The 124,785-nt window shown below is 43.6% G+C and overlaps 2 protein-coding genes and 1 pseudogene across 6 annotated transcripts; 1 reads left to right on the top strand and 2 right to left on the bottom strand.

Moving 5' to 3' along the window:
- The first annotated feature begins 6,617 nt into the window (after positions 1-6,617).
- Positions 6,618-43,659, top strand: WASHC1 (WASH complex subunit 1). 4 transcript variants are annotated; one of them, XM_021535084.2, is made up of 11 exons: positions 6,618-6,683; positions 17,437-17,590; positions 32,560-32,671; positions 33,360-33,506; positions 37,879-38,015; positions 38,932-39,067; positions 40,073-40,277; positions 40,772-40,936; positions 41,145-41,303; positions 41,894-41,962; positions 42,509-43,659. In XM_021535084.2, exons 2-11 carry the CDS (start codon positions 17,442-17,444, stop codon positions 42,658-42,660), a joined length of 1,431 nt encoding a protein of 476 aa, XP_021390759.1. In that variant the 5' UTR covers positions 6,618-6,683; positions 17,437-17,441; the 3' UTR covers positions 42,661-43,659. The 4 variants fall into 4 exon arrangements, with proteins under 4 accessions (XP_021390759.1, XP_021390760.1, XP_077639408.1 ...); XM_021535085.3 differs by lacking the exon at positions 6,618-6,683 and adding an exon at positions 6,863-7,056; XM_021535086.3 differs by lacking the exon at positions 6,618-6,683 and adding an exon at positions 29,184-29,366 and having other exon boundaries at positions 17,478-17,590.
- On the bottom strand, positions 43,574-59,607 carry DDX11 (DEAD/H-box helicase 11). 2 transcript variants are annotated; one of them, XM_077783281.1, is made up of 26 exons: positions 59,451-59,607; positions 59,136-59,360; positions 58,585-58,671; positions 57,083-57,240; positions 55,932-55,974; positions 55,283-55,390; positions 54,659-54,746; positions 53,996-54,198; positions 53,279-53,431; positions 53,130-53,176; positions 52,315-52,394; positions 51,117-51,161; positions 50,924-50,991; positions 50,513-50,551; positions 49,920-50,043; positions 49,331-49,468; positions 48,801-48,913; positions 48,371-48,443; positions 47,898-48,001; positions 47,193-47,342; positions 45,750-45,818; positions 45,483-45,583; positions 44,987-45,071; positions 44,359-44,434; positions 44,049-44,203; positions 43,574-43,921 (listed from the first exon to the last, which is right to left on the bottom strand). In XM_077783281.1, the coding sequence occupies exons 1-26, from the start codon at positions 59,592-59,594 to the stop codon at positions 43,892-43,894; spliced, it is 2,706 nt and encodes a 901-aa protein (XP_077639407.1). In that variant the 5' UTR covers positions 59,595-59,607; the 3' UTR covers positions 43,574-43,891. The 2 variants fall into 2 exon arrangements, with proteins under 2 accessions (XP_077639407.1, XP_021390757.2); XM_021535082.2 differs by having other exon boundaries at positions 49,331-49,465.
- Positions 59,608-61,337: 1,730 nt separating this feature from the next.
- On the bottom strand, positions 61,338-62,738 carry LOC144246314 (uncharacterized; annotated as a pseudogene).
- Positions 62,739-124,785: the final 62,047 nt, after the last annotated feature.

The raw sequence follows: 124,785 nt of genomic DNA, 5'->3' as shown, positions 1-124,785 counted from the left end.
TTTTGGTTCAACAGCTAAATCAAATAATCAATTATTTGCACAAACCAGCCAATTTGAACAGTGCCTTAAATCCTAAAACACGAGCTAGCTATTGACAGCAAAGAGTTTGGATGAACTTCTCACAGGTGTGAGTCTTATTCCTAGGGAATATTGATTTCTGTTACTTAGTTTTTATTTTTGAAAAGATGAAAAATTGTTTCCAGCTTGAAACTAAGTCTGCAGGAACAATCTTTTATTAAAGTGCAAATTTCATTTAAGTACAAATTTTTTTTAATGACATGTTATTTAATTTTGTGATATATGTTTTTAAGAGGCGATGTCAAAAGTACAATTAAATGGTGCAGGACTGAGTCCTAATTGATGGTGACAGTAATGAAAATGAATTATTTAACGAAGGCTTATTTTTTCTTTTTTTTTCCCCCTTGCTTTTACCTCTCATTATTCTGCTTGGAAACAGACTGTCCTAAAATGATTTGAGTGTCCTGCTGTCAGTATTCAGACAAGTATTTGTCAGAATGTCTTAATGCACACTAATATTCAGTAGGCTTTTAATAGACCATCTTTCTCTCCAGTTCCTTTTAGTCCTAATCTTTAATGTAGGGTCTTTCATCTCTTTTCATGCTTCTCTTTTTATTACCTTTCCAAATGTATTCAGAAATCCCCTAATTTGTATCCAGCAATGACTTATGTATTGAAGCATTAAAATGTACATTTAAAAACATTGAAGCTAATGTTGGAAACTGATAAAATAATGTTAAAGTTCTTAATTTAAATATATGTGATTTTAAAAAGATGAATTTTTAAAAGAGCTATTTTTATAAGAAGGAATAAATGTTTTTGAGAATTTTTTTTTTTCTTCTTAAAAGTCCAGAAGAATTAAGAACGAAACAAAACAAAACAAAACAAAAAGTAATGTCCAGAGCTGGGGAGGGAGTAAAGTGAATTTTCATCAGAGTGCTGATTTTTATTTGAGACTTTCAGGATGATTAAAAAAAAATCAATCTTCGATTTTTTTGGGAGCAACATCTAATATTTAGCACCCACACTGTTATAAATAAACTTAAAGGATGTCAGAATCAAAAGAAGAGAGATCTTCACAATGACTCACATGCTAGCTGGGAGCTGTAGCTGTCTGCTTCCTCCTTGAGTTCATGCCCTCCTCATGTGGCAGAGGGCAGTTAGTGAATTTGGGGCAATTCCTGACTTGGTTATGGCAACAGAAGGGCAGCCAGCAATGGGACTCATGGCTGCAGCAAAGGGGAGAGGCTTTGAATAGGTGACTTCTGGCTTGAATATGAAATGGCAGCTGGGATTTCATGGCAAATAGCTAGGTGTTACAGAATGTGAGTGGAAGATTGTGTGCACGGTTGTTATAGAGTGTGAGGATGTAATGGAATGCTGCAGATTCTCTGAGTCTTGTATGTGTTGACTTTAATGGTAAACAAGTAATTTGGGCCTGTTGGGAGCAGGGCTAAATGGATGACCTTTAGAATAGCTGTTGTTTTTCTTTTAGTCATGGCTGCTCTTAATATTTCTCTCTTTCATTTATTTGTTTTTTTACAAAGGCCTGGTATGGGAAGTTTGATCTCTTGCCAGGCAGCCTAGTGGGAATGCTCTGTTCAGTTATGCAAGAAGAATGAATTTGATCCCTACCTCCCGTTACCATGCTTTTAGGAATACATGTTACAGAAATAAAAGCATTAGCCTGCAGCCACGCTGCTGTGCTGTGCTCCCACTGATCTCACGTGGGCAGTGAGGGCAGCCCCACTCAGGACTCTTAGGGCTGGGGGTGCTCTGGAAGTGTGGAAAGGAGACAGAGAGTAAAAGAATGTGCATGGAACACTGTCCTCATCTGTGCTTTTCTTCAGGGGCTTTCTACTCTTTGTGGTCTATTTTTTTTACCATTGTTTCACTGATATAACTTTATTTCAGAAACGTGCTTTTTTTTTAAGTCAAAAAAGGTTATTACTGTGAGCATGCAAAATTGTGTGGATGCATTGTGAAGAATGGCACTTTAAAGTACACAGTTAAGAGTCTTCCCAGTGACACTTAAGACAGACAATTTTGCAATCCAACTTTTCCTTACCAAACAGTTCAAAATGCATCAGAGACACTAGTTCAGTGCAGTCATACAAAGAGGTACCATCTTAACCTGTGCCAATACAAGAGTCATTTTATACTCATGTGTGCGCTGAAGAAGTTGTGTTTTTATTGTTTATTGGGGGGGGTTTCCCAGCATTGCCTGAGTGCTTCAGCCTGAGCCCTATGGGAAACTGTGGCACGCTGTGCCCTGCAGAGCTCACAGTCTGATGGGCTGTGCAGACACAGGGCATCAGAAGGGCTCTGACACTCATAAGGAATAAGTAATGTGATGCTGGTGAGTGATGTTTAAAGCTGTGACTCCAGGGCTGAGCAGTAGGCTTGGATGATAGTGGAGAAAGTGTAGAAGCAGAAGGAGTTGAGGAGAAGGAGAAACAAGAGTGGTTGAGAAGGGGTACAGGGATGGGACTTCTATCAACTTCATGCTCTAGTTTGTTCCATTCCACTGCATCTTATCCCAAAGCCCCACTTCCAGGGGAAGAGTAAAGCCACGTGTCTGTGAGACAGTGTGTGGAAAAAGTGTCTCCAGATACCTGAGTCAGAAGAAAGCTTGTGCAAAAGGAAAAGGGGCTGTACTTGACCCTTATTTATCCTGCTGCATTAAGAATACCTCAGAGCTAATACAGATATTCATGTTATAGTTAGAGCATCTATATGCCTAGGGGAAATAAAGGTACTTTGCCTTTTACTTTTCACTCCCAAATGACAAAACACTGTTTAGTTTTGTCTCGTTTCAACGTCTTGTGAGCATATACTGATTGTTAGTGTGCACTCAGACGAGGTGCTAATTGTCACCAGACACAGAAGGAGGGACAGAATTCCTTCCTGCCCGTTCTTCTAAGGAAACGCTACAAGCGAAACATTAGTTAGACCTGAAGCAAAATCTGAGCTCCAAACAATTCTAAAGGTTGAGTTCGACCGTACATCCAACTGCAATAGCAAAACATCCCTCAGATCTGAAAACCCCCAAAACAAGAGGGATGTCTGGAGTAAGAGCTGATTTGTGTTTGGATCTTGTACAAAAGTGACTTGGTTCTGCCTGAATGTTTGACAAATGCTGTTCAACAGACTACAAGAATTTCCAGCACCTTCAAAACACAACCACAGCAGCATTCTGTAGTCTTCTCACCTTTGCTTTTTACGTTTTGCCTTCAGGTTCTGAGTTTTATGTTATAAAATTTTGGTATAAAACATTATAATAAATATTAAGCAGCAACATTTTCCATCCTAAAAATATTAAAGATGGAAAAATATTATTGTTTCCCTTCTTTTAGCAAGAAAAGTGAAGTACTAATTACCTGCCCAAGGTGACTTTGTTCAGTAAAAGATAACAAAAGAAAGAGCAAGTTAATGTAATGTTTTGAAGGTTGAGTGTTTTGGTTTTCCCTTTTGTTTTACTTCAGAAGAATCATTCTGGTGGGAAAATGCAGCTTCGGAAACGTGAAAATCGCTTCAAATACCATGTAATCTAAAAGGGTTGGCTGCTGCTCACAAATTTGTGGCTGTGACACAATAGATGAGTGATCAGTTTGCGTATAGATAATTGAAACAGGTCTAGCCTACAGGATAAAAAATGCTTTTATGCAAGAGTTCTGGACAGGGTGGAAGCACTTGAGTATTGTAGTGATGGAAAAGCAGACAGAAGAAGACTCTAGACAGTAGTGCTCCTTTTGTTGGAGAAAGTTACTGTGTGTGACTTTTTGTTGGCTGGAACTTGCCAATGCGAGGCTGTGCAGTGTGAGCTTGGTAGTCATAGGTGCCAGTTGGACCCCTGAGAGTGGTCCTTGGTGAACTAAAAGGGTCTTGTCCTGAGGACCACCAAAAATAGCCAGTGAAAGGTTATGAAATGCATCCAGTAAACATTATTCTCAAGAGAGAAGAAACTGTGTCCAGTATTCCACTGGCTGGGAAGGAGTCAAGCCATGCAGCTGGATGGAGACTGATGCCTTTGCACTTGAATCAAGCAGCTGCTCTCCTGATTTGCCTCCAGACTCTTTCTGTGTGGTTGTCCACACCTGCTTGTGCCTGGTTAGGCAGATCTTGTCTGCACAGGAAAGAAGTTTGATATATGACAGCATTACCCAGGAGTTCACAGCCATTTGCAGGTTCTCACCCACTACAAGGGTCTTTCTAGTGCTTTATCCAGTCCAGTGCTACCCTGCTATTGCTTCTCAGCTAGGACTCGCTGTGGCCCTGCTGTGCTGACCACCCAGCCTAAGATTCAGTATTCAGTTTCTCTCTCTCTGTTAGCTCTCTTTGGTCCTTTAATGACGGATTTTGCAAACCTGCTGCCTCCTCTTCCTCAGGCTGGGAGGGGGACATGGGAAGGGACTGTGTCAGCCTGCCATCACCTCTTGCTTTCTCTTGAACTTTGTAAATTGTTTGAACTGGATCTCACCAAGTAGAAAAAAGCATTTGGTGGGTTTTCCACCAACAGTATATAAATAAAAATGGATAAGAATAGATTGGATTGTTGCTTCTTACATCTGCTTCCCCATTTTATTTTTGACAGGTCCTGACACCCACACACACAATCCTTACTCAGACTCAGATAGATCTAATATTTTTGGCAGGATTTTCCATTCCTCATGGAGAGTTTCAATAGCTCCTATCCTGGCCCTTAGTTCTCAGGCCTTTTGCCCTTGTGATTTCCATACTTATAGGTCTTACCAGGCCCATCATTAAAACATGACAAAGGCAAAAACTGTACCTCCTGCAGGCTCTAAAGCACAGAAGCTGCTGCTGGCTACTGTGAAAAATGCATATTTTATGATTGGCTTTTTGCAAATGTTACAATGAATATTATATATGTAGTGTTAGAAAGTTATGCTGTATTAAATCTCTTAAGTAGTGTGTTAAATATAGTTTTAGGTTACAACAGAATGTTAAAATAGAAATTCTGTGATGCAGGAGTTTTTACTAGCACAAGCAAGAGGTGAGATAATCAAAAAATTCTTCACACAGAGATGGCAGTGACTTGGGGCCCATAAAGAGTTACTGCCTCCTTAACGGAAAAGACAAACATTCTTCCACCTTCTCTCCGGCTTTATGGAACCACCAGGACTAAGGGAAAGAAGTTGACCAAAACCAGAAAAGTTCTTAATTTGCAAGGAACTTATGCATCATGTATGAGATATATGAATATGCAGTAGACTATTGCTTTTAAGGTTATTCCTTTATTCACAAGGGATGCTTCTAGTGACTTACTGTCCAAGAGCATCTGGACATCCATAATTCTTTGCTTTTTATTGTCTTTTAATTGTCCTAATTCTAAATTTTATTACTCTAATTGTATTACTATTTTTATAACCATTTTATTATTAAACTTTTAAAATTTTGAAAACCAAGTGATTGGCGTTTTTCACACTGCTGATCTTTGCAACTTCACTGGGTCCAAAATCACTGCCCCACTTCAGTCTGTGCTTCCCACTGCAAAGGAAGTGGAACTGAGCAAACAATCTGCAACAGGTAATTTATGTAACGAATTTACCCTTTTCCCCTGAGCTAATATGCATGAGTGTGTGCTGATGTCTTCAAGTGCATTCCCGATTTGAAGAGCTTTGCCTTATTTTTTCCCCTGTGCACTGCTTTTAATGCTTCATATCAATCACAAGTGTTCCCTGGTGCCTCCAGAAGCTGGTATTTGCTATTCAAATGGTGTGAAGTTGCAACTGTTTACCAAAGTTTTGAGAAATTGTTTCTGATCCTGAAGTGGAAAAGCATTCAAATACCTCTGTCATGTACAGCACCTAGCCCTTTAAAGTATGGGTTTAATGTTTACAGATGAGGTCTCGCAATTCATTTTTCATGAACGTTTGTGCTGGGAGACCTTGGTTGCTGGAATGTGTGCACAAAGGGAAGAGTGAAAGCAACGCAATAACAAACTAGTGCAACGTTCTTAAAAATTCTGTATTTTGTTAAATCAGCTTATAAATTGCTCAACTCTAAACATGAGCAGTGGAGAGGAGCGTGAGTCAGAGACTCCCCTTTTTGCTTGCCATGCTCTCTACCAGATAACATGGAAGAAAAGCAGCCAGGTGAAGTCGGGCTGGAATTATTTGAGTGTCCGAAGGAGGGCCAAGAGGATGGTGAAGGGTCTGGAGTGGAAGCCTGTGAGCTCACTTGGTGTGTTCAGTCCGGAGGAGACTGAGGGGAGACCTCATGGTGATGTTCAACTTTCCTGAGAGGGGAAGAGGGGGTCAGGCACTGATCTTTTCTCCGTGGTGACAGCGACAGGAGCCGAGGGAACGGCCTGGAGCTGTGCCAGGGCAGGTTTAGGTTGGGTATCAGGAAAAGGTTTTTCCCCCAGAGGGTGGCTGGGCACTGGAACAGCTCCCCAGGGCAGTGGGCACAGCACCAGCCTGCCAGAGCTCGAGGAGCATTCGGACGACGCTCTCGGGCAGGCGGTGTGACGGTGGGAACGCCCTCCGCGGGGTCAGGAGCGGCACCCGGCGACCCCACGACAACCGAGCCCGTCCCACCACTGCCTCACTTCCTCCCGGGCCGGGCCCCGCGGGGCCGCCCCGCCCGGGCGGACGTGACGCGCGCGCGGGGGCGGGAGCGGCGCGGGGCGCGGGCGGCAGGTGAGGAGCGCGCGCGGGGGCGGGGCCGAGCCTGGGCCCGCGGAGCGCCGGCGGGCGGGGGGCGGCCGGGAGCGGCCCCGAGGAGCAGCCGCGGCTCCGCCGGGCGCCCTCCCGCCGGGCGCCCTCCCGCCGGGCGCCCTCCCGCCGGGCCCCCTCCCGCCGGGCCCGAGCGGGCCCTCCGCGGAGGGCTTTGCAGAAGCTGCGGCCTGTCGCGCCCGGCGGGAGCGCCGCCGGCTGTTGGGCAGAAGAGCTTGGCAGCGCCTGTGAGGGAGGGACAGCGGGGCCGGACAGAAGGCGTTGCGCTTCTCGCCTGGGGGCGTTAGGAGGAGCGTTGCCTGCAGGTCGAGGGAGGTGATCCTGCCCCTGTGTCCAGGTCTGGGCTCCTCAGGGCGTGTGGCGCATGGAGCTCCAGCAGGGAGCGGTGAAGTTGGTTAAGGGACTGAAGCATCTCTCTCGTGAGGGCAGGCTGAGGGAGCTGGGTCTGTTCAGCCCAGAAACAAGATTTTCCAGACAGGTTGTGGGGTCTCCCTCACTGGATATTCAAGAACCATTTGGGTGCAGTCCTATGCCAGGTGCTCTAGGATGGCTGCTTGAGCAGGGGTTGGACCGGATGACCCACTGAGGTCCCTTCCAGCCTGAGCCATTCTGTGATTGTTACGTGGTGCTTCGGTGCTGAGCCATGACATGGATTGGGAGATCTGCCTGGCAGGCTTGGAGCATGGAATTGTCAAGTTGGCAGTGACATATAGGACTCCTGAGTTCCACACACTGTTTCAGGGAATGGCAAGGGCAGTACCTCTTTTCGGTGTAGATCAGGTACTCGGGACAGACGGGATATGTTGCAGCCAGGAGGGAGGAACAAAAAAAGAGGAGGAGGTGTCTGAGAAAGACATGGGGTTCTATGTTGTGTGTTAGGTGATTTTTCCTCAGAAAGTCGACTATTGCAAGCCAGTAGTCAGGGATTTGGGTGTTTTGTACTAGTCCAAGTAGTTGTGTTATTTGTAGTACAAATAGTACTTTGTACTGTTCTCAGGCCAGCAGTTGTGTTAATTGAAATGATTTGTCAAATAAAACCATATTGTCAGTGTTTGCAAGTGAACCCGATTTGCTGATGCAATTATTGGAATAATATTTTTCTGTGTTCAAAGTAAAGAATGAGTTGGCCAGCAATAAGGAGACCATAGGACTACTAGACCTAGCTGTGTACAAAGGATGTACTGATAGATATAGGGAACATTGTGAATTCACATCCAGCAGTGATGGTCATTGACAGTATTTATTTTAGTAATCAACAGGAAATCCTGTGATAAGGTTTCCCCCCTTCTTTTTGTTTGTTTGTTCGGGGGTTTTGTGTTTTGTTTGGGTTTTTTCTTTTCTTTTTTGGTTGTTAAATGTGGTTCCGATATTGAATGGTTGAATATCACCTGGATTTTCCCAAAGATCTCTTTCCAAAGAGGAGGCTCTTTATCCCTGTGCAGAGAGGCTAATTCTTGACTCTGTACAAGTCACAGTGCAGCTTCCAACAAGGAAATGGGATAGTGCTGAATGTGGTTGTGGCATTTCATGTGATTGAGGCAAATGTCAGCTGGGAGTTTGCTTGGAATGAGCTCTTTATTTCATGGAGGTTGCATGGCGGGTGTTGCTGGCTGTGATGTGCGGACTGGGCTCACCTGTCCTGGAGGTAGAAGTTAGAACTGCCCCCATTCCGTGTCAGTTCCCTGAAATACAGAGCCTTCCTGGAGCAAAGAGTGCTGCTCTTGCCAGAGGCAAGGCCTGGAAGCAAAGTGGCTTTGGCATGTCCTTGTAGAGACTTTTCTGCATGACAGTTTTCTGGGAATCAGAGGTGCTCCAGACAACTTGCCCTTGCTTAGACTTCATTTTAGGAAGGCTGGCTAATAAGTTCTCCTGTTATTTGATTATGTTTGTCTTGTCTGAGTAGTAAAGCTAGGATGTAATAGCTGCCTGATATATCTCTGTATTACTGGGATGCTTTGAATGGTGGGGAAACAGCCACACCTCCAGAGCCCTGAGGCAGAAGAGTGCCTGAGCAGCACTCCTAGAGCAGCACAGGCTGCTATTCTTAGCATCTGTCCTTCTTCTATCACTCCAGATATTTAAACGTGAGTTTTAAGTCTTCATTCCTTCAGACACAGAGTGCTGTTCTCTCAGGTCTGGAGTTCTTGGGCCAGAAAACTGAAAGCTGGTAATTCCTGGGAACTGCTCTGCAGTCTGGTTTCTGGGAATACCAGGTGACTGTGATTACATCAAGCTCAGTTTGGGGAGTGAAAGGGAAGGGTAGAAATTGAGGGCTGGGGAAAAATCGTGTTGAGGTATTCCTGAAAGCAAGGCAGATTTTTTTTAATAACATTTTTTTAGATTAAAAGTAATGTGCAGAGGAAGAAGAGGATTGTGTCTGAAATGGTTATGTTTCCCATGGCTGTGGTGTAAGAGATTGAAGGAAATCATTTTTATCACTGAGAAAAGCAATTTCTGCAGCTAATCACTCCCTCACGAGATAACCTTTCCCAGAAAATAGTTCATCCAGGTGTCATTTTTTTGACGCAGCTTTTCATCAGCTCCTGTCAATCAGGCAACTCTGTAGGGGTATGCCTTCTAGCAAATGTGAATAGACTTGAAGACATTCCTTATTTTGTGAATTCTCCTGTCATCTTCTAGAAATGCAAGCATTGCCTTTGCTTTTGAATATATAAAACAGGCAGGAACCGATCTGGTCTCTGTTTTGGTTTAGTTGTTTCCTTAACTGAATGTCTAAGGCTTTATTGTAATACTGCACATGGGTGCTGTAAAACTCCAGAACTTTGGAGCAGAGAGTACTGAATGTGGAGGTGAAAACCAGGACACTGCAATCTATGGTTTGTGGCAGTAGTTAGATCTGCAGCTGAGGTCCCTCTGCAGAAGGGTGGAGCTGAATTTGCATCAGAAAATTAGAGGGGAAAACTAGCTGGATTTTTTTTTTCTTCTTCTTTTTTTATTTTTTTTGGACATGGTGTGTTTCTGGAAGTAATTATTGCTGTGGTTTATTAGAATGAGAAGCTCCAGACATTCTGCAGGAAGCTCTACAGCAGCATTCTGGTTAACCTGTCTTTGGAGTTCCATTGTTTAAAAGAACTTATTGCAGAGAAATGGCTCTCTAGAGGACTATGCATAGCCAGGGCCTTCTATGTACTTCAGGCATACAAAACCAAAATGCCCCATTTAGGAAATCAAAGAAGGAGCTCTGTCTGGATGTTTGGGATGAGATTTTCAACTTTAGTTATGATTGTATAGCAGGTATAGCTAAGCTATTTGTATAGTCTTCCTTTATAATAAATAGTGATAGGAAGGTAAGGCAGGCAATTATCAGAGTGTTTGTGGTTCTGCCCTGGAATCAGATCAGTTGTTCATTACAGCATCTGTTTGTCTCCATTAGTGATGAGAGCCAAAGGTGGCAGTCAAAGAGGGGGATATCTGATTAACTTTAGATATCAACATCTGTCTGTCAGAATGAGTGTTATATATCCAGCTGGAGGAAGTAAATTTCAGCCTGTGCTTAGAGGACAGGGCTTTCTCAGTCAGGTGATGCAGGGAGGGAGGCTGCCTGTGCTTTGCAAAACAGAGCTCTGTGTTGAGGGGAAAGATTGTCTTGGAGACAGTAGTGGCTTAGAGGGGGTCTTAGCTTATGGAGCTGGCAGGATTGAAGTGCAACTGTAAATTCTTTTAAGTCTCTACTTTTCAGATTCTCTAAAAAAAAAAAAGTTATAGCATTCTCTCTCTGGAGAGTCAATGTAAATTGTTGTATCTAATCCATCTTTAAATGTCAATTATTTTACTAAGGAGTTGCCACATGCTATTGTAAAGCTGGGCTCCGAGATCTCAAATTTTGGTTCTTTCTCTTAAGCCTAAGCGGAATACGCCAGTAGTGACAAACCAATAAATCTAAGTGGCTCTGAGTAGTTTTTTGGGTGAGCAGGACTCTCCAGATTTCACCTATAGTAGCTGCCACAGCTATTTCTTTCAAAGCAAAGTGTCTGAGCCAAAGGTGTTTTTAACAGGCTCTGGCTTCTTGAGAAGGAGGTGCCTTAAATGCTGGTCTCATGCTTTCAGAAGCAGATTTTTGATAGAGAATTTTCTTCAGATAGTCCTGCTGATTGTCAGGTGCCTCAGTGCTCTACTGCTTCTGCAGGGCCGTGGTGTGATGTGAGGCTGACTCCTTTTGAAAAGGGTTTGGCTGTTCAGGTCATCCTGTATCAGCGAGCAGTTGTGGGAGCAGGAGATGCCCTGTAGGATTCATTTTCTACACAGAGTTTTTGTTGCTGGTGTTCTTCTGAGGTAATGCTATACTGTAAGGATAGGCTGAAAGGTTGAGATTGAGTAAGTATCCTCTAAAGCTGGAGGAGAGGTGCAGAAATGGTTTTTACAGGTGTGGCTAAAGTAACCTTGTGATGTAGATTGGGCCATGGTATGCTCCTGCTGCTGAGAGGGAGGGAGAATGATGGCTTCTCAAGTTTTCACTTTCCTGCACCTGTTGCCAGTTTCTGTGTCTGGAGAACTCCAGCTCCTCTGTTTAATTCACTCTTTGGTAATGGGCAGGGTGGGACAGCTGGAATGGACAGAGTCATTTAGTTCCAGAAATAGCCCTGGGAAGCAAAATCACAGCCAATGCCAAGCACTCCAAAGATGGAGAAACTCCACTCTTGTCTAAAACAGCTACTAGAGGTCTTAAGACCAAAGCAGTAACATCTACAAAGGAGTTTAAGGGTGCTACTATAAGAGACATCTAGTAACATGAGCACCCTGGTGGAGTACAGCCTGCTACAGGGCCTAATTAGGGTCTTATTAATGTGTTCTTTCATCACTGCCTTCCAGCCTTCAGATGGTGATTAGACCTATTTATAGGGGCAGAGTTCCTTAATATACAGCACAGTGTACTTCTTGCCAATCAAATCAGTAGCATCTGCATCTCTGATTGCTGCTTGATAACATTGTAGAAGATGGTTAATTAAAAATATAAATAGACCTTTCATCCTCTTAACTTACCAAAGTGCTTCTCTCCTGCCCCCACCTTGCTTCCTGAAAAAAAGAGTAAAGTTGGATTAGCGCAGGGACTGTGGTGAACCTCTCATCTCACTGCTGGAAATGCATCCTGCTATCCTACCCAGGATAGTTACCTCTTGTGTGCTCTGTGGAGGACTAAATTTCATCCCCTCCCATGAATGTCAGCACAGGGCAAAATGATTGTGTGCTGCATAATAATAGGACTTGTATGTAGGCTCCTGTGCTGCATTTGAGTGATTTCTAGCTTTTGTTCCTGCGTCTACATCTGTGTGTGTGCACACACTGCCTTATCCTGCCATTTCATATGCAATGGCATATTTTGCTTTTTCAAGTCTCTTTTTAAAATACTGTTCTCTGGTTTTGCAGCTGGTAATCTCACAGGAGTGTGCTTTATCTGTGGAGGGCAAGGTGGTATAATTAACTTTTTATATTGTTCTTATTTTTTCCTTAGAGGATTTAAATCTGATATTTTGTTCGGATAGCCTCTAGGCAAGCTTCCAGAACAATCAAGGTATGACTTGAATATGTTAGCAGATTTGACCATGGGAAAATGTTTGTCCAGGTAAACATGGTAGAAAGTATTACATGTAAGAAATTACTCTCAGGGAGGAATTTGGGATGACTTCTCATGGTTAACCAAGTTATGGATGTAACTTTCCTATGTCACTTTCTGATAAGGTATGCCCAGAGCCTGTCTGCTTCATCTTTTGAGTATATATGATCTTAAACTGCAGCTCATTTGTGGTTTGGTCTGTTCCCACTTTGGAACCATACTGGTGATAGTGGTGTGTGGTGAGGGATACTCAGACGTGTTTTATTACATACTGCTGATCCCTATGTCCTCACAGGTGGCTACAAGGCATTGATCTTTTATTAGGATCCTACAAAAGACAGACATAGGGTTAGAGATAGCCTGCCACTTCTTTCTGGAGATATTACTGCCTGTGGGAATTAAAGGCCTCTAGTTTTTGCTGCCTTTCCAGTGCACTGGAAGCAGAAGCAGCAGCAGCACAGTAATTGCTAAAGCAGCCATTGTAGCTTTGAAGTATACATGCTGATTTTTTTCAAAGTATTTACTCCATCTTCTCCCCTGAGCCTGCTCTTTTTAGCTTCTTGAAACATGTTAAGGAAGCAGGTGTTGTTGATTGCTTTCCTTATTCTCCCTTTATTTTCATAGCAAAGTACACATTGGTAAGTGCTTGTGTACAGCTTTACATTCTCCCTGTATTAAGGGCAGCCAAGCTATATTTTTAATACTGCCTTTGTTTATGTTCCTTTGAAAAACGAAAATATTTTAAAGTTATGGGGTTGTTTCATTTTTAGATTATCATCCCAGTGGTCAATCCTCCATAGAGTGGTATTTTCTAAAGAACTTAGGGAAGTGCTGCTTCTTTTACAAACTCTGTTTGCTCTGTAGCAAATTCTTTTGGGCTTGCCTTAACATAAGAAGTTTTATTCTTATGGAGAGAGGTGAGGAAAGCAGGTGGAGTGTTTCTCTACCTATCCAGAGCAGTGAATTATATACTTTCTTTTCCAGGGGCAGAGCTCCACATGTCCCTCCAAGTATTAGACTTTGCTGTGGTGAGTGAAGAGTAAGCCCAGTTGTTGGTTCCAAATGCCTGGAGACCCTGGAGTGCTCAGCCTGTATCCGTCCAGGTTTATGTCTTCCAGAGAGGCGAGACAGTCTGGCAGAGACGACTGACTGTGTTTCCCACTCCTGCTGTTTCTCTCAGCTTTTGCAAGTGTGAGTGTTGGAACTGAGTGGGAGAGAACAGCTTTGACTGTGGAGGAATAGCCACTAGCCCTGAGGAGCTTTGGACCAGCTTGGACCAGCTTGCCTGAGGTGAAAGGCACAGACAGCTTAAGGCAGAAGTGCAAATCTAAGCAGTCAGTAGCTTTAGTCAGAACTTCCAAGACAGAACATAGCACTTGGAAGCAGGTGGTGCAGTGAAAAAACAACCTTTTTCTCTTTGTTTTCACTTTAATAGGGTAAATGAGGTTATTATATAACACCAGAACATATTTGTCTTGATCATGAAAGTTGACATAGAAAAAACAATTGAATAAAAAATGGCTGGAGCCCCCAGATGTCGCAGCTCTTTTGTTCTTTTCCAGAGCCTCTTTGATGACAAAAATACCCCAAAACAAAACAAACCTGTGTTGCTGTTTCTTCTACTTTGTGTGACCTATTGGTGGTCACACCACTAATGATTAAATAAATCTCTTGGGTGATCTGACATCTGTTTTTGTGACTCATACTTTCTTTGGGCACATGTCCATTTCTCACTGTAGCATCAGAGTATTTCATGTCAGCTGTCATAATTCCAGCATTGCTGTACTTCCTAGAGAAACACACCCTCTGTAAGATTTTGGAGTGATACTGGAACCAGTTTATTGTTTTGCTGGAAGTCCCTTCTATATGTAAGATAGAAGCAGTTTATTTGCACCTTTGCGTTCATGTTACATGAAGGTTTAGCACCCATTGGATAGGTTAGAAGAGTTGACGTATTTTAACACCCAGCACTCCTTTATTTTTTATGTACTAATTCTGATAGTGGAACATGGCAAGAAAATGTGCTGCTTCCTTCTCAGTGCACTGGGCTTTGAGATAAAGGATGAGTTGTCTTACTGAATGATGTTCAGTCTTTGCTTTCCTTCCTGACTTCTGCTGGGAATATTTTAAATTTTCCCTTTAAAAATATTCCTTATTCTTGCAGTCTCTCTCTGTTAAGTGAAGCAATTCTCCTTTTATTCTAACCATGTGGTGGCCCTTACTCAAATAGTTTGGCTTATTTCTCCAGTTAGTTTGGTCCTAGGAGGTAACAAGTAGCAGCTGCAGCATGGGATTTTGCCCAAGTCTAGTCATTAAATTGTTGCTGTTTTCTCTCCTCCTTGCTATAGAACTTGTTCTCTTGCACGGAAGGAATTGTCTTGTATCTGTCTCTGGCAGTAATTTTCAGAATTTGCCATATTTTTCCACTATTTTTTTCAGGAAAGGTGAGAATCTGAAGCTCCTTTGAGAGTTTTCATGGAGAGCCTGTGAAGCTGATGTTGTCTGGTGTGAGCAGGAGCTTTCTCAGAAAAACTCAGGGATTTTCCTGCTTTGCCCAGTACTGGGTGCCCCTCTCTTTGCAAGGGAGCAGTGGACCTGAAGGAGAGTCTGTAGTTTCTGACTGTAGGGAAAGAAATGTTTTGGGAGTAGCTAGAGGATCGCTGCTCCCAGGTGGGAGCATCTGGCAGTCAGCAGCTGAACTGAGCTTGGTTTTAGGAAGGACACTAGGAGAATTAGGATTAGTGAGAGTCTGAGAGATGATATTGGGGCTGCATAATCTTATCTGGCGTCAAGAGGTGAAAATCTTGACTTTCTTAGGATTACCTTTACACAGGAATGGTTTTGATAATGAAATAAGTATCAGAAATTTCCTTCTTGCCCCTGCTTCCCACTATGTTTAATGACTGGACAATTACAGCTGTTTATCTGGCTGGAATAAATTGGGTCATTGAACTGATGCGAGTTAAAAATAGGCATCCCAAACATCAGGAGCACTGATGCAACAGTAGAGTTTTGACCAGTGACAGGGAGAATTATAAACCCCTTTTACTGCTAGGGCCAGAGTAACTCATAACCACGTCCTGGCTATGTTATCTTGTCACTTTATTCCGTGGTGACAGTCAAATGGTAGATTTGAAAGGAAAAGTATTGAAGCTTGATTGTAGTCAGCAGATCAGAAACTGCTGTCTCAAAATTAGCTGTACTCATCTCAGATTAGCTTGTATGCTTTACAGCTCTAAATAATAATTTCCTGTCTGCAGAGTAGGCCCAGTCAAGAAGACTAATCAGTGTGCAAACATTGCTGCTAAAGAGTGCAGATATAGAGTCTTGCTGCCAGTGATGCATGAAATGAAACAGAGTAGGTCTAGGCTTCCTAGACTGACAGTAGAGCCAGCTTTCTAATGGCAGGGCTTGATCTTGCAAATTTGTTAACTGTGGAAAGGCTTCTATGTACCCTTACATCTCATGATTCATTACTAAACACCCCCACCAAAAGAACCCCAAAACAACTCAGCAAACCCCACAAAAGAGTACCCTTAAATAATAGCCACATCACATTTACAGAAAGCTTTTCCTACCCATGGTATCATCTTAAAGGAAAAATTTGGAGAGGGTGGTGTTTCTTAAATATACAGAAATGACTGCAGGCAAGTCAAATTTGTTATCTCTGTTTTGTGAAGCAAGATAGAGAATTGAAGGAATGTGTGAAGACCCCTTCTAATTTTCACATATTAAACTGTTTTTTTGTGTTGTGACTGTCTCTCTTCAGGCTCCTGATTTGCACATTTCTCCAGTATGGGCTGTGTTTCTGTGTCATTCTCAGCCTGCACTGCTATGGAGCCGGGAAGCATGTTGCACCCAGCACTGCTCTCTTCAACTAGCTCCTGCAGACTTTCAAGTACCACACAGGGAATGCAGTGCATCCCCTGAGATATCCCTGGCTGTTTCTCATACCTTGGTTTTTCATCCTCCTTTGTTTTGCTTCTCCTCAGCTTAATTTCTTATGCAGATGTACAGAGCTCTGTGTGATGAAACCCTGTAATGAGCACCTGTTTTTTTACAGCCTGAATGAGTAGAGACACTGACAAAACAAATTTGGAGGGACTTGTGTAGACCTAACAGTAGAGTTTGGGTTAGAAAACTGTATGGATCCTCTACTCTGTTCATATCTAGAATGTCCTAATAGTTATGTGTTTGAGAGTTTGCAATTTCTAATGTACTCAGAGAAATGGATATTTTTTTTTCTCTTTATGTTCTTCCAAGTCCAGGAATTTTTTTGTTATTTTTGTGAGTAAAGACATGGGAGGCGAACTTCTTGGGAATTGCTGAGAGAGAGGTGAGCAAAGCTCAGGATGGAAACATGGGTGGTGGGTGACATTCTCCTGGCTGAGCTATAGAGTAGTGGTATTGGCCCACTGCATCCAAAAGTGTGCATACAGCTGTGGTGTGTGGCACACAACTGAAACATTCTGGTGACTGGTTAGGCTTGAGATATGAAAGGATTCTAAAATATGGAGGCTTCTTTCAAGATAGTTACTAAGGAAAAATCCAGTCCAGAAGCAACAAAGTGCTCCTGGGTGTCTCAGAATGGAAGAACTCTCATTAACCTACTTGGAGCAAGGGGGTGGGTGCCCATGCATGCCTTGTAATTTCATGGCTTCTGTTCTTGGAAGGCCTGATGGTGTGTTTCTTGGAGCAGAGTGTAAGATGAAATACTGCCTTTTGCTAATAGGGTTGGATGACCTGAAATATAGCCACATGGAATATGAGGAAAGGGAGGAGGGGACAGGGTGATTTGTGATGAGTCTTATTGCCACTCAGAACTGACTTTGCTTCTAACTCTCATCTTTGTTTTCAGCACAATACTGAGCAGAGATTTGTTAAGTAGCATGCTAAAATAAAATTGTGGTTTCCAAGAACATTCATATAAGCAAAAGAGTCTCACCTCACTGTAGCTGCCTTGAATGTATTAAAAATCCAATATGTCAGTCTGACTACTTGTGCCTTTCTCCTCAGCTTACCAATTCTGTTTCAAATGCTTTCCTAAAATAATTAGTGGAGCAGAAAGTAGAAGTCCCTGAATAACTGCTGTGATAAAGTGGCAGTGTGTTTAATGTGTAATGACCTATTTGTTCTTTCCCTTAGGTACAATGGCCACAGAAGCCCAGAAGCACTTTTTGGAAGGGCAGACATACTCAGTGCCCCTGATCCAGCCAGACCTACGCAGGGAGGAGGCTGTGCAGCAGGTGGCAGATGCACTTTACTATCTGCAAAAGGTGTCAGGTGATATCTTCAACAGGTAAAGTGCTCTTCTGGAGGGTTGGGTGCTTAGCATTCAGCATTACAAAACAGAGTGCTGTACTTAGGTTGCAGCAGTGAAGGGGAAAGGGCATTGCACTGGTAAGCAACGGAAGTTCAGAAAAGAGATGAAAAAGGACTAGATGCACTTCAATATGAGTTTATTAGATATGAGTCTGTCAAAGTTAAGCATAATAAAATGGCTGCAATTAGTCAGAGATTGTTGGTTATTAATTTTTATTCATTTTTATCAATTAATAATTTTTTATTCCACAAATTGTATTACTGCTTCTGCAGTAATATTCCTTCTTGTTCATGTTTTGAAGGGGAGGCATTGTAATTTAGAGTATCTTGAAGATTTGTCTTTTTGAGTTATTGTACTTGAAGCAGTGAAGTAGAAAATGTCTCTTTGTTCTGATCTCTGCAATGTACAAAAGGTTCTCTTTGGGCTTCTGGTGTTTCACCCTTCCCTTTTTGTGTGTTGGAAGGGTTGTGCCCAGAGTAAGACTGGGTTTCTTGCCACAGTATCATAATCCATTGAAGTTCATCTCTTCAAGGATTTGGTCCAGATTTGGCACCTCTTACATATGATCATCTTTAGGATTAGATCTTTAAGACTGTCAATATAGCAGATCAGAGAGATTCTTGTGTTTGCTTGCAAATGATGGTAGATAACATGGTGTCTTTTTCTGTCCAGTGCCATCTTTGACATCTCAGTGCTCTGAGATGGTGCGGAATATTGTTGGGAAGGAAACAGATCAGCATTTATCTTCTCATAGTCTAATCAGTAAAAGCACATGTTTTGATTTCAGCAGGTCCTATGACTATCTAGGTTAATTTCTTTTGGTGTGAGCAGGGTCATGATATTCTGTCTTTTTTTGAGTTTTGAAAGGTTTTTTTAAGGGTAGATTGAAGTTCTGTGGTTTCTGATAATGACATTTTGAAGGGTAGCCTCTGAAGAAAGAGCAGTCTCTAAGGCTGAGCTCAGGTTATTGAGGGTAAAAAGGTTTTCCACTGGAATAGTGTTTGTTTGGGCAAGGGCTGTGTGTGGGCTGGATTAGGTTGAAGACAAGGTCTACTTCATTTGTGCTCTTCAAAGTAGGGGAACACTTCATGATCTAAGGCTGGGAGAAGGCTTTCTAGAGCTGCCATAAACATGTGGAAAGCACTTCTCAGACTTGGGCCTGGTTGGCAATACTGTCCCTCTCTGTGAGGTAAATGAAGCTCTTGATAGTACAGGAGTTGCTCTTTCTCTGTCTCCATTTTTCCCTGTTTTTTGTCTCCACACTGCTGTCTTAACACAGTACCCTGTGTAATTTCCCTAGGGAGATAAGCTTGCTGCTTTGTATGCAAGTCACTTCTGAGTACTGAGCAGTGACTGTGCTGCTGTTCCCTCACTCTTTGTGCACTCATGACTTTTAATTACCAATTTTCTCCAAAAACAGAGGAGGCTTCATTGGTTTCTTTGTTTGCTTTGCCTTTCCAGTGAGGTCTTGGCTCTCTGATATAATTAAGAGTGATTTAGTAATTATGCAGGCATGTGATGAGAAATTCCATGACCTTGGTTGTGTGGGTGCAAAACCACAAGGGAGCCATGGCTGAAACCTAGAGCATCCCCACTGAACCCAGCCTTGGAGAACAGGCCTGGACTGCAATCAGGAATCATTTAGAGCAGGATACATCAGCTCAGCATCCCTCTCTATCTTAACCCTACCTCTCAGGAGCAGAGACCTGCCTGACTTTTTTACATATGGGGAACATCAAAGCTCTTTGTTGCTGGGCAATAGAGGAGATTGATGTCTTAGGCCAGTGCTGTCCAGCAGTGCCTTCCTCTGAGGAAATCCTGTCCTCTTGGAGCTGATATCAGCGCTATGACAAGACCAAGAGGCTGCATGTCCTTCTCAAGTTTATGCTGAGAAGTAATGGAAGTTTTAAGCTTGTGCGTGTTAACTGAATCCAAGTAATTGATCATTTGTGGAAGCTGCAAAGATCAGATTCATTGCCTGTAGTTACTTAGATATTAATACTGCTTAAAATATAAATATTCTAACATAGCAAATCTGACATAATATCTGTTTGAATTTAACTCCTGGGTTTTTAGGAAGGCTTTTTGATACAGATCACAGGAAGTAGGATGACCAGTTTAAACCCTCAGTTAATGGTAGTCTTTAATCTATTTTTTTTCTCATTACTGGTATGTTCTGGGTGGGAGATTGTGTTGTAATCATGTACCTTGGAGTATTTTACAGGAATGTTGGTGGGATAAGTACTTAAAATAAGTGATGAGTTTAGATTTCCTGATATTCTCTCCTAGTTAGGTAGGCTTGTCCTTCAGGATTTCTCAATTTCTGAGGAGTTTGTGTTGGCAAGAAATGTTAATAATCTCTAATATTGTCTGTTTGCTATTAAAAGTGTTCACTTTTGAGTAATAGATGTGTGGAGAGTTGCTTTTGCAAGTCATCTTATGGACTGTTACAGTAGTAGAAAGAAATCAAATGCTTTGGATTGGAAGGTTGTTATTAAGGTCCAAGATTTGCCTGTAATCAAGCCCCAAGTTGTCCTGTGTACAAAATTTCCCATCCTTGTATTTGTTTTCTTTCAGTTTATGGAAAAATTTCTGGTTGTTATTTTTTAAAATCTTTATTCTGTGTCTTTTGCTTGTCTGGAATAATACTTTGCTAAACCAGTGTATCCTGTTTCCTCCCCAGCTGGATTTAAACTAATTTAATACTACATATTTGAAAAGGGCTTTAATATTATGCAAAAGTTTAACTGAGAGCCGCACTTCTGAAAACTGTAGCTGGAAAAGAAAAGCACTGTGGAAATGCTGTTTGGGGTGGGGAAGAAATCTGGTAAGACTGTAATAAGGAAGGTAAGGAGTAGCTGGCTGGGCAGCAGAGCCTTAAGGGATGTTTATAACAGAAGCAGAGCTGAAATATGAGTAGTTGAAATTGAAAATACCAAGAAAATCTTAATGGTGAGGTACATTTGTGTGTTTTAAAGACCTCCTTGTTTTAAACTTACTACTGTGATTAGTCATGATCATCAATAATGGAAGTGGGAACTAGTACATCAGTGTAAATGTATTTAATTTAGGAGGTCTGTGGAATGGAAACTTGCCAAGAAGGGTCTTGCTGCAAGCTGTACTGTGCTTTTTGTTGTGCAGTGGGGCTCTGGGATGCAGCTTGGAGCTGCATTGTGTGTGTTCCTCTGCTAGCTGCAGGGGTTGATCTTTCTAGGAAGAGTGCAGTCCACTGTGATGGCTCACCGTGCAGGAGAGTTTACACCAAGAGATGTGCTGTAGCCCAGGGAATCAATTTTTCTCCAGTTAATTTGAGAGTATTGTGACTATTGTTTAAAATCACGGTGCCTCATGGTACTTTGACGTTGTCCCAGAGGTCATCTGAAAGAGCATGCTAGGTCTAGTTTTGTTTCAGGTACCTCTCTTGAGAGGTTGTAGGAGAAGTCATTTGCTGCCAGGAAGATGAAGCAGAAGCAGTGAGGTAAAGAGTGAGTGGAGTGTCCTGGAGACATGAGGAAATTGAGAATGGGGACATTTTGCCTGTGGCTAGTTGTTATTCTTGTAGATATATGTCCAAGTAATGTGGATATATTTTCCTTTTAAGTGTAACACACACTTTGTAAGGCACCATTCATTTGTTATGGCTGCCATGATCCTCTGGAAAGTAACTTTGACAGCTTATGAAGATGTAGCTTCGGATAGGTTCCTAGACTGTAGAAAGAAGACCTTAGGAGGTGACACAAGGGTGTGATCAGCATGCTTGGAAGGCTGGGAACAGCTGGTACTAGCAGGCATCCTACACCCCCATAAAGAGGCAAAGGGAGTGTGGCTGTTTTGCAAGAGACCAGGTCACAACTCTTTCTGGATGCTGCTAAAATCCCTAAGCTTAAGATCTGGAATCCCATCTGTGCAAAACTGCAGAAGTGTTCTCATATTTCTGGACTTAGTCTCAAACCTGCTAAGCAAAAGGAGGCACACAACAATTTCAGACTTTAAGGAGCTCTTGAGAAGATTCTTTCTACTCTAACAGCAGCAGTGGAATATCTTATGGGAGTATGAGACAGTTTGCTTTAAAACAGATGGCATGTGCAATAGGAAAGGCAAACAATAAGGAGAAACTAAGGTAATTTCAGTACATATGAATTGTTGATTATTTATTTTAGTTCATGTTTTTTTTTTTTTGTTTTTGTGTTTTTTTGTTTTTTTTTTTTTCAATGCTGACAGGGAAGTCTCTTGTTTGTACTCTGTTCCTTGCTGGAGAAAATTCAATATTGAGTAGCAGCCTTCAAGTTCTTGTGAGGCAATTTTGCCCAGTGATGCCTCTGTTAATTAAAAGGGTTTTGGCAAAGATCTTATGAACTTCCCCATCCAGAGAGTTAATCCTTCACCCCTCAGTCCCTGACCGCAAGTGGCTGTGGCTATTATTCCCTGGAAACAGGCAAGGAGAAGTAATGTCATAACAGCAGTGTGAGGAGAATGTGCCTCACAGCAGTAGTGTTCCCTTATTTCTTAGTCCATGGTTTTGGCAATGCTATTGCATTCTCCCACTCCCACTAGTCTTGATACAATAACATCTGCCATGTTATTCCTTTATTACACAAAGTGATAGCTCTACCTTCTCAACCAGCTTCAGACACTGGAGATTCACATATGTTGGAGTAATTTTCTGTTCCTGTGGATGACTTTTGTGTACTCAGTCAGCCCTGGAGGAAGAGATTCAAACAAGTAATTTTGTTTTACAGGCATGACTTCCATTAAGGATCCAGCATGGAGAAAACTGTCTGGAAAATAACACTGAGTGGCTTGAAATGTGTATTACAGGCTCATTCCTATGGGGGTTGCACACTGAGGGTAGAGTTGGGGGAGGAACGCCAATGCCAAAGGTCTGTTCTTCACACTTGACTGGTGCATTAAATTCCCTTTCCATGGTGCTTCTTTCTGTCTTGCTGTGGTGCTGTCGGGTTTTGCAAATGGGGAAGGTTGTAAGGGCTTAGGTGTAAACACAACTGACAGCTGAGACAGAGCAGTGCTTTTGGAGACAGGAGACCTATTTGTAGGCGATAATGAAGAAGTTTCTGGTTTTCTTCCATCTGCATCTTCCAGAACCTAAATTATCTACCTAGGCTTTCTCTTTAACATACTATACCATCCAAATTCTTTAATTCAGGCTCCAGAAACTTTCATCCCCTCCTCTAAATCTGCCAAACATTTTGTTGAAGGAATTCACCATGCTGTGCCATTAATAATTTTTATCCCCTACTCTCTCTGGCTCAGCATGGTGAATTGGATTCCTTTCTTAATTTATACAAGAATATGATCCTTATTCTGGATTAATGTGCATTATAAAATGAGATATTTGCATTTTAATTTACTTCTAGGACTCTTGTTTTAGATTGACCAGCAAAGCTGAATCTGAAAACATGCTTGATGGGCCTAAGAGGCATAACAAGACATTCCTTTTAGAAGAGGAAGGAAAGCTGTTGCATTTCTGCTCTGTGTGAGTGCAGTAGGAATAGCCTCTGGGTTATTTGTGACATATATAGAACATTTCAATATATATATAACATTCCAGTAAAACTCAGTACCAAAAAGCAAGGAAGATCACGGTCTCCACAGTGCAGTTCTCTCTGTTGTTTTGTCTCTCTGTTGTTTCTTAGTTTGGTTTTGCTTTAACGATACTTTATGAGAGTGACATCCTGGATTTTGTTAATTCTGGGGTGAATTCAGACTCTGAGTGATTTTTTTTTTTTCTTTTGAGGAAGGGAGGGTGAGAAGCTCACAACTGAGCACCAGGACATATCATCGAAGGTGACTTTTGAGATTTGAGTGTGACTGCAATTGATTGTAGGAAAATGGAGAAGTAATACTAAACTGTTTCTGAAGAGTAAATATTATTAAATTACAAACTTCGTTTGCAAAAAATATATATGTGAAGAAATCTTTCCTTTAAGAGAGGGAGGTGTGTTTGGAAAGAAGATCTGTTAAGAGAAGTTCGCTTTGAAAGCAAAGGTGAGAAAGGGAAAAGCTAAGTTAGCAAGGAGGTTTTGTAACTGGAAGGGCTGGTAACTGTTTCTGAGGAAGACTCTTATGTAGTTGGACTTGTTTTAATTGTAGCAAAATTTTGGGTGCATCTTGGGAAGCTGCACTAGTTCTCGTGGGATGCTGAAGAGGGTCGTTGCTGAGCAGAAGTTGTGAGTGCAAGGAAGTAGAAGAATTTTCACTGAGATGCAAGCTGTTGAAAAGTACAGGGATCACTGCAACAAACATGATAAACAGAAACATCGTATTGAGTGCAAAACAGAATAATGATCCGGATACTCCAAGTCATGCTTCAAAGGCCAGTTTGGTCGTTTACCGAGTATCTGATTACAACTTCAACAGGTCAGCAAAGTGAGGGAAGACCACAGAGGCAGGCCCTTACTATGTGATCAAAGTCAGAAAGGAAGTAAGAGTTCTGAGAAGACATGAAATGTAGTTGTCTTTAAACAGATATTTCATGGTAGCAAGTCCTTTTTCTTGGTTGGGCTTTCCTTCTCCAGAATATTCAAGTCCAATTGTGCAAGACAGCAGTTTTTATACAGTAAGCACTAGATTGTAAAGGATAGCATTTAGATATGTTTTATTGAAAACTGAAGGGTTCAACGTGTGACCTGCAAGTAAAATTTAATGTGATTGCCATCAGTTACTTGGAAGTGGAGAAAATGTCAAGTCAATGCAAAAACCATTACTTGTAAACATGTGTCTTAAATGTGTGTAAAGTCTACGTTTTGGATCACAAGAAGGAAGTGGTGGTGGTGAGAAAATTGTCAGTGTTTTGTGTTGGTTCTTGCTGGCCGTAGTTTATTCTGGTGAGCAACAGTGGGATGGATTTGGCAATGGCGAGACATTGAAAATGGTAGATGAACTTGCACAGGTGGCCTTAAACTCAGTAAAATAGAAAATTAAGCAGCTACTGAAAGGTATGTGGCAAGTCCTGTGAATTAATGCAAAATTGTTCAAGTTAGTGAATAATGGACTGAAAATCTGATCTGCTGAGACTGTACTGTGAATTTGCCTAGATTTTCTTTGTTCCAGGGAACAAATGATTCCACTCTTGGTTTCACAAGCAGCCAAGACTTAATTAACACTTGGAAATTGCTTGGAGATCTTTGGGTCAAAAGCTATGAAGTTCTGAGGATATTTGATTAAATGCAAAGAAAAGTAGTGCTTTTCTTGGAGAATGATGAGAATGTGAACTGCTATCACCAGGAATCACTTTCTGCTCTTGAGGCAGGTGTGTTTTGCTCAGCATTCTTATTCTTGATGACAATGGCTTGTTTTGATGAGATCAACAGACTAAGAGCAATGTTTGTTCTGTGTACTGTCATAGTATGAAAAACCTCCATCCCAATAAAGGAGTGGGAGCTCAGCTTTCCTGATATTTTCAGCCTCACATCAGGGCAAGTCCTTTAAAGATGATCACTTCATTGTGTTTTGTTACACATGTATAAGTGAGTATTACTCACCTTGGTCAAGAAAACCGATTTAAAACCATTTGGAAGGTATGAGAGAAAGCTGGGAATAAAGATAAACTTCCTGATTGCCTGGCCAGGGGGGAGGAAGGCTCTGAAAATGTAATCCTCCCATGTGATCATGGTGATATATCTTCGGTTAAGTGAGGCACAGCCTAAAAGGGCTGGGGTGGCTGCTTGCCAGTGCTTTTCTCCTGCTGTTGCTGCCTGTGGGTGAAGCTCAGAAGAACAGTATTTCTGGCTGGTGGCTTATGAATTTCTCTTGTAGCCCCACCTGAGAGAAGGCACAAATCAGGCACTTCAGTCCAGGCTAATCTACCTCGTCTAACTATTGCTGGTAGGGAAACTGGAGCATAATGTCAAAAAAGAGTGAGCTGTGTAACAGAAATATGGTCTGTGTAGAATCAGACATGGTACCCTCAATGATCCAGAGGAATTACAGATCTTTGTAAAGGCATTAGTTCTCCCTATCCCAGATATAGTTCACAACAGGGTCACATGGGCATTTCTCCACTGCTTATGTTTCCTGTGACTCTGTAGTGATAAACATTTTCTTTTCAATGGGAACAGGGAGGAAGATCTTTGGCTAGCCTGAGAATGGAGCTTCGATGGGAGAATGAGAAGCCTAATCTTTGTGTACACACAGTTGATTAATTTAAGGTTACAAGGTGCCAAAACACCTTCTCAAGCTATCTGCCAAGTAAGATCTATTACTTCAAGCAACGTGGAAACAAAATTTATTTTTGACAGTCTTGTAAAATTCTGTCCAAACAGGATTAGTCCTCCTTCGACAAATGATTTTAAAAAGAACGACAAAACTGAAAACAATTAAGGCTATTGCTACAAAACATTAAGCTTCAGTGAGTAAATACTTAAGAAATTTTTTCAAGGATGAGTGGAAACTCCAAAGATAACAAACTATACTTCACTAATAACTTTTACTGGTTACAGTACCAGTATCAGTTACTACAACTCCTCTCCTCTGAGGAAGGGCTGAGATAGTTGGGGTTGTTCAGCCTGGAGAAGAGTTGACTTGAAGAAGACTTCATTGCAGCCTGTCAGTACCTAAGGGGCTTGTAAGAAGGATGAGGACAAACTTCGTAGCCTGTTGTGATAGGACAAGGAGTACTGGTGTTTAAATTAAGAGGGTAGGTTCAGACTAAATATAATGAAAACATGTTCTGTGATGAGACTGGCAAAACACCAGAACAGGTTGCTCAGTGTATTCAAGGCCAGGTTGGCCTAGGCTCTGACCGAATTGATCATCTGATGATGTCTCTGCTCGCTGCAGGACTTGGACTAGCTGGCTTTTAAGGGTCACTTCCAAGACACACTATTCTATGATTCTGTACTGACTATCATCAGCTGCCTAAAATATCTCAAGACTCTGCTTTGGGAAGCAATTCCGCTATCAGTGAAAGAACTCAAAAGGTCACCTGTGAAACTCCATCAGTATTGGTAAAGAACCATTTTTTCCATGGCTTCTTTTAGAAGTAATGGAGTTCTTAAAGTCATCTTTCCCAAAATTTGTCACTGTGATGGTAGAACCTATGTTGTATATGTATATTAACACTGTTAATGAAGAAGTAGATTGACCAAAATTAGCCTGTATAGTTTAACGATCTAATGCTGTACTTTATTTGCAAACACAGACTTTCTGCGTAGTATACACTGACTTTCTATTTAGTATATATTTCTTCTAAAAAAGCAAAAGCACATCTGCTTTCAGACCAGTCAGTGGTATGAGACAAGTAAAAAGCTTGGAAGGTTAAAGAGGAACTTGTTTGTGACCTTTTCCTATGAAGAAAAAAAGAGAAACTACTTTTCTGGAGAGGAGAGCATGCTGCAGGGGAAGAGGGTAAAGGGTGCTGTGATGGTAGGTCAAACTTCTAATTTTCCAGTTTTTACATGAACTTAATTCACAATAGTGGGAATGCCTTCTGAAATGAGAGATTAAAAATCAAAATGAAATTGTGAGAACATGACCTGTGGAGAGTGATATATGCTGGATCCTGCGGAGGATAACCTGGCAACCTTGATCACTCTCAAATCTGCAAGACCATTCAGCATCACAGGAACAGGGCAATATGCAAATGATGAAACACCTGCAAATCAGGCTTGAGGAGCAATCAGAGTGAGATAAACATTAATTAGTATAATACCCAAACCCTTAATGGAGGAAGGAACGTTGATTACACAGCCTCACTTGGGACTTTTTCTGTCAGAGAGGGTGTATGATGACAGTTTCTGATTACACTTACTCAGATAAGAAGTAAGACTTTAAAAAATGCTTAAATATGAAGAGAGAAGAGCAGAAAGCAAACAAGTTGATCTTTCAATGAGTGGTTGAATGTGTTTGGCTCTTCATAAGAGTATGTATTTTTACTTTTTGCCTTTCAAACTTTTGAGGTGAATTGGCTTTGTGAGCTGATTTTGAATGCTTCTCTGGATCACTGTAAACCATAAGTCTTAGCAGACTTTCCTTTGCTCTCCCTGTCTGGATCCTGAGAGGTTGCCAGCTGCAGGGGCAGAAGCACTGAGTCAGAGTTGGGAGTGGTCTTCTCACAGTGTTCATTTTGACACTTTCTTTCCTTGTTACCCTGCTCTAGTACCAGCTGCTTGGAGTGTCTGAGAATAAAATTAAATACAACCATAAACTCAATCCCTTCTTAGTCATGCCTCCTGCAAAAAAGGAGAAATTTAATAAAAGCATATGTCATTTAGCCAAAAAAAAAAAAAAAGGGTAGCTTGACTTTTAGGCAAGAAGCCAAGGTTTTATAGAATATATTTACTATATGTACCCTGAAGTTTAGAACAGCAATGCCAAGCATCCCCCTGCTATCTCTAAGGCTTGGAGCCTGGGCTGGGAGGTGACGAGAAGCCTGATTTTCTGTGATGTGTACAGTCCTCATTTAAGGAAAAAGTAATTTAATACTTCGTTTGCCTTATCCTCCTGTGCAACTTCATTTCTCATTCTGCTCTGTAATGTTCTTTCTCCTTGGTTGATCGCTTACTTTTATACTTCAGACATGAAAATGAAGTTCTTTGGTATTCTAGAGAGGTTTGCTCCAGCCTCTGGTGCCTAACCTTTCTTGTTCACCTTGGTGTGCAGCTTGCCTATCCTCTCTCCCATTTCAGAAGTTTTGTCATCCCTGTCACTTTTGGGTGACATGGACATTCAACATAGAGAGCAAAGGGTCTCTGGCTGCTGTGGTGCTTCCTTACAGCTGAATTCTGTCTTTCTCAGACACTGGTCTTGGAATCTGTCGGCCTATCTTTAAACCTTCACTGATTTTAAACATTTTTTCTGTTGCTGTCTGATCCTTAGCAAATATAGATGGTAAAAATCACAATTGTTTTGGTTGGCACTGTGAAGTGCTTGGAGACTCGTACAAATGTGGCATTATTGCCAGTGCTGACAGTACCGTCAGGCAGTGTCCAGTATCCTGATGCCAGATTCCTAATGCCTCAAATCTTTTTCCTTTGGGAGTAAGGAAACAGTGAATTTTCCATCATGAACAGACACAGCAGAGGAAGTCTTTCAGTAGCCACCTGAATCTGAGATTTATCAGAGGAGTTACAACAGAGTAAGAGGAAGTGATCTGCTCTGAGGTTGCAGATGGGACAGAGGATAGGAGGCCAGCAAGAGAGGCCCGCAAGAGGTTCCCAAGAACTGGGAGGAAGTATTCCTGGAACTTGCTGAGGGTGTTGGAGAAAATTGCCTGTAAAATGGAGAGTGGCTTAAATGCAGCAGAATGAGGACTTTAGGACAAAGGAGAAACACAAGCTAAGCTGGGGGAGAAGTGCAGAGGGCTTGAGGGCAAAAATATTTTAGAGGGACAAGAGAAAGTGAAAGCTTGAATCAAAGCAGCTGAAAGGTTGGCTTTAATATCTGCTTAGATCAAAAAATAAAAGTTTGTATGGATTAAGAGATAATCCACTGGATAGATTTAATCTGCCATGGGTATTGCTTCCCAAAAGAAAAGCACTGGGAGGGGAAGGTTGATTTGGCTCAGTGCCTAGTATTTGAAGGTAAGTGATGTATTCTCCTTTTTTCACAGACTCCCTCGCCTTTCACTTGTCCTGAATGAAGCACATCCTGCTGAAAAGGAGGGGCTGTCAGTGTAGCCTCCTGTTCCTTTGCAATTCCAATGTCATATTGAATTTAACTAAAGGCGTTTCTCAAGCAGAAAAGAGCACCAAGAGCAAAATAACACAGCAATGACTAAGAAAACAGGCATGGGGTAGGTTCAGATGCTCGTGGTGGTTTTGTCTGCCTGAGCAATTGGTTCTGAGAGGCCATATTGGGCCATTTTATTAACACTTCATCCCTCTTGTCCTAATCGTCCTTGTCTTCCCTTTAATGGAAGTTAGGGTCTGAATGCCACCTTTCCTCCAGCACTGCCCCTGAAATCCTTGGCTGTATCCCTCCATCCCTTCCTTCCTGTTTCCTTTCTGTACAGAAACTGATTAAGTCCTTTGAGTAAGTTCAGCTTCCACAGCAGTAGAAATAGTTGATCAAACATGAGGAGGTTTTTCTCCATGGATTTTTTCTGTTAAGATATATAGTGTATTATCTCTTCTAACACATGCAGCTGTATCTTGAACTGTTTGTGCTAACAGTCATGCACTTCTAGGAGCCTGTACACGTGATGGAATTTGGATTGGTCGGATTGAGGGGGTTTAATTTTTATTTCAAAGTTATCTTGTTCAGCAACAAATATATTCATTCTGTTGATTGATATGTATTCCTTCTGTGTTGTGGGCCTGCATCTGTACCATCTCAGGTGAAGGATTTTTGCAGATCTCATAAGGTCAGCGTGATTTGGCCTGTTAAATCCTTAAGCAGGAGATAACAGGAGAATGTACAGAGTGCCTCTGAGAAGATCCATCATGGTTTGAAACACCTGAGCTGGCACTGGACAACTTCCCCAGCTTGTGCTGGGAGCAGGCTGTCTGCCTGATAGAGTCTTCTTTCACTGATGATATTTGGTGGGCAGTGGGGTTGAATGTCTCCCCTCTTTTTTTTTTCTTTTTCTCTGACAGGGAAGGGAGGGGAAGAGGCTGGTACCTGGTGAAGCGCTGGGGATAATGTGGGGCAGGAAAGGGAGTGAAGGAGGTGTTTGCCTCACTAGGCCCACTCACATTCATGAAGTGAAAGTTACGAGAACATTTACTGGTTTCCAGGCCTGAGCTTGCATAACTATTTGCTTAGCACTTCCTTCTGGGAGAGAAACGTGTGCCTGGTCAGATCCTGAAAATTGTGTCTGAAAGTCAGCAGGTACTGGCTAAAAGGTAATTGATACCTTGCTTTTATTTGGAGTTTCAGGTAAGCTTTGTGGAGTTCTCCTAGGAGAGAGGTCTACTCTCAGGTGAGAGAGAAAATTGCATCATTGATTTGAGGAAGAGCAGCAAAGCAGAAATAAATGACAAGGTTTTTTGAGCTTTGAAGGAAGTAAAAATAGTTAGATGCCCCTAGAGAGCAGTACTGGAAATAGTGTCAATCAATACAATTATGAAACCTCTAGAAGAGAGGTGAACTGTGAGGTGGGAAAATTTGCTGGTGAGAGCAGTTAGGAAGGATTTAGGTCCTTCAGAGGCATCTCACGCTTGAACAAAACAAGGCAATGGGACAGCCCTATGACACATGAAATTTGCTGCTGACAGGTGCTAGGAAATGCACATTGAAAGGAACAACAGAAACTACTCTGAGAACCTATGAAGTGTAAAAGTGATAAGAATTTACTCCACTGAGGCAAAGGGAAGGAGTCAGAAGGAAATCATGAACAGATTTGTACTCAGTGTTGGTATAAAATACAAGCTGTTAGACTGTGTTTAAAATAAAATGGGGTAATAGAGAATAGTTCTGAGAGAGAATCTCATGAGGTTCAATTTTGCTCATCTCCCACTTCAAGTGAATAAGGTAGGAACAGGTTGTGTGCTATCATGCCATATGCATAAGGAAGAATTTCTTTATGCCTCTAGGAAGAGGAGAGCATGGCTATAAACAAACAGAAATACTTGAAGTTTAGAGAAAGTGAGGTTTTTTTCAGAATGGTACAAGGAGAATAGGCTGCTTGTTCTTGCTGTTTTTCACTATCTGCACTGAGAGGGCGCTTTATATTTCTATACTATAATAGAGAATGTGCTGCCCAAAGTGAAAATACTGGAAAAGATGGATTTGGTACAGTTTGAAATTGGGAATTGTGGATCACTGCTGATCTCAGATTCATTACTAAGGGGAATTAGACAGAGCAGAAAAAGATCATGAGAGCTTTCTCCTCAAAAGCAAAGAGAGACTCTCAGTGAAATTTAAAGGCAATACTTGAGACTGCATTTTTCCAGCATAGGATGATCCAGTGTAACTGGAGTGAAAGTTCAGAAGATTTTTCAGCTTTTGACCTTGTAGGTGGGGAGAATCTGCTGGTTATGCATGGGGAAGGAGGCCTCTTTGAGAAGGTGACATCATTAGCTGTAGCTGATGCCTGCTCCCAGCAGGTCTCCTAATCTCTGGCTGGACCTGTGGTGTTCCAGCACCATGGCAGCCACTCTGCATGGCATGGAGGCATTTTCAGACATGCCCCTGGCTGCCAGGTGGGAAAGAAATATGTCCACAATGTGAATGCAGAGGTATTTAGCCAATGACTGCTCTCCAGTGCTGCCATGGAGTGCTTTTCATCTCAGTCCCAAAGCATTCTGATACCATAGTGGTATGGTTTATCTGCAGCTAGCAGCTTTAGCACCACACAGCCCCTTGCTCACTCTACGCCCTGCAGGGTGGGGGAAGGAGAACTAAAAGGGTAAAAGTGAGAAAATTAATGGGTTGAGATAAAAAACATTGAAATATAATAATAATAATAATAATAATAATAATAACAATAATAATAATGTAATGTAAAGGAAAATAACAAAAAAGAGAGAGAAATACAACACAAGAAAGACAAGTGATGGAAATAAAAACAATTCCTCACCACCAACTCACTGAGGCTGGTCCAGTCCACGAGCAGTGTACCCCAGCCAACTTTCTCCCTAGTTTATATGCATGATGCCATATGGCCTGGAACATCTCTTGGGTCAGTTGGGATCAGGTGTTTTGGCTGTGTCCCCTCCCAGCTCCATGTGGTGGGGGGGGAGGCAGAAAAGGCCTTGACTCTGTCTAAGCTCTGCTGAGCAATAATTAAATCATCCCTGTGTTATCAACACTGTGTTGACAGTTTTCCATTTTTCTGTGCCTCAAACAGGCACAGGAGCATCATGCTGTGAGTCATGGATTAATCCTACTTCATGTTGGAGTACCTAAAGCTCTCAATAGGATGCAACCAGCACCGTTTTTCACTGTGAAACAACTTGCTCCCCTGAGATTCACATCCTTCTCCGAGGGGCTGGGAACTGGCTGTTTTGAAAAGAACTAGCTTAAGAAGTGTTCTTACCTCCTAGGATCTCTCATCGGGTGGAGGCCAGCCGGGCACAGCTCCAGGCAATTGGGGAGAGAGTCACACTTGCCCAGGCAAAGATTGAGAAGATAAAGGGCAGCAAGAAGGCTATTAAGGTAGTGACTTCAGTGAAGGCTGCATGGCTTCTTTTCTTCCTTATTTCTTCACTCCTGATGTAAGCTCTGGAGAAGAAAAGGTACTCAACTGCTACAGCTGCTGCTCACTCATCTCTCCATGCCTTACTGCTGAGCAGGATTCCTGACTTGGCCAATGGATGAATTTTAGACCCATGAGCCACACAGCTCCAGGCTTTGTGTAGCCTTTATATGTTTCTGTCTCAGCTGTTTCCTGAGAAAGAGAAAAGGCATGTGCTGAGCTAAGCTTAACTAACACCTTCACTTCAGGCTCAGAGACACTTATTTGAATGAAAACTGCTTTCCGAGAGACTCCCTTTAGTGCATCTTAATCCCATTGAGCCATGTAAAACTGGTGAAAATCCTTCTTTCCCCATTCTTGCTCCATTTTATATGGTATTTCCAACTCCTTTCTTCCCAGTGGAAGCCTTTTTGCTAGTGATCTCCTAGTCCTTTTAGAGAGAGAGAAAAGCTCTGGCAATTCCAGTTTCAGAAGTGGCAGCCCATGCATATTTGGGTCTGTGCACATAGCCCTTAGGAGCCTGTTGACTCCAAGGCTGTCCATTCCCACTGGCAGCAGAGGTTGCATGTTTACTTCTCTCCATGTGTTTCTGCATCATAGGCTTGCCTAGTTGTTGGGATTTTTTAGTCCCTCCTTGTTTCTCCATAGGTATTTTCCAGTGCCAAGTATCCAGCCCCTGAACGGCTGCAGGAGTACAGTTCAATTTTTGCCGGTGCAGAAGACCCAGCTAAGCAGAAATGGCCAAGACACAAGATTCAGAGCAAACACCAAATGCTGGATGAAAAAACTCTGCAGGTAAGGAGGATAACAGACCTTGGGAAGGACAAGCAAAGAGAACCTAGAGGTTGTTCATCTCTTTGATAAAGTGGGTCAGGGCTTTGGGACATAGGCTAGGAGTAGAACATATTTTCATTTGGCCTGTTAGTGGGGAGGGTGTGAGGTCAGACTGGGAAGCTTATGGAGATGCCAGTTGGAGAGGGCCGTGTCGGTACAAGAGCTTGTCTGGGTGGCTTCAATTGCCAAGTCCCTGGAGCAGTTCAATTTCCTGAAATGCTGCTGTTTCCTGCAGCAGTGTTGGTGAGTACTGCTGTCTGTTCTTAAGGGTTTGGCTGTGCATAGTGAGGCAGCTGGGTTCAAGCTCATAGTTGTTTCAGAAATAGTTTCTGAGGGCTCTCGTATAACATGAGGTGAGAAGAGGAGGGTAAGAAGGCTTGTGAGTGTGTCAGGAGAAAAAGGAGTCATTAATTAAAGCATTTTTCTGCCCCAGAAAATAGTTGCACTTGGGCATTGTCCCTGGGTTGGAAGGACAGGAGGAAGAGTTGCCGTGCTTAAAGTTTAAAAGTTGCTGTGTATGTGCTGTGTCAGGAGTAGCAGATGTGCTGTTCCTAGCAGGTTAAGGATCAATTTGACAACTTCCCTGCTCTCCACCCCTAAAGAGACTTCCTTCCTCACCCTTGTGTGACTTGGCCAAAAATAAAGCTGCCACTGAATAATTTATCATGCTCAACTTCCCTGAGTGTTAATGGAGTTGAGACTTCACACAGAGAGGTAGTTATGAATATTTCAGGCAGGCCAGGGAAGCAGGATTGCTGGCCAAATGGAGAGCTGACAAACTTGAGCAGGGTTCCTGCTTCCTTCCAGTCCTGGCAATTGTACAGGCAGAGCTGCATGGGACGTGCTGATGTCTGGCAGGGAGGCCAGTGAGTGCTACTGCCTAGCTGGTGGCTTCATCCCATTGGAGTGCAGGGGGAGCAGAGGTAGGCAGGGAGCAGACAGGGAGATGGCTTCCCACCCTGAAGGGCTGGTGCCGAAGTACGGCCCCTTGCACAGGGAAGGGATTGAGAACATCAGCTGTTAAAAAGCAGTATCCCACAAAGGCCTGTTCATCTGGCCTGCTGGCTCCAGTAGGCTCCATGTGCCATTTGCCACAGCCATTTGCCTGGGATCCCATCTCTTCTAGTCCCAGTCAGTCTCTGTACCATTGTCATGTTCTGCCCTTTGTGACTAAAGCTGCCATCACCACAGGGGCTTTGTTTCAGGCCCTGGGGGATGTTTGTTGCTCCCCTCCTGCAACCCATCTTTTGATCCTCTTTTGTGACTGTTGATCGCTCTCTGGCTTTGCTGAGTCTCTCATACAGCTGTTGTCACTCTTGCCAAGCTCACACATGAGCTCCTGTAGCTCCTCTCTGGGTTGGGGGGATGCTGTTGTCAGCTGGTGAAGGATGGAGGGGTTGATGTGCTGAATGGGGCTCAGTGTGGCCAAGCTCTGCCCACATTCCAGGGGGACAGGCCCTTCTCAGCTGTAGCTGAGCACAGAGCTGGACATGCCTTGCAGTGACAGGGAGAAGTCTAATGTTTGCATTCATGCTTTTCTCAATTATTCAGGGCTTTCAGCAGAGGTTCGCTGCCTGTTTTCACTTTTAATGAGAGCCTGTTTGCTGTGAGCAGTTGCAGTGGCCTTTGCTAAACTCCACTTACACATGGGCACGCAACATCTCACCAGGAAAGCAAACTCTGCTAATGTCAGTTTGAGGGGAAGTGGTGGCAACCTGTGTTCAGCCTTAAGGGTTTTTGCTCTGTGGGTAAGCAACTGAGTTGGAAATGTCTGGTTCTGCAGTTGATTTTAAATGCTTCCCCCTTGGAATTTCTTCTTGCCCCCTCAACCCCAAGCAAGGGAAAACTCAGCTGTTTAGAGGATGCTGTTTAGGTTGGTAAGGTAAGCTCTGATGGGTGAGAGTGCCAGAAACACAGTGCTTGTGGGAAGCCTGGAAAACCTTTTGCTTTGCACAGTGCAGTGGTAGCAGCAAGGCAGGGCTCAGCAGGGGGCTGGCTGCAGCCCTGTGGGGCTTCCCAGACGCTGGGCACTGCCTTTGTGGTGGGAGCTGTGTCTGGGTGCTGCACATGCCTCTCAGGAGACTGGCAGACAGTGTAGGAGATGTGGCCTGCCTGAGCTTTGGAAGAAGTCCAAGCAAAAATTACCATCCACTGCTGGAGTAACCTTGCTAGGCTTCAAAAGTGTCAGTAACTTGGCATGTCCTTGTGAATTCTGCCTCTCCCAGAGCCTACCATAGGCATGTGGAGGCTAAACCAGGTTTTTGTCACTTGCTTATCTTGAAATCCTTTTCCAGCTGACATCAGCACTCCATTGGTGTGGGGGGAAGTACTCCAACATGTAGTACTAAAATTCCATTTGTAATAGGGTGTGTTTAATTAAACTGAAGAACCAGAGTGACTTATATATATTTAACTGTATGTTCTTTGGAAGAAAAATGCCTGAAAATGCAGTGTCCTTGGGGGGTGTTATCCTGCCAGGTGCCAGACCCCACGTTGGGGTGTTTGAGCATTCAAGCAACTCCCATGACTTCAGTATGTCAAGGTTGCATCTAGGTACTTGAGTAAGAGTAGCACTTTGATGGTATTTAAATTAAAAGGATTATATTTCATGTTTCAGAATACTCATGCTTAGTGCTTTTATAACTTAATCCTTAGATTAAGTTTATAAGTAAACGTAGGTAATGGTTGTTTTCTCACTACACCCTTAAAGTAATGCACAATCTTCTAGTGCTATCTGAAATATACAAAGAGAGAATTAATAAAATATATAAATGACTTGAGGGCTAAGTGTATCTGAACAGTTCTAGCAAAAAAAGTCAGTACTCCCTCATGCTTAAAAAATTAAACATTGGGACATGAATATTAATGATCAAAAGAACTTTTATTTTTCAGTCTCTGCTTCTACAATCTCTAAATAAGAATTTATATATTTTTGCCTATTTGCTTCCATTAAAAAATAGAAGGTGTTAACTTCACAAGTTGGAACATGAATTAAATCAAAACCTTACATGTTCTTTCATATAGCATTTTATAGTCTCAGAGCATCATATAAATTCTTAGTGGATTAACTGAACTGTGACTAAGCAATTTCTTTGGATTTCTGGCTACCGGATTCAAGACTGAAATTTCAATAAGCAGGAACTGCTTGTGTTCCTGAGATGTGGTCTTAAAACTGAACCACCAGTGGTCTCCATTTCTCCTATACAAGTACAAGGAGGGAAGAGGGACTCAGAGAATGGGGGGGTGCAGGGATGCTGGGAGTAGTGAAGCAGTAGGAAGCTGTGGACAGTATTTGGAGTGGTCATCTTCTGGTGGCAGAAGAAAACTACAGGCATGATGAGTTACTTAACCTGACAAAGTGCTCTGGCTTCTCCTGGTATGAACACTTACTGCCTTGTAGCTTGCCTTAATTGTGAAGAAAGAACTGTGAAGGGGCTGAGGAGGGGTCTGCAGAGGGGTCTGAGGTGGAGGTTTGTTCATCCCAAACTGTCTATGTTCAGGAACTGATGCCTTTCCTCCCTCTAGAGCAGAGTGCTGTGGGTGCTGAGCTTCAAACCCCAGAGCATGTGGCAGTGGGCACTGTCACACCAACTGAAACACTGGTCTGATGTGGGATGGCAACTCCTGTGCTTTATAAAAGTCAGGCAGTTCAGATGTAATAAGTCCTTTTCAAAAGAGAGCTCTATATATTATGCGTGAAGTTTTAGAACTGAGAGAGAGAAGATTTCAGTTCATTAGAGTTGAAAACTCCTGCAAATCCCTCAGGCTTTGCAAAACCATCTTGCACATGTTCCACCCTGTGCACTCCTTTCTGCATGATCTCTTGCCTAGTGCAGACACTCTGTTTTTTCCTAACCTCTTTTTCCTTTGCCTTCCCTGCCTACCCCACCAGTGCAATCACAGCTCTTAAAACATCAAGTGAAGGCAACAGAGGGGAGGTAATAGAGATGTGTGGGGAACTCTGCCTGCATGAAAATGTGTTGTAATTGGAGACACTGTAATAAAAGCCTTTTAGGCTGTAGTGCTTGACCCCTGCCTCTGACTACAGAGCCAGTGGTGGTTTTATTCTGGTGGATACTTGCCAGAGTAGCACATGTTCAGTATGACCCATCCACGGCACCAAAGCCACTTGCCACCTGATTGTGGGGTTGTCATGATTGTGGGGTTGCAATGTTGTCCACATACTTCCTAGCTCAAAGGGAGATAGGGAGGGAGCAGCAGGTTTCCCAGATCATACAGTGCATCCAGCAGTGTGGGTTGTGGTGGCTGGGGAGAGCTGCCCTCAGCAACCATGGTTCTAATGTCTTACCACTTTTTATCTGTCTTCTTGCAGGAAAAGCTCAAGTATTTCCCTGTGTGCGTGAGCACCAAAATTCACCAGGAGGATGACGCAGAAGAAGGCCTTGGCAGCCTTCCCAGGAACATCAGCTCCCTCAGCTCCCTGCTACTCTTCAACACCACCGAGAACCTGTGAGAGCTGGAGCAGTGCTGTGCTGCTCACTTGCCCCTGCTCGTCCTCAGAGCTTTCCTTCCTCAGGCATAGCAGTGACTTTTTGCTTTCCTGAGGCAAAAGCTATCAGGCTTTTGATAGGACAGGGTTTGCTACCTCTCTGCTGTTTCCAGCTGGGAACCTTCCCAGCTTTTTGCCTTTGGTGGAAGCAGTTATTTTGTCTGCACCTGATCCTCAACTCACCTGATTAAACCCAATTTTGCACTTTCTTTTGCTTAGTTCTTCCTATTGGTCATCTGATTTCTTTCCAGCCTTGAGATACGCAGTCACTCCTGCCCTTGTCTGTCCTGTCTGCCAGCTTAGGTACTGCTTCTTCTCCTCACAATTCCTGACAACATTACTTTACTGCTTTTGCTGCTTTAAGGTCTCCACCACCTCCCTCACTGCAGTTTCCCTTCCCACTGGGCTTGTGTCATGGTCCTGGTCTCTCTGCTCTTATTGAAGAGCTACTTTAAGCTCTTCGTGAGCTTTCAGCTCCTGGACCTTGTCTTTCTTCTGAGCCATGGATCATTTCTCCTTTTTGTCTGTCCTCTTGGACCTTGAGTGACAAGTCACTGGTGCCCTGCTGCAGATTGTAGGATGGTTTCAGGCCAGGTGGTGGAAAGGGGAGAGCTTGGTCATGGTGGCACTACAGTGGGGCTTTGCTTTAGAATTAGTCTGGAGGCTGCACTGGCAAAGTGGGGAGCTGCTTGCCTCCTGGTTGTGGCGGGGAAAGGCAGAAAAATGGAGCTAAAAGAAGGAACCTGGAAGGCCCAACATGTTCCATCTTCATGAGTGAAGTCAGGTCTCTGCCTCCAAGGCCCTCTTGTGTACACTGTTTCTTCTGGCCTTGGCTCTCAAGGCAGCATCACTAAAATGCTTGTTTTCTGCTCTTAGGTACAAGAAGTATGTGTTCCTGGATCCTCTGGCTGGAGCAGTGACAAAGACCCATGTGGCTCTAGAAACAGAGACAGAAGAGAAGCTCTTTGATGCACCTCTCTCCATCACCAAAAGGGGACAGCTAGACCGCCAGGTGAGACTGCAGCTGCTTACATTTCAGAGGGTTGTGCTCAGCTCACTGAAAAGAGAAGGACTTTGATTGGGTGGTGAGCAGGTAGGACAATAACCCCTTACCGGGCTGCAGAGTACCTCATATATCAGAAGGACCTTGCCTGGTTTTGTGCTTGAGGTCCTGGTGTAAGCTTGATGAGTGAGACAAAAACCTCACACTTGGCAGGCATTTCTCTTTGCTCAAGCCTTTGGTGAGTGGTGAAAGGAGAGTAGTGGGATATCAACTCATCTTGCTTCTTGTGCCAGCTCCTGAGCCTCAGAGTCTGAGGGTAAGGTGCCACTGAAGAAGGTCCTTGGGCTGAAGTGTGATCCCCATAATTCCTGCTGGTGCAAACAGAAGGGCCAGCCAGACTGAGCAAAGGGGTGTGCTTGGTGTACACATGGGGCAGGCAGTGCACCAACCAGTTGCCCCAACATGTGACTGGTACCTGACACCTTATAAAGGCTATAACTGGGGTGTACCAATTTTGCTGGAGTGTCATTTGGGATTGGGAAAAGGAGCCTGGGAATAATTTGCTCATCATGTTGGACTGGAAGATATAATGTATATAGTGAACAAACTATTCGCATTTCACCATCACTACTGTTGCCTGTGTGTTAAACACAAAAGCAAACCCCTGTAACTACTGGGTTGTGCTTCTGCATTTTAATCTTTGAAATGGTTCAGACACTATGCTCTTCTGGAGGAGAAGGGACTGGTTTATTTAGGCTGCAGCAGTTAGTGCATGAACCCTTCAGAGTTCAGTTGCTACTATGAAACTAAGAAGAGTGCTGCACTTCCTCCTCCTGTAGTCTACCTTTCCCAAGCCTGGCCTGCAGGAGGTAGTTTCTAAGCACAGAGGTATAGGGGTAGCTGATGTACCAAGGTACACCAGCCCAGCTCTGACTGCTGCCCAGATTGTTCCCTGCAGTGCCCCTATTTGCAGCAAGCACATACTCATTGCCTTGTTGGTTTGGGTTTCTTTAGGTTGCTGAAAATTACTTCTATGTGCCAGATCTGGGTCAGGTCCCTGAAATTGATGTGCCCTCCTACCTGCCAGACCTGCCTGGCATTGCTGCAGATCTCATGTACAGTGCTGACCTGGGCCCTGGCATTGCACCCTCTGCCCCCAGCAGTGCTATTCCAGAGCTGCCCACTTTCAACACTGAGTCGGTGGAGCCTTTGCAACCAGGTATTTTCAATCTCTGATCCCAGGACCCTATGAAGGAAGAAGGCAGGGATTGCTAGGAAGTGGAGATGAGGCAGAAAGTCCCTTGGTAGAAATTTTAAGATGGATGTTGGATGGATGATGGATGTTGTACCTCTGGCTTAGGCCTGAGGGAGAGCTGCAAGCTGCTGAAGTTCTGGCCTGACTGCAGCCACTTTACCTCCCTCCCCCTCTCTCTGCATAGCTAGAGAGGAGGGAGCACAGTGTGCAAGGACTGTGTGTGTGTCAGCCTGGTGGGATGCCCTTGTGCAAGTGGGATGCAGCTGGGGAGGGAGAGTAGAGGAATCTCAGACTCTTGCCTTGGTCCTGCCTGCTGTTAAGGGTTGGTGTGCGAGGCAGGAGTGCTCTACTGCAGTGCTGAGGACTCTATTGCTGCTGAGGCATGTGAAGCTCTGAGCTGAAACTCTCCATGTGCCATCCCCTGGGACTCTTCAGATACAACTTCTTTTGTATTTCAGATCTTCAAGATGCTAAGCTACTGCCACCTCCTCCCCCTCCACCTCCCCCACCGCCTCCTGTTATGCCAACTCCGGTGCCTCCTCCACCGCCCTTGCCCCAGCCCACAGCACCCTTGGAATCAGCTCAGTCAGCCAGCGAGGAGAGCAGCAACACAGTGCCTGCAGGTAAGGGCTGGACTCCTCCACAGCTGCACCAGCCTCCTTGACTTCAGCCTATGTCCTTGGGGGCCTTCCCAGCCTTCCAACAAGGGAGGTGGTGCAGTGGAATGAGATGCTGTCAAGGTATTGGAGTAGCCCTTGCCATGGGAATTTGGCTGGGCCTGTAGCTGATGCACTGATTCATGTCTGCTGCCTGTCCTTCCTGTCCCTGCAGCTTCAGTCCAAGGAGCCCCAAAGGAGGTGGTAAACCCCTCCACTGGGCGTGCCAGTCTGTTGGAGTCCATCCGCCAAGCTGGGGGCATTGGGAAGGCCAACCTTCGCAGTGTCAAGGAGAGGAAGCTGGAGAAAAAGAAGCAGAAGGAACAAGAACAAGGTGCTGAGACTCTTTGGCAGAACTTCTTCCTTGCCCAGGCTGGGGAGGTGTTAGGTCTGGGGCCAGGCAGGCAAATCAGGAGCACAGTGAACTCACTGAGCAGAACGGAGTTGTCTCCTCACAGGCTGATGTAGGTCTCAGGTGTTCACCACTCAGCCAGAGCTCTGTAAACTTGCTAAACCTCACTGGCCCAAAGGGTATCTGTCTCAGGGCTTGTGGAGAAGCTTCATATGTGATGCACAGGACCAGGCACACAAATGAAACCCTGGGGGACAGGACTGAACCAGTTTAAGCACCTTGGTTGAGGTAGCTGGGGAGGGGATTGATGGAGCTGCTTTGGCAGAATGAGACTGCGAATGCACAGCCCCTCAATGAATTTCACTCTTGGTTTTCCCCAGAAGATGCCATTAATCCCGCTGTGCTTAGTGTTTCCTTCACCTGAAAATGGACTGTAGTTTTGGGGTGTCATATAAAATTAGGGGTTTGAAGTTTTTTCTTTAATCTGAAAGTAGTATTGCAGGGAAATGCTTTTGCCATAGTGCTTAGCTCAGACTAATCTTTCTTCACTGACTTGTTTTGCTCTGTTTCAGTGAGAGCTACAGGACAAGGTGGAGATTTGATGTCAGACCTCTTCAACAAGCTGGTGCTGAGGCGCAAAGGTACTGTCCTGCAATATGGGCTGCTCCTTTCCCCTAGGAAAGAGGGAGGGCAATCTCTGGTACCCAAGTTGTGTCAGCCACAGCCTTTGAAACAGGAAGAGAGATTTTCCTGGGCAGTGTACCACAGTATAGCTGAGAGTGTCTTTACGGAGAATGAGCAGAGGAATCTCCACCTCAAGTCCACCTGGAGGCACTGGAGGGGTTTGTATGTTTCAGGATGGACCCTGAAAGCTACCTGTGCAGAAGGGACAGCAGTGTCTTTTCTAATGCAGTGCTTGGGCAGCTGGGCCCACTGCCCATATGGGCACTTGAGATGCCATGGCAGGTCTCTGGGGCATTTAGATCAAAGGTCACACCTCAGCGCTGGGCAGACGACAGCAGGGACTTGTTCTGGGGGAGCTGTAGTTAAACCTTGGCATAAGTCTGTGACAGCATTAAACGTGGCTGTTCTGGTTACCTGGGTGGTGAAAGCATGGCTTTCCTTCTCCCCTTTGCTGCATCTCTAGTTCCCAGGTGTCAATCACTGCTGATTTCCTTCCCTTACAGGTATTTCCGGGAAAGGACCAGGAGCCTCTGGGAACACTGATGCTCCTGGCAGTCCTGCTGGTGCCTTTGCTCGTATGTCGGACTCAATACCACCCCTCCCACCCCCGCAGCAGCCCGTTGGTGAGGAGGATGAGGATGACTGGGAGTCATAGATGGGATCCATTGACTATTAGTGTGAAACTATTGCTGTCTGAAAAATTTCCGTGAAGTTGAAGGAAGCAGGTCCTTACTGCCTTCACTTTGGAAAAAGTGGGATATGTCATTAATTAAGAGTGTGTAAAGGGAAAGCCTAGCTGTCCAGCCTTTCAGCCCCAGCACTGCAGGCTGGAGGGCACCAGCTGCTAGAAGCAGGTGCTCCCCTCCCTGAAGGCAGTTTGTGCAGACCACAGGGTTTGGACCTACTCAAAGGACAGGTGCCTCACAGTGGAAGTTTCTCAGAGGCATCTGTTTCTTTCCCTGTGGGGCTAATTAACATACAGGGAGCAGGTAACAGCTCTGTGCCATAAGTACTTCCTTCCTTGTGAAGAGCCTGGAGAGGTAGCATCCAGCTGCTGAAACTGGAAAAAAAGCAAACAAGGCTCTTGGGATGAGACTTGCTCAGGATGACAGAGGTAGCTGGGAACAGCTGAAGGATTATGTGGCTGTCCCTGGTGTTATTGCTGCCCTCCAGCACTGACCCATGGAAATAACTCCAGGAAAGTTAAATTCAAGAACTTACTTTGAATTCAGAAACTTAGGGGTTAAAAAGAACAGAGCAATCCTGTGCTTAAACATGATCAAAGGAGAAGTGCTGTATTGTCACCTTATCTTTATTTCTCTTGTAAGAATGAACTGCTTCAATCTATTGGCTGCTTGAAGCGAGGTAGAAAGAGGGTGAGAAAAAATGTTACCCATGGCTGCTCCATTACCACTCTGTGTTATTCCACTATGACATAAATTAGGCCTGCTCGTTTACAATTCCTGTGAAAAGCTCGATGGCATTGTTCAGTAAGGCCTCCTACACTTGGTGGTTGACGGGAAAAAACCATATGTGTTCAGTCAAAATAATTACTCCCCATACTTAAGTGTACTTAAATAATACTTGCCATACTTGAGTGTTTTTATTGAAAGCATTTAATCAATTTAAATAAAACCTTAACAGCTGTAAACAAGTAGGTGCCTGCTGCTACTCTCTTCACCTTCCTCAGACCTACAACCAGTTTCCCCCCGACTGTGGTGCTGAAGGCTATCTCACCATCACAGCACTCAGATACTGAACAGCAAATATCCACAAGGGAGGCAGAAGGCAGAGATTTTATAAAGTCCATGGTACAGAAAAGCAACAACTTATGTTACTTTACCTAGTCTTCATAATGACAAATGCTGTCTGTTCTCTACTCCACATCACAAAGTATCCAACTTGCCTCGATGGAACTGGGAACACACAAAACCAGGCAGTTTGTCCTTGGCCTTACTCTAAAGGGAAGGCCCTAAAAAGGTCCAGATGAGGACAATGGGGAACAGTGTTGGTAGCAGGACATAGGATACGATGAGTTCTTACCTTTCTTAACTCTGCAAATGCTGATCCAAAGGCAGGTTTTACCTGGGTCCTCTCCCTGATCCACTGGGGCAGTTTGTTAAATATGGCAGGGCGTGTGTACCTGTGGTCCAGGAGCAGGATGCTTGCAAAGTCCTTCTGATGGCGAATGGCTCTGCCTGTACAGAGGAATAAAATAAAGAATGGCCCAGTCAACTGTTTGTTCTCAGACAAGGAAGATCACGTTCCCATCATCTGTAATGCATCCTTTTTCCTACCCTCCTCCTTCAGTGTGTTTTGTATCCCCCAGCCTGTCCAAGGAAGGATGAATTACCTATTGACTGGTTTACTGCCTTCATGCACAGGTTTTCAATCAGCACTCTGCTTGGTGCCTGGCCAGAAGCTCTGGGCTGGAAAGGAATAGGCAAGTCTCAACACAAGGCAGATGTAAGTCAAACTGGGGAGTCTTACTGACAAAGTAAAGCAAATACGTTTACCCCTGCAGGGTAAGCGGGTGGAGAGTAAGGAGGAACAGAAGAAAGGCTGCACTCAGAAAACTGTGTTGAGCATTCACAAAGAGCCAACCCAGGGTGCCCTTGAAGGCAGAAATCTTGTCCCCAAGAACAGCACCTCCAGTGAGCAATCAGAAGGGACAAACGATCCTGGCAAGCAGCTTCTACCACCCTGCCACCCCCTCTGGATTGAAAGGTCCTTGCTTCTCTTGGAACTCAGAGCTGACAGCAAGTCCTGGTGGCATTTCCCTTCACTGAACTTCTTCTGTGTTTACGCTCACTTGTTTGGGAGCAGCCTGGAGAAGGCTGTGCTCTCAGTACCACACCATCTGGGAATGAGAGCAAGCTTAAGGAAAATAAAACCTCTGAAGGCAGCCCCGGGGCTCATGTGCTGGGAAGTTAGTACTAGAAAGCAGAATTGAAAGAGACAGAGGTGTGAGTGGCTTTTACCATGGTTTTGTCAAGCCAAGTCATTTTTTCCTGGAGTTCTGGTGATCTCATGTTGGGGTAAGGCATTCCCACCATAATCACACACCTGCAAGGGAGGACTGCATTATTCTTAATGTCTCATCCTAGAGCACTTTGCCAATAGACTGATAAATTAGAGGTCACTGCACCCCTGAAAGACAGCCAGCCCTGTAAACCAAAGGCAACAATAAAGCACAGCAGTCTGACAAGCACATGCTGAACAGAGCTGCAGAGGGATTTAGGGTGCCAGAAAAAGGGATTATCTAGCACAGCAAGCCTAACTGCATTATTCACAGGAAGAGTGGCCTGGACAGGTGGGTTTTACACCACCCAGCAGACCCTCCTGTTGCTTTAAGCATCAGCTAAGTCACACTTTCCCCAGGACTTTCTATCCATGCATGTACTGAATGTGCCCATGCTTGGAGTCACTACACCACAAGCCAGAGGTGGCTTAGAAAGCAAGGAGCAGTCACCTTACCTTCCCAGGTCATCGGAGAAATTTATCCCTTCACTCATTTTGCCTCCAACTACAGAAAGCAGCAGAGCCCCTGTCATCTGTCCTCCTGTCTGGCTGCAGCACTGCAGGAGAGGAATCAGCAACTCATACAAGAGCAGGGAAGATTTTTGTGCTTCAAAAACACTCCCACACCTAGGCTACAGCCCTCTTTTTATGTTAATAGTGCCCTCCTTTGCAGCATTCCCATACCCGCTGGCCTTCCACACTCCCACTAGACTGCCTGCTTACCTTTATGCATTTGGCATATTCCACTAGCACTTGCTCCACCTGGTTGGCTTTCTTAGGCTCCTGAAAGATCTGTCAGCCACAGTTCATCAGTACAGCAACAGGAAGCAAACAGTTTAAAGAAAGGAAATAATTTTAGTCCCACGCCATTAACATATGGGGAACTGAGGTCATGGAAGGAAAAATTGCCTGAATAACTAACTTCATCAGTAGCTTTCCTCCACCCTGAAAATGCACTACAGCTGGGCACTGAAGGGAGCAGCAGCTGCTCCTGCCCCTCCAACATTCCCTTTCAGCTTTGGGAAACTTGTTAATACTGCAAGACATTACAAGTCATCCAAGAGCTGAGAGGCAAAAAAGCAATGTGCACCTCTTGCACCTATGAATCAAAACTCTCTGAGGTCAGGAGGCTCTGCAGCTGCAAGATCTTGGTGGACAGGGACAGGACCAATCAATTTGAATCATCAATTAATTCCAAGCAGGGGCTCCTGTTTGTTGCCTTGCTAATACATATCCAATTTGCTGGAGACTACAAAGGCAAAACAAGAACAACTCAAAGTTGAAATTTGGAACAAACTGTATGTGGCCCAAAGCCTTGGAGGAACCAGGCAGAGCACTGGAACCCTGACAGGACACATCTGAAAAGCACTCAGAGTGGTAACTCTACAAACACGGAGAAAATGAAACACAATGCTTCCACCCGAAAACGTACAGGTTGCCCCATGTGCCAGAATGCCAAGAATTACCAAGGCTGTGAAATACCTGGAACTGTGGTAAGTTTTTTAGCTTTTGGTACACAGAAGTCAGAGACAGGGTATATGTAATTTTTCTTTCCCCTGGCACATGATCCAAGATCCCTGCCCTGCAACCTGAACTGCCTGACTTTCAATACTCAGCTTTCAAATACCTGTGAGAGTCATTGCAAAGACTTCATACTTGCACTGATCTCACTATTAAACTGCTAGTCTTCCAGTTCTCATCTCTACTTCTGGCAGATAGCAAAATGCCATTTGTATTATGAACTGCACTGTTGTCTTACTCTGCCTAGACCTTGGCTGTGCGGGTCTGTGCTTGAGGGACACACAGATGAGCCTGGGAGAAACAAATTCCCTGTAGGAGCTCAACCTGAACAGCCCCTCCCAGCCACAAGAGAACAAGCCTGCTGGCTATGGATAGCAAAGACTGTCTACCCCCATGGCCACTACACAGAGTGTGCACTTCAAGAATGTAGAGCTGCAATCAATCTCATTGAGATCGCAGCTCAGTGCTCAGCTGCCCAGGAAGTATAATTGATTCATTACTGGAGGGATTAGCTGGATAAACATCCATCCTGCTCTGCTGTGCAGACTATGGGAACAACTCAGAGAGAGGTCCATAAAGCATATGGAATTGTTTGGTTTTTGACACCTCCATGGAAAGTACCAACTGCCCTGGCTGCACAATCACCTTCTTCTTGGATGCCAGGCGGGAGAGCAGCCCTGTCTTCTCCCAGTGTCTGTACACCTGCTTCTCATATTCGTAGGAGGGGAAGAAGCACACCACACCTCCTGGAATCACATTGCACAGGTTGTAAAGGATTCGACCTGTCTCATCCATCTGCAAGAGAGATTAGAGCATATTGCAGCTAACAGGAGCCCAAGGAAATGCCATTCCAATTCTCTGTTCAATCCCAGGATCACACCTTCCTTACAACATGCCTTAGGGGAGGAAAAAGATGTGGGAAATATGCCAGGTCTGTGAGAACTCCCATGGGGAGCTGGGCATCACTAAAAAGCTCTTCACTGCTTGGCCTTCTTCCCTAGTCCAGGGTTTCTGTTATGGCTGTGGACCTGTGGTCATTCAAGAAAGGAAGGTTTGCCTGAGTGGGTGGAAGTTGTCCCATTAGAACAGATATTGAGACCTGGTTAGCACATCTGCTTGAGATTCAGCAGGGACAGAGCAGACCTAGTGTCTAACTTTGGGTGCTTATTGGCCTGCCACAAGAAGAAGGAAGATGTGCCAAAATGCCTGCAGATGCTTCTGTGGTTTGGGATTTCCTTTGCCATGGCTTTTTCTCAGCCCACCTCTTAAACACAGAGTGTACCCTGCTCTGAAATATAAGCATATGAAGCAAAAAGAGATCCCAAGGAAGGGAACAAAGGATAAACTGACCATCTGAGGCAGGTCTCTGGTCTGGTAAGTGAACTCCAGCTGCTGGTTGGAAGGACCACTGCAAAGGATGATGGGTAAAATATTTTCTGGAGGAATCACATGTCCTGGGGACAAAAACGAGTAGGGAGAGTCAACATTACTGCTGTTAACACAAACTCCATGAGCTGAAGAACTTTAATTGCATTCTAGTGACGGAGACAAATGTTTGCCTGGCTAAGCCAAAGTGCCTAAGTCACTCAGCTGCTCCAACTTCCATCCCCTCAGCCCCTGGGAGGAAGGCATGGCACACTGCCTGCTAATACCAGTCAAGACCACAGGGGAAGCTCAGAGTGAAAGGGAACTCACACCCCCTTTGCTGCCCTGATTTTTAGGAAAGATGCCACATTGTTTTGAGGGCTGACAGAATAGTGTTAAAAAGGCAAACTGCAGCCCTTGCAGCTGCTGAGCCCTCCCTGCCAGCCCAGCACACTCACCACAGGAGAACTCCACAATACGGGCAGGGTCCACACCAGCACGGCACAGCAGCTGCTCTCGGAAATCAGCCACCTAAGATCCACAGAGCAAAGACAAGTAAAGTACCAGCGTCCCAAACCCCACACCAGCAGTACCAGCACTGCTGGCCAAGGGCAGCCCCGGCCCGGCCAGCGCCCCGCCGGGCCCAGCAGAGGAGCGGCAGCGCCCTGTGCCCGCACACAGCGGCACTGACTTTCCGCACAGCCCCCCGTGCCCTGCTCCCTGGGGGATCCCTGCACAGCGACGGATGGCATCACCAGGTCCTCCCACTGCTCCCCCTACTACTGCCAACCTACCACGAGCTCAGCCAGGCTGCTCTATTTCCATCCCGGCTTGCAGATAGCACCACCGCCCTCCTGAGACCCCAGCACAGCAGTCTTACTCCCTCACCGGCTGCATGGTGCCTCCAGCAATGATGACAGCACGGCATTCTTCCACAACCTTGGCAAAGTGAACAGCTGGATTCAGCAAGAGGAATTTGAGGCTGCTCTGACCAACTGTGCCTGGGAAAAGGAGAGAAGATAATTCTGGAGCTAGCTGTGACACATACTCAGGGATATGAGAGATTCTCCCTCCTGACCTGGGCACTCTGGCAGGTACCCATGTACCCATCTCTCAAAGTAAAGACTTGCTGTTCAACACAGACAGAGGCAGCAGCAGATAATGCCAACCTGGAAGTTACCTTCTGCTTCCTAATTTCTCTGGAGCTGTACAACAGGTGCAGTAAATTGCAAGACAAAACTTGACATCCAAAGTGGGAGCAGACCTCTGCAAACCCTGGCCCCAATGCCCTTTGATTAAAAATTCCCTTGGGGTCATAAGCATCCTCAGACAGACCAAGCCTGCCAGGCTACATCACAGATGGCACAAATGCAAGTTCCCCACAGCCTCTCCTCTCTTCAGCTCACCCTTTCCAGTACCTTGCCTGTTGAGAATTACTCTGCCATCTTGGTTTGCATTTGTGAGGGCCGAGAGAAATCCTTCAATCTGCATCAGTGGAGAGGAAGTTCGGAGCTGGTCGTGCTCAGCCTCCACAGGAGGGCTCTGGGGGGTACCTGCTGGCCCAAAAATGGGAGAGGCAAGCAACTTAGGCTGCACTTCTAAAGACAGGGTTAAGCACAAAACATGCTCTACAGGAACACAATACCTGGCCTATATATGCAGGCAGAGAATAAATACCCATTAAAGGGGAAACCCAAATTCTGTCTCATTGCTAAATTAAAAAAAAAATTAAAAAAAAAAAAATCTGATTTTTGTGGATGGCACCACTAAGCAAAGCTACTACACACAGTAGCTCAGATCCCAGAGGCAGCAGGTCACAGAATTGCAAAGCTTGAGTGCATGTGATGTGAACATGGAATTGCATCATTCAGCTTGAAAGTGACCTCACTAATCCAATGTACAGTTGCCTAGGTCAGCTAGTGAGACCTGTTAAAAAACACCCATGCAGGACACCTTCAGTGTCTCATTCTGCCCACAGATGCACGAGGAGAGGATGCTTGAACTCACTCTCCTTATCAGATCCCTGCTGAAGGGTCAGAAGAAAGTCCTGCAAGCCAGTCAGCTTCTGGTTCTCCTTGCTGGTCTTCACAGCTGAGGCAGGGCCCCCATATCGCTCCACAAACCCAAGAAGCTGCCAAACAAAAGCCAGAATGACTAAGACTACCAAAAGCAGGCATCAGAGAAGGTAAAGGCAAGTTTGCTGGCCTGCCACAAATTAAGTTCCTCAGTAGATGTTCACAAACCAGCCTAATCAGAATTTATCAGCTCCCATTACCTTCCTACACCCATTGAATCAAAAGCAAAACAAGTTTCTGATGTCTGTTCTTCCACTGCAACACAGCCTACTTGGCTGGCAAATTTGAGGCCAAGCAGCACAGAATTGGCACACACTGGAATACCATGGCAAACCACATTATATTTTTCTTTTCTGGATAAACAAGGGTTAGTCTGCCCATATAGTACTTTTTATAGGAACCAGTTTGTTTGCAGAACACGATAGAGAAGACAAGCTCCCCATCAGCTGCTGCATCTTCCATCTCAAACTGCAGGTGTGAAACAGCATTGGAACACTGCTGACCATGAAACCTCAAGGCAAGTACCTTCCTGCTGATAAGGCTCTTCTCACAGTACCGCTGAACCTGTTGGAGGAAGACAGGAAAATGAACAGGCATTCAGCACCCTTCTCCCATCCTGATGTCCTTGATCCCTGTCCAGCAAGGCTGTCATTTGCTGTGCTTTTGGGGAGAGGTGCACAGGTCTTCGTGGACAAGAGTTTATTACAAAGGCATTCCAGAGTGAAAACACGCAGTGTTAAGATGCTGTATTTGGAGGTTCAAGGGGGAGTGTTGGATTACTGGAGTAGCAAAATTTCTGCATCCACAGCCCTTACAGTGTAGCTTTGCCTTACAGACAGCTAGCAAGTATGGACTTTGGCTCTACTTCTAGCTTTCACACAATAATCTCAAACAAGTCACCACCACCTGTGCCCTAACAGACAATGTTTGGATTACCTTGAAGAGGTTGATATTGTCAGTCTGGCTCTGAAATAGAAAGTCATTGATGGATTTTAGTACTGTCCCTGAAAGGAAAGAAGAGAGAAGGGGAAAAGAAATTATTGGCTGCTGCTGGGCCTGCACCCCTTACTGCTCACACCCATGTCCCTGACTGATAGCTTCATACCCCAGGAGTTCCCTCCAGTCTTACCTGTTTGGGAAACTGCCTGACATCCAGGATTCTGGTTCACATTACCTGTAAAACATGAAACCAATTCAAAGAAGGCTTGAATCTATCTCAAAATTAACCAGGAAACTAAAGACTGAGCTTGATGGGTACAGTGCACAACAAACCCAAGAAATAACTACACAGATGCAAAATGTAGCTATACAGACAAAACACCAGCTCCCACTCAGTTTTAATTTGCCCTGTAGAGTAGCCCTACATTGTAGAACAAGTGTGCAGCTGCATCCTAAGGAACACCACCTACATTCCTTCTGTGGCAGGAAGCAGCAGGTAGGATGGGTGATCAGAAATGCTCACACTGTATGTAGTCATCATGCTGCAGAGACAAAGGGAAGGGACTGCAATGCATCCCTCACCCCTCCTCAGTGCAGCAGCAGGGAGCTGGTAAGCACAGAGGCTGGCAGGTAAATGGGAGGAGGGGAAAAACCTAGGGACACCTACATGCCCAGAGCCCGACAGCCAGAACAGGATTAACTGCTGCCGCCCACTGCATTTTATGTCCTAGGGTTTAACACTGACCTCACATCTCCCTTTTGCAGCCCCTGCCCCAAAGGGCTGCATTTCCCCTGGCATGGAGGAAGTTCTATATGAGCTTAGGACATGCCCTCCTCAAGATACACTAAGGTCTAACAAACAGATCATTGGAGAAAAGGAGCAAGCCTTGCAAATTCCTGTGGGCCTAAAATCAAAGCAAAATATTTTCTCACAAAGGAAAGCACCACTCAAGCAAGATTCATTCTGCAGATGCATGCTGACACACATAGGGGCCCTGCTACCAGATGACCTAGAGATTTATTTCATGCAGTTCTTGTGCTACACTGTTATACATCTGCTGTATTCCTTGCTTAGCTTACTTAGCATCTTACATAATCCACTTCAACTGGATCTCAAAACCACACAGAAAATAAAACTGCCTCTACCAACTTACAATGTCATCTGCTGCTCCTAAGCTAGTGAAACAAAGAGAAGGGTTCCAGTAGACATCAGTCAATTTCCCCATGTACAAACCAGCCTCTGAAATAAAACTACTGGCAACTGAACCTATACATAAGCAACACTTCCCTGCAGTCTCTGCAGAGGAGGAAGGGGGACGTGTCCTGAGGAAGTACTAACTAGCTCAGAGTTTATCAGTATCCCTGGAGACACAAAAAGGTTTCCTTACCTCCCAGCATAGCCACAAACTGCTCCAGTAAATACAGGATCTGCTTAATGTACATCAAGTTCTTTGCCTTCAAATGTTTCCTAAGAAAAATGAGATGTATTTATGCCCCAAAACCTCTTCAGGGACTAACAGAAATAGGTACATTAACTCTTCTTAATTTTGGAGAGTCAGGAACTAAGGTTTCTTCCAAGTTCACTCTCCCTGTTTGTGACAGGGCCCTGTCATCTGGATATCCTGCCCAAGGTAATTCCAAAGCATTTACCCGTGCTCCCCCCACTGTTCCTACCATTGCACTTCTCCTTGCATATTAATTATAATTGGCTTCTTACAACTGCAATGATGCCTCAAGACAATAATGCTCCAAACATTCAGAGTTGTTATCATTGAACACAACAATCAGCCACTGCAGGGTTGGCAAGATGCAGAGCCAACACCCACATACAGCTTCCTCTTCCTCAGAGCTTCCTGCTTCTACCATGCCAATGAGCACAATGGAAGACTAAGGGAGAGACATGAAAGACTGAATCTTTTGAAACTCTGCATCACAAAGTAGACGTGATTAGAGGGAGATATTGGGAAAGGAACTGAGTGTATAAGGGTAAAACAGAATCCTCAGGTTATCCCCTTCTTGCTGCTTAGTACCAACCCCAGGAGTCTGACTTAGATGGATTACAGACAGAGATAATGAAGCAAGTGTCTTTTCATCTGCAGAACTCTTAATGCAGTAACTTTCCACTCAGGAAAAGCAGCCTGGGGCAAGCCAAGGCATCCACAGACCTTGCCTCTGCTGAGCTGTTTTCCCTCAAGATACTCACCTGTATCGCTCCATGTACTGCAACAGCTGGGAGTGGGCACAGCATAGCTACACAAACAGAAAGCAGAAGCTGTTGTTAGAAAGGAGAGAAGAAAGAGCACTGCTGGAAGCAGACCTCCCTCTCCATTAGCAGGCCAGGCTGTGACTCACCTGAGAGCCGCTGACCTCGGCACTATGGATGCAGGTGATGGTGTCTATGAGGTTGTGGGCCTCATCAATGATCACAACCTGGTCCTTCAGCTTGATCCCGGCAGCGTTCCTGGTAGGCTCATGCAAAAGCATCTGATAGGGCAGCACCACCAGCTACAGGAGAAGCACACACTGCCCTGATTCCAGCTGACATCCTTACAAACTTAAGGCATTCTTCAACCACTCATTAACAGCCCATATTAGAGGGCCATGCAGAATTCAGCCAAGTGATTTATTATGGGAAAAGTAAGAACAAAGCACATGCTTGAGAGGGGCACTGGGACATAAGCTGAAGAGAAATTATTATGCTACAATTGCATATGGGCTCCGGTTACCTTCTAAATCTCCTTTGGAGCACTGAAAGCATGTCTTCAGAGAGAACCCAGCAAGGAAGAAGAGTGGTGTAAGGGCTGAGAGTACACCTGTATTGTCAGTATTGCCTCACATTTGCTGAACTGCTCAAGTATTTCAAAATGCTAAGACATACAGCATCCTTATGAACTTCTAATGGGAATTCTTGTTTTCCTTTGCTTTCTGAGCAAAACTACAGAAACAGCTGACAGAAACATAGCCGGTTTACAGACTCCCCCAGTCTAAGTACCAGTACCCGAGGGACCAGGCCATCAGTTCATTCATAGGGTGCCTGGCATTAATGCCACTAAAACTGTTATGCCTTACCTGAGCAGCAGGGATAGCGAATCGACTCCCATAATATGGGCAGGCTTTAGTCTCCCTTCCCAAGGACACCAACTGCTCAATATCCTTCACTTCCACTAGAACTTCATCACGGAGAAACTGCATTTGCTCAAAGGAATAAAATGGGCACATGGTGCGACTCACACGTCTCTTCTTCCCCTCATTCTCTTCATTGCTCTTCTTTTCTAACAGCAGAAATCAAAAGAAAGCTACAAGCAACAGATACAATAGCCTAGAATAACCACTTTGTAGAACCTCATGGATTTCAAACCAAGCTTTGTCCTGCGTATTCCTGACCTATCACCTATTTTAAAATTATTGAGCAGTAACCTTTCCATCTCCACAGTGGACTACTCTTGCCAGTTAGATTTAGCATGTGACATCTTCCAACATTTCTAGCATTGAGTTAACAAACACAAGTATCTTTCTGTACAGAAGTCCTGACCAGCTGAAGACACTCAGAAAATTTATCCTGATGTCAGCATAGCCTGGAGATCAAGAAAAGCACCAAGGATTCCTGTTACTCCAACCTGTCATTTTCAAGCTTCTACCACTCTTGCTAGAACTGACTGGGAGTGCCCACTGTCTCCACACTCTCATGACACCTTTATTGGAATTGCTTCCCCAGACTGGGAGCATTCTTACCATGTTTGTTCTTTTGCATCTCCATGCAGCGGTCATTGATGAGCTGGAGAGCACCCAAGTGTCGCACCTCCTCATTCACACACAGATTCTGGCACGTGTAAAGAGAGGAAGAGGAAGAGAATCAGTTCACAGGTGACTGTCCCTGTGTGCACCACCTGCTGTAAAATGAAAGATTTTCTTTAAAGCAATCTCAGGCCAGATTCCAAAAACAAAAAGTCTACCAGCTAGACATTGTACATACTAACTAAACATGCTAAAAACATGCTCAAAACTTACAGAAACTTAGGAGGAAAAAAATGAGAAAAAGAAGGCTCACTGCTACACAACAGCTTCTAAAAAATGCTGCCAGAAGTACTAGTCTATGAAGAGGAGCACCTCAGTGACTCAGACATCTGTAGTACTCCATATCAGAAAAGGTAAAAGATATTCTTGTACTTACATCAAAGGGTAAATTATCAAAATGGAATTCACAGAAAAATGTACATCACACAGATCTGTGTAACGACCCATGGCTGCCTTCGTTTTTCAACAGGAGACTCAGCCAGGCCTCAAGGTGACTTCTGTGGCACCAGATCCACACAGCTCCTGCCAATGTGTTCTGGGTCCCTGAGAACCAGCACGTACCTGCCTGGATCCCAAGGAGACCAGACGGATATTTTTGCCAAAAGGACTTTTCTTCACCTCATGCACAAACTGGGACAGCTGGGAGTGAGTGCGGCTGCAGTAGTAGATCTGCAATGAGGAAGAACAAAGGGAAGACGAGAAGAATATGGAAGCCAATCCCTACCTATAACCAATCCTGTACGGAAGCAGACAAGCACTTCTGCAAGGCTCACCTTGCTCAAGCCTTCAAAAGCATAAAGGAAGGCACATGTTTGAGTGTCACCTTAAAACTGCTGAGGCCAAAAGCCCCATCTTTGTTTTCTCCTCTGCATTTGCTTTTGTTTTAATTTAATTTTCCAAGATGTCTATAAAGCAGGGACTCACCGTGGGAGAGTAATAAAAAACTATTTATCGCTGTGTGCTTTTATAGCAAGCCACAGCAAAAACTAAGCAGTGCTAGCACAGCAAGCTGCTTAGGCAGGTAGTGTAGTCCAGAAGTAGATGAGCACAGCAGAACTAGCTGTCTTTATCAACAAACCTGGCAGGTTTTGGAAGCTAGTTCCTAAATCCTTCTGTACTGCCGGACTGTTGGAAAGGTGCAAGGAAGCCATAATTCTGCTTACTCCTACACTATTCTATGAAGTGGCATTATTTAATTTCCTCATCTCACCTTAGTCACATGTTCCTCTTCCAAATCATCATCTTCTTCCAGCCTAAGGAAAAAGAAAGCTCAAACAGTTTCCTTTCAGCAGACCACTGACAGTAAGAATCAAATGATGCTCCACCACAAGAGTGGGGTTTAAAGAGAGTTGATTGACTCGAAAAGAGCCTCAGAACTCATCTCATGTGGCAAAAGAAAATTTAACTTTTTAAGAATACTGTAAGTATGCATAATCAAGTCAAGCCTCTCTCTTTAAAGGAAAAATCTCTCCTGGGCTGTGCCTTTTTTCCAAGTTCAAGATTTTTTTTTCCTTTGGATTCAGGAGCCTCTAAACCTCAGGCATAAGCTAATCAGTGCTGTGCTATTCTTTGGTGACCTTATTTATTTATTTTTGTAAAGCTTTCCCATTAGCAGCAATTTACCACCCTCCAGCTATTGCATAAAGAAGGGCTTCAGGAAAGCATTCAACTGCCATAGAGCTCCTCAAAGGCAACAGCAGTTCAATGTTTGATAAACTACCTACATATAAAAAGTGGTTACGTGTTCTTCAATTTTTAAGGCAGAAGGATCTGTCTAGACAATAATTAGGACATTTGTAATTTAAATGTGTTTGATTTTTTGTGAAGTATGGCTTCTGGCTTTCTGCATAAAGCAAATGCATGAAAAAGTGTGCATGGGATTTTCATGCCAAAGCTCTGTCTTCAGAAATGTGAACATCTCTGCCTTTAGAATATCAAAATATGCCAGTGCTAATCTGGAGAACTGACAGCTTCCTCTGATTTCCTTAGTTCCATTCTGCTTTTCTAATGCAAGGAACTTCATCTCGAGTCATTAACTCAACGTCTAGAGGCTCTTTTTGGGAAGCTGGGCACGGATAAAGGCAGGACACTGCTACACATTTTAAGATGCACTTTGTCACAAAGCAAATAAGTCGCTCAGATCAGTCTAACAAAAGTTTAAAAAAACCAAAACAAACCAAACTAAAATCCCCCCAAAACAACCAACTAAATAAAACCCCAGAACAACCACTGCCTTACACTGTTTGAAAAGATGAGAAACACTTTTTAATAAAATCTGCACACCTTCTTTAAACAGGGCAAGACAAAAATTAGACTGAAAATGTTTCCTTAGCATGGAATCCCCTCAGTCCCTGTCCTTACCCAGATACCATTTTCTTTTCATCATCACTCTCATATTCAGCAAGAATCAGCTCCTCCTCATTGTGATCTAGCTGGTCTAGAGCACTCTCTCCAGCTCCCTGTGAAAGAGCCTCCTTACTGAGCTGAAGAAGGCGCTTTGCCTCATCCTCCTCGCATCTCTAGAAGGAATACAAAGACAGAGTATTTCCCATAAAAAATGAGAGTAGCACAGGTCAGAAGACAGCACAGTCCCTCACAGAAGGCTGAAGCTGTTCAGCCCTACAGAAGGCAGCTATTACCAACAACCAAGACTTGCCCACACAGACAGTTATGAAGGGGAAACATAAAGGACCTTCTCTGCAAAAGGCCTACTGAACCAACAGACCCTCAATGAAATGTTCACGTAACCCAGTATTAGTTACTTAAAGTGGCCCATAAAAGATGTCTGCCTGAGAGAAAACAGTGTGTAAACCTGAACAAACAAACATGTAAGGACATAATCAAACACTCTGTGCACATTTCACTCAAAGCTAGAATCAGCGAGGCCTCAGGTTTAGAACAAGATTTCTCTTGCTGCTTTTTCTCCAGCTGTATGACTGTTACTCTAACACAAGTCCAACTCTCTACAAAAATTCAGTTGAACCGTTGAATAACAGTTTTCTGATTAACTTTTGTGTCACAACAAAGAAAAGTTCATTTTTTCCATCTCAAAACTTTATCTTCCAATGTCAATGAGCGTTTTATTACCATGGAACATACAGAAAATGCAGTTAGTAAGCACTACAGAAACGATGAATCACGCGCTTTTCTAAATCTCCATAATATTTCTCTCAGTTGCTTTCTTCTTTTCATCATGCTTCTCATTTCACATGCTCTTAATCATCTTTTATGAGACAAGTTCTTTGTTCCATTTGTTTTTTATTTGCCATTCTTTACTATTTCTGTCATATCCTTTTGACAGGAGTTGACCAAAACATTACATAGTATTTGAGATAGAGCACACTAGAAATTAATAGCCTGGCAGGCTAATAAATCTGTTTGGGGACCTGAACTGAGTATTTCTGGGAAGTATAACTCATATAATAAAAAAACATCAAGAGCACTGAGGCCAGTTCATGTGCCAAAATGAGAGGAAATATGTATCTGTGAACATTAATACCATTTTTATTCGAGAAGTATAGACTGTTCACACATGTTCATAAGACAGATCTTTCAAAAAAATGACTCAGAGTATTAAAGCTTTTAAAAGAAAAGAGAAAGCTAGAAGGCAATCAGAACACATAATTTCTGCCCACACACAAAAACTATCACAAGAAATTATTGATGCAAATTGGTTTTCACATCTGTACTTTTAAAAGAAAATTTAACAAATTATTTCAGATTATGAATTTCGGAAACCTCATACAAAAGAGCTCCTCAAACAAATGGGTTGGAAAAGTCAGTGTGAAGTTACACATAAGCAAATATGATCAATACTGAAGGTAACCAAAACAGAAAGTTTTGAGATCTGTGGAATAACTCACCTTCCTCTTTGCTGCATATTTTAACTGAACATTGTGCTGAATTTTCTCAAGACGATCTTCTCGCTTTTTCCTTCTGATCTGCTCTTCCTACAAAAATGGGAGAGTGTAGGCAGGATGAAGTGGATTTAGTGCTCAACTCTTGGTATCACTAATGCTCTGAGCATAGAAAAAAGATTAACAGAAACAAAACTGCCGGTGCAGGCTGCCATACTCCCAGAGCGCTCACCTACGGAGTGTTACTCTGCTCAAAGCAATATAGTTTCCTGTCTTGGGCAACCTCCAGGCAAAGATACACCACTACCAAATTTGTCTCACGTGTTCTCCACTCATCATCCAGGATACAGCAACAGTTTGCGCAGAGAGGTGGTGGAGTTCCCTTCCCGGGAGATGCTAAAAAGCCACCTGGATACGGGGTACTGCGCTCTAGGGACTCTGCTCGAGGCTGTTCTAGGTCCCCTCCAGCCCCAGCCATTCTGTGACTATGTGCCATCAACCCTCCCGATCCTTTTCTCGTTACTTCACCCGTCCTCTGCACACGAGCGCTTCCCCACCTTCAGCCTGTTCACCACGTCCCGCTCCTCCTTCTTCTGCACAAAGGCCGTGACCCAGTCCGGCTGCCCGGCCGTGTCCGCGCTGCCCGGCCGTGCCTGCTGCGGGCTCGGCGCCTCCTGCCCGCCGGCGCCGAGCGCCAGCAGCCGCTCCTCCTCCTGCCGCCGCTTCTCCTCCCAGTCCCGCAGCCAAGACAGGGCCCCGCAGATGAGGCTCAGCGATTTTCCCTGTCACGGACAGCCAACACGGTGAGCGGCGCTGCCGCCACCGCCGCGGCGCCGCTCGCCCCCGAGCGCGGCTCGGCGCCGCCGCCTCACCGTGCCCGTGGGGCTCTCGAAGATGCCAACGCGGCCGGCCTCCAGCGCGCCGTACAGCGCCTCCATGAACTGCTCCTGGATGCGGTACGGAGCGTAGGGGAACGGGAACCGGCCCGGCACAAGGCCCGCCGCCCCGCTCTCCATCCCGCCCCGATTCGAGCCGGGCGCCGGGGCCGCCCCTTCCCGTTCCCCTTCCCGTTCCCCTTGCCGTGACGCGGCGGAAGGGCCGCGGGCACGGAGCGCCTTCCCGAGCTGCCCGTGCCCGCCGCACGCCGGGACAGAAAACCAGAGTACGGGGGGGGATTTATTAGCATATTAAATTGTAATAAATAAATAATTATTTAGGATGGAAACGCACAGTAACAAAACACTGCAACATATAATACGCAGTCCTTAAATGCCGAACTGTATATGTTAATACTCTGGAAACAACAGCCACCTAAAGAAGGATGGCATAAAAAGAACAAGCCAATTGCAATCAGTCTCTGGACCAGCAGTGAGAACTCATAGTGTACTGGTTCAGACTAGGCCATCTGGGGGCAAATCCGTTCTTTTTGGGTTAAATAATATGAGGCCACATTTTTGTTGGAAGGAGTTTCAAATCAGCAACAACAAATCTGGGAGAAGCTGTAGACTACCTTTCAACTGGAAGCACTTCTGCATACAGGTTTTCTGGGACCAGCCATTAGTTTTGTGTTAATGAAGTGATACGTGGAATAAATAAATAGACTCCACAACCTGAGGTAGTTAGGAAGTGTGTATGTACTGTTGGCACCTGGCACAAGCGAGATATCTCGAAAACTCCGACAACCACCTTTATTCTCAAAGGTGTTCCATATGCAGTACATTGCACAACTGTTCATGCATATTCAACCCCTGGCCCCGCCTGTCCTCTCCTCTCATGCTAAATAGGTCCACGCCCCTCTGGCCATGCGTGGTTTGCCGTGGTGGTCCTGCAGGGATCTCTGGTGGTCTCTTGAGGCTGAAGATTTTGATCTTCCTCATGGCTGAACTTTTGAACTCTTCCTCTCTGTGCTATTGGTCTTTCGGTGTTTTATCTGAGTACATCTGTCAGTTTTGATAGGCTTGGGGACAGAGGAGTTTCTTTATCTGGGTTGTTTGCATCCTCAGTCCCCGGTATTGCTCTTTATGCAAGAAGGTTCAGAAATTTGCATTTTCCTATGCCCTTTGTACCATGGCAGAGGTTTCTTAAGTAGAAGGTTAAAATTCAACACGTGACTCTACAAGCTAAGATATAAATGCTTAATTCATTTTGTTAACTTAGGTGAATTCCAAAAATCTCTGTTTCATTACCTAGCTATCATGAGGTAGGAATTCTTTGTTCCATATAAGATTTGGAAAATAGAAAGAAAAGACAAACAGTGTAAGTTCAGCTCCAAAGTCTCCTTCTGAAAAGATCTGGAAATGCCTTGTCAAACACTGTGTAAACTTACTCTGTTCATGAAAAATAAGGGAAGGCAATAGAAGGAAGAGTTCCTAAGACTATTACAGCATTTAACAAGCCAAAGTTTTGAGTCAGAGCCAACCTGGAACACTTTATTTTGATCTTCACCTCAGCTGTATTTTACAAGCCCAATTCTCCCAGTTATTATTCTAGCATATATTCACAGTCCCCACTTACCCTGAAGCTCGTGCTCATTCCTCAGGCTCTTGGCACTCTTCCTAAACCCCCAGCACTCGACTCTTGGGACTAACTCCCTGTTTCCATATCTCCTGAAACCGTTTGTGCCTCTGGGGTTAAGCACCAAGCCCTTACACCAGATATACCATGTCTCCAGTCAGTCTCTTCCCAGTGTGGTTCTCACCATGCATTCAGGTACCCCAAAAAATTACTTTCTGTTCCTGCTCTGAATATCCACTCCAGGTTTATGGCAGAAGTGAGCGAGAGGTGAGGATTCTTCTACCCATTGGACGTTTATAAGGTTTCTTGGCTGTGTGGATTTTCAAATGCACTTTAAGTGTTGAGCTTTTCAGGAAGGTTTTCCCACACTTGACACACTTGCAGGGCTTGGCTCCTGCATAGATCCTCAGGTGGGCACCAAGGGCTGAGCTGTGCTGGACCATTTTCCCACACTCCTCACCCTTGTCGGGTCTCTCGCCACGGTGAATCCTCAGGTGCACGTTGAGAGCTGAGCTCCAGCCAAAGCTGTCCTCGCACTCCACACACATGTAGGGCTGCTCCTAAGTGTGCAGGCTCTGGTGCTTGGCCAGGGTAGTTGCTGCACCTCCAGCCACACTTGATGCACTGGAAGGGACTGGGCAGGAGGCCACCGTGACACAGGGCAAGGCCTTTCCCCCAAGGATCCGGCGGTGAGTGGTGACCACCGAGCTCTGGCTGAAGCCCTTCCTGCACACACACGGGGCTCTTGTAGGGCTGTCACCTGTGTGCTTTTGCATGTGTGTCACCAGTGAGGAGCTGTGCCAGAAGGTCTTCCCACACTCCTGGCACTCATAGGGTTTCTCTCCAATGTGAACCCAAATGATGGCTGAGCTGTCACAGAAATGCTTCCCACACTCCTGGCACTGGCTTCTCTCCAGTGTGGACCCTCTCCAGTGTATGATGAGGGGGGAGTGGTCACTGAAGCTTTCCTCACAGCGTGGGCAATTAAAGGGTTTCTCACCCTTGTGGCTTCGCTGGTGGACGACGAGATGTGATTTGGCTGAAGCTCTTCTCACATTTGTTGCACAGGTAGTGTCTGTCTCCCATGTGGGTGCACTGTGCCTGATCACATTAGACCTCTGGCTGAAGGTCTTTTCGCACTCGCTGCCCTGGTAGGGCTTCTCCCCTGTGTGGATCCGCTGGTGATCAGGTCCGAATTGCAGGTGAAACTCTTTCCACATTCAGAGCAGCTGAAGGGTTTCTCTGCCAGGTGGATCTTCTCGTGCTGGCTCAGGTATGAACTCCAGCTGAAGCTCTTCCCACACTTTGAACACTTTAGGTTTTCTCCCCCACCTGCTGAATCTAAATGGCCCTGTTCCCACACATGGGCAGGTCTGACTCGTCCTCAGCAAGGATAGCCTTGCTGATGTGGGCTTTACCACTGTCCTTGCACTCCCAGACTTCCACCCATAAGAAGGTACCATTCCCCATCTCTTTGGAATACACATCTCTCTCTCTCACTTTCTGTTTCCAGCTCCTGCTTGTGGTCCTGTCTGTGATCAGCCTCCTGGAGGGAAATCTCCTGTCAGCTTCCTGGAGGGGAACAGATGGAGTTCATCTCTCATTGAACTCTTCTGATGAAGGTTGCCCTTCTGTGTGTCACTCATGGTCCTGTCCCCTGCAGTAGTGAACACAGGAACTAGCAATGAGTAGCTCCCTGCTTCTCTGAGGGGGAAGTCCAGACAGGGAGACCACCAAGCCCTGCTACATGTCACCCACCATGAGCTGACAGCACAGAAGAAGCACTTGGTATCTTCTCAGGGCACAGTAAGGGCATGGAGACTGAGCTGAGTGGGAAGGGAATGTGACTTAAGGGTGGAAGGCCACTGTGGCACAGACTGCAAGGGGATCCTCTGTCAAAGTTATAGCCCTAAAGGGAAAGACTTGCCTTCAAAGCTCCCATGTCCAGCAAGGTTAGAAGAACATCATGACTGCTTTTCCTTAATAATTCCCACTGTAGCTACTTCTCTTCCTACTGCCTGTGACTCACTGCTCTTCAGCCAATATTCCCATGCTTGATCATGGAAGAAATCGGCCTACAGCGCAGAAACATCCACCCCTACCCAGCAGACTATTTCTTTCCATTCTTCATTCTTTCCTTCCAGTCATAGCCCTTTCCTTAAAAAGAAAGCTCTGCAGCAAATTGTATCTACATTTCATCTACAGAACAGATAGACAACTGAGTAGAATGATAAGCTAGTTTATTAACCTTTAGACTGAAACATTTGGAGGTTCCTGGTTTTTCACAGGTTACACTCATTTGGAGACATGTTGGAAATTCATGCTAGAGTGTGAAGTACGATGGGCTGGACAGCACTGCTTACAGCCTGAACATCATCCTGTTCAGTTATGGAACAGGACGTGATCTAGCAGATTAAACCCCTCAGTTTTGTTTCAGCTGATCTGCAGATTTTGGAAGACACCGCTACACTGGTTATACCAATCCCTAGAGTTTTGTTTACAGCACTCAGGGCTGAAAAACATTTGCAGTACAAAGGTACTCAAAAGCACCTCAGAGCAGCAAACTGACCCAAATATTGTCAGTGCAAAAAGAAGAAAAAGCCATACTTTGGTTTATGTCTTTTAACATTATGAGCATATTCTTTGCTGAAAAATATACAAGATGGATTTCATTTTGGGTCATTTTGAAAGGGCATTACATACCACAGGACTTTGCCATACTCTGCCTACAGATCTTCCTGGAAGCAGAATCTATTTACTGAGGGAGCAGAAGAGGCAGAGCGAGTGTGGACTGTGCAGCATGGTACACTCCAAATTTTCAGCATTCAGCTCTTCCCTTCCCAGACAGGTTCCATGCAACTTCTCACCTTGTGAGCAGTCTCTCTACTGGCTCAATGTTGGGCTGCTTCTGGTCAAAAATTTGCTTTTCTTCATTTATCCAAAAGGTTAAAGCCAAGCTGGGGAGTGCAGATCCTGATCAGAGGAAGGAAAACAGACTTAATAAATGCCTATCATGGTAGCAATGCTGTAGGGTGGGATTATAGGAGGATAAGTATTTAGGAGCTGAAAGTAACCTAGACCATAGGAAAACGATGCCCAGAAATGTGACTCGGGTACACTGTCTGTTCTGCCATGCACACTGTGACACCACTGTTCAGGTCCAATAACCAGGGCCAGCTCAGGTAGCATGCACGTCAACTAGACATCCAGAGAGCTGCCTGGCAGCTCGCTGCCTTCTCACAGGTGTCCGAATGTTCTTAATACTGCACTTCCAGACCAAAAATGCCTCCTGATGAGTTTTGTGTAAGAAAACTGTCAATTCCTCAAACCATTTTCTCTCCATCACCTTTCTTCCTAGTGTTCTCTGCCATGGTCTGCAGCCCTGTTTAATGCTTTGTGGATCCTGTCTTGATGGATCAGCCAAGCATGCACAGATCTGGGCAAGAGACAAGATTTTGATCTGCTCACACATTATCAACAGCAGCAGCCTAAAGGCAGAATTTCTTGTCCTGTGCTACAGAAGAATGGCCTTTTGACTGCCTCTTTCCAGATGGATTTTGTAGGGCTGGCAGTGAGCAGAAAAAAAGAGTCACACACACCTGTTGGTGCACAAACACTGCCTGGGGGAGGGGGCAGCAGGATGGGGGCAGCAAGGAGGAAGCAGGAGCAGTGGAGGATAGAGTGTTCGAATGCAGGTGTTTGTGACATCAGTGGCAGAGCAGCAGAGATGACAGCTCCGGCAGGGCAAGTGGGCCCCAACCGTCATAGGCACTGCTGCCAGTGTCATGACGGCCTTGTGGGCTTGTCTGGCTTTGTCTGGTGAGTAAGAAATGTCCCTCCTCCAAACCCAGTTGTGAGGAAGGGCAGCTAACCCAGCTGCTCTTCAATCTCCCCTTCGCTCCTCAGCTTGGGCAGTTTGGAGGCAAAAGGAAGGAATGAAGCATCCTCCAATGCCTCAGGTGCAAAGATCCCAGGGCTTACAATTTTGGCAATTTTCACCACTGGAGTTGGTATTTTATTCATCAAGGAGGGCCACAGAGTGACCTTAGAGCCAGACAGGAGTCAGATCTGGATGCAGGGGCACAGGCAGGAGCAGAGGTGGAGACTGGAGATGCCATGCCAGGGACAGCTGGGTGCATTAAACCAGACATGAGTGCTAAGGCACAGGTCTGGAGTTAACCCAAAAAGCTAAGAGGGAAGAGCTGGCCCAGTAAAGCAACAGGGGAAGCAGGAGAAAGAGGTCTGAGAGAGGACTTTGGTTAAAGACCTATTTTCCCAGAGGAAGAGAGTTTGCAGAGGCTAAAAATCTTGGAAGGAAACAGTCTAATTGCTCCAGCCCTAACAACAGAGCAATATTCTCAGTTTCAGCCATGACTTCCAAGACATTTCTTCCAGTTCAAGATTTGAATCTCCAGAGCTTTGTTGAAGGTCCCTCAGCCACATACTGTCACTCCTTTCAACATGGGCAAAACATGTTTTCCACAGGTCTGGACCTTCCATCCCTAGCTTGTAAATGCATTTTCCATGTGCTGGATCCTGCACCCAGAAAAGGCAACAGAGATCTGGATTCAGTCCTCCAGCTCTTCCAAACAGGTCGTGGTTGGCATTTCCTCCCCCCCTCTGACTCCCTGCACTCTATTTTCCACCAGTGCTCTTGGGCTGGGGCTGCATAGCTGGCCCTTGGGGCACAAAGGCACAGCAGCCGGGCACACCGCTCTCTGACCAGGAATATCACCAGTTCTTCGAGTTCCTGCAGAACACCATCCAAGCCAGCACTGCCTGCCACCTTCGTGAGCTATACGGCTGCAAGAACTCACTTGTCCAGAGACTGGATGAATATGAAAATCATGGAGTCATCCCTCCAGGTAAAGCCAACCATGATTCCCAAGGACAGGCAGTTGGACAGGAGTCCTGCATGGCCCTGATCACTGGGAGAGGAAACACTCAGGATCTGGGGAGGAGAAGGGGCGGGGGAGAGCTGGGTAGCAATCCTGCAGTGAGGAGAAGGCATGGGCATCCTCTCTCACATTTCATTGGATCCACATGTGTTCCTAGGACCAGCCTCCTCTCACTCCTTGGGTCATTAAGATGACCAAGAAGCAGTGGAATTTCTCAAAGGTCCCCATATGACACAGGGGTTTTCATGGAGGGATGTCACTCCACAGGGAGGTTATTGCTAAGGGGGATGCCAGCACTGGAGTCTATCACTGGGTCTGTGTCTTTATTTGCCTCTTTCCAGGTCCTATATGCTCCGAACTTCCAGGAAAACCTTTCTTCCACAATTTCTGCACCTTTTCTCTTTATCGCTGTATTATGAAAAAGTATTTCCTTAAGGTGAGTTATTTAGCTATTTCCTGAAGACTATGGTGTACTCTGGGCAATTAATAGGAAAAAGAGAGAGCCCTGAATATGAGTAAGTGGGAAGACAGAAAGCTAAAAGACAGGGAAGACAGAAGAGAACCATGGGCAGCCCATCATCCAGGTTAATTAGCTAACACAGATGGCACCTGCATCTCCTTACCAAAAAGGAGAATTTGCAGAATGCATTCTTCAAGGAAATGAACCTTTGAGGACCACCTCAGCCCTCTTCCCCAGCTCTCATTCCCAACCAAGTTAGACAATCTAGGTTTCTCCAGAAGAAAGGTGGATTCATGTAGGCCAGAAGAAGAGAGCAAAGAGAGCTGTGAATCCCAAGAGAGATTTATGGGAAGACTTGACAAGGAAAGGATATGAAGGTTTATTTTGCTTTCCTGGGCTCATCTTAGTAGGAAATGGGAAAGATGAGATTGTGCAGTGAGAGCTAAACCCACAGAACAGGGCTGTGCATAGATGCCTGCTCCTAAGGCTCTCCAGAGGAATGTTTTCTCCTCCACAGAGGACCATGTGCCCAGGACAGAGCAGAGTGAATCAGCGCGTCAAAGAAGACACCAACATCATCATGAGCACTGATGCCATGTCATCCAGAAGCTTTGGTCCCCAGCCAGTTCCCTCCTTGTCTCCCACATCTCACTCCAGACTTGGCACAGAGGAAGCTGTGATCCCCACCTCCTCACCTGTGAGCACGCAACCAAATCCTTCCGGCCCACAAGCCACAGAGGTGACAGCCAGTGGCCAGCAGCAAGGACATCTGCCCAACAGTGACATTGAGGATCTCCTCCTGAGGATAACGGACAGCCAGGTGCAGACGTCACTGCAGACAATGAAGTTGTTGATGTCCGTTGGGAATACAGTGAAGGAGGAGGAGTTGCAGAAGGCTGCCACAAGCCTGCTAGTGGCCCTGAACAATGCAAATGTGTCTTGGTCACCAACCAACTGATACAGCTCAACAGTGTGGTAAACACAGGGGAAAAGCCATCTCTTCCAAATGCCTGGGGAAACAGAGCCATGAGAAATGCTACTGCTCAGAATTCAAAGAAAAAGATTGCATCCTCTTGGAAGTAAATGTATTGAAAATATATCATTCTCTCCTGTAAAAACTGTTTACTCAACATTAATATTCTTTGTTGTGTCATTCAAGGGATGTCACAGGAGAATGACTGATGGCTTTTCTTCATTAAATGTAGGTGTTCCTGCTCAAAAGCATTAAGAACCTTCTTTGAAAATATGTATGTGAATATGTATACACAAGGGGTGCTCTACAAGTGCAGGAAGGCTTTATCCTGCAAGGGAACTGCTGGTCCTACGCTCTCATTGTACTGGGGTTTGCACATGGTTGACATCTACTTCTGAAATGTTGTCATGAAACACACAGGATAAACATTCATATTAAGAGCCTCCTCTTGTCTCTCACAAAAAAAATCAGAGAATCTGATTCTTGGAACTTTGGCTGAAGTGCTGTTTCTTTTCTTAACAGTGAACATGCCTGTAAGTAAAACTGTGTGAAACCATCTGGAGTCTGCACTTGCTGCTAAAAGCAGAGTGGGAACTCTCCAAGAACCAGCTCTGGTTCTCTGAATCTCCACTCAGAAGAAGATGGTGTTACCTCAAGCTCAATTTAAGCTTCAGTGGTTTTGGTTTTCAGGAGACCACCACTGAAGTGAGAATCCCCTATTCACCTTCCCTTCTACAGGCTTTCTTGTTTTCTATTCCACCAAAGCACTGAGGAGAAAGGGTCAAAGGCAGCTCTCTCAATGACACACCACACCAAGCAACACCTCTGTGGAGACAGTTTGGGATGCTGGTTTCCTTTACACTGCTAAGTGACACAAACAGAGCTGAGTGAAATACAGGCTCTGTGTCTATCCATTGAAGGAAGTCGTTAGAAAGATCTCAAAATTACAGGTCCTCCATTGTCCCGGGAACTTTAATCTTTCCCAAGGCCGAAGGCAGGTCATACATGGGAAATGTGCAAGCGCTGCAACAGTCCCTAGCGGATGGGATCCTTAACAGAGCGTACACCGTCCCGGCCTCACTCAGCTCATTCCCTTCTCCCTGGAAGGTGTCCAAAGCTGCCGGATCCCTGCCTGAGGCACAACGGCTTGTGCCCCCATCCAGCCGCCTGGGCAACGACAGCTTCCCCAGCTCCAGCAGCGGGGGCACTTCTGGCAGCAGGCTTTGCTTGCCATCCCCACCCTCGCGGCTTGGCTAGCAGCCCACGCATTTGGGTGCCAGATTTGGCAGCCACGAGCAGATCTCTGCAAATTTCCCACTCGGAGGGCTCCGGCCAGGCCCTGCCCGGTGCCGCGTCCCTGGAGCATCCTCCCGCCGGGGCTGTGTGCCGGGAGAGCCGCTCCCGCACAGCTCCGTTCCCCTGGCCTGCCCTGCCCGGTGCCGCGTCCCTGGAGCATCCTCCCGCCGGGGCTGTGTGCCGGGAGAGCCGCTCCCGCACAGCTCCGTTCCCCTGGCCTGCCCTGCCCGGTGCCGCGTCCCTGGAGCATCCTCCCGCCGGGGCTGTGTGCCGGGAGAGCCGCTCCCGCACAGCTCCGTTCCCCTGGCCTGCCCGGCAGCCGGAGCCCGCCGCGGCCCCGCGGAGCGCCCGCTCCATCCCACGCTGCCCCGGCGGTCCGGCGGCGTTCCCAGCCCGTCAGGCTCAGCTGCTCCGGTCCAGCCTGCCCCGAGCGTGCCCCGGGCGCGGCGCTGGCGGTGCGGGACCGCCCGGCGGGGTGGGCCCGCTCGGCCGGGGGGCAGCGGGACCCAGCCCGGCTCGCTGCCCCCGCCGCCCTCCCCAGTGGTCCGGCCAGGAGGCGGCTGGGCGCGGGTTCGCGTCCTGTTGGCCACCGGGGCTCTCCAGAGATGGGAGCATCGTCAGCTCCCGAGTCGTAGCTCATACCTGGGCACACCACCCAGCTGGGCTTCCAGCGGTCCTTTCGCCGATTCCCAGCGCTGTCCGAGTTTCGCTGAGCCTGCGGGCCCTAGCAGGGAGGGAATATCACTGCTGAAGCGTAGAGCTGCTTTCCGTCACAAACTGGGTGACAGGCTGGTGTTTTCTTCCATGGGGCCACTTGTGGCAGCACATTTCTCCCTCTCTCAGGATTTTTCATAACGGCGCACAGAGAGAAATGAAAGAGAAAACAGTTTCTATTTCTGCTCCTTGTTTTTCCCATGTGGAATGTGTTTGGAGAGTTGTTTACCTAGAGTGATTGCTTGATTGAATTCTGGTGAGAATTGTTTGAGCCTGATGGCCAATCCAACCCACCTGTGGCTGGACTTGAGCAAGAGGGTCATGAGTTGTGTTAGAGTTAGGGATATAGAGTTAGAAAATGTAGTATGTAGTTTTAGTATCTTCCTTTATATAATATATTAATGTATTTTAGCATAGTTATAATAAAGAAATAATTCGGCCTTCTGAATTGAGTCAGGCATCATAATTTCTTCCCATTGGGTTCGCCTGCATTTTCAACAGCCACTTTCCTTGAGATGACTGGAGGCTTTACTCCTTTACTCTGCTACTACTTCTAAGGGTTTTCAGAGACTCCAGTCACCATGGAAGCTTCTGTATTAAGGTGCAACAGAACACTTCCCAGGGCACACATATGTACAGCTTGTGCCACAGGAAAGGATCCATCCATCCATCCCAGACAAAGTTTACCAATTGCAGTGCCTCCTGCAAGCACTGCTTGTGCTCAGCCATGTACCTTTTCCCCATAGGAATGCAGGAATAGCTGTTCCCTTTGAATGGCATAGAACAGTAAGTAAGGGGCTAAGGTATGTGGCAATGACATAAAGATTTTGGATGGACTTTTGAGAAGAATGGCAGAAAAAAGGTTCACCAAGCCTTCCCCACATCCAGCTGAGGAAAAGTTTTTTCAGTTTTCAGGAGCAACTGCCTTCCCAGTTCACCAGCTGCTGCAGAAGTCTCCTGATCTTGGGAGATAGTAACCGCAGCTTCCACCGGAGTGCAGCCCAATAAAGCAGGTTTCAAGACATCTTCATCAGTTTGCTGCTGCTGCTATGCACAGGTAACCCACTTGTTGCACCTTGCAGAGATTTTCTTCACTGGGTATTCAAGAGCAGCTCGTTGTGCTTCCTCCACACAGTATTTATCAAACATTAGGTCTTGTAGGGCCTCATGCTCAGGGATGGGCAGCTTCTGCTGATACCTGTGAAGAAGGAAAACAAAGAGAATTTGGAATAAGAGACCAAAGAACACCATTCAGTCCAGGCTGTAGAGATGTAGCCAAGTTTCTAAAATGTAATAGGTAGGAGAAGTAAGGGTGTTTGGAGAAGAAATTTTTCTGCAAGCACTTTCTTAGGAAAATAAAGGTGATGTTGCTACTAGGGAATTGCTCATGTATATTATTAGTTAGCAGACAGCTGAGCATTTATACTATTGGCTATCCAGGCTCAAGCTATCCTAACCTGACAGCTGAATTATTATAAAAGCTGGATACACTCTCAAGAAAGGCTTCCAGTCCTAGTAGGATTTGGGACCAGGAACCGTTCCTAGCTTAGAGATGAGCATGGATCTGAGGGTGCAGGCAGTTCTGGCCAAAGGCTTCCTCCCTCTCCAGTCTGGCAGGTGTCACAGAGGCTCTGGCACCAATGGTGACTCTTGCCAGAAGTAACTCAAGTTTGGAGATCTTCCTCATCCTGCTCCTGCACTGCTGATATCAGGGAATTTCCTGGAGATGGCAACACCTGCCTTTGCTGCTGTAGCACCATTCTGAGCATCCTCTCCTATGGCACTGCCATAGCCTCCTGGGAGCCATGGACTTGGAACTGCCGTGTCCAGGAGAATCGCTGCTGTTCCTCTGGCTTCTGGGGGTGCATATTTGGAGGCCTGCTTTTTTATATTCTGCTTAAAAAAAAAAAGGTTTCAGACCTTGATTCCCCTCTCTCAGCCTTTAATAAATCATCTCTTCTGTAACTCTTTTGGAGTGGACAAAAATTTCATAAAGGTCTTTCTCATAACCTTTATTGTGACTATGCTTCATAACTGTTACAACTCTTATTAGATCCTAGATTATACACCATCTTTTTCCAGATTAGAAGTTTAAAATATACAGTACAATTCTTAGTTTCCTCTAGGTACAAGATGTTATTACACATATTTACCTTTTTTTTTTTTTTTGTAAAAACATTAGCAATTTTTTCACTGTTTTATATCTTTCCCTTCTGAACTCATTTGTTTCCTGTTTTTACTTCCCTTTCAGAAGACCTTTTATATGATTTATTCTTGTAATGATTCTCCAGTCCTTCCATACAACTTTTTAGAGATGTAGCTGTTGCAACCTGTACTTACTAGATATTCATTGCTGTTTTGATGTATACTTTCGTAAGATGTTAAAACAAGTATTTTTCATTTGTGTGGACTGCAAATTTTTTTTACATTTTTAGGGGAAAATATATTTTAAAATATTTGGATAGCATATTTAAAAATAAAGTTTGATTACCCGCCCAATAGCCATCAAGTAGATCTGTTTCTGTCATCTAAAAATAAAGCAAGCTTTTGATTTGACACAAACATTGAGACTTTTTTATCCTGTACAAAGGAAAATAGAAAAAATATGCTATTACAGTTTTATCTTCAACTGCACATCACTTTTATTCTTAAGTGAAGACTCCTCATTATTGAAGAGAACCAATTGAGGCAGTGCAGCTCTAGGTTAACACATGATCAGAACCTCGGTAATTAAAAGCAGAAAATAGCTTGGATGCCATCACAAGGCAACAGCACATTCTCTTGTTGTCATTCCCTCTGTCAGACTAAATCTAATTCCATTACAACCACCCTTGTGCTGCAAAGGTGGAGCTCTGATCTCAAAAATGCCATTTGGGGCAGAGATTTTCCATGTGTGAAGGCATCCTCCCTTCCCAGAGGTATTGGAAGTTCCCTCTCCGCACTCCATTCCATCCATAAATTGAACACTGACAATCCAGAAGCGTTATACACTACAACACTGGGATGTATTTTGTTCCTTAGGTAGATCTAAAGCAATCTGGAAGTTGCTCAGCCTCTTATGCCCTCTTCAACTGAGCACTTGTAACTTTTCTTCCTATAATAATCCAACCAAACTACTTTACTAACTGCTCCAAGTAATGGCCAGAAGATTTTGCTGTGTTTTCCCCATTATGTTTTATTTTAACCTGAGTTAAGTTAGTACTGCTTTGCAAATGCTGACACTTTTATATTTGAAATTCCCATCATACTAGAGAGATTGGATAGGTGATCTTCAAACTTTATAGATGATACTGACCACAGAGTATCAATAGGAAATATCAGGACAAAAGTTAATCCTATATAGACATCAAAAAATCCTCAATTTTTAACTTTTTTTTTTTTTATTCTGGAAGAAACAAATTTAACAGCACTGTTATGCATACAACAAAGTGACCTAGGAATGAAGATGAGCAAGCTAATAGTCCTTCAGATTCCAGTTTTCAAGGGTGACATTAGTGGGACACTGCTTGGAGCACTGCTTACACAGTTCTTATGTCAGGATGAAGCTTACAGAACAAAGTAAGATGGGTTTTTTATTGGTCTTGAAGGGGTAATTTCTTTCACAAAACATCCAAGACTTCTCAGGGAACAGAAGGGATCACACTGTGCTATGCAAGGCTGCCATGATCTAAGAGTCCAGATTACATTGCAATATTTAAATAACCTTGGCATTGACGGCCAAAAGGGCAGTGCGATTTCCAAGGCTACGTAATAAAAGGCTGTGTGTAGATCCAGCTCTGAAACAAAGCCCAGCTACAAGATACATTTGTTTTCTAGATTTGCAGAGAGCCTTTTTCTCTTTCCCAGACCATCCTCTCCAGGATGATTGCAACAAGACCAAAACACACACTCACCAACACAACTCCTCCAAACCTGCCAGGAAGATCAGTGCATTCAGCTGCTTCTCCGAAACACTTTTCAATTTACACACTTTTCTACTTACTTTAAAAACTAACAGTATATTTATGTGCCATCATTTTTAAAAAGTCTCTTTGCTTGAACATAACTACCAAGCTTGTTAAAAGCTGCATAGTTAATACTATGATCCCTCTTTCTTTTTTTACATTACTCCTAGGGGGTGGGGGGTCGGGGGGGAGTGAGGGGCAAGGAGACAGAGACACCTCACCTCCAGATGTCTGTGTGGAAACAGAGGAGTGTATTCTGTAGGCTACCCTTTATAAAGACTTTTGAAAGACCCGATCTGGATATTCTCATTGTTCTGAACTCCATGCCCCCTCGGGGTCCAGCCAGCAAAATGCTTGAAGCTTCATACAAGATCTGACTGGGAGAAGCCCCTGTCAGTTAATCTTGGAGTTTAGTTATATGGCATATCTGGTAACATCTTTTTATTTGCTTCACCTTGGAAAACAAAATTCCAAGGAGCTCTTGAAATTAACCTTTTCCAAGAGCTCCTTTTGTATCCTTTAGTTGCTCTGAAAGATAACAATTTAACAAGAAAATAAATAGATGAAGCAAAATTAGCAGTATTTTATTTGCCCTGAAACTAAGAATTTATAACCTTCACTTTTTACAAGCATGATTTTATGCAAGTGATAAGGAATTAAGTTTTCCATCCACACTAAAGAAATGGATGTGGCCTTACCCACGGCTGCATTACCTCCAAGGCTGTTACTGCTCTGCCAGGAGTTCATCCATGGCCATGGTTCTGAGGTGCTCCAGCACGACCCCATGCACAGACATTGATGTTTCAAGGGGTACCTGCTGAGCATGGTCTTATCCACAGCCACAGAGGGTTCAAGTTTATCCTTGGGCCACAATCCCTTCTTGGGCATGGCAAAACCACAGCCACAGATGCTCTGAGAGGTTCCTGCTCTGCCGTGGGCTTATTCCCAGCCACTGATGCCTGGGGGTGGCCTGTTCCCATGTGGGCTCATCCACAAGTCACAGCTCCCTCGACTGGAGCTCACACTGGAGTTCCAGCAGCACAGAAACAGCAGCGTTTCCCTGGCCACCTGCCAGCCCAGGTGTGTCACCATGGCTGTCATCCTTGTCCCCAGGCAAAGCACAGCAAGAGGAGAAGCATTACAACCAGCATCAAAATCAAAATGAAACCCCTAATGAGCCCCATGGCAAGCACAGGAGCCTGACGACTCGACAGCACCAACAGTGAGAAATCAAATCCTGCACATTTCAGCCAAAGCTGCTCTTATCTCAAACCCTTCAAACTCCATGTCAGGAGCTTGAAGGGTTTGAGTCCAAAAAGGACTGCCATGGTTTAATCCCAGCTGGCAACTCAGCCCCACACAGCTGCTTGCTCACTCACCCACAGCGGGATGGGGGAGGGAATCAGGAAAAGGATAGAACTCATGGCTTGAAATAAACACAATTTAATAGGTAAAGGAAAAATGATGCACACAAACACTGCAAAATAAGTAATCTATTCCACATCCTCCACCTGCAGGTAGATGTTCAGCCATCTCGAGGAAAGGAGGGCTCCATCACACATAACGGTGACTTGGAATGACAAACACCATCACTCCTGACATCCTCCACTTCCTTCTTCCTCCAGCTTTATGTGCTAAATATGATGCCATAGGGCATGGGATACTCCTTGGGTCACCTGGGGTGAGCAGTGTCCCCACCCAACTCCTTGTGCTCACCCAGCCCACTCCCTCGTTGGTGGGGTGAGATGCAGAAAAGGCCTTGATGCTGTGTAAACACTGCTCAGCAAAAGTGAGAACATCCCTGTGGTAGCAACACTGTCTCAGCTCCAATCCAAAAGAATGCCCATGGCAGCTACTATGAAAAAAAATTACCCCAGGCCAATCAGCTCATCTCAGTAGCTTCACAAAGGCTGGTTTCCATATCAAAATAAAACTCAGTTGGTCACAGTCATGTTCCATATTGTCAGATGCTGAAAACGGCACTAATTTGTAACCGTTTTCACAAATTTTTGTTTAAGGTTCCGCAGTACAGTATTTCCACTGTTCATCTCCTCACAAGCAATGAACAATCAAACCTCCTTTGCAGGTCTATCTGTGACATTGAGGCTGCCACTGCCACGGTCTGCAGCATGAAACACAGGAGATGGTGCTACTGAAGCAAAAAACCACTGCCATACATTATCCTAGCTCCCTGTGCCAGTGAAATATATTTTGTCATTCAATCTATATGCTCCAATTTTATTTAACAGTTTTCATCCCTGATACCTAGTATTCTCTCATTACTAAAATTCACATACCAGTCTTTGGCACCAGCAGGGAAGAAGAAGCCTTTAATCATTGCAAACCTGGCCACTGCATACCCCAAGCTACTGGCACACCACAGGAGAGGAATCCAGTTGTCAAAAATTATGGTAGGTGAGAATTGGAAGCAAGAAGCATTTGCAAACCAAAGCACATGGGTAATGATCCAGGCCTGAAGTCCACTGATTTCATACTTATTCACGATACTTAAAATATGAAGGAAAAAGGGAGTGTTAGTGACCCCACATTAATCCAGCTTTTAATTAATATGGGTATGCACAGAATACAGAGAAGCTCCATCATGGGCTCATGAAATGACTGCCTCATCCTCCCAGCTAAATACCCTGAATGTTCCATTAGACTCTACTGTACCCATCAGGCTTTGTTAGGGTGAGTTTTTCTCCTCACAAAACTGAATTTAGTCTCTCTCCCAAATGCTAGTAACTATAGTAACAAGTTAGTAACAGCTATAGTACCCTTTCTAACAGTTCACATCACACATTTTTTTTCAAGTCCCTTGGGTTAATGGAGCTTGAGCAGGTAAAACTATCTTGCCAAATATCAGCAATAGTCTGCTGACAATTTTAAGTGCCAAAACTATCAACCAGTACTTTTCCACTGATGGTATGGTGCCTACAAGATTAATAGTTTCCCTAATTATAAGAGATAAAAAATGCTGTAACTTGTTCTAAAAGATAATATAGATCACTTTCTATTTTTGTTTCAACTGAACCAGTGAGGAAGGTGAGAGCATTTATGTCCATGTTTCCTCCGGCTACACAATGGTTATTAAAAACTCTAAGAACAGACATACTATAGTTTCAGAAGATTGCTTGATGTGCATGTATTCCAAGAAAGACCTTCCCAGCAGAGGTGTCATCCTATTTCAGTGGTGAGGCAGAACAGTTGGTAACTAGATTCAGCTCCTTGTCCTTTTATTTTGATCTATTTTTTGATCTATTAATTTAAAACAAATGGGTATCGTTGTTATATAGTTGCTTTTTTGTAAAAATCTTCTTAAGGAGTCTTTCTAGGAGCAGAAGGCACTTCAGCCACCGAGCAAGGGGGATTGCTAAATAAAACCAAACGTTCTGGAAGAGTGGGAACCAGTGTCCAAGGAAATAATTTACACCTGCACTTGGGTCACAACATCCTGCTGCAGCACTATGGGCTGGGTACTTTAGGCATCCACAGAGCCCTTAAGGGCAACTGGGCCAAGTTGTCTTGTTACCAAGGCAGCCAAAGAGTCCCTCAGTCACCCTGGGGCCCCTGGGGTAGTTACTGAGCTCTCCACAGGCCTCTGACTGTTCTGTGCCGTTTCCAATGGCCCACACAGAAAAAGACCTAGGGGTGCTGGCCAAGAGCTGACAAACATGAGCCCAGGTGTGCCCAGGTGGCCAAGAACAATAGGATCCTGGCTATGTGCCAAAAGGAGAAGGTCAATGGTCACCCTGTTCTGCAGAGTTGCCCACCTGGTAGCTCCCTCCTCTTCTAGGAGGTCACTGAGCACTGTTGAAGTTAGATTTGCCTGTTTTGCTACCCAGTACTCAAGGTGGCCCAATTCCCCAAGTGCTTTGGCTGCCATGGCAAGAATGCAGAAACTGCAGCCCTTGCTGGTAATGACCAATGCTCAACGTTTGAGTCACAGTGTTTATCCAATTCTAGTACACTGCGCTTAACCTTTTGGATAGCCGAATTATTAACTTTAGTCTGCCAATTTAAAATTTGTGTTTAGTTAGGAGAAAACAGGGACAGCTGCCCGATGGCACATAGGCCTCCTATAAGATGAGAGGGGATCCCTGCCCAGACCCTCTGCCCACAAATGAAAAGTGTTCCCTTTGGGAGTTTCAGGGGCACTTGACATTCGCTCGATGGGAGGTTGAGGTGCATGATGGCTTTGCACCAATTTGCCACCTGAAACTCTTTCCGGTGAATTTTAACAGAAATGTAAGATTTGGGGTATAATAGGGCTTGTAAATAAATTGAACGTAAAATGGGCAATAGCTGAACCTAACAACTTAATTTTGGCGGGCTCCTTAGCTAATTCTGACAACTTGGAAGATCATTTTCTTAAAAGTAAAGGGTTTGTAATTGGAACATAATGCTTATAAATTAAAGGTGGCTCTGTATTGATGTTGTGTGTGAGGGTCCTGAGCTGCAGTAGATACTGTTCCAGTGAAAACAGGATCCCCACCAGGCAAGCTGACATGGGGTCATCCGGTGAGGCCATTGACAAAGATGACCATGTTGGAGCTCATGGGCTAGGGTCACCCAGACATTCTGCCTGGGTTGAGGCACAATCCACATCTTGATGGACAGGGATTGGATCAGCACTTAGAGCTAGAAGAGCAGTTGTTTCCACATCTTTGCATTGGGTGGGTGTCTCTTAAACACAAAAAAAAGGAAAAGCAAGGAAAAGCATTAGAGAGAACTCATATCAAAGTTTTTTCAGAAAACAAGGAAAGAAAATCTGGGACCTCTGGGTCCTCTACTTCTTTAATCTTCCTCCGATTGGAGGCGATGGTGGCATCTGATGGATCATCAGTTTGTGACAGGGTGTTAGTCTGGTGATGGCAATCTATCTCTTTTGGGGGAACATAACGGCTTAACCTATTTATGGGGAACCCACTTTGGACCTGAGAGTGTGGGTACGCTTGTGTACCCCTGCCCCCAAGTAAGTAATTCATGTGGCCCCCGGGTCTGCTGCGTCTCCAGATCTTTTATGAGCACGGGTGGCTCGTCATGGAATTCCAGCCTGTTCTTTTGGCTGGAAGTGTTGGATTACCAGTAGGCTGAGGGTTTGGGGACTTGAACTCCAGCTCTCTTTTTCTGGCCTACATTTCACTCTAGCCAGCTCCTCAGCATCAGAGGAATACTATCTGATGGGTAATCCTTTCAGTACCCACTAGCTGCTGTTAAAACTTTCTTGGTGTTATCCCTGCCTCTGTCTGAATCTTTGTACCTTCCCCCCAGCTTGGGACCCCACCTGTGCACCAGAAGCTGCTCCTTAAATAAATAAAGAATATCACCAGAAGTGCAGGCTTTCCAACAGGAATTTTGGATTGACCACATTTATAAGGCCTCCATGGGCAAAAATATACTTTTGGTCTGGAATTAGGCAAGTACCACTGGAGCAGCACAGCTTTATGGCCTAGCTGGATTTTTCGTATGAGCCATCTTTCAGAGCTGTATAAATAAAGACCAGTGGATTCTAGTATATAAATGGCCTACAGAACTACTGAGTGATGTCCACCCACCCACTATTATTATACATACCACCTCTCTATGGAAGTATGCTAATGCTTATGTTAGCTGGTCTAAATTTTCTACTGCCATTTATCAGGAAGTGAGCACTAAGTTGGGTTTGGAAGCAGGTCCAAATTTAGTCAAGGCAGTTTATTTTCCAAAGAAAATACTGTTGACAATAGAATCGGAGTTTACAGATTGGATCTTCTGAATGCACAGACACATTCAAAAGCTGCTTCCTAAAATATGGAGTAAATACACAAACTGGTCTCTACATACCATCCTAACATAGTCCCTGTGTATTTATGCACATTAGAAAGTACTTTTACTGGTGCTTTTAAAAAAAAGGCTCAAGGTGAGGGATTTCAGCGGCTCAGAAGGTTTAATGTTGCATGGCACAGTCTGATTTTTTTTTTTTTTGGCAGGTTTATATTGGCCAATATTTATTGAATTTTATGGAAGAGCTGCATTTTGTTTACATTCTGGCTGGAATTTTGAGATCCCTTCACCAGACACCCACAAATACCTAACTGCTTCTAAAAGTACAGGTTGTGCAAAAATAAGCAAGAGACAGCCTGTCAAAGCCATGTTAAAGGGAACAGAATGTTACTGAAACTCTGAAAGATCCAAGGAGCCCCATGACCCTGAAATTTTGGTGGCACTGAAGGGCTTTGCAGGATCTCCCCAGCCTTGGAAACTTAGCGTGGGTTGTAGGAGATAAACCTGGCAAGACCTAGAGAGGCTTCTGGAGTCTCCAGGAGTAAGGAAAGAGAAGGAAACACAAGGCTAAGGCTGGGCTCAGACTCTTCCTTGCTGCACAAGCCCAACTCACACAGAACAGCAAAGAGCCCATCCAACCTAAAAATCTCTCAAGGAGCAAAATCACAGCAGAACAATAATAGGAAAAGAGCCTTGAAAACCTTTCCTTGCTTCTTAAAATAGCTTTTCCTTGTGTGCCTGCTCCCCTGCCCTCGCCACCATTTACTGACAGCTTAGCACATAATTAAAAAGGGACTTTCATGCTGGGACAAACATGCAGAAAGGAAAACATTTTACATTTTTCTTTGCCAGTATATAAATTTCTGAGTAAATATTATTAAAGATACTTGCATGAGTGAAACAACTTCTTCTCCTGGAAGCCAGATGACTTTTTCTGGTTTTATTCTGCAGTTGACAAGATGATATCTGGTTATAGTACAGCAATAAAGTAATTATTCCCTGATAAAATTATAAGGCAAGGCTTCATTTTACAATTATCCATGAACAGATAGAAGAAGGTAATGTTGTATAAACATCAAAGAAAGAGCATTTGTCAAATGTCAATCACTACAACATATTGTGTGAAAGGGAAAACTGGCTTAGACTCTTTTAAAGACTTATGCTTTTCATTTTAAAATTTGATTCAATTTTGAAACCAAAAAAACTTGACCAAAAAAGCTCCACCAAAACTAACAAACAAAACCCCAAAACACAAGATCAGTTTAAGAAGAATTTTATAACCAGCATATACAGCAAAAATCTTTTCCAGAAAAAAAATTGTCCGGACCAGGGAATCAGGACCACTCCTGGTTAGACTTCTGCCAAACCCATTCAGAATCAGTGGTGTCCTCAAACGATTTCCTTAACTTTTATAATGGTACAGCACATCCCCAACTTCTTCACTTTAGTTTACTGCTTCTTTTGTGATGGAAAATTGTCCTTACACAAAGGCAGATGAGCTTTAGTTTTATAAATATCCACCTCCATAATTAAGATTTATGTTTATAAAAATATTTATACTTCCTCTTTTGTTAGGAGAGGAACAAATATATTTTATAATTAGGCAGGAGCAAGTAACAAGACATGCAATTGCATTATTAGCATGTGTAAATTCACAATAGGAAGCCCTGTGAAACTTTGCTTGGGAAAAAAACGTCCTGGGCTTGCACAGTAGGTGACTGTTAACTTGCCAGTATCAAAATACCAAGACTTACCATATTAGTTCACTATGGGTTAGTCATTCCCCAGCAGTGGGCACTCAAGTGTTAGTTAGGTCTCACTGAGCCTCTGACACCAGTGATCCCTGGGCCTTTTCCATGTGTTGTTCTCCTCCAGACAGGTTAGCATAACAACAAAGAGATATGTAAAGAAATGAAACTAAAATATAATTAAAAGGAAACAGCATTAGAGAGATTTCTATTTATGTATCTGTACAAACATATCTGTGCATGTGTTTATCCCCAACAATGGATTACCTTCTTAACTTCACTGACTTTCATGATTATCAAATATTAAAATTAATTAATCCAGAGAGATTAAAATATATTCTACAAACATTTCTTTATGGCTGAATTAAAATCTATAGCCTTTAAAATAGCCCCTAAGATTAGAGAAATTGTTCAAACTAATTACCTTATAGTACTGCACACCAACGTTACATTCTAGCACATAAGATAAAAGCAGGTGCTTTGCATTAAAATTACTGGACACCACCTTTTACACAATAATTACACTGAGGTTTAGTCTTTGGATGCTGCTACTGTGAATAAGCAAGCTGAAGTTTGTTAAAACACTAGTTTAACCAAGTGAGGTTCAGAACATGGTCTGGAACCTGCATAGGAGTAGGTGCTGGTTAGCCAGGGGGTACAATTTGCAGTATGTGGCAACACATGTTACTTCTGTTTAAAAGGCTTTTTGTTTGTCAAATAAGCTCCATAGTTTTGTACTTTTGAACAAAATTATACAAATTTACTGTCTTCTGACATTGGGGAAATGCTTGTGAAGTCTTCCTCTTAGCGAAGTGCCAATAATTAATAAATGTCTCTTCAGTTTGAGCATTTCTGTTAACAGGGTGCAGCCACTATAGCAATTAATGCATGCCAAGGCAGACATGAAGCCCCACCCTTTAAGAGTGAATTTATGACCAGCTGATGTGGTTTTAAGTGTGTGATGCTCCCAAAAGGTTAGCCCTGCCCTCCCTCTACTCACAAATACTGAGAAAAGAGTGCTTGTTTGGGTATTTCTTTCCTCATCCTCTGTGGACACATGGCCTGTAAGTCCCCAAGGCAGGTCAGAACCGCAGGGGCTGTGGCAGAAACAGCCACTGTGGGGTCAGCAGAGAATGAAACTCCCATGAGCACATGCTGGATCCCTTGTGGGTACTTATCCCAGCTGTAAAGCCGGTGGGTACTGAGTGAACTGGGTGTGGCTGGGTGATGGTCCCTGAACCTCAGAGAGACTTTTCCTGTCCTTTGTCATGCGTTACCACATGAGCCTCCCTGCATGGACATCCCGTGGCAGGGACCTGCTGGACAGATCTTGCCCTGGGTGCTCAGCCTCATCTACAAGATCATGACCAGCAGTATGGGATGGCTTCAGGCTCAGCCAGGCCATCTGTATCTCTTAGAGGCTTTAAATAAGTCCCGTAAGTCACCCATCACCTCCAGGCCACACTGCTGTGGAAGGGAATTTTGTGTATAGCATTCAGCCTTCTTCTGCAGACTGGCTCACCTTGGCACTCCAGATACACAGAGGATTCACGTTACCCTCAAAGCTCCCAAATAAACAGGAGCAGAGGCTCTGTGCTTGCAGGCAGCCTGTCAGGCTCTCACAGGTGCAAACACTTTTCAGTGTTCAAGGCTAGGCTTAATTTGCTGGGCTGTCATTGGGCTGCTCAGGCTATGTTTTGTGATCTGCCTGACACAAGCAGCATGTGGTTGGCTTGCCCACTAACATTTAGTAGCTGTGTACACCCACAGTCACACCCACTATGCACAGGTACAGATTTCTCTTACAGCTGTGTTCCTCTCTGCTCATACTTCAGCACTTTCCCGATGACAGTTTCATTCTGACCAAAACTATGCTTCTGAAGAACTGCCACAGGAGGGCTCCCATGTTTAAAGTTTCCAGAGAGGAGCACTTTGGCAGTGCATGCAAAGGCCTTTATTTCCCTTCACTCCTCCCTGCAGCACTAGGGAGGTCTGGCTCACACATACCAGGGAACAAACAGTTGTACTTTGAGCCATTCACGGTGGCTGCTATGACCAGGTTATGTTACACTGAAGGTCACCCTCGATGTCTGTCCCATTATATCACTGTTCCCCTGGCCTTCATAATTCCCTAGTATTTCCAAACTTAAACTCTTGGTGTGGTAAGTTGGATGATATTCTTAAAGAACCACATGATGGAGGCCTGTAAAATGAATTTGCCTAATTCACTTTCATTGGCTGAAGCAATTTTTTTGCTCCAGCTTAACCAAATGCAATTGCTTTATCTTCCTGGTCTTCTTATCAGATAGGACTAACCTATCTGGATCACTCTGAAGCAGCTGAATGAATCAGGAAGGAGTTCCAGGAGTGCTACAACTCACTGGTCTGTTCAGTTTGCCCATGGGGTTAGAGACCTCAGCTATGACAAAGTTCCAGCCCAGGATCCTCACAGAAAGGTTTAGCTCCACAGACTGCTTTAATGAAACAATTTCCTGTCTAAAGATGCAAACACTAAATGCCTTCTTTGGAAAAGGCTAGAAGATAAAAAGCAGAAAAAAGAGATGCAGAAATGTGAACTTCTACCTTTTTTTTTTCCCTTCTTTTTCTGTATGAAAGTTTCTAGCACATCTTAAAACTTTTAGCACAATATCTTTTCAATTTCTTTCTCACTAAGTCAGTTTTTCTCTAGACACACCAAAACAAGCTCCATTTATTAATGTGAGCTTGTCCCAAGGTCTGGTTTTGCCAAGTCTTGAGCATTAGAAATCCCCTAAAAATCCTTTCCTTCTCATCCATCCTCCTAGCCTTCCTCTCCCACAACATACACAAGGCACTTCCTTAAGGTTTGCTCTGAGATCAGAGTTTCCTCAGGATGTTCAGCTTCAAAGCTCAAGAAACACTGCAACACATTAGTCACCAGCCTCACCACAGTTCCCAAACACCAGCAAACCAGACTTCCAGCTGATGCAATTCATCAGCATTACCCTGTCAAGTTTCACTGAGGACCTGATCCACGGCCACTTTCTGGCCTTGTTTTGTGGGTAACCAGAGAGGCACTGTGTGCAAAACAAAAGTGGGAGAAACTCTTCCTGTATGCTTAAGGTCATCTGAAGATTAAATTTTTGCTTGGAGACAGATACAAAGTAGGGGATGTGTGTGTATGCCTGTTATTGAGATTTGTAGAAACGTGTTGATAATAGTATTATCCTGTAGGAATATCTCTTTGCCTTTTGTGTCCCATGCTACTAAAAATAATAAAAGCACATACGGGAAATATCAACAGAGGGAGTACATACCAAATGATATTTACTTAGTCACATATGAGAACACTGCAGTGAATCTAATTCACCCAAGGTGAATTAATTGTTTTTATCCCCTTGTGTCTGGGTTTCCACGTTTTCAATGCCATTTGCAAGGGGACAGTTTGTACAGCAGAGATGTGGTATCTATCCTGACGTAGGGCAGCTCCTGCCCCTCATGGCACAGGCCACAGGGTAGGGACTGTATGTGTTGCTTACGTGACACTCACATTCCTCTGAGTAACAACACATTCTCATTCCCATCACATTCCAAAAGATAACTCTAGTGCTGTGGTAAAATGCTATCTAACTCCATTGTCACCTAACTCAGTACAAGCAAAGGGTGAGATCAGGAGAGATGCATCAGAGTAACTCTACAAGGAATCACATCTTGAAAAAATTCTAATCAGCTTCCTCGTCAAAGCCCAGCAGTGTTTTCTGCTTGTGTTTTTCTCACTGGATGTGCAAGTTAATATATTCCTATAAATTTTTCCAGAGAACTTTTGTTTTGTTTTCCAGTTTCACAGAATGGTCAAATGGATTTTCCTCAGACTTTCTCCCAGAAGCCATTGGCTGAACATAATGATGGAAAATTTCAGCCTAGAAAGTAGAACCTTTCAGAAACTCAGGAGCAAGGGAAAACACTGGACTTGGAATAAAAACTGTTTTGAAGCCTTAACTACAATACTATGTCAACAGCCATGTGGGTGCTATGGTACAGACATAGTGTTGATTTACACACACAAGTTTTGAAGCTGAGGCAATCAGTGTTAGTTATTTTATGGACCAGTAACACAATAAAAACAGAAGATGCACACAGCTGGGTTGTGCTGCTGGCCTGATTTGACTCACCAGACTTTCTCAGGAAATGCTTGAGCATGTTTCATTCAGTAGGTGCAGCCGGCAAGCCTGGACAGAGCACCCCTCTCCTGTTTGATGTGGTTCCTAGGGCTTGCACATCTTTTGTATCACACAGGCTTGTGGGCAGTCAGGGCAAAATGAAATTGGCTGATGATTAAATGGCAAAGAAATACAGTGGCACCCTCCAGGAGTCCTCTGATACTATGAGAACATACAAATCAGAGCTTGGGTGACAAACTCATCTTTCAGTTCACTCCCTGAAACAACATGATAGTGCAGAGGATGAGAAACAGCAAATCTAAGGCAAGAAGCTTGGTAAGCTCTCATGGAATTTAATCCTCTCCAGGGACACTGTCATTCATCTTCTGTATGAGAATAGGGAGAGAACTTGCTTGTAGGGGCAGGCAGCATAATAATTTGGAACCATCCTGGATGTGTGATGTAGCCTTCCCATTTTGCTTTTCACCCTCTGTGAAAAACTTCTGCTGATAGGTAAGAGAGGGCTTGCTAACACAGCCTTCACCACTGGACTGCAGCTCACACTGCTTGATATGGAAAAACTCTGAAGCCTAATTGTGCAAGAACAAGTTGTCCTGATGTAGGGCAAATCTAGAAGGAAACCTCCAAAGGAGTTCCTCTAGAAAGCAGATTCAAGCAGCCCCTTCCTCAACTGGTTTGGAAAAAGATTTTCCTTGGAGAAAAGTGGAAAAACCTGGTTTTTTAACAGGCGAAGAATTCACCAGCACAAAAAAATTTAAACAATATTAAACAATAAAAGCTCTTGCCAATCTGAAGAGATGACAAAGTCAGAAAGTCCCCTTGGTGGGCTGTAGCTCAGCTCACTCAGTCTCTTATCAGTCCCTCTGGCACTGAAAATGCCACGGCCCAGTGGGCCACAGGTGTGAGCTCCTGGTGTTCTTCTGAGTGTTCAGTCCTGAGCAGGTTTAAACAGTTCCAAGAAAAAGAAAAACCACAGTGCAGGGAACTTCTCCGCCTCAGCTAGCTAAAAACTAACTAAAAACCAAAGGAGAGCTCTGTCTCGCTGTCTGTCTGTGCTGCAGACAGCACAGTCCAGGAGAAGGATGCAGGGGAGCAACTGCAGTTTCTGAAAACTGTGTGCTTCTTCTCCCCCCTTCACTCTCAGAACTGGTCTAAAAGGTGCAAAACTTAGTTCTGCACTAAACAAATAAATGGAGATACAAGCATCATAAAGTCACCCCAGGACACAAGTGCTCACAGAATAGCTAATTACTGTGTCCTTCCATGCTGTGGAACAATTATTGTTCTCTTATAATACCAGCAGCAGCTCAGGGAAAACCCATTTACTGTTGATGCAGTTTGAAGCAGGAAAAATAGTTAACGTAAACAGAAGCAATCTAAACAAAGTGGTCTTCAGCCTCAGTGGCCAGAGCTCCTGTGTTAATTTACAACTTGGACCACCAGTTGCCAAGATGCTTTTTAGTCTTCAGGTTGGTGAAGCGGTTTTGGGCTCTGTGCAGAAGGCAGTTATTTTTTTGTAAGCTTTGATCTGCAATGAAAAAAACCCAAAACTTTTTCATTTTACATTTAAAAGGCAGAATATATAGCCTTTCCTTTGAGAGTAGGAGAGGGATTGATTCTTGCATAAGTTTAGCATAAATACGCAGAGAAGAGAAAATGTATGTTCCCTACCCTAAATGCTTGTGGTTGCTTTGTCATTCTCGTTTCCATTAGAGGGTGCCCTTGTTTCAAAAATTTCCCAGTCTGGGGTTTCTTCCATGAAAGGGTTGCCTTTAAAGCAGGTCTTCAAGTTAGGTGGTCCAGTCCAGTTAGTAAATGCTAAGCAAGGTAGAAGACAGCATGATTAAACAAGATAGCATTACTTATTTTCCCTGTGTACAAGTCAAGAGCACTGCAGACATTAAAGATCAGGAGGCACCAGCTGCTCTCCTTGGAGTCTCTCATTACACAGACCCTGCACAGAGCCTCACCAACAGGCTAAAACCACTTTTCACAGTTTCATTCTTTCTTTTGAAAGGGAAGAAGCCAAAGGACTGTTTACATTTGCATTTTAAAGTCCATTTATGCAAAAAACCTTCTGCTTTGTACTGAATATGGGGAAGCAGCTGCATCTGATATTTACAAGACTTTACAACTAGGTGCATTTTAAACAAACCAAATAATGTACAATCAAGCACTGGATAGTTTTTTCTACTGTCATGTTGGCAGCAATGACTCAGTGCTGGAAGAGGAGATGCTTGATCTCTGCAGCCCAATATGATATCCTCCTTCCTGCAGACCCTTGGATCTAAAAGGCAGAGGATATTACTTAAGGGAGATGCTGGCATAAAAGGCACAGCACAGCCACTCTTCTGTTCTTCCCTTCACTGTTTCTGTAGATGATGAAAATTGCCATCACCTGTCCTCAATAGATGTCCTCCTTCTTCTTCACCAGTATCTGGTGTCATGAGGCCTCTATCCCAGCTCTATCCTGACAATCCATATGGATGCATTTTTTTAAGTGCTCAAACTTGAATGATATTAAAAAGAGATAGCAACAATGACATCAGGTTCTTAGAAGTACGGTGTTGGCTAAGCACTGTCACTATTTGAAAACCTTACAGCTAAACTGGCTGCATCTGCCTTAGAGAAGAGGCAGTTGACCCTTCAAGCACTGTGGAAGCCCACCCCACCCCCAAGATTCAGCTGCAGGCGAAGGAGAAACCAAAATTTCCCACTGCTTCAGTTTCAGGCTGCTGCATTTGCAAGTGACACTCCTGGCTATGATTTCTACCAGTGTTCAGCAGCAGCTGTGCCCCCAGCTGGGAGCTTTCACTTTCTATTTTTAAAATCAGTGAAATCAGGAGCATATGTGGCCTATAACTTGCCATGTATTTTTAATAATAAAATCCACTCAGCAGAGTATCAGTCTGTAATTCTATGCAGAAGATGCTTTGCTCACTAGGAGATCCTTTATCAGGGTTTAATATACCTGCTTCTATTGGGGGACTGATGTCCTCTGCAATTTGCCATAATCAAAGTGTACAGTGCATCACACAAAAGCCTAAATCATACAGAGGTCGTTGCCCAGGACCAGGCTCAGAAACAAATAAGTGAAAATAGCTTCTTACTTTGGTGCCAAATTGGAAACAGTGTATGAGAACCAGTTACATCCCAGATGCTCTCTTATTCCTGGATTGTGACAACAGTTAGTGAACACAATATATTTTGATTCACATTTGTGAATTTAAGTGGTTTGTTCATTTAAGTGCACATTTATTTTAAGTATTATTATATTTTCAGGTGGCAACTATTTCTAGCTAGAAGACAAAATGCAGCAGAAGGAAGAAGAAAAAAATGTAAATAATATCTGGCTAGGGGTGAAAAGAAAACTGACATGAATGGCAAAGAAACACTGTAGATGATATAATTTTTTCTTGCCATAAACAAGAAGACAAGTCTCTGGGACTTACAGAGTCAATTAATAATGTTTTGGTTTTTTCTCCTTGCCGCTTAGAATTAAGACTACTTTTTTCATTTCAGAGGGGTGTAAACCACTTGTGCTACAGACTAATCTGGGCATCCATCAGAACCAGGTCTGCTTCTGACTTAGGCTGCTCTAATGTCTACATTGAAATATTTTTGAATAATTTTTTGTTTAAATCAGTAGAGTTACATGTGTAGCCTGTAAGAAAAGCTAGAATGTCAAATCACACAGGTCTTGAAAGAAACAATGCAGATTTCAAGCACCTCTACCCAGGCAGGTAAGCAACTAATTATATAGCAACCCTTCTGGTGCTTCCATGATGTGTAAAGGTTCTATTTTTTGCCAAGGGACCTTTTAATGTTAATTTTTTTCCCTATGTGAGTTTAAAAGGCCTTCTACACTCTGTTCCAGGGATGCTTAGAAGACTTGAGCAGGCTTATGAGGTTTTGTTTATGAATGACCTCTGACATTCAAAGAGTGCCTATTTCTCACTTGCTTTGCCTTATCATGATCTGCTGTAATCAGTTAAGCCTTTAAGGTTTCCCTTGGGTACCATCCAGCCTCCTCTGGAAGTGCCAGTGCAGAGGAAACGTGTCCCTGAGGTGCCTCTAAATTGCAAAGGCACCAGATCTTGCAAAGGCTTCTCATGTATTCTCTGTATATTTGCTGTCAGACTATGCCCAACAGGCTTTCCTCTTCCTGGAGGTGTTATGTGGACTAAAACCTGGTTGTGTCTCCATCCCTGGTGTAGCTGATGATGGCCTTATTGTCGCTCTTGGAATGAAACTGGGCTGCAGTTGGTGGTGATCTCCTTTAATGACCAATCAATTTTATATTCAGTTTCTCAGTAGTGTTTATATTCTATCACTGCACTAGTCTGTAATTGTTGTTGCTGCCTGGAGTGGAGAGTTGAAGAAGGGGTAGAAAACTCCTGCCTACCTACAGAAGTAGGTAGTGTAGTAGTGTAGAAGTTGTCATATCCCATTTATTCACTACAATACTGCATGGGAAGTGACAAGTTTTCAGATGACTGTTTCAAGGCCTTACATCTAGGATCTGTGACACGATATCTGTGTCTTGGAGGCTTGAGTATGAGTGAGATGGACAATAAATTTTGTCCTCAGGACTATGGTGTCCTGACAGGACAACCAGGGAAAGCTTGCCAAGCTGCTGCCTAGCTCATAGGTATACAGAGAAGCCAGAAGCCAGCATCTAAGACAGAAAGGCTTCCGCCTTTCAACAGCTCTAAATTAATGTGAAATAAAATGATGTTAAGCAGAAAAGACTGGATCCTGCTGGCAAACACCAGGAGTGGAACAAAACTGATGAGAATGATGTGGACAAAGCTACTAAGTTGAATATCTCTAAACTTTTGAGCCAGAATTGTTTTCCCAGTGTGATTTTCCCTGCTTTGAAGCTTCTGGGAATGGTATTGCCAACAGGGTTAACTCAAAGGTTAGCTGGTAAAAAATAAACACAACCTCATAGCATCATATTTGATTTCTGCTCAGTCATCAAATTGTATTTGTGTCTTACTTGCTTCTCCTCTCAAAACATTTCCAGCTTTCATATTTAGCCAGCTATCTGTAAAACTCACCAGTAGTAGCTGTCACACTGGGACCAGTACTGTTTGATGTCTTCCTTAATAGCATGGACAAAGGGATCAAGTGCACCCTCAGCAGGTGCAGATGACACCCAGCTGATGGGGCAGTGGCACACCTGAAGGACATCCAGAGGGACCTGGACAAGCTCGAGAAGTGGCCCATGGGAATCCCACGAGGTTTAACAAGGACAAGGGCAGCTGCTGCACCCAGGTCAGGACAACCCCTGGGATAAATCCAGGCTGGGGATGAGCAGATGGAGCAGCCCTGGCAGAAGGACTTGGGGGTGTTGCTCGCTGAGAGCCAGCTCTGCGCTGGCAACATGCACTATGGCCCAGAGCCCCCCTGTGCTGGGCTGAGCCCCCAGTGTGGACAGCACAGGAGAGGAAAGGAGGGGGGGATTCTTCCCCTCTGCCCTGCTCAGGTGAGGTCACCCCCAACCCTACAGAGCTGCCTCCAGCCCCAGGACCCAGCACAGGAAGGACAGGGAGCCAGTCCAGAGGAGGGACACCAAAATGATCAGAGGGATGAAGCAGCTCTGCTGTGAGGAAAAGCTGGGAGAATTGGGATTGTTGTGCCTGGAGAAGGAAAGGCTCCAAGGTGCATTTCAGTACTTACAAGGGATCTCTAACAAAGAGAGAGGCAAAATTTTTCTCAAGGCCTTTTGCGACAGGACAAGGGAGGATGTTTTTAAACTGAAGGAAGGTCAATTTAGATTGGATTTGAGAAAGAAATCTTTTACAATAAAGGTGGTAGCATCAGAATAAGTTAAACAGTGAGGTGGTTGTTGCCTCATCCCTAGAAAAATTCAAGGTCAGGTTGGATGGAACTCTAAGCAACCTGATATGGTTGAAGATGTCCCTGCTCATTTCAGGGAAAGGAGGAGTAGCTGACCTCTAAATATTCCATCTGATCCACACTATTCTATGATTCTATGATTGCTGTCCAGGGCACCACTTATTTACAAGAGCAATACTCATCATTCACAACCATCTGCTCAGTTCTGCCCAGAATTTGCTAAACAAGGCTCTGGAGGACCAAGCAAATGCTTTAGCTAATACAACACTAGACCATCTGATGTAGATATGGTCAACTCACTTAGAAGAGGAAACTGAAAAGTAGCTTGGCAAATAATGTTCCATTCTTGGACCTTCTTTGGCAGTGAGATAGATAAGATAATGTGATGGAGCTTTTCTATCTCTGGTTTCTAGAGTCACCGTAGGATTCAGGAAATGGTGAGTCAACAGGTTAGTAGATACTTCTGTTTGTCTGTTTTTCTGGCTCCTTTACTTGTTCTGTATCTCCTGGTTTCCCTGGGAATAAAAGAAAACTCCAAAACACATTATGCAAGTAGGAAGATGCAGAGATCTGAGACAAATTAGTTAAATAAAGATTTCTTATAGCACACTTCAGAAGGTAATTAATTCTGAGCTGTGCTTCAGGTTGTCTGGGGAACTTGGTTCAAAAATCTTCTTGAACCAGGCATATGAAATGACAAGCAGAGTTTTCATCCATGTAAAATGCCTTCCATATTGACAGAAAATTGACTGTCTTTCAGACCACAAAGGCAGCATCCTTCCCAGAGGTGGACATGCATGAGGATTGCCTGATTTTTATTACTTAGGACCTGAAAGTGAAGGATTAGTGGTTGGAGTAACAGTTAGTCAAAGCCCTAGGATAACTTGTGTGCAGAGATGCACTCAATATTGCCAGTGCATAAGAATATGCATTCTCCTGGTTTTTGAAGCCTGAAGCTTTCCTACACAGCGGTTGCCAACTGTTTAATTTCTTTGACAAACAGAAACCTCCAAGGAGCTAAGAAGAAAGTAACTTAGTTATATTCACTTTTTGACATGAGGTAGAAGTTCAGCTCATTTTCTTGGTAATGAAACAGTCTCAAAGCAGCAATTTTCTGTGTCCTATTTATAATGATACTCCAAAACCAGAAAAAGACAAAAGAACCCACCCATCTCATAAAATGTGTCTTTGAGGTGCTTAAACCCTCTGGTAAAAGATGAAAGAGGAATTGAGGTTAAATTCTGGGACAGAGACTTCCAAAAGTAAAAACTACTGGGAGAAAAGAAAGAATCCAGACCTAGAAACCCCTTTTTAATCTCCTGTTATGCCAGGGAAGGCTGCTACTCTGATGAAACAGTGGAAAAGCAGAGGTATAGAGGAGACTCTGAGTAAAGCTGAATTGACTGCTGATGTCAGCAGCAGGTAAAGCAGCAGAGGGCAGAAGGTTCCAAGCTGCTTCAGTCAAGCTGGCACATCCACATGGCACAAAGCCTTTCTGTGATACTAGATCAGGTCCAGAAGTGCAGCTCAGCAGCCTCAGCTCTCCCGCTCATTCCATGGCATGGTGAAAATAAACCCATTGTACTGCTGGGGCTGAAATGCTGAGCCATTCCTTTTCTTTCATAATGTCTGTTTCCAAGCTGGCTGTGCCTCTGTGCCAGGTGTAATGTGGGTAACATTCACTGTGAAACACTGGCAGTGAGTGGGTTGTTTTCTAAGAGGCTTCTTTTCTCACTGGCAAAGAGAAAATACCTCCTTCACACCCTCACACATGATCTCCCAGAGGAACCAAGAACAGAGCAGTGCCTTCTCCAGACATGTACTTGCCAGGTTTGTTCTTTAAAGGGCCTGCAAATCCGTGGGAGCACCAGGAGCGCTGCCTAGAATGCCATCTATATCCCACAGGATGCATTAATTCAGGGGTGTACAGTCCTCCCACCTAGACTGTGCCTGCAGCCTCTTCTGAGACTGTCCCAGGGAGGAATTGCTCCTGGCTGCATGTACAGCAGGAGTGTGACATCACCCAGGAGTGCTGACAATGTCCCTGGCTAGATATGGGACACTGGAAAGCACTGTACCTCTTTCTTCACATTGCCACTTCCACCCCTGGCTCTGCCCATGGTGTCACCTGCACAGCAGTGAGTCTGCAGAACAGAGCTCTGCCTCTCACAGCAAGGGCTGAGCTCTGCACCAAGCCTGCTTAGGAAGATTAAAGTAAGGAATATTAGGATCTTTTGTATCCTACTTCCCTTTGTGCAAGTAAACTGCTCCTTAGAGAAGACAGAAGACCTCACCTTAAGCACTTTCCAGAAAGTAAGCAACAAGCCTCCCTACCCACATCTGCCTGTTAATGTAAATTGTCAGGAATTATCCTTTGAAGAGATAAAGGGGAGAGAAGGAACATAGAATGTGATTGTGCCTTGCAGCCAATTTTAGAGGGTAGTTGATCTGGTTTTGGCATAATGCTGGATCAAATGTCACCCGTAAAAGCCCTGTAAACATTAAAAAAGCATTCATTATCCACCCAGACACAAAAAAAACCCCTCATTATGTACTATTTTTCCAATCTTGCTATGTTCCCGCTGAAGGACAGCATTATCTGCTTCCTTCAGATCGCTTGCAGCTCATGGGGGTTTGTTTTTAATGACACAGAAAGTTCTTGGCTGGGCTTCTCCCAGATGACCATAGACCTACACATATGGACTCCCGGTCCCCTATAAAAGTGTTCAGGTACAACATGATCCCAAGGCCTGCCCATCTTTGCTATTTCTTGGGATATTCACACATAACAATCAAGTGATTTGTTGCCCATAGTCAAAAGAGTTCAATTAGAATCCGATAGCCCATGTGAGCATTTTCCACATTTTTGAATATAATAAATCCTGTGCTGTCAAACAAAGGACACTAAATGCCTTACATGATCTATTTAGCCATTTTTCTATTATTTCTCTTCTGCATGGTAGAGAAAAGTCTATCTTGAATTTAGTGATGAATGTAGGCATCCCTATTAAAGGCTTACCTTGACCCTATAATTACATTTTATTTTAATTCTGCTTAGACTTTTATTAGCACTTTGGCTTCAAGAGGAAATGTGGTGTAGCTATCCTTAACCATGACATCACATCTGACAGCACAGCAATAACCTTCAAGAACCACAGACAGTGTTTTTTCTTGAGCAAATGCAGAAATTGTACCTCATGGTCAGATGTTAAGAGAAGTTTTAGCACTCAGTTATGCTGCAGGGCACAGGTACCACCCTGGGTGTGCTGCCTGCCAGTCATCAGTATGCTGAAACAGGGCTGCTGCCATCTGAAGGCACCAAGTCTGTCTGCCTACCCTGGTCACAACAACCCCCTGCAGCTCCAGGCTGGGGCAGAGTGGTTGGAAAGTGCCTGGTGGGAAAGGCTCTGGAGGTGCTGGTCAACAGTGGCTGAAGATGAGCCAGGCATGGTCAGATAGCCAAGAAGATCAATGGCACCTGGCTTAGCACAGGAATGGTGTGGCCAGCAGGACTAGGACAGTGATTGTCCCCGTGTTGGGCGCTAGTGAGGCCACACCTCAAATCCTGTTTCCAGTTCTGGGCCCGTCACTGCAAGATGCACACTGAGGGCTGGAGCATGTCCAGAGAAGGGAATGGAGCTGAAGAATGATTTGGAGCACAATCCTGTTGAGGAGTGGCTGAGGGAGCTGGGAGGGCTCAGCCTGGAGAAAAGGAGATTCAGTAGGAACCTTCTCACTCTCCTGACAGGAAGGTGCAGCCAGGTCAAGTTGGTCTCTTCTCCCAGACCACCAGCAACAGGACAAGGGGAAATGGCATCAAGCTGTGCCAGGGGAGGCTCAGGTTGGACATCAGGGGATATTTTTTCCTGGAAAGGGTTCTCAAACATTGGAACAGGCTGCCCAGAGACATGGTAGAGAACCCATCCATGAAGGTGCTCAAGAAACGACAGGACTCAGTGCTTTGGTGTAGTTGATGTGGTGGTGTTTGGTCAAAGGTTGAACTCAACCTTTGAGGTCTTTTCAAACCTAAATGATTCTGTGATTCTATGGCTGCATAGACAGAACCTTATTGAGGCAACACCTGGCTTTTTTTGGTTGCATGACTAGCCAGAAATTTCTACCCAAGTTACACTGCTGCAGAACATCTCTGGCTTCTCTGGGGCTGCTCTGTAAAGGCCTTACACCAGAGCCATGCTGGTAGGAAGAAGTGTATGGCACTTGGCAGGGAGTTTGCTCTGGAGCTGAGCTTCCCAAAGATGTGGCATGTTCTTAGCCTGTGAGCAGCTAAAGGCATCCTCTGGCTTGTGCATGTGTGTGAAAGCTGCTGCCTGTTCTTCTATCAGAGCTGAGTGCTTTTGGGAGCCCTCACCCTAAGCATGTTGCAGCTTTTTCCTTAAGAGTCAAAGATAACTTGGAACTACATTTTTTCTTAAGGAACATAACTCTAGCTTGAATATGTTCTTCTGTGGAGCTCTAATTTAACAAAAGCAGGCACTGTCAGTAGCAATGCTTAATAAAATGGCTAAACACTACCCAGGTTCCCAGAATGTGAAAACACAACAGAAAAACAGGTGTAAGAGAGGATTTTCTTGCCATGGCTAAAGACATCCTGCATTTGAAGTTTTTTTCCCTATGCAGATTCCTCAGAAGAAAATAGGAGGGCAGATTCAGTGAGACATAGTAGAAGAATCACCTCTTATCTGGAAACCCTGGTGTCAGAATGGATGGGTGGCAGATAATTTAGTGCTGTGCAGTATGAGATGGTCCCAGAGCCAGAGGGAAGTTGTGATGTGATACTAAGTGAAGTGTCAGCCCTGCACTGATGGACTGTGAGACAGGAGACAGCTGAGGGAATCTTCAACCAGAGATTGTGAGACTTGGCAGGTCTGGAACTGGCATTGCAAAGCTTTTAGAAAGCTAACTTGAGGCAACAGTGTTGTGCTTAAAGAATCTTGTATTTTTTTTTGTATTAGAAAGACAACAGAAAAATCACCAGCCTCAGGCTTTCTTCAGCTCTATGGTCACTTTTAAATTCATGCAAAGCTGTTTCAAGGCAAGGGCAAAAACCTAAAGAAGTGAATGGAGGATATTTGATTGTTTCCCCGTAGCTTTTGGTCTGCCTCTCCCACTAGGTGGCTGAATTCCTATTAAAGGAGTAGCATGGCAAACCTTAGCACATGCATGCACATCACCTGAAGAACAAATGTTCTTCAATCTCACGTTTATTTGTCTGAAGGGCATGGAGGGAGGCAGCAAGAAAAGCCTTAAATTGTGAGAAGTGTTTGGAGGTGGATCCCTTACACACTCTACCAAAGGTTCTTTCCCTCCGTAGTGTTCTTCTCCCACACTTTGTCTGTTTTTCCTCTTGAACCGTAGAAGTTTTCTTTTCCCACAAGTTCTCATGCTGTACACTTACAATGCTACAATTTAAGATTAGAAGAGAATAATTCCTATTTTTAGTTCCAACATATAAAATGTTATCTGGGGACAGGTAATTTTGTCCTAAGTGATCAAGCAGAAAAAGGATATGGCAACAAATCAAACCTTAGAAAGGATATTTGTGTGGTTAAGGCATTAGCCTGTTAATTCTTGAGATTTGTGCTCCTTTTCTGGCTCTCTGACAGCCTTCTTAGGCCACTCATGGGTTAATTTCTGTTTCTTGCTTCTCTTGCTGCAGTGTGGGAATAATGCTAACTTATCCAACAGTCTGGTGCAATGAGGATAAATTAATTACTCTGTGAAGATTTTCAAACACATTAGTGCTTGCTGCCACAACAAAGCATTTTATGCAAACAAATACCCCTGGGAAAACAAGAGGCTGGATTTAAAGATTGCATTTTGAGATAAATTCTTATACCAACACACCCAACATGGGCACACACTCACACCAAAGGGAGAGAAAAATGGGAGAAATATCATGCTTTAAAGATCTTGAAAATCAACCAAATCTGTGAAATGTTAAGGAGACTTAATGCAATACTTATACATCCTGGGGCTAGTTCTCAGGAATGCTGAGTACCTTCTGCTCCCCACTAACTATGAGTTGTTGGCATTCAGCAAATTGAGGTGGAAAATAATAATTTAGTGAACAAAAGGCATATGAATTAAGCTTTATTCCTCAACTTGCCCTTAACCATAAGAAATTCCACAAAGCTTAACTGCTGTAGCATCTACATGCTTGAAGATCTGTATCTTAAAATACTTAACAGTATTTTTAAAGTACTGATTATCTCTTTTCTCCCTCTCTGATTGTTCCCCCAGCCTATGAAAATGTCATTGTCTGACTCCCAATAAGGAAGCCAAGGAAGAAATTAGGGTGAGGATTTTGCCATTATTTTCTCAAGTCTCTAAGATGGCCTTGGATCTCCCCTTCTCTCTCATATGCATCCCAAAACTTCAGCACACCCCAAAACCTGCTGGCAGATTGGAATCCTTCTGCCTTGCATCTATTTTCCTTCATAATATGTGAGAAGAAAGTGATTTTCCACTTGGTCAAAACCAATGTGACAGCTTTGAGTTTCTTGGAAAAGCAGCTGGTTTATTTCTGCCTGAAAAAGGAGTTGAATATCTTTCTGATTTGAGACAGCTTTTAAAACTCAACAGTAACACCTGGCTTTTGAGGATGTGTTTGAATTAATGCTTCCCCATCTCAAAACACGTCACCTTTGGGGAAGTTTACCTAAGCTCGGTGAATAAAATCTTTCCTTTGGGCGCGTGTGGGAGTGGGATTTTCTCGGCACAGGGTCCGAGGCGCGATGGTGGAGCTGCTGCTGGTGTCCGGCCAGGCCCGGGTGGATTGAAACCTGGAAAAGAGACCAAAGCCAAGGCCAGGCTGAAAGGCACACAAAGCTCGTGTGCCCCTGCCCCTCACCCACGCCTCACGGAGCATTTGCGGGCGGCCGCGCATGCCGCGCGCGCGGAGCGGGAAGGGAAATGCCAGAGGGGCCGTCGATGCTGAGGGCCCTGTTTACCAACCGGGGCACGCTCCCTCGGCTTGGCCGCACCAGCTTTGCCTCAGACCCACCTCAGAGCTCTGTTATTTTTGGCGGGGCCTACGACCCCGGGCAACCCAGCCCAGTGTTTGAGCCATGCCCAGCGCATTGCAGAACGGAGAACACACGGGTTTTTGTTTCAAATACACTGCTTAAAATAACTCCATCTCTAGAAAGTTGAAGTTGGACGCCACCCCCTTCCACCTCTTTTGCCTCACTCTCCCCTCTTTGCACAGCTGTGGCTCCCATATGGACCTAAAGACAGATGTGCCATGAGGATCTGGTTATCACTGCTTGTTCTTAAGCCCACAAAAAAAAAAAAAGAAAAAAAAAGAAAAAAAATAGGAAAAAAATTAATTTCTTTCTCCGGGCTGCTGGACAACAGCAAGTGTCTGTGAGAAGAAGGGGGAAAGTAAAGCATTGGCTGAAAAACATCCCCTGCTCCCTTTCCACCCCCCTGTCGTCATGTGCTCTCTTCAAACATGTTTTTAAACATACCAGTTTTGGTCTGGTTTCCTGGATGGCACATCTTAGTGTCTAGCTGGGCTCCATCCATTTCCTCATGAGACAGGGTAGAACCAAGGTGACAAGATTGATGAAACATTTTGAATGAAGGGAATGGGTGAGGAAACCCTCCCAGGAAATCAGTGGAAATGAAGCAAGGGAGTACTTTTATTGAAGGGCATTGAGAAAATCTCTTTCAGGTAATTTATATTCTAGAGACATAATTTGGCATTTCCTCTTGTTTGTCCTACCAAAATGATGAACTGACTAGTTTAATTTTATTTTATTTATTTGTTATTTTAAATTCAGTACCTGAATTTGCCCATGTTTCAGTTTCTTTTGTGGTTTGGAGGTGGGTAAGTTAAAATGCCTGCCTCACCTAGAGTTCAGAAGCAACCAAGTTACTTCCACTTCTGGAGGGTCCTATATTTTATTCCAAATTGGCACAAGATCTGTTCAGTTATTCTTAGCCTTCCTGACACCTTTTTGCTTTTGTTACATTAATGCATGGATGTGAAGAAGGAAGGGACTCTGGCTTCTGGATCCTGTTCCACTGAACTGCTAATTCACATTAAGAAAGGTCAAGTCTAATAGAGCACTGCCTTATGCTGAGGCCAAGCGGAAAAGGAGTTCATTTGAAAACTCGCTTTCCAGGTGTATTAACCCCTTCAAGTGCCATTAGGCTGTGTATCTGTCCCAGCAGCAACTCTTTTATGGAGGAGCCCAGACAAACTGGCTTATTTCTCTGCTTTCATATCCAGTTCTCTCTACCTCAGATCACATCTCTGCTATGTTCCTGCTGCTGCTTAATCTCACATTGTATCAGGCTATTGCCTGCCAGGAGTAAAGACTCTCCTCCCTACTAGGGTGTGGAGTCTGTACATGTCTGTTTATTTATCAGGGCACTCTATGCAGAGTGAAAAAGGCAGCAAAATCAACCAAAAAGGATCACATAATTTTTTTTTTAGGCAAATGCCTTAATGGATGCAGTTGGAAGAGTTTTACATTTTGGAGAAAGCTAGAAGGGTGAGGGGATACCATGCACATGAGAGTTGATCTTTGTTACTTGTATTCCAGCTGTGAAATAAAAGACCTGGGTAGCCTAGAGATGCTGACTTCCGACTTACACCCTGCATATGTGATTGCAAAATATGATGACAAAAGAGAGGAAGGCTGGATGGCTGCTCAGAAGGTGCTCAGGGAAATGGAAACAAAGCTCATCAGCTGACAGACAGAAATACATCTGTTTATCTTGAGCAGAAGTATAAGGCATGAGGAGTGAACAAAAATTTTCTTTTGTTGAAAAAGAGAAATACAGATCATGGTATCTGGCCACAACACAAAACCTGAAGCTGATTTGAACACTTTAAGAAAACAGAACTCTGGGCTCAGGCTCAAGGAAAAGAACAAACAATTTACTTTTCACTCTGCCTTAGTTCAGACCAAGTTAAGAAATGGTCTTCTGTGACAGGGACAGTGCATGAGAAACAAAACAAAGCAAAACTACCACTCTGGGATTGTGGGTGGTTCTGGACAGAGCTTGGTACTGACCTGACTTCTGCAAGGGAAGAGTCCCAGGCAGTCTAGTGAACACAGATGCACAGTCAACGTTGTCTTGCATTGCCCAAATGAACTTGTTAAAATACAAAAAGATTGCAAAAGGAAATGAAAACAAAACAAGAGAGATATCCCAACTGTGTACATTCTACTCTTTCAGGATGTCTACTTCTACAGGGAACCTTTTTCCTTAACCTCAAAACAGTTAATTTTCAAATATTTTTTTGAAGAGGAGCTACTTTAGTGGTAGGTTTTTCTTCTAAACATATGGTGTTTAGTTTATATCTTGTAGTGAGACTACATGTGTGATTCTTTTACTATATATTTCTGTGCACATGGGAATGTAATGGTTCCTGAACAATTTAATGGAAGCTGTGCATTATGACCTTTTCCAAAGCTTCTCTGGACAGTGGCAATCTCAAATAAAAGCTAGAGCTAGCAGTAGTGTTGGCACAACAAACCAGATGTCCTTTTCCTCATGAGTAAGGACTGGTGAGAAGCCACACTGACCAGGTGACACAATGGGGAGCAGCGGCAGCAGTGATGTCTGCTGGAGAGCAAAGGGATGAATCCCAAGTTGGAGGCACATGGTCAGTGCTGCCCTTTTCTAGGCACTCTGATGCCCCACGGGGCTGGCACGCACCCTCCCTCCAGGAGGGGAACTCCCCCAGTGTTGGCTGGAAGAAGAAATTCAAGTCTTTGCCCTGTTTGCATTTATGAGATTTCACATTTGATTCCAGCTGGAGGGAAATAGAGAAAAAACACACCCTTTCCTTAGCCAGGCTGGAGGTTGTCTGCACACTGAGACTGGGACTGTAGGTTATTCCACAATGGTTTAAGTATGCCCTACTTCTCTGCCCTGACAAGAAAGTCTTGATCCCAAGGGAAAGTGGCACATCCTTGGGTGTGAAGGCTTTGGAGGTGGGCAGAGCATGAGGTGTGGCTGAGACAGGCTTTGTGCCACTCCATTTGGCACAGATAATGACAAGGTTTCCCTTTGGCTTGCCAGGAGGGGCTGCTGCCTGCAGAGCACCTTTAGTAGTAGCTCAGCTGTGAGAATATGCATGTTGGGAAAGTCTGCTTGGGGCTTTAGTCACCAGTTATTGGTTTCGTGAAGGCCAAGGTATTTTTATGCAGAATCAGGAATATTAGGAAGGGTCCCAAAGCACAATGTTGTTAAAAATCTGAACTATTTCTGGGGGAAGAGGCTGAGTTCAGGCTGTTATAGATAGAGGATGCCAAGTCTGCATCCAAAAGCAGATTTCTTGAGAAAGCTCACGTGTGAGAGTGCAATTTCTTCCCCAAAGGAAATAAAGGTGAGACATGCAGTTCAAATTTTGCCACACTTTATGTGTTCATAAATGTGAAGCTCCAAGTGAGACATCTCTGCTTAAATCAACCAGAGTCTCCCCAGGTGCAGGCATAGGACAAGAGCCAGAGGTGCAGCTGGCCTTGCAGCCCTCTCCAGGTTTGAAGGACAGGATCTGCTTTGGAGAGGATTGGGAACGCAGATGGGAAGAAGATGGGAACCAAAGTGAGCAAAAACTGTGCAGGAGTGGGATAAAGCAGGAGGACAAATGTCACCCTGAAGTCCTAATTCTCCCTACATGATGCTGCTGTGAGTCGAATACCTGGAAAGTGGCATTTTGTGTCACCTCTGTCCTGCTCACCTTTCTGCTGCTCAAGAAGGGAACATCTGTTACAGCATCTGGTCTGCACCAGTGGGTGGGGTTAATAGTTTCATATAGCACCAGCTGTGGGCTCCAGCAGGATTATGTTTAAAAACCTCTGTGCTGTTTTCTCTACCTTCTGTTGTCCCACATTCTGCTGTGGTCTGCAGCAAGGCTGGGAAGGAGAGCAGGATGCTTAGATGCGTTAACAATCATGATAAGAAGAAAACCTGATGCTGAATGCAATTCCCATTTCTCATTACTATGCTACTGTAGCTCTGGTTTGGCTGTCCTCCTGGCCTTGGCAAATGCAATCCACTTCATCTCCTGCTTCTCCTGTTGGCTGAGCTCCCATCCTCCTCTTGGCTCCTGCAGCCAAACTCCTGGCTGGCTGCAGTAATCCCACATAATATTTCACGCAAATTTATATGAAGCCCGTTACAAAGCTCAGCAAGGAGACACTGTTTCTTTTTCTTGATACAATTAATCACTTGTAACTCTGCTCCAAGGTCCAGCCTGTCTCCTGTGTAACTGCTCCTTTCTGTCAGCTGGACTGAGAAAGTGCAGTACCACGGAGGGCAGGGAGAAACCCATCTCTCCCTCCCTCTCCCACAAAACCCCAGGTGAAATCACTCTCCTGAAAAGGTCCCCTGCCTCCCTCCTACCTGTCTCACCCAGCACTGAAGTGAGTGCTGGCAGAGACCCCCACCTTGTCCTGCAGCGCACCCTCCCTCCCTTGCAGCCTGGGCTGCCCTCCTGCTGGCTCAGCATCTTGGTGAGCACATTTCAGCTGCTCCCCTTTCTCACCCTCTGGCTGGGAATTCTGCATGGGATTCCTCTTGCCTCCTTTGGTTTCCATTGCTTCATGCTGTCTAGTTAATCTTTTGGTACACAACTCCTTCTTCACCCCTCCTTTCACCCCCTTCCCCCCAGCTCAGTCTTTTCAAGTCTTTCTAGTGTTGTGGCTGTTTTGGTTTTGGTGGGTTTTTTTTTGTTTTGGTGGGGTTTTTTGGTTTTTATTTTTAAATACCCCAGAAAGTTAACCTAGAGTCTAATGTTTCTGTGGCTAAACAGAAGACCTAGGTCTCAGGGCTTGTCAATCCAGGACCTCACACTACTACTGAAATTCAGAGAAACAGGAAGAGAACCGAATCTCTTTTTGGCTTGTAACTGTGGATGTCCACTTCTTCACTCTATACTTCCTTATTTGAGTCCATCCTGCACATCTCCCACTTTCTCATCTTCCTCCTTGTCTCAAGTATAGCAACAAGAAAGTAATTAACAAACATAAGCTTAACAAAACCCTGTATCTTCCTTTTTAGCATCAGGCCCAGAAAGCAGCTGAAAGATGCAATCTGTTTTCTGCTATTCCTACAAAATTTGGGGTGGTCTTTGGGTTCAATAAGAGATATAAAGGAAAAAGTAGTTTAATTATGTGTTTAAGAATTCTTAAGACAAATGCTAGAAAAACTGTCTGTATTTATTTTTTAAGATAAGTAACCAGAATGTCCCATTTTCCCCTCCCAGAACAAACTCAGGCCATGTGTGGTAAAAGAAGGAAACTAAATAAGAAGTTGGCCTTTTTCTCTTATTTCCCACTCCATAGATTCATTATGGGAATGTTTTGTATTCTCTGAAGCGCAACCACTGATTGCTGTTAAGTGAAATACTTTTGCCCAATAGCTGTGGTTCCTGTGTTCAAAGCATGTTTACAAGTTCCCAAGGAATTTGGGGAACAAATCTATTATACTCCAGAAATACTTTCCAGTTGTCACTGGCTTACCTGCCAGAGAAATATTTCCTCTCAGCAGAGAGTTATCTTTCACTGACTTTTTAAGTTGATGCATTTCAGGAACCTATTTGTAACCTGAGATTAGAACAATAACAAAACCAGTGGGAAGGGAGGTTGCAGTCACTTCTATCAGGCAAAATAATTTCTGGAGGTCAAATCTGAAACCTGCATGACAGCTTTCTCACACCTTTTTTTTTTTTTTTTTTTTTAATGATACAGTAATTTCCTTCTAAATTGATATGGTATCTGAATGGCTGAACAGACAGCAGTACTTGGTGGCGGTGGCACCTATTTACGAATTATGGCATCACAGTGAATAAAATGTCAACAGAACAAACTATGGGAGAAAGCCATGGTATGAATCTAATATTTATCCAATACTTCATCCTCTGATCAGGAACTCTCCAAACCATTGGCTTCCAGAGGATGAGACTGCATACAAAGAGAAATATCACACCTGGAAGAAATAGGTACCTGTTTCTTATACTTTTTTTTTTGGTAAGTAGATAATAATTTTCACTGCCAGAGACAAGATATGGGGCCTGAGGAACCTTTTATGCCAGCCTCATTTTCTTATTGCCAAAGCTACAAAATAATTGTTTATGTCTATTTGTGAGTTGTTTCATTTTGCGTTTTAGTTTTATTTCTTTGGGTTTTTGAGAGTTGGGTTGTGGGCTGTTTGTTTTTCAGTCAGCAGCAAAATAATTTTCTTTCAGGTGCTTTTTTTTTTTTTGGTTATTAGATTTACATTTCATTCACACCATTTTCAAATTTTGCAAATTTACATTAAAAATAAAAGAGATAGCTACTTTCCATATCTTTGAGGAGCACTATTTACTACCTTCAGGAATGGTCAACACAGGAGACTTCTCTTTGACCAGTTAAAAGTAGAAAAGTGAATTTTCAGGACAGCTTTTATAAAAGGAGAAGGAATTGAAGCTAAGATATAAAGTGCTGTATATTTTTTTGCTGATGTGTTTTTGGAAGATAGCAATTTCTTACCACTCTTTTAGTAAAAAATACACAATCTTTTACTTTAGACTTAGACCTGACCAAAGTTGGGATTAAAATGGTTATTACAGAACCTTGGAGCAGACAGAAGTTTGAGGGAGACTTGCTTGTATATTTTCCTTAGAGCAAGAATTCCCCTAGAACACCTAAAGGAATTCCAAAACTCCAGAGCTAGGGTTTATGAGAACCTAAATTAAAGCAGGGATCTTTTTACAACATAGGGAATGAAGGTGTTAAGGTTAACAAATATGAAAATACAGGAATTTGACAATAATTCTCCTGCCCATTGGAGGAGGTGATAATTTTTCTCAGGTTACCTTATAGTATGTCAGGATTTTGATGTGCACCATCTGCTTCCTGGGATACAGCAGCTCTGTACAGGCTTCTCTGGGTCCCTGGGAACAGCTCCTCTCTTCCCATCACCTGGGAGTCCTGACTCTGTGCCTGCTGCCTGCTTTCCTCAGCAGCCCATGATTTTCTCCCTGGCTCAGAGTTGATGTTTGCTGTCCCTCTACCCCAGGATTTATCCATTCAGATTCTCCCAGGGAAGGGGCAAAAGGAACTTTCCTTCTTGTTCAGCAGTCAGGGCAAGGACAAGAGGCAGTTCTCCTTTCTATTGCCTAATGATTCCATTTAAAAGATATACCTAAGGAAGACTGTCTTGTACTTGGAAATAATAAGTTGCCAGCAGACAAAACCAGAAACTTCCTGTTGCAAGACAGGAAAAAAAAAAAAAAAAGCTTATGTTTTGTTCTTTTAAAATAACATGTTCTATAGAGAGGCACAGCTCTCCTGCTCCCTTCAGCTTCCAATTTATGTATCCTGCTCTAAGTATCTTTGCAGGATAACTGCCTGGTAATTGTGTTATATATTGGAAAGTTCTTCAAGTGGGCAAATGATGCCAGTGTCTGTATTGTTGTCTCCAGTGTTAGACAGAAAATTGCAATGACAAGCTGTGGCACCTTCATTCCTGCACCTATGCCCTGAAGCCTGCCTGAGAGCACCTTCAAAGGTGAAGCACAAGAGGCTTGATCTTCCCAAAAGATATTCAAAAATATTTTTAGGATGTCTGAGGTTTTTTCTTCTTGTGTGGTAAAGGGAGAGATAGTGTTGCACAAGAATCTATTGATCTCTCAGCTGGAAAGGAGAAGTAATTGTCTTTGAACACCGTGGCTGGAGCTCCTAATTCCTGGGGAGTAAATGCTGCCAGATGTGCTTGACCTGGGATGATGCATAGGGAACTGAGGAGGGGCTCCTGGATATGAACCTGCCAGTACAGTGTAAGGGGAAGTAGTTAGCCCAGCCTCTATTTTTGAGCCAACTGTGTGTGATTTCAGGGCTACCCAGAGATTTAGCTTAAATGCTGTTTTCATTACATCAAAGCTGTGAATCCTGGCTGGATGATAGAGAGAGACATGGCCTGCAATATGATCCAGCATCCCCTTCAGACATGCTAGGAGGCCCATCTGTTTACTTAACTTTTTTATAAAAGCAGTTGGGAGGAAGAGCTTCTATTTGGCTAGAGAGATTTATTTATTTATTTGCTCATATCTATAAAAATAAGTACAAAAGAAGTGAAGAAATGCCACTCTTCTGGTGACAGAAATTACCAAAAGAGCCTTTCAAAGATCGGTGACAACATCAAAACTTCCCTACAAAACATTACCCACCACTATTTGTTTCTGGTGAGTTACCTTTACAAACTGCCCTTTCGGCTTTTTTTGCCCTGAGATCATAATATTTTTTTCCCCCCAAGATAAAAACTAAGCTTAATCAGGCTTCCAGGATGTTTATTAGCAGGTTCCTGGGAAGACTGGAAGCAGAAATACACAGTACCTCCCTGAGCAGAGGACAGCAGAGGAGAGCACCCTGGAAAGCTGATGTGCTTTCACAGGCTCTGTCTGATGTCAAGTCATTTGATGGTGAAGGACCATGGTAGCTCGGATGAGGGACACGAGTTTCAGGGGACAGTGGCTGCAGAACAGGCACCTGTCAGGACTTTCACTAGAAAGCACATTCTAGAGCAGCACATCACCAGCTACACTGCTGCTTTTGCAATATTCTGGGAGCCACAGGCTCTGTTTTTGAATCTTGGGCAGTTAATGTCATGCTGTAGTAATTTACTATTCCATCTGTCTCTGGACACTGACAGAAATTCCCCTGGGCATAAGCTCTGGCAATTTGAGATGTTACTTCTCCCGTGGATGACCCATCCCCAACACAGGGTATTGCTGCTCTGTGGCAGAGAAAAAACAACAAGCTACAAGTTGCTTTGCATCATCTCCACTGATAATCTATTGCACACCGGAGAAAGAAAGCTTGAATTGATTGGATCCTGCAATGAACAGTCTGAGCCAGAGACATTTATCCTGTCCCACCACTCCCTCTGCTTGGCAGCCAACCCTGCCAGATGGCTTTTCCCTAGCCCGGGAAAGCCACTATGCACATGAGTCTGTGCCTTGGATAACTGAGCAGAGGCAGCTGGCTCCGAGGACACCAGGACAGTCACAGAACACTAATGAAACATCACGCTTCTCTCTACATCAGCACTGCTTTGAAGAGCATTTTGGGAAAAACAGAGAAAGTTATTGCCATGTTTCCAGTAAGAAAAGGGTACACATTTGTTGAGATGTTAAAGGATTTTCTCAGGTCAGAAAAGAGCCTGTAGTTATCTGCACAATTCTACTTGTACAGACACCCAGGTACAGATGCTTTCGTGGAAACTGGCTACATAACAGTATTAATTTTGTCTGAGTCCTGAGACTATTTTTGGGAGCTTTTAGAAACTTACAGGAAGTACCTTTCATTTTCATTTGTTCATTGATTGATTGTTATTTTTATGTATTTAACAAATAAATGGAGACACTTTAACTTTGCCTCTACCAGATTTCATGCTTAGAAAGAAGGGGTGGTTGAGGGGGTAAAAATCTTGGCTGAACTAATTCAAAAACAAGGCTCATGGAAACCCAGAACTTGAATGCTCTTTCTAGAAAACCTGGTCTTAAGAGCCGTGGGCTCCCCTGAGACTGCCTGGTCTACTGCTTGTGTTGTGGCAAAGCAAACAAACAAACAGAGTAAAGTAAAGATGAGAGGGTCCACTGAGATTTGGGTCTTTCACTGTCTCTTTCATGAGTAATGAATGGGGTGACCGCACAGACTTGGAAAGCCCTGCAATGCCTGAAGCTGCTTCTGACTTTCAAGCAGGCAGAGTGCAAATTTATCTGGGATTCACTGACAGTGTTGGGGAGTCAATTCAAGAAGCTTCAAGGCAAATCAGGAGTTTTTATTGCTCACACACAGGAGGAAAAAATTTAATGTCTGCTCTTTACTCTCATCAGTGGTGTGTAAGCAGAAACTGGAATTATAGAAGAGAGTCCTAAAGACTCCTGGAAAGGCTGTCTCCCCATCTTTGCTGCCTGGAGACCCTTTTATGAGTATGAACTCAATTCTCATCAGCAGTAGGGAAACTCCTGTTCAGCCTGAGGTGGCCATGTATTCCAAGGTACTTTCCTAAACATCTGGGTGGTCTCAGCCCCCCTGAAAGGAAAACTCTTTCTGCTGAGCAATGACACACCAGGTACAAGGAGCATGTCTTGGCCAGAAAAATGACACAGGGTCTCCAAACACAAGTATGCTGTGTTCCACTGGTCCTGGCCCTTTGTCCTGTTTTATCCTTGAGTTCTCTCAGCTTGGTCCCTGAGATCTGTAATCACAGATTTAAGAACTTATTGGGACAACATGTTCCAAGTTACATGTGAAAAAATGAGAAGAGCTGTTTACTAGGCAAAGCATATCTAGTCCTGTCCTCTATGCCTACCTGAGAAGACAAGACAAATCCTTTTGACTGCACATTGTGGCTACATCAATGGTTCCTTTTTTGCTGCCAGAAAAGTACTTGGATATGGCCTCTCTTTCCCCATATAAGTTCATTTCTTTCTGCTTCATTGCCTCTCATGGGAGAACATTAGCAAGACTTTAATGATCATACACAGGCTTTGAATATTTCTGTCTTTAATCAAGACACTCTATTCATGAAGGTAAAGTATATTTTTTTTATCACATGGCAGATTATATGTTATTTGAGATACTTGTGAAGATGGAAAAATTTCTAGAAGTGCCTTGTGCTGTAGAGTTCAAAAACTACCGTAAGGGTAGCAGAAAGAGAAAATGTTTGTCTCTGGTGCTGTCATGGTCTGGTACATTTCATGAGCAGCAAATACATTTTTCAAACCACTATAAAGAATAAAAAGTCAGAGCTGATAAACTTAAAAAAAATATACTATGAAAGAAATCCAGCAGTAGAAGCATGCCATGAAAGAAATTAAATTCCTTTGAAGCAGGCAACGGTATCATAAAGAGGGAGAAGTAAAAGAAAAATGGGAAAAACTAAATTAAGTTATTAATGACTAAAAGAAAACCCAACCCTAGAGCTGAAAAAAAAGGAGGCTGCATGCTGAAAACCATACAAGAAGAGGAATTAAACTAAAACCAAACAATAACTTTATAGTCTTCTCTGCTAGCACAGAGCTTGTCTTGACCACAGTGCTCTGTGCCTGGTGGGAATGCAGAACAATGGAGGGCTTTGAAGATTAGTGGTTATTAAAGTCAGAAGGAGCTTGTTGGACTTTCCACAATGGATCTTCAGCCAGCAAGAGGCCACAAAATGTCACTAAATATGAAGCCTAAAATATAAAGACTGAGGCCTTAGATTTGTTCTGTTTTCAACTAACTATAGGTTTCCTGAAGGAAATGAGATAGCTAGATAAAGGAAATATACAATAGTCAGAATTTCCATTTATTAAGTGAATCTTAATGACTAATCCTGAATCCACTAGGCTGGCCTTAGATATTTTTCTGCAGTTGCAAATGGAAAAGATGTTATGTTGTTCTGGGTTTTTTTTGTTTGTTTGTTTTTGTGTTTTTTTTTTTTTTTTTTTTTTTGTTGTTGTTTTGCAGGGGGGAAGGGTCAGAAATATTTGGCTTTCAGAAGAAATTCAAATTTGCAAACACTCATAAAATTTTGAGACCAAATTTGATACAGTTTTTTGAAGAGCTTCTTTTGCCCTAAATGCATTCAACCTATAAAATTGCTGACCTCAGATGAATATCAGCTAAATATTTTGATAGCTTAGAGATAGATGATTGTTCATGTTTGCTGTGAAAGTAGTAGGGGATGGTGGATCTTTGCTGTGAAAATACTAGAGAACAGTGGATATTTGCATTATTGTTGCCATTCGGAACACTCTCTAACTTTAGAACAGGGTGATGGGAGTACAGACATGCTTGTCGTTCCCAAAGGCTTGGGAATAAAAGAGAGTTTGCTCATTATAATTCTGAAAAAAGACAGAAACAACTAATTTAAAAATCCCCTCAAATCAGCCTGATTAAAAATTTATTCACCTTGAGAAGGCTGGGATAAACCCTGTATGAAATGCTGAGGAAAATCTCAGCCTTGTAGACACCATGATGTGACACTGTCTTAGTTTGAAAAAGACAGGTGTCTGCTAAGGAAGGCAGGAGCCTGTTCTGAAATGGGAAATATAAACCCCTTCCCTCTGAATTGTTATAAATATGAAATTAAGGGGGCTCTCAGGCAAAGATATGGGAGCAATAATAACAGTTCTTTATTAGGGAAGAAAATAAAAATAAAATAAACAATATAGTAAAACAAAACAACACTGAGAGAGTCAGAATATGACCTGATACCCTGTGGGTCAGGGTGTTGGCAACAGTGCAATTGAAATGATGGCTGCAGAACTCCTGGAGTGGCAGATGTGGTTCTGTCAGAGCAGTGATCCTATAGAAGGGTGTACAGAGCACCCTTCCTCTGAAGGTCCTGTGGTGGTGGAGATGGGCCTGGTCTTCCTCTGGGAATCCAGTGGAAAAGGCTGTCCTGGTGTCCCAAAATCCTAGATTATATCCAGTTAGGAATGCTTGGCTCCTCCCTCTGGGCAGAACATCTCACAATAGTCTGATGTAATTTTTATCAGCTGTGCAGGGACACTCAATGGCCCTTTAACAGCAGATGTCTCCCTGGGGGGAGGATTGGTTTGTGGAATAGATAAAAGAAAGCCACTCAATTAACAGAAGATAACTGCCACACCTCTAACAGATGGCAAATAGAACACATTGCCTTGCAACCAAGGACAGACTCCAATTCTTGCTCATCCTTCATCTGTGCTAGGCTGGAGTGGACATGACCACGGTTCAGCTGTGCAGTGATTGCAGAGCAGCAGTTTAGTGCTGGGTAATAACGAGCAGCCCGTAATTGTTGGGTGCTCTGGAGGATGAGGAGCAGCTCTAACTCTGTCAGGCTTCCTTCCCTGCATGAGAAGCTGACACTCAGTGCTAGTAAGAGCCTCAAAATGCTCCACTCTGTCACTAATCAGAGGTCCAGGATACAGCAGAGTCACTTTTTCTGAAGTGTTTCTATGACTTCCTGCTCTCTGGATCAGGTGGATTCAGAAAAAGGATGTTTTATGTTAACTGGCATGCGTCCATTGTTCTCTTCCCAGATTCCACCTCAGGTGGATGATTTTCTTTGGAAAATGGCATGTAAGTTTTACCTTGAATCAGATGCACAAGGCTGGTGTCCATAATACACAACATTATTGCAAACAGGCTAGGAAGCCAACTTTCATTTCTTAGAGCTTGCCGCCTGCCATGACATCTTGACTTGTTCCACATGTTCTCTACACTATAAACAGAGCCCTGAGTAAACTGACACAATGTCACTAACTAGAATAAGAAACTGCTTTAATTAAAACACTAGAGTGAATTTATTAAATAATTAGCAGTTAGATTTGTCAGGGAGGTGGTGGAGTCTGCTGTGTATGTTCAAAAAGGGACCACAGGCTGAGACGTACACCATCTCCCCTGAGGGCATGAAGTAATTTGATTAAACAGTGCCACAGGTCATGCTAAGATTTATAGCCAAGGTCTTTAATGTGCTTTTTGAATGAAAGAGTAAAACCCCTATGGTTTTCACTTCAAAACTTTTGGCAAGCTTCCTATTAACTCCACTCACAAGCCAGCATGGTGGGCAGTACTGGGAGGGTACTTTATTCTAAGGTACTAAAAACTGTGATTAGGCAATGATTTATGGCTTTCCTTAAACTCTGAAGTAACTTTTTTTAATAGGAGTATTTTTGGCTGGGTTAATTGAACTAAAAGTTGACTGATTTATGATTTAATTTACAAAACCTTTTGCCACACCTTTAATGATGAAACTTTTTTTTTTTTTTTTTTTTTTTTTCCCCCACTGAGGCATATTTTCCATTACTGCTCTGCCTTTATAGCACTAAAAAAGCAGTTGCCATCTCAAATATCATTGTAAGGCTCCATTTCTTCTTGGAAGATGTTTAAATTATATATTTACACTCATCTTTCCTCACCTCTCTCTCTCCCCAAATGGTAAAAGAAATTATTCCTACAACATTTTTAAAGCTTGCATGAAGCCTGAACTTCTGTCCTGCATAGAGCCAGTCAGTGAGATTAAGGCTTGTTTCATTATTTTTATTATTTCTTTTACAGAATATGTGAGCTTCTCATGCTATAGTACATACACCCAAGGGGGTGAAATCACCCAAGAACAACCTCTTTAATACACCACTTCAAGCTGCTCTAAAGGCATAACAAAGCTGTTTCTTCTCCTAAAGCAGTTTAGCGTGGAAGTTACCAAACTGTTTCCATTTATTGATTTCATGGTGGTTTGTCTGAAGTGAGAGGAGAGCAAAGGCAGGAGAGCTCTTTGTCAGTTCCTTTGGCCTCCAAATTGAGCTCTGGAAAGTCAGGATTGGCATGGCAAGTGCTCCACTGGTAAGTGACAGTGCCTTACCCCTATCTGTCCTTTTTCCTGGCAGCTGAAACAATGAAGGATGACACAGAATGGATGCTGCAAAAGCTAAAATCTCCTGTTTCCCTATTTCAGTCGCATCAACTCCGTGTCTTGAAAAATCTACCCAAACCTTTTGGAAATCTTCCCAGTTTTAATTCTGCTATAGGCATCTCAGACACCATGGAATGCAATTCTACTCTTTTTAGGTCTTCTTACCATTAGCTTCTTACAGATTCTCAATGTTGCTGCTATAACCTTCAACATTCACCAATCAAGCAAGCAGCTACAGGGATCCACATTTTTTCAGAGTCTACCTGATTTTTTTTAGTTATATTTTGTGTTGCCAGTAAGATAGCACTTGAGACACATCTCAATGCTGTGTAAAATATATAATATCACCAGTAAAATTAACGGAGTAATTGAAAAGCAGAACTACTCTGATCAAGTCAAACTCCCCTAGGTGTATGGAGAACAACAGATAATAATTTGGAACAGCACATTAGTTTGTATATGTGACCAAAAGACATCAACCTCAGAGACACTCCCAGATAATAATCTGATTTTTTTTAAAGTGATCATTTTCATGTTCTTGCTGTTTTCAGTAGTTTCTGGCTGTTTCATTACAGAACAATATTAAAATATGAGAAATGGTAGGACAATCAAAAGGGTTTAAAAACAAAACTATAAAACTTTTTGTTTCCCTCCTCTAAGGAAAGTTCCAAAGTTGTAAAAAATGGGCCTGGGGGAGTGTTAAAACAGGGATTTATGTCAGAATGTCTTGCAGAGCTTGTCAGAAGTCACAAAAATCAGTAAACAGATCTGTGACACACATAATACTCCAAGGCAATGATCAGTATTTGAAGGAAGACAATAGAACTCAGAGAGATTTGACTCTCAAAGATTGACATTCATCAGACAAATTGTTCACAGCCAGAATTGACCAGGAGTCTGCAAATTATTTTTTTTAATGGTTTTATGATAAAACAGAAAGATGTTTTATCTTTGTAATAAAATAGAACAAGGTAATAGAAATTACATATGTCAAACTATAGATATATATAGAAATTATAGATAACTCACATTTTAAATTATAAAATAAAAGTAAGTAACATAATGGAAAAAAGAACCATTTCTTATATCTCGGGTTAGAAAATGAATGATAAGTTACAAAAAAACAAATGGCAATTTTTTCTTTTTTTTGTTTGTGAGGGTGAATTTACTGAAGCAGGAAAGGAAAGATTTTTTTTGTAAAGTGTGGATAAGAGAGAACTCAGATGTCCCATGCTATGGCCCTTGTGAGTGTAAAGGAGATATAAGGAAGGTAGTGTTGCAGGTAAAGTAATTCTCTGGGGATTAGGCAAATGATGGAAGAATTTACAGAACAGATACACAAACTGGTAGGGAAGATACAAATAGCCCAAGAATGCAGTCCTCTCCTTGTGTTTGGAGACAAGCCTCATGCCAAATATTTTCCTGTCTTCTGTGCCTTTATATGTCTGTGACTGTTCTGTGAAAAACAAAGCATCCACCTGTGTGCACAATAAGTTCCACTTTTGGACAGCACTCCTGAGGCACTGTGGCAGTAAAGCACAAAAGCCAAACTACCTGGGTATATTTCCAGAGCTATACAGCACAAATAGAATTCACAAATGTAATAACTGCTTCTGTTGGACAAAGGTGATATCCATGCCTGAGGGAAACCTGAAGGCATACCCAGGGATTATACTGCAGGAACTACTGAAACACTGCTCCTTGGTTATTGACTTGACTGGCAAAAAAATCTGGAAAATCATTTAAAGTTCAATTTGATTCTTAATTACTGCTTTTGTGACATCTTCCTGGGAAAGGAGCATGTGAGGACACTCCACTGCCACAAAGCATCAGTGTGAAATTTTTGGAAGCAGCTGTGGGAGGCTCTAGCACACCAGAACTGCTGCAGCTCAGACAGCGAGTGAGACTCCCAGTCTGTGTTTGCTTTGCAGGTATCCGTGTATCCTTGTGGTGGGTTCCTTTGCTGTGGCTGTTATGGGCTCATTTAGAAAGGCAAAACTCAAAAACAACCAAACTGAACAACTTGAAGACCTATCTGGCTCATCAGTGCTAGTGAGATTTAAAAGTCAAATTGTCTGGAAAGAGCAGTCTTAATTACTGCACAGTTATGTGAAGAAACAAAATCAACAAATTTTCAATGCTTGTAGCCTTTAATTAAAACCCTCAGAAAGCGCATCAAGGATAAAGAACAGAAATGTCTTACTCTATGCATGTAGGTAGTTAATTCTCTTAATTTAATAATAACTGAACTATTATCTCAAACTTGGCATCATTTATAAAGCTTGACTTTAGAAAGTAACATACCTTGAAGATTTGAGCTCCAGCCATTCTCAAACTTCTTCACAGAGAAAGGATAATCTCTTTTTTATCCTTTTTCTGTGTGTGTGAGAGAGAGAACTCAAGAATGAGGGAATGGAAACATATTTTTTTATGGCATGACTAAAAGTTTTGAAAATTTCTGTTTCAGAAAATAAATGTATGAGCATCTGAAAAATAATAAAAGAATGAGTTGGAACTTGACCAGCGCAGATATTCTCTTCACCTGTTATATTTAACAAAACAAGATTCATTAAAAAATATGGTGTTTGCCTCCTGCTTCTCTTTAGAGATTATTCTGGGACATTGCAGATGTAGGAGAAAAGGGGAAATACAGAGCAGGAGATTTGTGGGTGCCAGTCAAAAAAGGCCGATGGAGTCTGTAAAAAGAAGTAGTGCTGTTGGGCAGAAAGCTTAAATTTGATCTTTGGGAAGTTAGTGCCAGAAGTCCCATTATCTTTGATGCTGTTATGACTTCAGCCTTTCTTGTCAACAGCTATGCTCAGATCTCAAATTTTCAGTGTAAATTTTGCCCCAGTTTGATTTGGTAATTTTGAAAGATTGTGTAGGCCAATTTCATACCTGTAAAAGACTATATAAGTCATCATTTTTAGTTCCAGAGGAGCAAAGACTGATCTTTTTCATTTGTTTTTTAAACAAAACTCCACTTTCCATAAGATCTAAATAAATGTTATATTTTCATCAGGTCTTTTCTAGGTCTTGATAGAATATTGGAAAGAATGCATAGGGGAGAAAAAATGGAGAATTCTGATCACAGGAATTTTTTTTTGTCTGGTGATGGAGAGAGCAGATGATCAGTCAGTATTTTCACAAGACTCTACTTCTAGTGAGTGCAACAATTCATATCTTTTCCACCCAAGCAATTTTAAGGAAAACTTTTTGTCAAGTAAATAAGTGCTCATCATAAAGTCACAATAATATTATTTAATACATTTCTTTAAAAATGTAGCTCAAAAAAGGCTCCAGGGATGTTTGCTGAAAACATCTTAAAATTTTCTGAGAAATCAATAAAAAAATATATTCTCTTTTATCCCCAGTTTTCACAAGAGAGGGGTTATCTCTAGCAAGAGGCTCTTTGAGCATACGTGCAACTATGATTGTGTACCTCTCCAACATGTATATTAGACAGGTACAGGCAGATTTAGCCTTGGGCAAAACACATTCACATCAGGAGGCCCCAAGAATGCACAAAGCATTGGGCCATGCTGCAGAGCAAGGATTATGGTTCAAGAGCAAATTCTGTGCAAGAATTACCCACAGTACCTGTGGGTTAAATTCACCCCAAATAGTGTTTGATGGCACTTTTGCTGATAAATCTTGCCAGGGCCATGTTTACCTTAGAAACTTTCTGTAGGACACAGAAACATGGAATCAACAACACCCCATCAGGCAGACCATGGCACTAAGTCTTTCTTCAGACACCTCCTTAACTCAGCAGTTTTATTTTTGCTGCTTCCATGCTGTTTCTTTTTGATGTGTGAATTTGAAATCTAGATCCTCCTTTTAACCTAGAAGTGAAATAGTATTTATTAAAAGGTCTTGCTACTAAGAAAGCTCAAAGCTGTGTTCTCTGTTACTAGTAGTGGTAGTCCTGAGGACAGTACTCAGCCAGCCAGGCCCTCACAGGGAAATTTAGCAATCTAACAATTTTAAGATAGTTTAATTCTTATAGGGACCATTTTCCACGGTGGATGAAAGGTTTGAGGTGAACCTGATTTTGTATTTGAACAGGGACATCTACCTTGCTGGACTCAGAAAAGAGTAAGGGAAATTGTTTCATGAATAGAAAAAATATCAAGCAGGGATGTTCAATAAAGAGATAGGACAAGGGGAAATTACTTCAACCTGACAGTTTAGGTTTAAGTTGGCTATCAGGAAGAAATTCTTTCCTGTGGGAGTGGTGAGGCCCTGGCACAGGGTGCCCAGAGATGCTGTGGCTGCCTCATCCCTGGAAGTGCCCAAAACCATGCTGGATGGGGCTTGGAGCAGCCTGGGAAGGTGTTCCTGCTCATGGCAGGGGGTGGAACTGGATGATCTTTAAGGTTCCTGCCAACCCAACCCATTCTGTGGTTCTCTGAGGATACTATGAGGATGCTATAGAGAAAGGATGGCCATGGGTACAAATGCTTTATCATTCTACAAGCATGTCCCCAGAACCACTTCCCTATGGACTTCTGACTCAGCAAAGCATCACATCATGTACATCACTGTACACATATTTCACTGGTGGCCTTTGCTGTCACATGATTTATTCTTGCAGCTGAAGAAGTGAGAGACTTTTTAGTTAAAAAGATTAACACATTGTCATAACTGTATGGAGATTAAAAGAGAAACTATTAAGAGCACTCTGTGATGTCCCAATATAAAGATCTTTCCATACCAGTTCATTATTAGAAGCTGTTAGTTTTTGATTCCAGTCTCAGTGACCTTTCTCATTTAATTACTGCATTACCCTCCCCACACTCTGAAGAAAGAATTTATGATTCCTATGTTGTAGCTGGGAGAAAGGAGAATGCCCCCAAAAGACATTCAGACCAGATTTTGCATAGGATGTTTAAGAAATTCTCAGCTTTAAAATTTAGATAGATGGGCATCTTTGAAAATATTTATGGGCCATCTGTGGACATATATGTGACTCTGTATGATAAACCCCCCCCCAGTTGGGCTTGAAATGAATTGACTACCATTATGAATAAAATATTAAGCATAACAAGGCAAAGAAAACATTCTCCCAGGTTCACAACCAGTGCTTTCCTGACATTGTATTTATCAAAGAAGAACATTTAAAAACCTTTGGTATGTGTATCTCTGTGCCTGCATTTGTCAGTGTCAGCAATACTGATTTACAAAAATCTCTTTAGAAAATACTAAGTCAAAAACATCTCTGCCATACTTTATAGATCTGACTGGTTGCTCAAAGAAATAATCAGACCCAGTGAGATTCAAAACATGTATTTTTAAGAGATTTTTTGGTTGTTTTTTTGTTTTGGTGTGTGTGGGTTTTTTTTTTTAATTAGTTAGTTAGTTTCCTCCAGATCTTAATGCAGCCTGGAGATGTGGCAGCTTCTTGCATTTGTGCAATTTAAAGACTAAAAAGTTTATGGGATTAGCAAGACACTCCCAGCTAGGTCACAGCATCTTGTTATGTGTCAAAGTTTGGAGCAGTGAGAAACACTAATTGCTGAGCCTTGGCTGCATCCTGTCTATGCTCTGGGCAGTTCAGGGTGTGTGTACATATGCTTGTTTCATGCATGTCTGTCATAATTTGCTTTAGGGATTCAACCAACCATTTGTTTGCAACCTGGCTTGGTAATAAGTAAGTCAGAGGAAAGATGGGGTCCAGGGAAAAAAAGGTAAAACCCTACAGAAGCTTGAAAAATATAAACATTAGAGGAGAAATAAATTACTTAAAGGGTTTACACCCTGGAGTAATAAGATTAAATTCAGCTGGGAAAAACTGATGAGAAATAAGAAAAATATTGTTGCCACTAAAATGACATTTACAAACTGCTCTGGACAAAAGTATTGCTAAATGTACTGAATGAAGGCAGTTTAAATAGATTGCCTGATTTCTTTTACAGCCTTTATTGTAATTCTGGAGGTCCACATTAAAACAAAGAGATTCAAGGCCTCTTTCTTTCTCACAGTCAGACTACTATCCTTCAGTTGTGCAATTGCTACATCATCCAGGTTTGCTTCATCATCCAGCCTTTAAACATGGCATATTTACCTTTCAATCCATCTATGGAAAAACATTGGCCAGTATCCATCTCTTACCTCACACAAAAAAAGGCTCTGTGAACTAAATGTTTTCAAATATGCACAAGACACGAAGTGCCTTGCATGATTGCTTTTCTGCTTGCCCCAGGATTTTGTAACCCATCTATCCATCCACAGCCCCTTTTCAGCTGGGCAGCTGTGCTGTTATGGCTGCTGTTGTCTCTTTATTGTCCCTCTACAGTGATGGTTTTGGGGGACAAGCAGAAAGCATGTCTGTCCTTTTTCATGAATACATACCCCTGGATATGTTGATGGCCAGGGTGGTCTGCCCCTTTGTTCATTACCCTATGCAATATCAAATAAACCAAGTCTCTGTGAGGTTTGGTGAACAATAGAGCAGGCACAGCAGCTCAGCCAGCTGGCTCCCTATCTTTGTCTCAGTCAGCAGTCACACTGGATGCTAGAAAGAAAAAGTAAAGTATCTCAAAGCAGTGACACTTCCTCAGAATACCCTCCCACATCTCCAGCAGTTTGTGGCACATAGGTTTCCCGTGCCAGAGGCAGTGGGGAATGCAGGAGCTCTCAGCTTGTCCTGCAGAGATTGCCAGCAATCGACAGAGATGCAACACAGCTCCCCAGGCACCCTGATGGAAGTGAGCACTGAGTGAAGGAAGGAAGAGAAAAAAAGGTTTCTTTTGCTAGAGCATGCAAAATACATAGAATCTAGGGAGGTAGATGACAGGGAAAAAAAGTGAGAAATTGTTAAGCCTATTTGTATCTCTTAGTTCTACCATGAGATGTTTAAAATTATTGCATATTCATACATACAGTAATTGATGCTTTCTCCAGCCACTCTGGATTTTATGCTGTCTTTTCTGCACCTTCACACATAAGAGTTGGTGCACTCACACACATATTTTAAACATATAGAAGTTATACTTCATTCTTCCTGACTAAACTGTGTTTTATCTGTCATGTTTTTCTTCTATTTTACAATGTCACAGAACAGAAAGAAATTTTTATTGTCTTTTGAGAATAAAACTATTAAAACTAGACCAAAGGCCAGTGAAGGATTAGTCAGTAGAATTACAAAGTGGAACATTGCATAGGTTTGTCTCCTTTAGTTATAGAAGTTTCTATCTTGTCTCCAGATGGAACAGTAATGGAAAATTTCAAATCTGGGGGATACCCTGGCTGCCTGAATGGTCCAGGACTAAACTCTAACTCAGCAGGTATGAGGAGAAAGGTGTTTCATGTCCCAAATTTCACTTGTTATATGTCTATATTGAAACAAAGCAAGTCAACATCTGGAGTTTACTCTTGTAAATAAATGGAAATAACTGAGAAATGATGCCAGTATCCTTCTAACATAGGTTCATATTGTTATGTTAGTAGACTGTGCCCTGAACTTGTAAGCTCATCCAACCATGTCTATAAAATGCAGAAGAGGCTCTACTAAATGTTTCAGTGATTAAAATGTAATAGTTTTAGTCAAATGTGAAGGTAAACGTTGTTGAGGAAGAAAACTAGATATGTTCCTACAGATATGCTTGATGGCAAAACAACTGCCTCAGCTTGAAACTGAGAATCCTTGAGATCAATCCAAAACTCAGACAGATTTGTTCTTATTTAGGGGTAAATAGTTTTCAGGGCATGGCTGAGGTCACTGTTAAGTGTGGGGGGAAAGTTTTAGTGAGGTGAGAAACAGAAATGATGACACTTCAGTCCAGGATGCAAAGTCAGATTTAATATAGGCTTTACCTCTATTCATAGCTTTGATTAAAACATTTTAATATATCAGTTGCAGAAAAAAGAAAAAGAAAAAGCCAAACATTATTGCTCATTTCTGTGTCCATTGTCTTTTTTAGGGAGGCACATTCAGTCTCCAGTCATACTGAGATAATTTCCTGGGAACTTTACACAAGACTCAGATGTTGGATTTGCGGAGGGCAAGGGGAATGAATGTCTCCTCATTCCCACAGTGCCAAGAACACTTTGGCTTCTACTGCCCAATAAGCAACACAATAACTATCAGAACCTTAGGTGTCCCAACAAGTTGTTGTAGGAACCTGGATACACACAAAGCTTTGCTGCCTGGATCACCTGCATCCAACACCTTAGGATGACAATGCCTGGATGGCCAAACTTCATCTGGTTGACCAGCTGGACTCTATTTCTTAGCCAAGCCAAGCTCATTACCAGTCAATGATCACCCTAAGTGAATTTTCATGGTCTTCAAAATCAGGTAAAATCTCGTGATACAATAAGGGCTATATCAGGCCTGCTAAGCCTCATTCCCAAAACACTGTTTTCTTTGCTTCCTTCTCTGAAAGAAAAGTGAAGGAATTAGGGAACATCATGATGAAACAGTGTGATTTCCTTGTCTCTTGCCTAGATCGGAAGTTAAAACCTAAAGCTGCATTCATTGTCTATCCAGTCCTTTTCTTTTAGGAGGTGAATGTATTGCTACTCTGAGATGTATTTTCTTTCTAAAGAATTATTCATCCAGTAAGTGGATAAACAGTAATAAACAATAAAAAGGCAACAGTTTTAAAGGCTTTGCTATAATAGGCAAAGTATTATCATCTTTTCCCCCCCTAATCTTCTATATATGATGGTGAACCTAATGAAAAGCAGATGATTTATTGATGCCGCCTTCATAAGGAAGGGGATAAGGAAGAAATTTTGCTATTTAAGAATAAAGTGAAATTCCCCAATCCCCCAGCATTGTACACATCCTAGATTATTTAGAGCTCTTTTAACCAACACAAAGATATAGAGTAGCAGGTGCTTCATCATAAGCATTAAACAATTCTGTTTGCACTGCATCATTTCTTACACTGTAACAATTAAGCTCTCAAAGACTTGCTGAAGCAAGATTTGAGCTTAATTGGTGGAAAACTTGTGAGGAATTCTCTTGAGGGGCAATAGTTTGTTTGCCTCTTTGGAATTCACTGAGGGATTAGAAGGGGATATATTGTGAGCACTGTGCTTAGAATAGGAAATAACCACATGGTACCAATGGACAGCCTGTTTCTGAGGCACAGCCATGTCCTGAGAATGGGGAGACAAAAGGCAAGCAAGCAAATACTCTAAAATATGGATTCCATTCTATCATTCCAGCCATGCTGACATTTAATATTGGTGGTTTTCTTGTACTTCAGTTCTCTGAACCAGTTTGCAAAGAGTAAAGCTAGAAGTTTATTTTTCTCTTTATTTCTTTGTTAGGGAAAGAAGGAGGGAAAAGATGGGGCAAAAAAACAGCCCAAAAATGCAGTCAGTGCAAAACAGATTAGTACTTTTAGGAAATTCCTTGCTTATAAACTCTACCTTAGCAGTTATACCACTTCTTCAGTTCAAGTGACATGAAACATTGACACAGCACAATGAAGTCTTTAAAGACTGGTTCCACACTTCAGCAAGCAACCAAGGCCAACACCATGTATCCAACTGGTAATTTTGTGCTTCTGTGCATGTTAAAATACCCAATATGCCCCTGGCACAGTCAAAGTAGGTTTGATAGCATCCGCAGGAAGGAGGCCACTTATTTTTTCATGCGTAATTTATCACCACAGGTATTTTTGCCTACCTATGTATCCTCTGCTTAAACTCATGGCAGCACGTACATTTGCAGCTGGACGTGCTGTTGCTGTAGCAATCATGCTCCACCCTTCAACTCACTGGCAGATTCTGAAACAGGATGTCAGCAAGAGCTACCTCTCTGCAGAGCTACTGTCTATCAGAAAGAACCAGTCTTGAGATACCCTGTGGGGCACTTTTTGAGAGGAACAGGAGTAATTACATAGGATATTTAAGTATAACATTAAATATTTACTTCTCCTGAGAAAACATTTAAAGTGGCAGTACTTGATACAATTCCTGCAAATGCAAACTCACAAGCTTGGCCAGAACATTTTTCTCTTATTCTTCATAGAAGTGGAATTTCACATCTTATTTAATATAGATCTACATTTTTAAAATTTATTGCTTCTCACTAGCCACCTTACCAAATTGCAATTTTTGTGGAGCAAAAGAGAACAATTCTGAAGCCTTCTTTTCATCCCAGTCTTTAACCTGTTTGATAAACCTCTGTGAGCTTTTGAGGGGGGTTTTTCTTCTGATTGGCATGACAAGCTTTTTATCCTCTTTACTTTAGATGTAGGCACACATACCCTGTAATTATGGCTGTGGAGCTGATTTTGTTTTCTCTCACTGCTTTTGCCTTGCCTTATCATGAAAGGTCGTGGGATGAAGTCATAATGATTGCTGCAAAGGACTTGTGATGCATTTGAAGCACAACTTGTGGCTCCAAGAATATGTGCATGTGCACACACGCCTTCGCTCCAGACATAACTCACTGTTCTTTACAAGCCTAACCAAATCTCACTGCATCCTCTTCCCACACACTCCAGTACTTCCAGTCTGATGTGTTATCTCCATACAGCTTCAGTTGTGAACAACAGTCCCCAGCCTTGTATTACAGAATTTAATAGCTAGTGTCTGTTGTGACAGGGCATGTGACAAGGAATAATGTCATAACACGCCTATTATGTGCCTTCCTCCACCTAGGAAGATTTTCCTCCATCTATTATTTTGGTGATTTGGCCTGTGTGGGAAGATTCAGGGAGTGTTGAGACATGGAAAGTTAAATCTCCAATTATCCAGAGGTCATGACAGTCAGCCAAATTGTGTGCTTCCCTTTCCACCTCTACACCCACTGCATTGTCCTGCTGCTGACCCTGAAATGGAAAGACCACCCTCCTTTGAAATGGAATCAAATCCTCAGAACTTGCTCATCTTTGGTCCTCTCCCAAAAGCTCATGCTGCCAAACATGGCTCATTTCTGCAGTAGTTTCATAACCTGGTGGGCTTCTACTCTCTTGCGACCTGAGCTGAGGTCATTGCATTCATTTCCATTTACGAAGTTGTCTTGCGATTAAATCTATGTTGTCCCAGAGGCAAATGTGTGTCTGAATTTTTCCCACTGTGTATGCACTGCCCTCCTCACAGAGATGAGGTTTTTCTGGCAGCCTTCTGTCATGTTGTTATGCTTTGAATAATTATTTTTTTTAAAACTTCTCTGATCCAAAGTTCATTTTTTCCCCCTTCTCTCATGCTCTCCCCACCTCTGTCCTTTTCGACTCCACCACCATCCTCAACCCCTCCATTTTATCTCTGTGTTATTCTTGGCCTATCTAGGTGCCAGTTGGGAGCTAACTTAATTTAGGTATTTGTCTGCTTGCCTGTCAGGTTCTATCAAGAGTAAAAAGAATTGCAAGTTAATAAACCCAAAATTATGTCAGGCATGAAGCAGACTATTAACCCATGCTGTTTATCTGGCAGCAGGTGCAAAAAAGACCAATAAAAGAGGAGAAAAACAGCCTTTCACATGCACACACACAGACACACACATGTACAAACTCTGAAAAGAGGGTGAATGGCTGTGTGTTTCTGTCAGGTGGCCATCAGAGGATTAGCTGGTGGTCTCAGGCCAGACTTTATGGGGCAGGTGTCCACATTACAGAAACCACAAGCACCATTCACAGGCTTCTTGGCAGCTGCAGCGCAAGGACTGACGAGCACTCTCAGCTCTTCAGGTGAGTCACTCGCTAGGAATTCAGGAATGGAAGTGGGGAGGAGAAGAGGGCAAGTTTGTTGCGCTGCTGGTCAGTCACCATTAAGAAAACATGTGGGCTCCATAGACAACAGCCTGGCTTTCCTAGGAAAAGGGGGACTGTGGAGGTGTTGTGGAGAGTGTGTTGTGGACTCATGAAATTTGGAGCGAGCATTATTGTACTAGAGAAAAAAGTGTCAAGCAACCCTACACAGTTCTGGCTTCTGGTATCATGGGGATTTTGTTCAGCTCCATTATGAAAGTTAATTTAATATTTTCCACTATATTTTAGATAGTTCAGAACAATATGTATCAGGATCAGTACTAAAATATTCTGCTCTAGGATGGCAAAGTTTAGGAATAAAATAGGTTTGGAGATGTCGAGAAATCTACCCAGATTCTGATGCAAATAAGACAGAGTCACCTAAATGGGAGGAAAACAAATCCTCCCTTATTTTCCTCTTGGTTTGCTTTATTGAGCTTCATACCTGTAATTTCCCTTTCTATTCACCATGAGAAGCCTAATATCCTTCCTCCCAGGCTTCAGGGCATGGTGCTGCTCAGCCTCCTTCCCTCAGCAGATGTTTCATGAGCTTCACTTTACTCACACCTTCCTTTTCTACTATTGCTCTTGGAAAAGAATGGCAAATGGTATCTTTCCTTATAGCTTTGGGCAAAGTGCCCAAGATGAACTTGAATGGGACTCGTACTCAAGAAAAAAGCTGTGACTTCAGCTTCCAGGTAACTGGAAAAGCAATATACTTTTTGTCTCTGAGTTCTTTTC

The sequence above is a fragment of the Lonchura striata genome, chromosome 5 (assembly GCF_046129695.1).
Source record: "Lonchura striata isolate bLonStr1 chromosome 5, bLonStr1.mat, whole genome shotgun sequence".
Classification (NCBI taxonomy): domain Eukaryota; kingdom Metazoa; phylum Chordata; class Aves; order Passeriformes; family Estrildidae; genus Lonchura; species Lonchura striata.
The sequence above is the reverse complement of the archived record's forward strand: the minus strand, read 5'-3'. Positions and strand labels throughout refer to the sequence as shown.

Bases quoted from the DNA above. Each gene is read 5' to 3' on its own strand.
- DDX11 (XM_077783281.1), bottom strand. From the start codon at position 59,594: ATGGAGAGCGGGGCGGCGGGCCTTGTGCCGGGCCGGTTCCCGTTCCCC. The intron at 58,672-59,135 runs GTGGGGAAGCGC...CCATTTTTGTAG, and splicing joins ACGTGGTGAACAGGCTGAAG to GAAGAGCAGATCAGAAGGAA. The intron at 54,747-55,282 runs GTACGTGCTGGT...TACACGTGCCAG, and splicing joins TCTCCTTGGGATCCAGGCAG to AATCTGTGTGTGAATGAGGA.
- WASHC1 (XM_077783282.1), top strand. From the start codon at position 17,412: ATGACCTATTTGTTCTTTCCCTTAGGTACAATGGCCACAGAAGCCCAG. The intron at 33,507-37,878 runs GTAAGGAGGATA...GTCTTCTTGCAG, and splicing joins TGGATGAAAAAACTCTGCAG to GAAAAGCTCAAGTATTTCCC. The intron at 40,278-40,771 runs GTATTTTCAATC...TTTGTATTTCAG, and splicing joins GGTGGAGCCTTTGCAACCAG to ATCTTCAAGATGCTAAGCTA.